The sequence below is a fragment of the Heterocephalus glaber genome, unplaced genomic scaffold (assembly GCF_053883595.1).
Source record: "Heterocephalus glaber isolate CG9 unplaced genomic scaffold, H.glaber_assembly_v1.0 deba00001497, whole genome shotgun sequence".
Taxonomy (NCBI): Eukaryota; Metazoa; Chordata; class Mammalia; order Rodentia; family Bathyergidae; genus Heterocephalus; species Heterocephalus glaber.
In genome coordinates, this window is record NW_028258320.1 from 49,696,760 (window position 1) to 49,818,655 (window position 121,896).

The 121,896-nt window shown below is 38.6% G+C and overlaps 1 protein-coding gene, 1 non-coding gene and 1 pseudogene across 3 annotated transcripts; 1 reads left to right on the forward strand and 2 right to left on the reverse strand.

Moving 5' to 3' along the window:
* Window positions 1-17,504: 17,504 nt before the first annotated feature.
* Window positions 17,505-19,348, reverse strand: LOC101715750 (ER degradation-enhancing alpha-mannosidase-like protein 1 pseudogene; annotated as a pseudogene).
* Window positions 19,349-25,433: 6,085 nt separating this feature from the next.
* Window positions 25,434-112,004, forward strand: Abcc2 (ATP binding cassette subfamily C member 2). 2 transcript variants are annotated; one of them, XM_004838651.4, is made up of 32 exons: window positions 25,434-25,609; window positions 27,355-27,528; window positions 46,065-46,190; window positions 47,804-47,938; window positions 48,252-48,359; window positions 48,995-49,050; window positions 51,440-51,671; window positions 54,445-54,605; window positions 55,356-55,533; window positions 65,138-65,392; window positions 66,405-66,470; window positions 68,888-69,025; window positions 69,579-69,725; window positions 71,214-71,298; window positions 72,204-72,270; window positions 74,142-74,268; window positions 75,988-76,164; window positions 76,960-77,127; window positions 80,108-80,288; window positions 83,783-83,912; window positions 87,641-87,776; window positions 88,420-88,639; window positions 88,790-88,944; window positions 92,316-92,471; window positions 93,854-94,053; window positions 97,363-97,489; window positions 99,089-99,190; window positions 99,588-99,731; window positions 100,671-100,829; window positions 101,777-101,943; window positions 110,509-110,703; window positions 111,373-112,004. In XM_004838651.4, the coding sequence occupies exons 1-32, from the start codon at window positions 25,577-25,579 to the stop codon at window positions 111,500-111,502; spliced, it is 4,635 nt and encodes a 1,544-aa protein (XP_004838708.2). In that variant the 5' UTR covers window positions 25,434-25,576; the 3' UTR covers window positions 111,503-112,004. The 2 variants fall into 2 exon arrangements, with proteins under 2 accessions (XP_004838708.2, XP_087041247.1); XM_087185121.1 differs by lacking the exons at window positions 25,434-25,609; window positions 27,355-27,528 and adding an exon at window positions 31,118-31,254.
* LOC147825686 (U6 spliceosomal RNA) lies at window positions 94,833-94,936 on the reverse strand. The gene has a single exon (XR_015440618.1). It is a non-coding gene; the product is annotated as a U6 spliceosomal RNA (small nuclear RNA).
* Window positions 112,005-121,896: the final 9,892 nt, after the last annotated feature.

The following is a 121,896-nucleotide window of genomic DNA, read 5'->3' on the forward strand; positions in this document are numbered from 1 at the left end:
GGCAACATAGCCACACTTCATCTCAAAAATATAAATATATACATACATGCATACCATACAACATGATTATAATTTCTGATACAGATAATGGTTCACTATATTACTTTCTTTCTTAAATGCTCAGAACACCTTTCATATTCATTGAGTCTGGGATTGAAGCACTGGTACAATTCTAGAAATCTACCTTTGTTTTACAGTCAGGTGAGGTAATTTCCAAACAGCCACACTTTCGATCTTTGGATCCTGATCCTTGCTTTCTGTTTTGAGAGATGTTCATCTCTGCTGTCTGCTGCCTCCATTGGCCATTCCAAGGCTACCTTACTCTCTGTAAAGATAGAAATGTGTTAGAGTTTCTCTCAGCTCTTCTGCTGCTGCCTCATCTTTTGTAGGTGAAAGCATAGAGTGTCTAGAAGTTTCTCTCAGCTCTCCTAACTCCCTCATTCCCTTATGGAAGTACTCTCTTTAGCACTTTGTGAGCACCAGGTAGTGCAATCTGTTTCTGGAGTTCCCCTAGATTCCAATCTGTCATGCCAGCCCCATACATGACTCTAAAGTTTGTTGGAAGCAAGCATCTCTTGAACCCCGTCTATGGTGTATTTCTCCTCCTCCTCCTCCTCCTCCTTTTCCTCCTCCTCCTCCTCTTCCTCCTCCTCCTTTTCTTCCTCCTCCTCCTCCTTTTCCTCCTCCTCCTCCTCTTCCTTTTCCTCCTTTCTCCTCCTCCTCCTCTTTCTGCTCCTCCCTCTGCTTTGGGCAGAGATTAAAGCTAACGTGGCTCACTTGTGTCTCCCTGGAGTTTAGTTCAAAGGTTGGTGAACTTTTTCAAAAAGGGCCGCATAGTAAATATTTTGAGCTTTGAGGGATAAGAGATAAAATTGAGCATCTGTTCTCACTGAATAGTATTTTTTATATTTTGTAAAAATGATTCTTTTTTTTTTTTTTTTTTGGTACTGAGGATTGAACTCAGGACCTTGTGCTTGCGAGGCAGGTGGAAGAACCACTGAGCTAAATCCCCAGCGTGGTAAAAATGATTTTTAGCTTCAGGGCCAAACAGAAATGGGTCAGCTAGATTCACCATCTTCTTCTTTGTTTCATTTAGGTTTTTCTGTCTTCACTGATGAATATTTGAAAATCTATGATTATAGCATCTTTCTAGCTTTTTCTTTTGATATGGTAAGAGCAGCAATGTCTTGTGATTTTTTTTTTATATTCAAGCCAGAGGTTGGAGTTTGAATATGCCAACCTCATTCATCCTTTCTTCCTACTGGTGCTATATTAAACTTCTGTCTATCTAGTGGGATTTTATTAACCCTTTCTCACTATGTTTATTCTTTTCCTGTAAGACTATTTTGTAGGTAATACCAAGGAATTTCTATCATCTTGTGCTCCAGCATTCAAGATTTTGAACGAGAACAACCTTAATTTTCCTTTAGAAAACCTCTAAATCTTTTTAAATTTTTTTTCCCCATTCCTAGCCCTCCCTTCACCCCCTCCACCCTTCCCTATTTACAAAAACTTTATTTCCATTTTTTCTATTTCTCAGCATTTTTCCTTTCCCTTCTTTCCTTTCCCCTACCCTTCCCACTTCCCCTACCCCTTTGGACCTTTTCTTCCTATTTTGCATTATCGATTATTCATTCTAATCATTGGTACATTTTAGGTATACAATATAATGACATTCATCATTGGAAATTTGCACCTTTACATAATCTCTCTTGGTTCTTATTTTTCCCCCTTCCCCTGCCCTCCCTTCAACCCCTCCATCCCTCCCTATTTACAAAGACTTTGTTTCCATTTTTTCATTTTCTCTTATTAATTCCATTCCCTTCTTTCCTTTCCCCTATCCCTCCCACTTCCCCTTACCCTTTGGTCCTTTTCTTCCTGTTTCACCTTATTTATTATACCTTTTAGTCCTTATTTACATTTTCAGTTTCTCACACTAGAGAAACTATTCGATATTTACACATGTGTGTCCTGTTTATTTCACTTAAGAGTATGGCCTCAATGTACATCCATTTAGCTATAAATGTCTCTAATCTCTCATTTTTTATGGCTGAGTAGTACTCCATTTTATTTAAAAATGCTACATTTTGTTTATCCAGTCTCCAGAAAACCTCTAAATCTTATAGAATTTGTCTTCTATTTGAAGCAGAGGAAAAAAAATACTGAACTTCTGGTTTTTCCTTCCCAGCATAACCTCAAGGTCCAGTATAACTAGCCTGTGGATATGTAGGGATATACATTAATAGTAATACTCTAACGTTTGCTGGCTATTGTGCTCATCAATTCATGCAGGACTTCAATCCAACATAAAAGTACCCCTTCAACTCTTTTTCAATTACCCATTATTGCATTTAAAAGCAGCCTAACATACTGGCTTAAAAGAACAATGATTTACTATTTCTCATAATTCTGTGTGTTGTTTGGGTGGCTCTTCAGCTGCTCTTGCCTGGGCTCATCCATGTGCCTGCATTCAGCTGGTGAGTCCGTAGAACGGTAGTGGTGCTGGATAGCCTCCCTTATAATCCGGGGCTTCAGCTGGAACAGTTGGGATGACCTCCCCAGTCTCTCTTCATGTGACCTATTTTCCACATGATATTTCATGTTTCAGTAGTTGGTCAGGTCACCATAGTGGAAGCATTTCAAAAGACTGAAAATAAAAGCTGCAAGAACTCTGAAGCTTTGGGCACCATAACTTGCCTGGCATCACTTTGGCCATATTCTACTGATGGAGCAAATTACAAGGCCAGTCCAGATTCAAAGGGTGGGGTAGTAAGCTGCTCCTCTTGGAAGCAGTCTATATGCCATATTTAGCACAATTTAGCACATTTAAGAACTACCTTAAGTATTTCTTGGATACCTTTGCTTTGTTAACCAACCTTCCAGTAGACCCTAGTACCTTTTGAGGTATAATAGCCATTATTTTATTCTCAATAGAGCCACCATCTGAATACCCAATTGGATCTTCTCATGTAGAATATCACAATGTTTACTGAACTTAGCCGCCTCTATTGGATACCATGGTAATTTCTGGCTACCTACTATGACCAATGTAACAGAACCCTCAATTTAGAAAAACTTTGTGGTAGTCTGTGTCTTTAAGGGAATAAAGATTTTGTTCCCATTTTTCTGTTATATTTTGTCAGAGGAAAACCAAATCATGTGACTTGTGCCAAATACCTTACAAAGTTTTCAAATGCTTTACCCTGGAAATATTTAATATATATATAAAAATAATGAGATGAATTTAATGAACTATTCGTACATCACTCAGCTTCAACAATTATCAACATATGAACAATCTTATTTTGCCACCACTATCACCCTAGACTGTATTATTATGCAATAAATTGAAGATATATTACTATATTTTATCTGTACATATTTCTTTATATCTCTAAAATATAAGTACCCTTTAAGAACATAACTACAATATTGTCATACCTAAGATAGTAATATTATTTCCTTAACATGAAATACCCAGTTATTATTCAGATATATCTGAATATATATGTAAAGATAAATTTGACTGAAAAAGTGTATATACACTTCAGCAGTTTGCCATACCAATAAATGTCTGGAAGCTAATGGCCACCACTTTGAGTACATCTTGTAATTGTAGAGGCCAAAGGTAATATATTAATCTCATGATGTTTCAATAAATTTAGTATTAAAATATTTATACATGTTTTTCTTTCCCTGATGTACACATTTCTGGTTATATATATATATATATATATATATATATATATATATAAATTCTTTGTATTTAAGGTGTACAATGTAATAAGTTGATGTACATACACATTGTGAAATATTTACCACAATCAAGACAGTTAACATGTCCATCATTTCATGTAGTTACCTATAGTGTATTTGGTGTATATTGAGAACACTTAAGATCTATCACCTTAGCAAATTTCCAGTATATTGTACAATATTGTTAGGGCTGGGGATTTAGCTCAGTGGTGACACACCTGCCTCGTAAGCACAAGGTCCTGAGTTCGATCCCCAGTACTGTAAAACAAATTGTTACCTATAGTCACTATGTTATACATTAGATATCTAGAACTACTCATCTTGTGTAACTGAAAGTTTGTACCCCTTGACCAACGTCTTCCTATATCTCCCTCCCCCTAGTTCTTGGTAACCACCATTCTATTTTCTGCTTCTCCGAGTTTGACTAGCTTAGATTCCACATAAACATGAGATCATACAGTATTTATCTTTCTTGTATGACATTTCACTTAGCATAGTATCCATCAGGTCAATTCGTGTTGTCACAAATGGCAGGACTTCCTTCTTTATTAAGGTTAAGCAATATTCTACTATAAGTTACACCGTATTCCCTGTATCCATTTGTCTGCCAGTGGATATGTAGGTTGTTTCTTTTCTTTCTCTTTTTGGGGGAGAGGGAGGTTGAAAGAGGGTCTCAATATATAGCCCAGACTTATAGTGATCCTCCTACCTCAGCCTCTTAAGCGCTGGGATTACAGGCATATGCCGTATGCCTGGCTCGGTTGTCTCTATATCTCTTTGAGATCCTGATTTAATTCCTTTGAATAAATACTCAGATGTGAAATTGCCAGGTCATATGGTAGTTCTGTTTTTAATTTTTTGAGGAACTTCCATACTGTTTTCATAATGACCACACCAATTTACATTCCCAGTGTTCCCTTTTCACTACATCCTTGCCAACACTTTTTATCCATTTGTTTGTTTGTTCTGGTGGTGGGGATTGAACCCAGGCCTCATGCATAGAAAACTTCCACTCTGCCATTGAGGTATACCTTCATCCTTATTTTTTATATTCTTAATAATAATCATCCTAGTAAATATAAGATGATACTTTATTGTGTTTTTTGTATTTTCCTAATGACTTGTCATATTGAACATTTTTTATATACCTGTTGGCCATTTGCATGTCTTCTTTGGAGAACTCTCTTCTAAATCCTTTACATGTTTTAAAATTGTGTTATTTGCACTTTTTTGATGTTGGGCTGCATGTGTTTTTATACATTTTGGATAAAAATATTTCATTTGCTATGTATAGTTCTTTTAAAACATTTTTTAAAAAATTAATTTAAAAAATTTTAGCACACATTTGTAGTGCATTATGATTACATTCATCAAGGGAAGTTGGTATATGTACAAAACACATCTTAATTCTTTTCATGTCCCTTCCCCTTTCTCCTCCTATAGTTGGATTTAAAAATCAGAAAAAAAATCAGTAACAAGGTCATATAGTCCACATTTTTCCTGATATGTCTCTTGGTTCTTTTTTGCTCTGTTCCTACTCATTTTCTTCTTTTAATGTTTTTTATTAGGAAATGGAATCATTTGTACTATAAAATATTCTACAGTCATAATTTTGTTGATTGTTTTCCTATGGCATCATTGAGCATGTTTCTGTATTTTAAAATTGATAGTTAGATCTAAAGTTTGACTAGATTTAGGTCCAATTTTTAAGTAGGATACCTTGGAGGTGGTAATGTGTACTTCCTTTATAATCATATCATGGGGCATATAATGCTTGGTTCCTACAGCAATGTAAGTACTAATATGAAAGATTGGGCTGATGACAGTTTCCAGTGGCTGATAGCACTACTCTGTACTCTCAGTCACCCCTCTCCTCTGCCTCTCATGTTTTATTTTCACATCATATTTACAGTGCATGGAAATGACTTCTCTCCCATTTGGCACTATGTGGATCTTATGACTATATCTTACCCTGGCTCTGCTCTCATCACAAGACCTAAATCATTTTTTTCTTTTTTTCTCTAAATCATTTTAACACTGTACATAGAAAAGTATGAAGGTTGGAAGAGTTATACTTTATTTTAAAACAACATATGTTCATTGAAGCAAACTTAAAATTGGAAATTATAAAATATATCATATCTCATAAGAAAATTACTTCAAATGAAAATAGCTGAATGAATGTCCCAATAAAATATATAGACATTTCCAATTTTAATAATCAACATATACATTGGTATTACAGGCCTTTTTTATCATTTATGAATTTAAGCTAATCAAAAGAGATAACCTTAGACCATACATATATATCACAGAAGTATTGAATTTACAGACATATTCACCCAGCAGGAACACAAAATTAGACTTCCTGTTATATTGGGTTTGGTGTTCTTCTCATCTCGTTATGAGATAAAAACTGAAAATTAGCAAATCTTGCTTCTTTATATAGCCCCTTCCATCCTTCCAATCTAGTTCTGAATATGACTACTGTTTTAGTCATTTTCTCTCATTGCTGGCACAAAATACTATACCTGACACCTGCAATTGAAAGCAGAGGAGGTTTATTTTGGCTCATGTTTTAAAAGTTTCAGTCCTTACATGGTTGTCAGAATAGTGGAAGGGACTGGGTGGAGGAAAGCCGTTCACCTCATAGTGGATAGGAAGCAGACAGAGAAAGGAGGGAGATACACACTTCCACACCAAGTCTCCAGTGACCCAGCTCTTCCAACTAGGCCCCCACCTCCTAACAGGACATGCTGCCCCCACAATTCAATCACGTTCCAAAGCCCCACCTATGAGCATGTGAGGCTCTTGGGGAATATCTAGATATAAACCATAACAATTATCATGCATTTGTTATCTTTTACACAATTGTGGTTTGCTGGGATGGGCCAGATGAAGTGATTATTTTTATTTCCTGGCATTTTCCAAAATTACTCAAGCTTTGTCCTTCTAAATTATCATTAATATTTAGTTACAGTTTCTCTATTTAGACTCTAACTTAGTATTCTCCTAACAGATATTTGTATTAGTAAAAGTTTGCTGTACATCATGAATCCATTCATTGTGGGTAGTTTGTATACTTACATGACACATCTTATTTCTTTTTATTTCCCCTTCTCTTCCAATTCCCTTCATCTCTTAGCCCCCTTCCTATTTGCCAAAGATCTATCTCCCTATTTCTTAATGCCTATCTTTTATTTTGCCTTTTGATTTATTTATACTTTGGGTTTCTCATATAAGGAAACCATATAATTTCTAAACTTTTGTGTCTGATTTATTTCGCTTAACATTATGGTCTCAAGGTGCATCCATTTTCCTGCAAATGACTTGTTTATCCTTTTTATGGCATAGTAGTACTCCATTACGTATAGATACATTTTCTTCATTCATTCATCTGTTGATGGACTGCTTTCAAAATTTAGTTATGAATTGTGCTGCCATAAACATGGGTATGCATATGTCACTATAATATGATGTCTTTAACTCTTTTGGGAAGATACCTAGCTGGGTCAAATGGAATTTCTATTTCTATTTTTTTGAGGAATCTCCATACTGATTTCTATAGTAGCTGTACTAGTTTATATCCCACCAACAATGTAGAAGAGTTCCTTTTTCCCCACAGCCTCACCAGCATTTCTTACTATTTGATTGCTTGATGGTAGTCATTCTTTGTGGAGATGGAATTTCAGTGCTGTTTTAATTTACATTTCTCTAATGACAAGTGATGTTGAACTTTTAAAATATATTTATTGGCCATTTCTACTTCTTCTAAGAATTATCTATTCATTTCAGTTGCCTAATTTTTTATTAGTTCTTTTATTCTAGGGAATCAATTTGTTTTTGATCTTTGTATATTCTAGATATGAATCCTTTGTCTGAGATATAGCTGATAAAGTTTTTTTCCCATTATGTAGATTGTCTCTTCAATCTCAAACAGATATTATTATGTTTAATATTATTAGGAGAGCCAAAGGAGTTAAGCAGTTTCAGGGAGCCACATCGTTGGATGGAGTCACATCTGTGGACAAAGCCGTGTTTGCTCCCAGTCAACTCCATACCCATGGATTTTGTGCCCTGACTGTGGCCACCTGCCAACTCTGAGCCTGCTGCATAGTTTGTTTCCCCTTGGTATGGAGCAGGAGAGGCACTCACCAACTAACTGACCTGATCATGGATGAGGAAAGTGCTTCAGGAATGAAAGTAAACTCCCAACCCTGGTGTGGTGGTCCATGCCTGTAATCCCAGCACTTGGGAGGCTGAGGCAGAAGGATTGCTGCAAGTTCAAGGCCAGCCTGGACTACAATAGTGAATTCAAGGCCAGCTTGAACTACATAGTGAGACCTTGTCTCAAAACAAATGAACAACTAACTAACTAACTAAATAAATAAATACATGAAAGAAAGAAAAGAAAAGAAAAAAAGAAAGTAAGCTCCAGTGGGTTATCAACTTTAGGGAGAAATAATAGACCAGGCTAGCAGTGCTGGCTCCAAGAAAAGCCCATGGCTATTGTAGACTACAATAACAGTGTGGAATCCTACTCCAAAAGTGACTTCACTGAAGGCTACAGTTGGAGAAGAAATCCAATTCCATGCCTGCTATATCAGAGAGGTTTAATCACAAACCATTTTGAGAAAGGGTTAATTGCTTAAAACTGAATGACTGAACAACTACAGGGTTTCCAGTATTACTCTCCCACAGTGACTGGGCAGGAGACAGTACAGAGAGGTTGCAGGCTAGGCAGAGAATCCCCTGAGAAGTTTAAGCTCAGACCAGGAAGGACATGGCGTCCAGCTTTCTGTGGTGAGAAGCCAGGCTGGAAAGTATGGCTTTCAGAGGTGGCTGGATCTGAAAGTGCTGGCATTAAGTCCAGTGATCTGGTGAACGTGTCCTGCTGCCTATGTCCAGCAGAGACCAGTGCTCTGATTGGTTTCCCTGCCTAATATGAGCAAGGACATGTTTTGGCTTTGACAGCTGTCACAGTCTGGGGGATACAGAGAGGCCTCTAGAGTGAGAGTGCAGTAAAGGGCACCTTACTAACCTACAGGCTGTAAAGCTTGGCAGACAAAACCATGACTTTCTGGATTCCAAGATTGCAGCTCCTGGAAATAACATGGAAGAGGATTTTTTTTTTGAGACAGGGTCTCGCTATGTAGTTCAGGCTGGCCTTTAACTCACTATGTAGTCCAGCCTGTTCTCAAACTCATGGTGATTTTTCTGCCTCAGCCTCTTGAATGCTGGGCTTATACAACATATAGTTGGAAATTTGTTTTACTCATTATTTTTCTATTCCTTCATTAGTTCTTTGGGGTTTGGGGTCTTTTCCTTTTTCTTCACATTTTTCTTTTTTCCCTTTATTTTTTTCATTGATTTCTTTTTTTTTATTAAATTCTTTTATTGGTACCTTGTAGGTATACCACACAATTACATTTCTCATTGGGAATTGTACCTTTACATAATGCATCTTGGTTCTTCTTTTTTACCCATTCCTAGCCCTCCCTTCATGCCCTCTACCCTTCCCTATTTACAAACACTTTATTTCCATTTTTTCCATTTCTCATCATGTTTCCTTTCCCTTCTTTCCTTTCCCCTGCCCCTCCCACTACCCCTACCCCTTAGAAACTTTTCTTCCTATTTTACATTATAAAGTATTCATTCTAATCATTGGTACATTTTAGGTATACAGTATAATGACATTCATCATTGGAAATTTGCACCTTTACATAGTCTCTCTTGGTTCTTATTTTTCACCCTTGCCCAGCCCTCCCTTCAACCCCTCCAGTCCTCCCTATTTACAAAGATTTTGTTCCTAGTTTTCCATTTTCTCATATTAATCCCATTCCCTTCTATCTTTTCCCCTAGCCCTCCCACTTCCTTCCCCTTTGCCCCTTTTCTTCCTATTTCACATTACCTATTATACATGTCATCCTTATTTACACTTTCAGTTTCTCACACCAGAGAAACTATCCGGTATTTATACATGTGTGTCCTATGTATTTCACTTAAGAGTATTGCCTCAATGTGCATCCATTTAGCTATAAATGTCTCTAATTTCTCACTTTTTATGGCTGAGTAGTACTCCATTTTATTTTAAAAAACACATTTTCTTTATCCAGTGTCCAGTTGATGGGCATTTGGGCTGTTTCCAAGTTTTAGCTATTACAAACTGTGCTGCTATGAACATGGGTGCACATATATCACCGTGGTATGATTCTTTTAATTCTTTGGGGAAGATCCCCAGCAGGGGCATAGCGGGGTCAAATGGGACTTCCAGTCCTAGTTCTTTGAGGTATCTCCATACTGATTTCCACAGTGGTTGCACCAGTCTACACTCCCACCAGCAGTGGAGCAGGGTTCCTCTTTCCCCACAGCCCCACCAGCATTTGTTACTGGTTGATTTCATGATAGCAGCCATTCTTTCTGGAGTGAAGTGGAATCTCAGCCTTGTTTTCATTTGCATCTCTCGAATGACCAGTGATGTTGAACATTTTTTCATGTATTTATTTGCTATTTCTACTTCTTTGTCTGAGAAATGTCTGTTCATTTCAGATGCCCATTTTTGGACTGGATCTTTAAATTTGGGAGGTCTGATCTTTTTAAGTTCTTTATAGATTCCAGATAGTAGACCTTTGTCTGAGGAAAAGCAGGTGAAGATTTTTTCCCACATTGTGGGTTGTCTCTTCACACTGCTGGTGGTTTCTCTTGCTGTGCAGAAGCCTTTTAATAAGAAGAGATCTCATTTGTTGATTGTTTGTGCTAGTTCACGGGCAACTGAGGTTTTATTCCTAAAATCTTTTCCTACACCGATGTCTTCAAGGGTTCTACCTAACCTCTGTTCCAACTGGTACAGAGTTTCTATTTTAATATTTAGATCTTTAATCCATTTTGATTTTAGTTTAGTGCATGGGGAGAGATATAGGTCTAGTTTTAATCTTTGGCAAGTTGAAGCCCATTTTTTCCAGCACCATTTATTAAAGAGGCTATCTTTCTTCCAGTGAGGGTATTTGGCTCCTTTATCAAAGATGAGATGGCTGAGGGTGTCTGGTGTTGTTTCTGCATCTTCTACTCTGTACCACTGGTCTTCACGTCTGTTTCTTTGCCAGTACCATGCTGTTTTTATCATAGTAGGTTTGTAGTATAGTTGCAGGTTGGGGATTCTGATACTCCCTGCCATGTCTCTGTTACCTAGAACTGCTTTTGCTATTCTGGGTCTCTTCTTGTTCCAAATGAATTTTTGGATTGTTTTCTCAAGGTGCATGAAGTATGCTGCTGGGATCTCAATTGGAATTGCATTCAGTCTATATAGCAGTTTTGGAAGGATGGCCATTTTCACTATATTAATCCTTCCTACCCAGGAGCAGGGGATGCCTGTCCATTTTCTGATATCATCTTCAATCTCTCTTTTCAGAGTGCCATAGTTTTCAGAAAAGAAGTCTTTGATTTCTTTCGTTAGGTTGATTCCTAGGTATTTCAGTTTTTTGGATGCTATTGTGAAAGGAATTATTTGCCCTATTTCTCCCTCAGTGAGTCTGTCATTGGTGTAGAGGAAAGCTATTGATTTTTGTGTGTTGACCTTGTAACCAGCTACTTGACTGAATTTGGTTATTAAGTCTAGAAGACTTTTGGTGGAGTTCTTGGGGTCTTCTATATAGCGTACCATGTCATCTGCAAATAATGACAATTTGACTTCTTCATTACCTATCTTTATTCCTTTTATTTCTTTCTCTTGTCTAATTGCCGTGGCTAATGTTTCCAGAACTGTATTGAACAAGAGTGGTGATAGTGGACATCTTTGTCTTTTTCCTGATTTGAGTGTGAAGGATTTCAGTTTTTGACCATTTAGTATGATATTGGCTGTTGGTTTTTCATAGATGGCTTCTATCAGTTTGAGGTAGAGACCATCTATTCCAATTTTTTGTAGGGTTTTTATCATAAATGCATGTTGGATTTTGTCCAATGCTTTTTCTGCATCTATGGAAATAATCATATGGTTTTTGTCCTTGGCTCTATTGATATAGTGTATGACATTGATTGATTTGCATATATTGAACCATCCCTGCATCCCTGGGATGCATCCCACTTGATCAGGGTGTATGATCTTCTTGATGATCTTCTGCATTCTGTTTGCTATTATCTTATTAAGGATTTTTGCATCTATGTTCATTAGTGAGATTGGCCTATAGTTCTCTTTTTCAGTTGGGTCTTTCTCTGCTTTGGGGATCAAGGTGATGCTTGCTTTCAGGAATGAATTTGGGAGTATTGCTTCCCTTTCAATTTCATTGAAGAGTTTAAACAGTAGTGGCAGCAGTTCCTCTCTAAATGTCTTGTAGAATTCAGCCGTGAAGCCATCAACCCGGGATTTTCTTAGTTGATAAGTTTTTAATTACATTTTCAATTTCATTGGTTGATATTGGGTTGTTCAGAATTTTTAGGTCTTCTTCGTTCAACTTTCGTAATTCATATGTGTCTAGGAATCTGTGCAATTCTTCTGTGTTGTCCATCTTATTGGTGTATAGGTTCTGGAAGTAGGTGTTGATGATCCTCCGAATTTCTGCTGGGTCTGTTGTAATTTCACCCTTTTCATTCCTGACTGCATGGATTGGGGCCTTTTCTTTCCTTTTTCTGACAAGGTTGGCTAAGGGTTTGTCAATTTTGTTGATTCTTTTGAAGAACCAACTCTTGGCTTCATTGATGTTTTGTATCATTCTCTTAGTCTCCATTGCATTGATTTCTCCTCTGATCTTTATAATTTCCTCCCTTGTATGAGCTTTGGGGTTGTCCTGTTCTTCTTTTTCTAGAAGCTTGAGGTTCAGCATCAGGTTGTTTAATTGGGCTCCTTCTGTTTTCCTAATATGTGTATTCACTGCTATGAATTTCCCTCGTAAGACTGCTTTCATTGTGTCCCATAGATTCCAATATGTTGTATTGTCATTGCCATTTAATTGAAGGAACTGTCTGATTTCTTCTTTAATTTCCTCTGTGACCCATTGGTTATTTAGACATGTGTTGTTCAATTTCCACATGTTTATGAAATTTTTTGAGTTTCTTTTGCTATGGATCTCCAATTTCATTGCACTATGGTCTGATAATATACAGGGGATAACTTCAATTCCTTTGCACTTACTTAACTATGTTCTGTGTGTGAGTATGTGGTCTATTTTGGAGAATGACCCATGTGCAGCTGAGAAGAATGTGTATTCTGATTTTGTGGGGTGGAAGACTCTGTAAACATCTGTTAAGTTCATTTGTTCAAGAGTTCAATTGAGTTCTGATATTTCATTGCTTATTTTTAGTATAGTTGATCAATCTATTTGTGATAGTGGGGTGTTGAGGTCCCCCACTACAATTGTATTAGTGCATATATGACTTTTCATGTCCATTAGTATTTTTTTTATATAGTTGGGTGCACTAGTGTTTGGTGCATAGATATTTATGATTGGCATCTTTTCCTCTTGGATTGTTCCCTTTACAAGGATGTAGTGTCCTTCTTCATCTCTCTTAATCAGTGTTGGTTTGAAATCTACTTGATCTGCAAAGAGGATAGCTAGTTCTGCTTTTTTTCGGGTTCCTTTCACATGGAGTATTGTTTTCCACCCTTTAACTTTCAGTCTATGAGTTTCCTTTTGAATTAAGTGCGTTTCTTGTATGCAGCATATTGTTGGATTTTGCTTCTTGACCCATTCTGCCAGTCTATTTCTTTTGATTGGTGAATTGAGACCATTAACATTGATGGTTATAACTGAGATGTACTGACTTGTCATTGCCATGACTTTTTCTTTTTGTTGGGTTCTCCTCCTTTACATTTGATTTCTTGTCATGCCAGATGGGTTCATTCTGCTTTGCTTCCTGGGGTTGTGATCCTCAAAGTCTCTTCCTAGGATATTGTGTAAAATTCTTTGGAGTGCTGGTTTGGTATTCACAAAGTTCCTAAAGTGCTCTTTGTCATGAAAGTATCTTATTTCTCCATCCATTTTGAAAGATAGTTTTGCAGGGTACATGAATCTGGGTTGGAGGCTGTTTTCTTTTAGGGCTTGAAATACGTCACTCCAAGGTCTTCTTGCCTTGAAGATTTGCGTTGAGAAGTCTGCTGTGATTCTGATTCTGATTCTTTGTATGTGATTTGTTTCTTTTCTCTGACTGCTTGGAGAACTTTGTTCTTCTGTTGTGTTTCTAGAATCTTAATAATTATATGCCTATGTGTAGATTTTTTTTGATCAAGGCTATTTGGAGTCCTATATGCCTCACTTATCTGTATGTCAAGCTCTTTTCCCCTGCTTGGGAAGTTTTCTGCCATTATTTCTGTGAAGAGATTTTTTTATGTCATCTGCACTCTCTCCTGTTTCTTCATTGACTCGAATCAGTCTTATGTTATTCTTCTTTGCATCATCTAGCAGGTGCTGGATTGATTTCTCATGTTCCCTTATAATTTTGAAGCAATTTTTCTTTTCCTGGTCAGTAATTGCAATCTTATCTTCTATATCTGAAATTCTGTCCTCACATTGACTCATTCTGCTGTGTAGACTTTCAGTGGAGTTTTTTGTGTCCTGGAAATCTATTTGCATCTGTTTTATGGATTCCATTTGTTTCTTATGTTGGGATTCCATCATGTTCCTGAGCTTCTCTCTAGATTTATTAATCATGTCTTGCACTAGGGGCACAATTTCTCCTTTTATCTGAGAAATTATTTCTGATTTCATTTTTTCCAGATCCCCTTTTGTTGCCAGTTCAGTGGGTCCAGGTGGTTGAGTATCAGAGTGTTCCATCTCATTTCCCTTCGGGGTTGCTGTAGGTGATCTTGAAGTCTGGTTTTGAGACTCATTTATGTGTTTTCTCATTTCGACTGGGGTGGGGGGCTGTTAGTGCCTGCATGGATTACCTCCTCTGAGCTGGGAGAGGTGGGACAGGGGCCAGGAGCAGCAGTAGGGATGGTGACCCAAAAGCCCTTTCCTGTGGGCTGGGAGCAGTGGGAGAGATGGTGGCCGAGAAGCCCCTTCCTCTGGACCAGGAGCAGTGGGATGGTGGCTCAGAAGCCCCTCCCTCTGGGCCAGGAGCAGCAGGACAGAAAGTGGCCCAAAAGCCCTTTCCTCTGGGCTGGGAGCAGTGTGAGGGATGGTGACTGGGAAGCCCCTTCCTCTGCACCAGGAGCAGTGGGACGGCGGCTCAGAAGCCCCTACCTCTGGGCCGGGAGCAGTGGGACTCAGTACCATGATCTGGTGGTCTGGTGTCCTCTACGTCTTTGTAGTGTGGAACCAGGTGGCTGCCTTTCTGCAGTGGGGTGATTCAGCATCTTCCACGGGACTTGGGACCTCGGTAGGGCACGCACAGACCTGCCTGTCTGCAGCGGGCTGATTTGGCATGTTCCCTGCAACTCAGGACCTCGGTAGGGCATGCACAGACTTGCCTGTCTGCAGCGGGGGGATTCGGCGTGTTCTGAGCGACTTGGGACCTTGGTAGGGTGTGGCCAGACCTGGGTCTCTCATTGTTTTCTTTGTATTTTTTCTATTACCTGTATTTAATTCTTTTAATTTTTTCTCTTTAATAGGATCTTTTACCTCATTTTTCTTTTCACCTTCTAATCTTTCATTGATTAATTTTTCAAATTTTACTTCTTTTATTCTCCCATTCCCCACCCCCTGTCTTTACTAGTATAACCATTAAACTTTATTAGTCTTTAAATGATTACCTATATGTCATTGCTGTTGAATACTTAACTAAAATTAAAGGAGGTATAGTTGTTATATTTAATGTATCATTTACTGTATGCCAATATTGGTTTGCCTAACTGTAATTATAGAGCCCTTTTCTAAGGTTAAGAGTGGCACATTATTGATTGTTAGGGTATGTCAACATTCAGTTTGTCTTCAACACTATTACTGTTGCTGACTTTATTGTTAGTTGTTTCTATTAATTGGTTTTCTGTGGATACCAATATCTGGATTTCCTTTTGTCATCAACAGTACTGTGGATCATTCCCAAAGAACTAGGTGCTGGGCCAATTACACTGCAGCCTGTTCTCCCAAATTAACAGAGGTAGTTGGATTTTGGAACAGAGGCAAAGGCCTGTCATTAGTCATGCCCAGAATGCATCACTGAACAGCAGACACTAACTAAAGATGTCTTCATACTAGCAACAAAGTCTTCCCACTATAATCAACCCACAAACCTTAGCACAAACACACTAAAAATCAATAGAATCATGAGAACACAAGGCAACAAAATGCCTCCAAAAAATTCCAACTCCCCATGGAACAGTAAAAGGCAGGAAATCAAAAGTCACACAGCAGGATTATTTGAAGTTATAAAAGAAGAGATAAAAATATCAATAAAGTGCAAAGCAACCTCAAAGATGATACAGAATGACAACAAAATGATCAACAAATTTAGAGAAGACAATAATAAAAATGTAGCTGAGATAAACAAAATGTCACAAAACACAAATGATCAATTTAGCAAAGAATTAGAGTCCATGAAAGGGCACCAGGCAAAAATCCAGCAGATTAAAATTTCTATTCAAAGTATGGACAGCAGAAGTGACCAGTGTAAAGGCAGAATATTAGCACTAGAACATAGGGCCGATGTCAGTGATCAATTATTCAGAGATACCTCAAAAACAAGAGATATCTTAAAAACAAGGGAATATGAAAAGTGGATTCAACAGGTGGTAGATGATACAAAGAAGACTAATCTAAGATTAAATGAAATTAGTGGAAAATCAGACAGTGCAAATGTAACAAAAACTGTTTACATAAATAATAGAAAACTTTCTGAACATGGGGAAAGAATTTAGCATACAGACTGGTGAGGGATGTAGAACTCCAAATAGCCACAATTATAAAATAACCTGTCCACAATAGATCATATTCAAAATCCCAGAGCTTCAACACAAGGACAGAATGTTAAGAGCTGTTAGAAAAAAGGCAACAAATTGCTTATAAAGGCAAATCCATTAGAATTACAGCAGACTTCCCAACACTAATCTTAAAGTCCAGAAGAATTTGGAGTGAAGTGTTTCCTTAAAAGAAAACAATTTGCAACCCAGATGACTATGTCCTACAAAATCATCTATCAAAATTGATGGAAAAATAAGGTCTTTCTATGACAAAGAGCACCTTCAAGAAATTTATGATCACTAAACTAACACTCCAAACAATGCTCAAGGATATGCGAAAGACAATAAAGCTAACAGTACCAAAAGCTCTAATAGAATGAATACATTAGCCAAGATAAACAGTTAACCAAAAGTGGGGGGATGATGAACAGGAACAGGAAAATAATATAATGACAGAAATAAGTCAATAACTTTCAGTAATAACCCTTATTGTGAATTATCTTAATACTCCAATTAAAAGACACAGATCAGCAGACTGAACCAAAAAACAAAATGCAACAGTATGTTGCATAAAAGAAACACATTTAATCAAGAAAGAAATTCATAGACTGAAAACCAAAGGGTGAAAAACAATATTCCATGCAATGAGAAACTGAAAACAAGCAGGAGTAGCTATCTTTTTTTAAAAAAAAAATTTAATTTATTTATATCCTTAAGAAAAATAGAGCATTTTATTGAACAGAAAGGAAACACCGAAGTATGTAAAAATTAACTAGATATGGGTGACGAGCTGGACAGAAATTCCTATGCCATCATGGATGGCCAGACTTCTGCCTCTTCCACTTCAGACTGGATTTTTGTGGTCCGGGTTCAGTTAGTTAGGTCTGGTTTATGATAAGACCAGATAAAGGAGAGCAGATCAAACCAAGCCAACCATCTGGTCAATCTGTCACATGTAGATGCTCTTTAAGGGCAGGGAGTATCTCCTCTTATCAGGAACATTATTGCAATTGGAGCTGGAATTGATGACTTTTAACCCTTGAGATTTTGGCCTGTGCACAAACATTATCTGCTGCTGCTACTTTTCATCTTCAGAGAAGAATTCCTTCCAAAGATTCCCAAAGATGTCTGTCCACAGATAAAATGTGGCCCTCTGTTGTAAACATGTACCTGGTTCCAGATTTGTATACTGGATTCTCCTCATCAAACACCAGATATAAATATTTACAGGTCTCACTGAGAAAGAAGCTCTCCAACTGATCTTCTTTGGACTTGTCTATGACATGATGCCATATGGCATACCCACATTTGACTTTTGAGTACTTCTCCAGACTCTGCAGAATATTCATTCCTATGCAGAGGTGGAAGAGATTCTTGGGTGCCTGGTAGAGGAGATATGTAGATTCTATTAATTTTGGCCTCAGTGGGTAGAAGAGAGCATCAGGGGCCTGTAGCTGCCCTCCATATTGTTTCTATATGGCATAATGAAAGCCATGAAGACAGATAGCATCTTCCACATCTCCTACTAGATCCTGCAGTCCAGGGAAGAATGCCTGCAGAGAGTGGATCCAGGTATTCATGAGGTGCCCACTGAACATATTCACATTGACATAGAATGGGGGGTCTCCTCCTTCATTTCAAGCTTCCCTCCCTCTTCTTAAGTAGTTTTGAATACTCTGATATGCAGCATTACACATTTCTAGGTCTTCTTTTTCTCCAAAGAGCATGTAAGACTTTAAAAGCTATTCATAGAAAGAAATCTAGCCCAGCACCCAAGCCACTCTGCTTTCCAACCCAATGTCCCATCTGGATATTCACGACATTGCCTAATAATCCTGTATCATTGCTCCAAAAGTTCTCGAGGGCTTTTACTCCTTGCCTGGCCACCCATTAAAAGGTGGAATCCCAAATTCCACCAACAGAGAACCAGTTCCTGCCATGCAGGTCTCATTATTGCTGTCAGGAGGAATGCCTGTCTTTAGATTCACCCAAGGATAAGGGATCCCTATCTTGGTGTTCTCAAAAGCAGGGAGAAGCCACACAGCCGGGTCATGAGCATGTGCAACAATTCATTATCATAGTCACCAAAGGCCTGCTTAGAGTCAGTTATTGTTCTGTGGGCAGAAAGAAGGCTTCCCAGAGCCTCAAAGTCCCGAACAGTAGAATCTTTGTCAAGTGAAACTGTGTTGATCATTAACTTGACTGCTTTCTGGAACTCAGATGAATTTCCCATTATTGCAAGTGTATCCAATGCATCAACAAGAGTCAATGAATAGTATGTCATTGATGTTCAAATGTGAAGGGTTCCCCCAGTGCAGCCCCCAGCTGCAGCAGTGGATGGAGTTGAGCTAGTCCTGTGGAAAGACGAGTACCATGTAGTTGTCATAGCCGAAGATGAACATGCCATGCACCAGGTCGCACATCTGGGCCCGCAGTTGCAGCGGGAAGGTGCCACTGTAATGCTTCTCCTACTGGTTTGGACCACTGCCCTGGCTTCCCAGTGCATAGCCCCAGTGCTCTGAGCTGCACACTCCTGGGCTGGGCCACCTCAGAGGCCTGAGCCGGCTGGCCACCACTCGGACCACTCAGGCCCGGAGCAGGCAGATGCAAGGCCATTGGAGGGACCCTCAGGGGTGGACGCCGGAGCTAAGTGGAAAGCACCGGTAAAAGCCCATGTTGGGCCTTAGCCCAAAGACGACCCACAGCACTCCATAGAGGACGCAGGAGGAGCACCAGCCCCAGGCCAAGCAGTCACCATTGCATTGTTGTGCCGAGAGCATCATTTTGAAGCCTGAGGACCTCCCTGGACAAACTGCGAAACCCGTGTCTCAGGAGTAGCTATCTTATTTTCAGATAAGTGGACTTCAAGCCAAAAGTGATCAGAAGAAGTAAAGATGGGCCAGACACGGTGGCACATGCCTGTAATCCCAGCATTGGAGAAGCTGAGGCAGGAGGATTCCCTTGAGTTCGAGGCCAGCCTGGGCTGCATAGTGATTTCAAGGCCACCCTGAACTACGTACTGAGACCCTATCTCAAAAAAAAAAAAAAAAAAAAAAAAAAAAGGCAGTCACTACATATTGGTTAAGAAAGCAATTCAACAGGAAAAAATCTCAATATAAAAACATATATGCACCAAACACTGACATACTCAACTTCATGAAATAAACACTGCTAGACATGCAAAATCAGATAAAAGTCAACACAATTATAGTGGGGAATGTCAATACCCCACTGTTACAAATAGATCAACTAGACAAAAAGTTGATAAAGAAGTATCAGAGTTGAGCCACATTTTGAACAAATGGACTTAATAGATATTGACAGTGTTCAACCCAAAAAAACCAGAATACACACTCTTCTCAACAGCATATGGAACTTTCTCCAAAATAAACCACAAACTGGCTGACAAATCATGTTTAAATAAATGTAAAAGAATCAAAATTATCCCTTGTATATTATCACATTACAGTGCAATGAAACTAAAAATCAATGGCAAAAGAAAACATAGATTATGCAAACACATGGAAATTAAACAATATCCTCTTGAATAATCAATGGGACACAGAAGAAATCAACAAAGAAATTAGACAATTTCTAGAATCCGATGATAATGCCAGTACAACATATGAGAACTTATGGGACACAATGAAAACAATCCTAAGAGGGAAGTTTATAGTTGTGAATGTCCACATCACAAAAACAGAGTCCAAATAAATAGCTTCATGATGCACTTAAACTTCCTAGAAAAATAAAAATAATCCAAGCCCAAAGCTAGAACAAGGAAGGAAATTATGAAGATCAGAGCAGAAATAAATGAAATTGAGACTTAAAAAGCATACAAAAAAACCAATATATTGAGCAGCTGGTTCTTTGAAAGAATAAAGGAAATAGACAAATCCTTAGCCAATCTTACAAAGAAAAGGAAAGAAAACACCCAAATTCACATAATTAAGAATGAAAAAGGTGAAATCACAACAGACACTCCCAAAATCCAGAAGATTATTAGCAACTACTTTGCAAAACCGTTTTCCAGAAAATTGAAGAATTTGGAAGAAATGGATAGATTCCTAGATACGTAAGAATTACCAAAGAGAGAATTACCAAGAAGATAGACACCTGGACTAATCCAATGACAGGCAATGAAATTGAAGCAGTAATAAAAACCTACCAATGGACAAAATCCCAGATCCAGATGGATGCACTGGTTAATTCCACAAGAACTTCAGGGAAGATCTAATGCCAATGCTCCAATCATTTTAATGAAATTGAAAGGGAAGGAGTATTCCCAATGTTATTCCTGGGGGCTACCATTATCCTTTTTCCAAAATCAGACAAAGATTCAACCAAAATAAACAACTATAGCCCTATCTCTCTAATGAACATAGACACAAAAATCCTCAACAAGATACTAGGAAAAAGAACGGAACAAATTATCAAAAAGATGACCAAGTAGGCTTCATTCCAGAGATGCAAGGATGGCTCAACATATGCAAATAAATAAATGTAATGTGTCACATAAACAGAAGCAATAACAAAACCCATATAATCATCTCAGTAGTTCCACAAAATGCCTTTGATCAAATCCAACATTGACAAAAAAAAACCCCAAAGAAAATAGGTGTAGAATGACCTTATCTCAATCTGTTAAATGCCATTTATGGATTCCATTTGTTTCCTTTGTTGGGATTCCATCGTGTTCCTCAGCTCCTCTCTAGATTTATTAAGCATGTCTTGCACTATGAGCACAGTCTCTGCTGTTATGTGAGAAATTATTTCTGATTTCATTTTTTCCAGATCCTCGTTTGTTGCCAGTTCAGGGAGTCCAGGTGGTTATCAGAGTGTTCCATTTCATTTCCCTTTGTGGTTGCTATAGGTGATCTGGAAATCTGGTTTTGAGACTTGTTTACGTGTCTTCTCATTTCAACGGGGGTGGGGGAATGTGCTGTTGGTGCCTGTGTGGCTCACCTCCTCTGTGCTGGGAGAGGTGGTACAGCAGCCCAGAAGCCCCTTCCTCTGTTCTGGGAGTGATGGTACTGTTAAAAGCCATTTATGACAAACCTATTGCCAACATCATTAAATGGAGAAAAGTTGAAAGCTTTCCCTGCTAAAATCAGGAACAAAGCCAAGTGAAGTGGTGCACGCCTATAATCCCAGCACTCAGGAGTCTGAGGTAGAAGTATCTCTACAAGTTTGAGGATAGCCTAGGCTCCACAGTGAGTTCAAAGCCAGCCTAGACTACATAGTGAGACACTGTCTTGAAAAAACAATCAAGAACAAAACAAGGATATCCACTATCACTACTCCTGTTCAATATAGTGCTTGAAACATTAGCCAGAGCCATCAGGCAAGAGAAAGAAATAAAAGGGATATGTATAGGAAAAGAAGAAGTCAAATCATCATTATTTGCAGATGACACGATCCTCTACATTGAACATCCAAAAAATTCCACCAGAATACTCCCAGAGTTAATAACCAAATTCAGCTTTGTAGCAGGATACAAAATCAACATACAAAAACCAGTAGTATTCCTGTGTAATATTGAACTCACTGAAAAAGAAATTAGAAAGACAATATGATTCACAATACCATCAAGAAATATTAAATACTGTGCTAAGGAATTAACCTAACTAAGGAAGTGAAAGAGCTCTACAATGAAAACTATAGTACTCTGAAAAAGGAGATTAAAGAGGACATCAGAAATTGGAAATATGTCCCCTCTTCCTGGATAAGCAAGAATAATATTGTCAAAATGGCCATAGTTCCAGAATATGTGTGTGTGTGTGTGTGTGTGTGTGTGTATTAAACACAATCTCAATCAAAACACTAACAGTTTACAGAAAAAGAGAAAACAATCCTGAAATTCATATGGGACCAGAAGAGACCCAGAATGGCAAAAACAATTCCTAGGTACAAGAGCAAAGCCAGAGGCACCCCAACACTGGACTTTAAGTTATTTTACAAATGTAAGGTGTCCATCAACAGATAAATGGATAAATAAAATGTGGTATTTATACACAAAGGAGAACTATTCTGCCATAAAGAAAATTGAATCATTTGTAGGTGAGAGCCCCCATCCCAAGTCAGACCCTGCCCGAGCAGACCTGCTACCCACATCCACAGGAGCACAGAGATAACAAAAAACCAGCAGCTGCCCTGCTGCTCTCACCACCACCCGGTTTATTGGCCAGCTCCAGGCCCATCACCCATGGGACTCTAAAATTTTCCACCCTCTCAACCAGTGCCCCCTCCCCTACCTAAAATGCCCCATACTACCATGAGCACCCTCCTGTCAGTGCTAGTGGCCTTCTCATCCTTGGCCTATCTGCACCCAGATGGCAATAAACTCATTGCATGTTGCTTAGACTTTGTCTGCCTTGGTGGCTTCAATTGTGCCTCGGTCTGATCTTACAGTAGGAAAACGGATGTACCATGAGACCGTAATATTAAATGAAATAAATCAGGCATACAAGCTTAAATATCACAGTTTTTCTTATTTGAGAAACACAAAATATAAAGAGCAAAATGAAAGATTGGCAATAGGAAACAGAGAGATTGAACTTTTGCAAAAGTGAAGGAGACCAAGAGATGAAGGGAATAGAGAGGTAAATGAGAGGAAAGAGATGGGAAAAAAATGAATTAAGATACATTATGTATATGCACCAACTCCCCATGAAGAATTAATTATTATGTACTGTAAACATGTTCTAATAAAAATAAATACAATTTTAAAAGAGTTGAATCAGGACTAATAGCTGGGATATATAAGGAACTCAAGTTTCTCCCTGAGTTCTCTCACATCCTTGAGTTCTTTACAGGATTTTTTTATGGGGGAGATGTGTCATTTTGATGATAATATTAACAACATTAATAACTTCTTAATCTTTAATAATTTTAAATATGATATTATATGTGAGTTCTGATATATAACTTCAAAACTATTTTTGCATTTGTGTTGATAACTAAAATGCTTCTACATTATTGTGTTTATACTTTATTATGATGTTTGGCATGTCTTGTTATTAATTTAGGATGCCCTATATTAATATAATGTGCTATACTTGAGAGAAGGGAGAATAGGGAGTTTTTGTTTAATGGACATAGAGTTTCAGTTTTATAAGATGTAAAGTTCTGGAGATTAGTTGAACAAAAGTATGAATATATTTAACACTGCTGAATTGTATAGTATGAAATAACTAAGATGATAAATTTTATGTTATGTATTTTTAACCACAATAATTGCTTTAAAATATTATTATACAAATAATATCTGATAATTATAGAAAAATCAGAAAATATAGACAAGCAAAAAGGAAAATAAAAATTACTTACAATCCCATAAGCCATATATATATGCTTTCATACTGACATTTTCAAACAAAGTTTATGCAAGTTTTAATCATGGTTTTAAGTTCTATTTTTTTTTTTTTTTTGATATTTGAGATTGAACTTAGTGTTACTGGCTACTTGGGTTCATATACTTATGTTCACTGATTTGATGCTAACCAAATCAAAGGAGGCCATATATTTGGGGAAAAGATAAAAGGATTTACAGGTATTCAAAGCTAGCCCCTAGGAGGTGGACAAGCCCGTTTGCCTCAAATCACCATCTCACACTGCACAGTTATGTTGGGGTCTTTTATGACCAGGAACAGTCAGGGAGGGAATACAGTGGAACAACAGACATCTTCAGGCTAGTTCTATCCCTTCATGGACCCAGGGAATGAAAAAGGAAAGAAATTTGGCTTGACCACCTGGTACCAGGATCTTTACATTCTTTCCATTCCTCTGGGCAGTATAGAGGTAGGGGAGCTATTTATGCCCTACCTCTGAGGAAGTTTGAAGCCACTTGACTTCAAAGGAAAAAAAATTAACTTTTTAAAGTTCCATTCTGCAGTACTGGTTACTCCAGGACCTTTATATTGACTAATATCACCAGCCCTTTTTATGGTTAATTTGAAACATGGTCTCACTAAGTCACCTAGTTGACAAGGCTGGCCTTGTACTGCCCAGGCAATCCTCCTGGCTCAGCCTCCTGAGTGTTGAAATTATAGGTTTGCACACCACACTTGGCTAGGTTGTATATTAATTAAAAATCCAGATAAGTAGATATTTTCCATTTCTATAAACTCCAAGACCTTTTTAAAAAATGAAACAGTGTGTTTAACAATACATGTCCTTTTATTGTTGCTGCCCGTTATGGCTTGTGTTTAAATGTCCCCCTAAAGCCTCATGCAGTTGAAGGTGGGACTTTTTCAGAGGTGACTGGATCTAAAGTGTGTGACATTGGGATTGATTCATGGTGCAATGCTAGGATCAAGGTCACTAGGATTAAGGGTTTGAGTGCTACCTACCCTAAGTAGCCTGGATAAGATAAAAGGGATATAAAGAGATGTTGTTATCTTTTGCTTGTTTTGGTATCTTCTGCCTGCCATGAACTGCTTCTGGTCTGCAATGCCTGTTTGCCATCTACCCTGCCTTGGAGCCAGCCGATTAGGAACTGAAACCTCTACAAACTGTGAGCTAGATAAACCTTTCCTCCTTTAACTTTGGATGTCAGGTATTTTGTCTCAGCAATGAGAAAAGTAACTAAGACACTGCCCTTTTGTAGTTTGTGTCCCTTAGAAGATAGTAAGCATACTACACTCCTATTGCCAGCCAGCTCTGCCAGTGGCTCCTTTTATATATGGCCATATTATAGAGTCTTTGGGAACTTTGGGAATTTGTGAGTCCAACAGTACCTGGCAATTCTCAGTCACATGCCTATCCACTGGGATGAGGTAACCATGTCTCCAGGCAAGGTTAACTATTAAATTGTTGGGATGAAAGGTCAGGAGACCTGCCTTTAATTGCAACATCAGAACATCAGAGGGGGATATAACACATTGCTACTTGCCATCCACCTTCTCCGAGGAAGAGTGAAGAAAAAACAGCAAGGTCCTAGAGAAGTTCTACATTCCATTCTACATTCATTCCAGAAGTGCTACAGGAGTTATGGTGGACAAGTTCTGCAACTCTACTTTTTGGGTGAGAAATTATATTTATTTTCACTCTCTACTCTTCTTTAACAGAATAAGTGATAGATTAATGAGAGCCACCAACAAGAACTAGAAAGGTTAGAAGTGCAGTTGGTCTAAAGCTCAGGCTTTTTTTGAAAAGACAATTTATGATATCTCCAGAGGATATACTATCTGGGAAAGATTATCTAATTTATTTTTTAACATATGCTTATTGTGTTAGACTCACTTTTCGGACTAGCTAGTTGCAAAATTGCCTTTTCTATAGAGAAATAGAGAAAAAAAATCCAATTTCTTCAGTGTTAAGAACAGGAACTGTTGTTGGATATTTTGTGGCATAGGTGAAAGAGGAGAGGGTCTATGATTGAGTCTTACTGAGATATGTTGATGTTGAAATAATAATATATTTTACAGGAACTTGCAACTAATCATACGGACTAGAAGTTGAGACTAGGGATGCAAATGCAAATCTGGGCATTATTAGCAGTGAGATCATTTTTGAACCATGAGAATTGGGCAATACTGGTTTAGAGAGGGAGAGGAAGAAGTATCACTGAAAGAGAGATCAGGTATTTAAACAAGATTCAGAGAGCCACAGATAGCAGAGAATTTCAAGACAGAGCAATCAACAATACCAATTAGTTCAGTGGAATAGAGAATGAGGAAAGACCTTGGATTTAGTAATTTTTTGAGTGGCCTTCTCCAAACTCCTATAGCATCAACATCAGAATCAGAATCACCTAGGGTGATTAACATAGTTTAAATATTTTAGGTAAGTCTTTTAAAGCCTAAAGTTGCATAACTTTATGTAGAGATGAGAGGAGTTGGAATGAGATAGCAGAACACAGGAATAGCCCTTCATGTTAGGAAGAACCTGGGCCCCAGAGCCCTCAAAATGAGGACACAGATACCACTGGAAGGTGGGGGTTAATAGGCTTCATTACCTTGACAGGCCATCTTTTGAGAATTCTCTCCATAATTATCTGATAAATCATCTTGTCAAGGAACCTCAACATTTTTCAAAGGACTCTCAATAATCAACAAAAAAAATAAAAATACTTATAGGAAGAGAAAAATCTACCCTCACTTGAATCAGAACTAAGACTGGTACTCCCCACTCCACCTCACAAGACATTTCCATTTATTACAGCATCAAAGACTGCTGGGATAACTCTTCTATCCAGTAATGCCCAGCATGCTGTTATTGCTCCTGTGCCCAAAATGATCAGGCCCCCTTGGTTTTGATATAAGCCTTTCAGGCCATAGTAGGTAATAATAGTAAATAGTAGGTAATAGTAGTAAATGTCATAGTATGACTAATCTTTCTGCCTGCCTGGTGCCCACATGTTTGAATATCTGCCAGTGAGTTCAGTTAGTAGTAGAAACTAAACAAGAATAAGATTTTATATCCAAAGAAGTCGTCTCCCCTTTGGATTGAGGAACCATCCTTTTCTTCCTTCAACTTTGCAAATGTCACAGTGAATTTTACTCAGAATAGCTGCTATAGAAGTTCACTTAAAAATCTCAGGAGTATAGGTTTTAGAGGTTATATTGGCCAGAAAAGTCACTAAATGTCATTAAATGGTTAATTTTTTTCAATGAGAATGAACAGGAAGATATGGATAGTTAAAAGACAAAACTGGATATGGATATGGGATTGCATTTAAATTGTTTGAAACAGCTGGAGCGTTTTGGATCATGAGTTTGTTTTTTTAAAAAAAACATATATCCAACAGCTCCTTTTTGTCTCCCCAGAATTTCTCATTGCTGGATAGACCAGATGCAGACCTTACACTTTGTTTTGAGCAAACTGTTCTGGTATGGATTCCTTTGTGCTTCCTTTGGCTCCTGGCCCCTTGGCAGCTGCTCCATGTATATAGATCCAGGACCAAGAAATATTCTATAACTAAGTTTTACCTTGCTAAACAGGTAAGTAATCCTAGTGTTTTCAAACAAATTTCTTGGTGCACAATACAGATATTTTCTTGGTGGTTAGTGTCTTTTTTGTTTTTAACCAGCTTGTGCTGCTGTGTCAGGTAAAGTCATATTCTAATCCTGAACTATGCCTCACTGACCCCTTGCCATATTCCTTGGGTAAAGTAGCTTTGATTTTTTGCATAAGAATGGTGACTCTTGCTTCAATGGATCCCCACGAGGATCAAACCCAGGGCCTTGAGCATGGTGGGCAAGCTCTGTAACACTGAGTGACATCTCCAGCCCCTAATTCCTATGGATATTGGGCTCCCTAAACACAAATGATGGATAATGAATCAGTCAAATTATTATTATCTTTTTGTATTTGAGAAATGAACACCTAAATACTTGTCTTTAAACTGGTCTGATAAATCAAGAGACTAATTCAGGAAGCACCTACCGCAAGGTGAAAATGCATTATATAATGTATCTTTTTGACCATACAAGCAATCCAACCATTATTCATCTCTCAAAACTTGGACCTGAATAGAGTTTACATTTTCTCAGAGTATTCTATGAGTCAGGATGATTATATACAGTGAAGAGATGAAGACCTAGTATGGATAGTATTAAGCCTGAGTAGAGAAATAATGAAAAGGACAGGGGATGTGAAAGAATGCCCAGGAGGAACAAGGGGAGGAGCTCTCAGTCAGCTGCACTAATTAACTCAGGAAAGGAACTTGTATGACTCAAGACGTTTGAAGGTTCTGATTACCTCAAAAAATCCACCGTCTTCTTCTTTCAGGGATTTTTATTCCCTATCTGTCCTAATCTTTAAGCAGGTTTTTAGAAAGGCAAATTAGATTCTCTCATTCTATGAGAATACATGCCTATAAGGTCCAGTAACTGGGGACCAAAGGAGAGGAGAGGCATAACCACAGAAAATGGAATTTGTGTGAATACCCTGAGATAGGGTCTGGTAGTGGGTTTTGCCAGATTCTGGGGAGGAAAAGAACAGTCTCTGAGGTAGAGTCATTGTCTTCCTGATTGGCCTGTGTGCCTAGCATAGGACCCAGCATGTACTGAAACTCATGCTGAATTCAATATTTGTTGACTGTTGGTTGATAGATGAACCCTAGAAGTAGGGGCAGGGTCAAGAATGTGTTAGACTCTAAACATTCTGAACATTGAACAACATGCTTCAGTTGGAAATGAATCAGGGCTTGTGGTTATAGTCAGTCAAGGTAGGCGGTTCTGCCATTTTTTCTGGAGCTTCCAAGAAGAGGCTAGGTAATGAACAAACAAGTATCTCATCCTAATGGAATGTATTAGCTTATTTTAAAAAAACTATTTCATTAAGATATGATTATATACTATGCTCTTCCCCCATTTTAAGTAATTTGGTTTTTATTCACAGATATATACAACCATCATCATGGTCAATTTTAGAACATTTTCAGTACATCAAAAAGAAATTCTTTAGCCCTTAATTCCCTCTCCCTCTTAGCCTTAAGAAACTTTCTGTCCTAGAGATTTCCATTCTAGACATTTCATATGAATGGAATCATGTCCTATATGGTTTTGTATTGTCACATCTGGAGTTAGGGTACATTTTATCTACCCGGGTTCATAAACATTATACCAATAAAGAATTAGAGATATAAGTTTAGAAGGAGAAACAAAATCACTTTATTGGAAAGAGGAGAGAAATGAGGAGATAGACAGCTACCTTGTTGTAGTAAGGTAAGGAGCCCAGAGCTGTTGCTGAATGTCTTTGTTTTTAGCCCCTTTTATTATTTGGCAAGAAGGGACTCTCCTTTGAGAGTTGTAGCTTGATTGGCTGTTTTAGGCTCTGAGACTCCTGCTTTGGCTACTAACACTTTTTATTGCCTACGTGCAAATACTTGGGTAAGCTCCTTCTCTTTTGTCAGGTGATAGCTCTGAAATTTAGGGCAGAGCCTTACAGTCAAGCCTGAGTTAGCAATTAGTAAAGGGGTACATGTACGTTTTAGTGAATTAACATGGTAAGAGAATAATAAAAATATGTATTTTTATGTAGGTGTGTGTGTGTCCAGGTGTGAGTATATATTTTATATACTAAGTGAGTTTTCTATAATATAGCCTCCTCCTCACGTTGTCACCTTTGTACTTAACTGGAGGTGGAGAGGAGCAATTGGGGCCCTGGCTGGGAAGTGAACCAGGCTGCTTATCAGTTCTCCCTGCTTCTCTTAATTGCTCTCTCTAGCAGGGGTTTATCTCTTTATTTGTCAGAAACCTCACTAAGACCTTTCCCTGCCTGTCCCCCAACTTTCCCTACAAAATAATTGACTTCTTAAAGTTAACATCATGATCTCAAGCTTCGTCCTTCTTGTAGTATGTATCACTACTCCATTCTTTTTTTAGGTTTAATTTTTTATTAGGGCATGTTAACTTTATAAAATATTTGGTTTCACTGTGGTATTTTCATACATGCCTACAACATGTTTTCTTCATCTCTATCTCCATCCTTCATGTTTTATGGCTGAACGTTATTCTACTATGTATCACCTACTGTTAATTTTATAAGCACAAATCTCTATAGAGAAAAAGAAAAGCAATACATTAACCTCATTTTTTTCCCTCTGGTTACAACTTCAGGAGACCCATTTATAACTTACAGTTTAATTTTTTTGTTCACCACTCTGAGGGTGATAGGCACAGATTAATTTCTTCTTAAAAATTTCAAAATGATTGGTTTCTCCTCTGAGTAGTAAAGTAAAACTTCACAATCAGAGGAATCTTTAGTTCAGTCCTCAACTTCATTTTATTTCTCAGTTTTCTCTTCTTCTGCCCTTTGGACTTTTCCTTTTTTGACTATCCTGAATTGGTATTGTTATTTGCTCATTAGTGTGGTGTTTATCTCATCTAGAGTTAGTCGACTTGCTTGCCCAACCGCTAAGTGACTGCCCAGGTCTATTTGTTTAAAATTACACCCTTAGTGAAGGACCCAGAACACAGAAGGTAAATGAATAGATTGAATTGAAAAATGAATAATGTTGGTTGTGAAAGTGCTAAGGTCAGAGTGAAATTGCAAGCAGAAATAGACTTGATGTTGAGCCAATGAGACCTTGGAGCCATATTCAAATATTTGCAGAAATACAACATAGAAGATTGTCTGATTTGTTTTGAAAAGTTTCAGGAAGCAAGACAAAGATACATGAGTGGAAGTTGTTCCAAGGAAGTCAATTTTTACTAAATATACAGAAGAATTTTCTAATAAAAAAATCACTATCTGATGTTAGAATGGGCTGCTGGGGGATTTAGTCCCTGAAAACATTAAAGCTGATATTAAATATTTGTCTGCTAGGGAAGTAGTGCAAGTAGATACCCTCTATAATGGGTAGATGATTCAACTTGTCATTCATAAAGCACTGGAAAGGCTGGGGATTTAGCTCAGTGACGCTTCACCTGCCTCGAAAGTACAAGGTCCTGAGTTCAATCCTCAGTACAAAAAAAAAAATCATAAAGCACTGGGAAAAGGGGGACCTTGCAGAGATGAAGGGGTATTAAATATAGCCAAACAATTATCTTTTTTGAAAAAAACCTGATAATTTGTATTTCCTTAGAAAGTTGTGTGTAGGCCGAGCATGGCGGCACATGCCTGTAATCCCAGGATTCAGGAGGCCCGTGGCAGGAGGATCACGATGAGTTCAAGGCCTGCCTGGACTACATAATGAATTCAAGGCCAACCTGACCTACATGGTGAGACCCTGTCACCAAAAAAAAAAAAAAAAAAAAAAAGTTGAGATTAGTAAACTCCTTGTCTGCTTGAAACTTTTTCAATAAGTCAGAGATCAAGGGCAAAGAGAATTAAGGACTTGGTAAATTATTAACCCACCACAGTATTTCCCTGTTCCTAATGGTTAAAAGTGTGCATATGTTTCTGATGATAAATATGGTAGCTTGTGGGGGATTTAGGTCAGTGGTGCCTCTCCTGCCTAGCAAGCACAAGGTCCTAAATTCAATCCCCAGTACCAAAAACAAAACAAAACAAAACAAAACATGGTTGCTGTAGAATGTTTGGAAGTTCCAGGAAAATGGGTAAAAAAATAAATCCATCAATAATTGTATTATTCTGATATAGTTCTATTAACATTTTGGTATGTTTCTTTCCACTCTCTTAAAAAAAAAATCCTAGACAACAGCAAAGTATAAATCAAAAGCAAATGTCTCTTTCTCATCCCACAACTTGCCAGTTCCATTTTCTATAGGCTTCCATCTTAATTGTTTCAATGAGTACCTCCATACTTGCAAATATTGTATTTATACCTATATTTTTCATCTATCAAGTTAAAAAAAAAAGATCTATTTCTGCTCTATAAAAGTCCAGGCAAGGAATTTAGCTCATTGATAAGGAATTCCACTTCCTTTTCCTCTCTTTTTTATAGCCTTTTTAATTTGAATAATTTTTTTCAGTTCCTCTATTTTTTACCTTTATACCTAAAAATACTGTGCCATTTACTTGAAATTCTACATTTTGATGTCCCTTTGGGTAACAAGAAATAATTAGTGTCCTCAAATTTCTTGTATATCTTCTATAGGAGAACATCTTCAAATAAAATCTTCAGAGTTGTAATAAAGTCCCTAACTATGCTTTGTAAAAATGTTCATCTGCATATGGAATGCTAGCTTCAATTTTTTTTTCCTTTTTTTTTTTTTATCTCTGAGGATGTTGCAACTTTGTTCTGCAGCATTCTGTGCTACTAAGTTAGAATTCTCATTCCTGTTATCCTGCTGGACACATGAGTATTTTATTCTTTCTATTTTGAATTTTTCTGAGAATCTATCTTTCATAGTTCTTTTTCTTTTTCTTTCTTTTTTTTTTTTTTTTTGGTACCAGGGATCAAACTCGGGACCTTGCACTTGCGAGGCAGGCAATGGAACCACTGAGATAAATCCCTGGCCCTCATAGTTCTTTTTCTATTCAGTGGGTCACTCAACCTAAAGACTCATGTTTTTCTCTCCTCTGAAAAATTTTCGTGTTACTCCTTTCATTTATTCTCCTCCAACTTTGTGCTATTATCTATTTGTTTCTTTTTTGTAAGTCTTTTTTATCTATGACTTACAGTCTAACATTTTGACCATTCTTTTTAGATAATGGTACACAGTGTATTAACTGATGTTTTTCTTTGAAGTGTGGTTTTTTGGGGTTTTTTTCGGTACCAGGAATTGAACTTAGGACCTTGCACTTGCCAGGCAGGCACGGTGCCATTGAGCTAAATCCTCAGCCCTCCTTCAACTTTGAAATTCTGTCTCTCCAGAACTTCTTTGAGGTTAATGAATCCTCTGAATTAATCATTCTCCTCAATTTCTCTCTTTCCTTTTTTCAATAGTTTTTTTCTTTTCCCCTATGTTCTGCAAGATTTCACCAATGTTTTCTTTCAGTTGTCCTAAGGAACCTTTATTTTCACCATCATGAATATATAAGAATTCTTAATTTCTGAATATAGCTTTTAAAGCACAAAAGCCACCTATTTATGTTTGCAGGGTCTTCCAAATCTCTTTTTGAACATTAATTTTAAAATAATTTAAAATTTTCTTCTGCTCAATAGTTTGTTTCACTCTAGAATCAATTGTTCTGTTTAATTATTTTAGCTGTCTTCTTACTAGTATTGGTTTTTCTTAACTTTGTGACAACTTCTGGTTCTCTTTGTATTTATAAATAAATTAAAAATAAATTAACATAGGTGGCCAGAGAGTAGATCCCTTACTATTAAGTTGGCTTCCCCAATGGGCCTCTCTCTGATTTGATGCCTGACTGTGCTCTCAGTCCTCGATAACTCTTTGTGTGGACTAACCAGCTCACCCCAAGAGTGGACTGGGCCGTACCTCTCTACTGCTCTGTGTGCCAAATGAGGATGAAATTACTCTGGGGCACCAAAACTCACACTATAAGACCAGCCTCTTTCAGGAAAATAATTCATTTTCTTTAGAGAGTATTTCTCTTGCTTTAGTCTGAGCTGGGTTGAAGGTAATAAATATTTCAGTTGTTGGTGGATTTGTGATGACAGGATGGGGATGTGGGAGAGAAGGAAATAACTGGTGTAACCACACAATTCTAATCACAGAACTTCAATTGAGCCTGTGATTTCTGTCCTGTTTCCCATCCTTACTCTCTGCTATAGTTTGGAACTGAATGTCCCCCAAAGGCCCATGTGTTAAAAGCTTGATTGCCAGTAGGTGGTGCTACTGGGAGGTGATGGAAACTTTAAAAGATGGGGTCTAATGTGAGGAAATTAGATAATTGGGGAGTGCCCTTGTAGGAAATACTGGGACCCTGGCCTTTCTTCTTTCTTGTCTCTTTGCTTCCTGACTGCCTTGAAGTGAACAGGGCTCCCCATCCCATGTTCTCTCCATGATGTACTGTGCTGCCACTGGCCCAAAGCAACAGGGCCAACCAATCATGAACTGAAACCATGAGCCAAAATAAACCTTTCTTTCTCAGAAGTAATTTATCTCTGTTGGCTGAAACATTAAGAAGTTTATTATTGTATATAACAAAAAGTCCAAAGGACTTCAGCTTCAGAATTTGTTAGCTCAGCAGCTCAACAAATACATTTTTTTTTTTTGAGACAAGGTCTCACTATGTAGTTCAGGCTGGTCTTGAACTCACAGCAATTCTCCTGCCTCAGGCTCTTGAGTGCTGGGTTTATAGGTGTGCACCACCATACCCAGTTTATTTTCATCTTCTTTCCCCCAATAATCTCAACATACCAAGCCATTTAACAAGCTAGTGCATGATTACAAGATGGCTATAGTAGCTCCAGGCATTACATTCTCAAGTTTAAGTTCAGGGGTAAGGTGGACCTTTTACCACTTTTTAAAAAGAACAACTTCATTGAGATTATAATTTATATACTATAAAACTCACTATAAAGTAACCTAATTCCATGATTTTTAGTATTTTCACAGAATTTCATGACCATCAACACTGCCTAATTCTAGAATATTTTTTTTATTTCAAAAGAAATTTTGTACCCATTAAATGTAATTCTTCATTTCCTCTTCTTTCCATCAACTCCCTCCCCACCACCAGTCTCTGGCAAACACTAATGTACTTTCTGTCTCTATAATTTGCCTATTTAGGACATTTAATATGTGAAGAATTATACAATATGTGGCCTTTAGTATCTGACATTTCATTTAGCATAATGTTTTCATGGTTTATCTATGTTGAAGCATGAGCCAGTACTTCATTCCTTTTTTTAGAAGTTTATTTTTATTATGAATAAAATACACAAATTTTTACATCATCACTACTATCTGGTTCAAGAAATGTTTCACCATCCAAAATAGAAGCCTTGTACCTATTGAGCAGTTACTGCCCATTCCCTCCTACCTTAGCCCCTGTCAGTAACAAGTTTGCTTTCAGTCTCTATATACCTAGTTTTGATATTTCACATATAAATATAATCATGTATTTATTTGGCCTATAATATGTGGTCTTTTGTGTATGGTTTCTTTCACCTAGCAAATGTTTTTTACGGTTTACCCATGGCTTGGCCATTTGCATACCTTGGTTGGAGAAATCTCTATTCAAATCTTTTGCCCATTTAAAAAATTGGGTTGTGTCTTTTTCTCAGTGAGTTGTAAGAGTTCTTTGTATATTCTGGGCCTATGTATAAATTTGATCACTGAGAAAACCTTTCCCAGAAAATACTACAAGCCATCCCCTATATATATATATCGCTAGAATTGTGTCATATGCTCATGGCTAAAGCAGTCACAGGCCAAGGGACCATCATGATCGGTGTTGATTTACCTCATGGAGTTGAAGAGGAGTTCAACTTCCACTCAATCATTTGGCTCAGCTGAATAAAGTAGATATTTTACAAGAGGGGTTCTGTTAAGAAGACAGTGGCATTTGGTAGGCAACTCTACCAGTCAGGGTCCCAACAGGAAAGAAATGGCTGAGGCAAAATCAATTAATTTGAGGAAGTTGCATTTACAAAGGCATCTGGGGGTTAGTAGCCGTAACCTGTCTCTATTCCACGTTTGAAGGAACAGGTTAGAGTGAATCTACTGGGGCAGACAGAGGGAGATATCAGCACTGGGCAGCAACCAGTAATGTCCAGTTCTGATTCCCTTTTATTGCTGCATTTTCCTGTGTGATTTTGGGGCTGTGGATATCTGTGCTGTTTTAATTGTCACTATTGATGAGTTTCTTTTTTGTCTTCTAAAACTGACTTCATCTATTGAGCTCACCCCTTTCCATTTATATATCAGTGATATTATGGATTTATTGCTTAGGTTCTTTTAAACTATCATTTCAGTGGGATGGAGAGATAGGCATACATGAAGGTACCGGCATTTTGAACTGGAAGCATTCATCTTTTTCTTTGCATATTTAAAAAATACAATTGAACTCATTTTATATGCAAGCATATAGTCTACTTTTTTCACTTAAGATGATATGAGAAGCATCCTCAGTGATACTACTATTACTCCAAAGCATAATTTTGATTATTACATAGTAGTTCATCACATGAGTACAACATACTATAATTTATTTTAACAACTCTGTAAAATTAACTCCTTCCAACAAATCTTTCCATCATCATTTTGGGTTATTTCAGGCTTTAGAAGTTCTTCATATTAAAAATGAGATTCTGATTAACATTCTGGTGTATAAACATTTGCCTGTAATTCATATTATCTCCTCAGAATAGATGCTTAGAAGTAAAATTACTACATTAAAGTATATAAGCCATTTAAGGCTTTAGAAATTACTGGAAAATTTTTATAATATAACAAGGTTTTTGCCAACTTAGATTCTCATCAAAATTATGTTAAAGTGGCCACCCAGTACTGTTGCGCAGAGGGCCAGGACTGCCCCCACTGCCCTGGCACATTCTGGTGGGCCCTATCTGGATCCATACTGCAGAGGTGCCTGGGGCCATAAAGGCCATTGTTCTGAGCTCCAAAAGAAAGAGCAGAAGTGAGAAACAGAGAGAGGGGCTCTCTGAGGCTCCTGGATGAAAATTGAAGCCCACTGGGAAAGTGAAGAAAATCTCTACAATAAAGGTGACTGGACCACGATGGTTGCTAAGTTGGTGGGATCAGCACCTCACATAGGAACCTGGACTCCCTTCAGGGGAAGGCCAGCTGGAACCTGCAGTAGAACCATGCAGAGTTCAATCCTGCAGGAGGTCAGGGACCTCAACTAGGGCCTTGCAACCAGAAATCAGCCTAAATCTCAGTGGACTACAATCGGCTTGCTGATACTAATAGACTTAGATCTGCACACTGTTGCCCACACTGTCTACCATGACAGTAGAGACATACCCTGAAGGAGGCCCTTCTTTAAAATTTATATTTTTTTCTTTTTTTCATACTTTTTTTTTCTCCCTCTCCCTTCTTATTCTTCATTTGTCTCATTTTTTTTTCCTGTTCCTGTCCTATTTTGGATTTTTTTCTCTTCTCTCGATTGTCATTATTTTTATAGGAAAGTGAACACAGTTTCTAGCTTCCTTGTTGCTGCTAGTTTGTTCTGTTCTTCTATTTGTTCTTTTGCTCTGTCTTTTCCTCTTGTTTTCAACAGTTTCCCAAAGTTTGCCTGATCTTCCTGTGTCCTCTGGCCTCACTTCTAACCTTTTTCTCTCTTTCTATCTTTCTATCCCTTCCTTGCAACTCCTAAGTCCTCATCCCAAAGGATAGATTTGTGATATTAAAGGGTTTATTTACTACAAACATATTTTGGGCTGGTCTGAAATTTTGATCTAGTTCATGTGCTTAAAGGTGACAGCTTGATAGCTATCAAAAATTGACATTTTGTATGCTGTGTTTCATGCTATTATTGATGCTGATTGTATCACTTGGGCTAAGGTGTCATGATTCAGCTAATCAATTGTCCTTCCTGGTATACTGAAAATGAGATTGCCTAAAAGTCATTTGAGACTCAAAACCTAAAGACCAGCTGTATCTGGAAGACACTTTTGAGAAGCAAAAATTCCATAAGGGTTCCAAATACAAGCAATAAAGATACTCACAATAAGCAATATTGAAGTATCAGCCCAGGAATTACACCCAAAATAGCACCAACAACAAAAATAGAAAGGAGAAGACACCTAAACAAGGCACAAACCCAGACTTCCAGCTCACCACAGGCAAATTCTGGGGGAAACAAGGTGGAAAAAACCTGATAATCAACCACCTGGACACCCTGAACTGACAGCACAGGAAGTAACAAAATACATGAACGAGACTCTAGAAAAATTCAAAACAGTAATAATTTCCCAGATAACTACAGAGATGGTGAGCAGAATGAAAGACATGATTACAGAATCTAGAATAGAAACAGATAAAATAATAGATGAGCCCAGGACCATGATGGAAGCCATAAATGCCCATCATAGGAAAGAAATGGAAACCATGAATGCCCAACATAGGAAAGAAATGGAATCCATGAAACAGATTCAAACAGATATCCAGGAAATTAAAAACTCCATTGAAAGTATTCACAGCAAAATAAGCCAATGTGAAGACAGAATATCAAATATAGAAGACAGGATTGAGGTTAATGACCATGAAAAGAGAGATTTCTTAAAAATAGTAAGGGACCATGAGAAATTGATCCAGCAGCTGGTAGATGATGCAAAGAAGAATAACATAAGACTGATAGGAGTCCATGAAAAAACCGGAGGGCCAGGGATTTAGATCAGTGTTTCTGCCACCTGCCTTGCAAGCCCAACAACCCGAGGTTGATCCCCGGTACCAAAAAAAAAAAAAAAAAAAAAAAAAAAAAAAAAAAAAAAATTGCAGGAGAAAGTACAAATGACATAAAATATTGTTGACAGAAGTAATGGCAGAAAACTTCCCAAGCAGAGGAAAAGAATTTTACATACAGTTAAGTGAGGCATATAGGACTTGAACTAGCCATGATCAAAAAAACTCAACACCTAGACATATAATAGTCAAGATCCCAGAAACCCAACAGAAGAGCAAATACTACAAGCAGTTAGAGAAAAGAAACAAACCACACACAAAAAAGAAAAGAAACAAATCACATACAAAGGAAAGCCCATCAGAATCACAGCAGACTTTTCAACATAAATACTCAAGTCAAGGAGAGCTTGGACTGAAGTATTTCAGGCCCTAAAAGAAAACAACCTCCAACCTAGATTAATGTATCCTGAAAACTATCTTTCAAAGTTGATGGGAAAATATGATATTTCCACAACAAAGAACACCTAAAACTTCATAAATACCAAACCAGCACTCCAAAAAATTCCAAACAATATCATAGAAAGAGATAATGAAGGTCACAATTCCATGAGGCCCAACAGAGCAGTGCCATCAGGCAAGGCAAGAAATTAAAGGGAGGGGGGAATAAAAAATAAAAGAGCCAACAACAGGAAAATAACATGACAAGGATAAGTCAATACATATCAGTTATAAGCATCAATGTTAATGGTCTCAATTCACTAATCAAAAGAAACAGACTGGAAGTATGGAGTAAGAAGCAAAATCCAACAATATGCTATATAAAAGAAACACTTAATTCAAAATGAAATTCATAAACTGAAAGTAAAAGGGTGGAAAACAATTTTCCATGTGACAGGAACCCAGAAAAAAGCAGGGGGAACTATCTTATTTGCAGATAAAGTAGATTAAAAACCCAAAACTAATTAAGAAAGACAAAGAAGGTCACTAACTCCTTGTAAAGGGAACAATCTAAGAGGAAGAGATGACAATCAAATATATATGCACCAAATACTAATGCCCCCAACTATACAAAACAAATATTAATGGCCATGAAAAACCAAATAAGTCCCCAGTGCGCAGGAGCAGATCTGCCCCCAGTGCTGAGGAGAAGTCTTCCAGGCCACTGTAGCACACCCGCAGTGCTGAGGAGCAGAACTCCCCCCAGCACTGCGGAGGAGCCTTCAGGACCACTGTACCACCGCCCACAGTGCTGAGAAACAGAGCTGCCCCCAACGCTGAGGAGGGGGCTTCTGGGCCACCATATAACTGGCCCTCGCACTGAGGAGGTGAGCCATGTGGGTGTCAGCAGCACAAATACCCCCCCTTTGAAATGGAGAGACACATAAACAAGTCTCAAAACCAGACTTCCAGATCACCTAAAGCAACCCCAAAGGGAAACAAGGTCAAACAATCTGACACTCAACCATCTAGACTCCCTGAACAGGCAACAAAAGAGGATCTGGAAAAAGTGAAATCAGAAATAATCTCTCAGATAACAGTAGAGATTGTGCCCATAGTGCAAGACATGATTAATAAATCTAGAGAGGACACACATAAAAAAATAGAGGAGCTGAGGAACATGATGGGATCCCAACATAGGAAACAAATGGAATCCATAAAACAGATGCAAACAGATTTCCAAGAGATTAAAAACTCCATTGAAAGTTTATGCAGCAGAATGAGCCAATGTGAGGACAGAATTTCAGATACAGAAGATAAGATTGCAATTAGTGAACAGGAAAAGAAAAATTGCTTTAAAATAGTAAAGGACCATGAGACATCAATCCAGTAGCTGCTAGATGATGCAAAGAAGAATAACAAGACTGATCAGAGTCAATGAAGAAACAGGAGCGAGAGTGCAGGTGACTTTAAAAAATTGTTCACAGAAGTGATGGCAGAAAACTTCCCAAGGAGGGGAAAAGAACTTGACATACAGATAAGTGAGGCATATAGGACTCCAAATAGGCTTGATCAAAAAAAAAAAATCTACACATAGGCATATAATAGTGAAGATTCCAGAAACCCAACAGAAGAACAAATTTCTACAACCAGTTAGAGAAAAGAAACAAATCACAAACAAAGGAAAGCCTACCAGAATCACAGCAGACTTCTCAATGCAAACCCTCAAGGCAAGAAAAGCTTGGAGTGACATATTCCAAACCCTAAAGGAAAACAGCCTCCAACCCAGATTGATGTACCCTGCAAGACTATCTTTCAAAATTGATGGAGAAACATGATACTTTCATGACAAAGAGCACCTTAGGAACTTCATGAATAACAAACCAGCACTCCAAAAATTTTAGACAATTTTCTAGGAAAAGGCAATCAGGATCATAACCCCAGGAAGCACAGCAGAATGAATCCATTGGAAATGACAAGAAATTAAAGCAAAGGGGGAGAATCCAACAAAAAGAAAAAGTCATGACAATGATAAGTCAATACGTATCAGTTATAACTATCAATGTTAATGGTTTCAATTCACCAGTCAAAAGAAATAGACTGGCAGAATGGGTCAAGAAGCAAGATCCAAAAATATGCTGCATACAAGAAACACTTAATTCAAAAAGAAACTCATAGGGCTGGGGATGTAGCTCAGTGGTTTCGCCACCTGCTGTGCAAGTGCAAAGACCCCAGTTCTATCCCCAGTACCAAAAAGAAAAAAAATTAAGTAAAAAGAAACTCATAGAGTGAAAGTTAAAGGGTGGAATACTCCATGCAACAGGAACCTGAAAAAATCCAGGAGTAGCTATCTTCTTTGCAGATCAAGTGGATTTCAATCCAACATTGATTAACAGAGACAAAGAAGGACATTACATCCTTGTAAAGGGAACAATCCAAGAGGAAGAGACAACAATCATAAATATATGTGGGCCGGGGATTTAGCTCAGTGGTTTCGCCACCTGCTGCGCAAGCGCAAGGACCCGAGTTCGATCCCCGGCACCAAAAAAAAAAAAAAAACAGAACAAAAAATAAATATATATGCACCAAACACTAATGCGGCCAACTGTATAAAACAAATACTAATGGACATGAAAAATAAAATAAGTACTAATACAATAGTAGTGGGGGAACGCAATACCCCACTGTCACAAATAGATAGATCAACTAGACAAAAAATAAGCAGTGAAATACTAGAACTCAAACTCTTGAATAAATGAACTTAACAGATGTTTACAGAGTGTTCCATCAGTCTTGTTATTCTGCTTTGCATCGTCTAGCAGCTGCTGGATTGATTTCTCATGGTCCCTTACAATTGTAAAGGAATTTTTCTTTTCCTGTTCATTAATTGCAATCTTATCTTCTATATCTGAAATTCTGTCCTCACATTGGCTCATTCTGCTGTGTAGACTTTCAATGGAGTTTTTAATCTTCTGGAAATCTGTTTGTATCTGTTTTATGGATTCCATTTGTTTCCTATGTTGGGATCCCATCATGTTCCTTAGCTCCTCTCTAGATTTATTAATCATGTCTTGCACTATGAACACAATCTTTGCTGTTATGTGAGAAATTATTTCTGATTTTATTTTTTCCAGATCTTCTTTTGTTGCCAGTTCAGGTAGTCCAGTGGTTGAGTATCAGGGTGTTCCATCTTGTTTCCCTTTGGGGCTGCTCTAGGTGATCTGGAAGTTTGGTTTTGAGACTTGTTTACTTGTCTTCTCATTTCAATGGGGGTGGGGTGTGGGTTGTGCGTGTGCTGCCAGCGCCCACGTGGTTCACCTCCTCTGTGTGGGGAGCAGTGCTAGGGTTGCCCGGAAGCCTCCTCCTCTACGCTAGGAGTGGTGCTATGGTGGCCTGGAAGCCTCCTCTCCCCTGGGATAGGTGGTACGGTGGCCCAGAAGCCTCCTCTGCACTGGGAGTGGTGGTATGGCAGCCTGGAAGCCTCCTCCTCTGCCAGGCAATCTTGTTTTCAATATACCAGGGAGGACAACTGATTAGATCAATCAGGATACCTTACCCAAGTGATAATAATCAGTAACAACTATAGCATCAAGCACAGCTTAGAAAATGACAATTTGTGGTAGCTATTAATCTATCGCCTTTAACCATGTGAATTAAATAAAAATCGAGGTCCAGCCTAGTGAATAATCTCTTCAATATAGCAACTTTACCTTTTGGGATGAGGACTTAGAAGGAGTTGGGGAGGGAGGGATAGATAGGTAGAAGGATAGGGAAAGGTTGGAAGTGAGGCCAGAGGACACAGGAAGATCAGGTAAACTTTGGGAAACTGTTGAAGACAAAAGGAAAAGACAGAATGAAAGAACAAAGATAAGAACAGAACAGTTTACTCTTTCTTCTTTTTGGTACCGGGGATTGAACTCGTGTCCTTGCACTTGCAGGGCAGGCAGTGGAACCACTGAGCTAAATCCCTAGCCCAAGAACAGAACAAACTAACAGCAATAGGGAAGCTAGAAACTGTATTCACTTTCCTATAAAACTAATGACAATTGAGAGAAGGAAAAAGAGAGAAGGAAAGAAAAAGAAAGAAAAGAGAAATTTGAAGTAGGACAGGAACAGCAACAAAAAGGGAGAGAGATGCAAAACAAGGTTGGAGAGTGAGAGAGTGAGAGAGCAAGAGAGAAAGAAAAGAAAAGAAGAAAAAAAGAAAAAATAAATTTGAAAAAATAAAAAATTAAAATTAAAAATAGAAAAAACTAACTTTGAAAAAAAAATAAAAATAAAAGTCCTCCTTCAGGTATGTCTCTGCTGTCACAATAGATAACGTGGGCAGCAGTGTGCAGATCTAAGTCAATTAGTCTCAGCAAGCCAGCAGCAGTCCACTGAGATTGAGGCTGATTTCTGGCTGCAAGGCCCAAGCTGAGGTCCCTGACCTCCTGCTAGATTGAACTCTGCAAGGTTCTACTGCAAGTTCCAGCTCCCCTTCTCCTGAAGATAGTCCAGATTCCAATGGGAGGTGCTGATCCCTCCAACTTACCAACTGTGGTGGTCTGGTGTGCCTTTATTGCAGAGATTTTCTTCACTTTCCCAGTGGGCTTCAATTTTCATCCAGGAGCCTCAGAGAGGCCCTTTTCCTGTTGTTCACTTTTGCTCTTCTTCTGGAGCTCAGAACAATGGCCTTTATGATCCCCTGCATCAGTGCAGCCCATAGGCTAGAGATGGTGGTGGAGTCCTGGGGCGGTGCTGCTGGCACCCATGTGGCTTGGCTCCTTGGAGGTGGGGTGGTGGGGGTGGTGAGGGTGGTGTGCTGCTGGTGGTCCACGCAGCTCAGCTTCTTGGCGGCTTGGCTCCTCCAAGGCCAGGGGAAGCCCTGCATTGATCCTATTTGTGAAAGTGTATTCATCTCCTCCCTTGTCTGTCTTTCATTATGAAGGGCCCAGTATCTCTGCTTGAACCATTCTGGATGATTGAGATTTATAAGCTGTCTGAAAAAATATGATCAATGTTTAAATTTTTAAAAGTTTGTTAAAATAAAAGACATATTGCCATTAATCTCCCTCAAAATTCTCCCCCTTGCTTTGAACACACATCCCATCATTATTGCCACTTTCTGAAGCAGTTCTGGAAGTCTTCCATAAATGCTTTTAGTTGTGTTGTTTTGGCTGTCTTGGTGTCCTGAATCAATTCAAGACATCTACCTTTCATGATCATTTTGACTTTGGGGAAAAGCCAGACATTCCACAATGCCAAATGCAGTGAAGAAGGCGAATGAGGACACACCATAATGTCTTTATGAGCCTGCCTTTGCTTTGGATGGCACTCAGCAGGCTCAGTCACTGATTTTTTTAAATCACACTTAATAAAGACTCAGGAAAGAGGATTTTCCTTCAGAAAGTGGCAAGAATGATGGGGCTATTTTGAGAGAATTAATGGCAATGTGTCTTTATATTATAATAATTTTTATTTAAATATTCATCATATACATATATATATATATATATATATATTTTTTTTTTTTTGGTACCAGGGATCGAACTTGGGTCCTTGTGCTTGCGCAGCAGCTGGTGAAACCACTGAGCTAAATCCCCAGCCCTCATCATATATATTTTGATTATCCCTTGTATAAGAATAGGTAGAGATAGATGGGTAGAAATAGAAATGTCTGAGGGAAAGGGAGGTGGTAGTAGATATAGAACCCCATTTAGGGGCTAAAATATTTGAGTACCCCCTCAGTGGAAGCAGAAATCTTCCTTCTTGATGAATGGTGTGGGGGTCTTTAGCAAAATGCAGTGTGGATCATGTTTAATGAATTCATAGGACAAATATATTTTTTGGCTTGAGGACATCCTGGGATGAAATAGTCACAATTGTTTGCAATATTACTTTCAAAGGTTATGTGGGGTCAAGACTGGAACCAATAACCAAAGAAAGGGAAGAGTGCCAGCCCAGTTGGAATAGAAGATTCTTCTTTTAAACTTAGGATATTAACTTTCTTTCTTTCTTTTTTATTGTTTTTATGAGACAAGGTCTCACTATGTAGTTCAGGCCGGCCTTGAACTCACTATGTAGCCCAGGCTGGGCTCAAACTTGAGGTGATCTTCCTGCCTCAGCCTCCTGAGTGCTGGGATTACAGGTGTGCACCACCAAGCCTGACTCCTAGTATATTAACTTTTTTGCTGAGTAACGAAACTGTTTGCCGAGTTACCCTAAAATGTAGCAGCTGAAAGAATAAACATTTTAACTGGCTGAGGTGATGCACACCTATAACCCTAGCAGCCTGGGAGGCTGAGGCAGAAGTTTGAGACCAGCCTGGGTAATTTATCAATTTAGCGAAGCCCCACCTCAAAACAAAAAAACAGAAAAAGAGCTGGGGATGTAGCTTAGTGCAAAGGCCTTGAGTTCAATCCCCATTACCACACACACACACACACACACACACTGTCTTATAGTTTGTATGGATCAGGAATTTGGGAACTGTTTACCTGGGTTCTGGTTAAATATTTCTCATGAAGTTTTACTTTGGGAGTATAGCCATCTGAAGGCTTGCCTGAGGCTGGAAGATCTGCTTCTTAGATCACTTCTTCACATGGCTATTGGTAGGAAGCCTCAGTATCTCATTGGCTGTTGGCAGGAGGCCTCACTTCCTTAGCGAGTAGACCTTCCTCTCTGTAGAGTAGTTTGAATGTCCTCATGACAGGGCTAGTTATTTTCCCCAGAGTGATGTTAGAGAGAAAAGGAGAAAGAAGCCATGTTGCTTTTTATGACCTAAGTTTGGATGACACACTGTCATTCCCACAATTTTCTATTCATTAGAATTAAGTTGCCAAGTTCAGCCCATACTCAAAGGGGAACTAAGCTCTATAAGGTAAAGGAAGAAATACAAAAAAATTTTAGACGTGTTTTAAAACCATGACACTCACATTCCTGAAAAGCATTTATCATAGCATACTTTGAACTTTATTCCATTTTTGAACTTTGAACATTAGTCCATATTGTGAACTTTGTTCCATTGAGCTACAGTCATACTTTGGTGCTTGACTGTTGTGAAACTCATCAGATTTGGTACTCTACTCATTTAGACAAGAAAATTTCTTCCTGATACTTGTCATTTGTTTGGTACTCAAAGTATAAACCAGTACTTTTGGTGTTGATCGCCTTGTGACTTGCTACCCTTTCCAGACAAAACAATGTAGTACTTGTCATTTTTGGTGCTCATTGAACCCCCTGGAACGGATTTATGACAAATACCAAGGTACCACTGTATGTGTATCTATTCACTTCAGAAATATTTATTAAGTGCATTATCTGAATTACTATATCCAATTTTTCCAATCCATTACTGAAAACCATTCTGCTCTAAGAGCCTTTTAAAGAATGACATGCTTCTAACAGTACTCTTCTTCCCTTCTTAGGTGCTTGTTGGGTTTCTTCTTATTCTGGCAGCCATAGAGTTGGCCCTTGCACTCGCAGAAGACTCTGGACAAGCCACAATTCCTCCTGTGAAATATACCAATCCAATCCTCTACCTAAGCTCATGGGTAAGGCCCATTGACACTTCTTCCTTTTTTTATCTTCTTTCTGCCCGTAGCTGAAATGTACTCCTGTAGATAAAATTAAGTCCAATTTCATCTATCTTTGTCAAGGACTTACAGTGAAGCAAAACTTAGTTGTAATGGGATGAAACAAATTTTAGCTTTTTACCTTTTTTTGAATACTAATTTGTACAGTCTTCTCTGATTTATTCCCTCATATTTTACCACCTAGGGATCACTGATAGAATCTGAGTTTCTCTGAGTAAAATAATTTTCAGTGCTGTAAGTATTAGGTAACTAGTCAATAAACCAGAGAGTCTAGGGCTTTTGTATAAATTTGTTATCAGAAAATGATGTCTGCTTCAGGCATAGTTTTTTGGGAGGGCTGTACAGTGTTTTAAAAACAATTGAATTAGTTGTTATATTTTATTTTATTTTATTATTTTTGGTATCAGGGATCAATTTTTTTTTTTTTGGTACTCAGGACTTTGCGCTTGTGAGGCAGGCAGTGGCACCACTGAGCTAAATCCCTGGCCCTGTCATTTTAAAATAAGAAAATGACACATTATTGTTTTGATTCACAAACTTTCTTGAAAAAGCAGAATGTCCAACCACCATGGATCTACATTCCCACAGGGCAGTGCCCAGCTGAGACGGAATAGCTGCAGCCCCCTTTAGACCATGTGCTTGGCACAGGTCCCCCCCGCCCCCACTTCTTGCCCTCCCATCATCAGTAATGTGATCTGCTAGGTCTCTCAAAGCATTTTTGTTTGCTGCCACTGTTAAGGAACAAGCAAAGAAGCGTCTAGACAGGGATGTCTTTTAAGCTCACAGAGAGATGATTATGCATATCTCTTTCCAAACTACATTAAGTGATATCATGTTGGAGCTTGAAGTCTACCATAGTAGCAGTATTTGCACCATGAAACTGGCAACTTCTGCAAATCATGGATTTTTCCCCCTAGAGCACTGGCTTAGTAGCACAATGCAGGTCTAGGAAACAAACATATATAAGTGAGACAACTCAAGGTAAGATTTTAGGTTTTTAAATTTTTTAATCCAATATTTGAAAAATCAAGATATAGACAACTTACACCTAATCACTAGAATCTGCCTCCTTTGTTGGGCATGATGGGGAACACCTGTAATCTCAGCACTCAGGAAGCTGTGAGGCAGGAGGATCACCATGAATTTGAGGGCAGCTTGGACTACATAGTGAGTTCAAGGCCAGCCTGAACTACACAGAGAAACTCTGTCTTAAAAACCAAAAACAAAAGTCTGCCTCCTTGACCTGACTAGTGCCTGAGTTGAATTTACTGAGTCTTGAAAAGGTCTTCATAGTGCCCAGAGTAACTCCATTAAAATGCATAGTGACTCTGCTTTCTTGGCTAACTTCCCACCCAAGTGTGATAGAGATGAAGCATTGGAAGAGAGGCTTAGATGGTATCAGTGACAAAATGTAGAATTTGGCATTTATGTGCTCTCTGCTTGGCCAGATTAGCTTCAAAAAAATCTTCTCCTTCAGCTTTCCTTTCTTCCCTATTCTCTGACATCTTTCTCCCCTCCTGTTCTTGGTTAATGATGCTGTTCTTCAGAACTTCATGTGAATTTCTTTCTAGCTCCTGGTTTTGCTGATCCAATACAGCAGGCAATGGTGTAGAAAGAAGAATTCTTGGTTCCTATCCATATTTTGGATTCTCTCAATTTGCTGTAGCACTTTCCAATTTCAGACTCTTATCCGGGCACTCCTACAGGTAAGGAGAAAAGAGTGTGACATGAAGATGGAATGCTGGGAAATTTCTTTTTCTTTTTTTCTGGTGGACAACTTCTAAATCAGAGTAAATGACATCAAGTCATTTGAACTCCAGGACAGAATTATACTGGGGGGATTTGATAATAGGTTTTAATCACATATGTATGTGTGTGTATTCATTTGTATTTATATAAAAATATATTTATTAAATACATATTTATATATAAATGAAATAGCTGACCTGGGCTACAAAATTAAGTTTATATTTAATTTGAAAAAAAGGCTTGTTTTCTCTGGGTCTTTTCTCCCAATAGGACAGCAGTTCCAATCTGGCCTATTCCTGCCTATTCTTCATCTCTTATGGATTCCAGATCCTGATCCTGATCCTTTCATCATTTTCAGAAAAAAGTGACTTATCAAGTGTAAGATTCTAAATATGTCCATTTCATTTATTACTTAGTTGGATGTTATCTTAAAATGAAACTTTGAGATGTCTGGGTCTTATGGAGCGCTCATGAACCCGGAATAAGTTATATGCTGAGACTCTCTAATCTGAATATCTGAAATCTGAACTACTCTGAATCCAAAATTTTCAAAAAGTCTGTGCAGGGGCCAGGGATTTAGCTCAGTGGTTCTGTCACCTGCCTCACAAGTGCAAGGACCTGACTTCAATCCCCGGTACCAAAAAAAAAAAAAAAAAAAGAAGTCTGTGCAATATTGAAAAAATCCAAAACACGTCTAGTCCCAAGCATTTTGAATAAGAGATACTCAACCTGTAATACAGAATATTTATACCTAAGGATACAATAATGAACATATTGAATAACTGTTCATTCACCAATCTTCAGCATGTAGGAAATTAATTCATGCATCTGTGCCAGAAAAATCTCATTCTACCTCTTTTAGTGAGTCTCCAAATAAACATATGTTGACCAACTGACTTTAGCATCATATTTAGTTTCTAACACACCATCATATCTAGAAAAATGTTTCTGATTTTAGAGTCCAATAGAGTTTCTCTTTCTAATTGACTTTTTAATTTTTTTGTATATTTCAGAACCCATCATGCACGGCTTCATTTCTGAGTAGCATTACCTTTAGTTGGTATGACAGGTAGGAAATGCCTTGAGTATAGTTTTCTGTATTTGTGCTCTCTTATTTTCCTGAAAATGAAAGCAATTTTAATTTTTTAAGGGACTCCTCTTTTTTAAAATTAATTTTATTGGTACATTTTAGGTATACAATATAATGACATTCATCATTGGGAATTTGTAGTTTTATATGATGTATCTTGGTTCTTATTTTTTCCCCATTCCCCTGCTCTCATTTCAATCCCTCCAGCCCTGCCTATTTACAAAGACTTTGTTTCCATTTTTTTCCTTTTCTCACATTAATTTCATTCCCTTCTTTCCTTTCCCCTACCCCTCCCACTTCCCCTTCCCCTTTGCCCCTTTTCTTCCTATTTCACATTACCTATTATACCTTTTGATCCTCATTTACACTTTCAGATTCTCATACCAGAGAAACTATTCGGTATTTACACTTGTGTTTCCTATTTATTTGACTTAAGAGTATGGCCTCAATGTGCATACATTTAGCTATAAATATCTCTAATTTCTCATTCTTTATGGCTGAGTAGTACTCCATTTTATTTTTAAAAACTACATTTTATTTATCCAGTCTCAGGTGATGGAATATTAGGCTGTTTCCAAGTTTCAGCTATTATAAACTATGCCGCTATGAACATGGGTGTACATATATCAGAGACAACACACTATGTGGGAAAAAAATTTCACTAGCTCTTCCTCAGACAAAGGTCTACTATCTAGAATATATAAAGAACTTTAAAAAATCAGACCTCCCAAATTTAAAGACCTAATCCAAAAATGGGTATCTGAAATAGATATTTCTCAGACAAAGAAGTAGAAATAGCAAATAAACACATGAAAAAATGTTCAACATCTCTGGTTATTTGAGAGATGCAAATGAAAACAATGCTGAGATTCCACCTCACTCCAGAAAGAATGGCTGCTATCAGGAAATCAACCAATAACAAATGCTGGCCGGGCTTTGGAGAAAAAGGACCCTGTTGGTGGGAGTGAAGACTGATGCAACCACTGTGGAAATCAGTATAGGATTAGAGGTCCTATTTGACCCAGCTATTGCCCTACTGGGTATCTTCCCAAAAGAATTAATGGACTTCTCTTAATAGCCTGGGAGTTCCACAAGAGAAAAGGAAAGAAGCAGCAGGACAGGAAGGAAGACATTTGAGGCAGGCAGTGTGGCACAGGTCTGAAGGGTAAGGGATGCAACAGCTGGCCTGGGCTACCAGAGGGTCTGGTAAAGATATCCTTGGCCTTTGTAGTTCCATGCCCTTTGGGAGACTGGTGAAGCCCATGAATCCCCTCTTAAGTATTGTTTTAAGAGTATAAGATAAAAAACATGGGATTATAAAGGAAATAAAATATACAGACATTCCTCGTTTACCGACCTACCTGCTTAATGGCTGTTCAGACTTATGACTTACAGCCTGTCTTTTATTTGTACAGTTCTGTTTATAGAGCCTCAATATCTTTTTAGGGGGGTACAGTATACCTTTATACAGTACTGTATTTTTTGCTGATTATACTGTACAGTACTGCAGCTTTATGTTTTGTCATACATTACAGTACTGCATATAAGAGTTTTGCAAATTAAAGAGAAGTCATCAAGTTGGAATTTCCTTTGACCATTTCTTCTCAATATTGTAATGTACATACTATATACAATTCTTCACTTAGCAACCAATTCACTGAATGACCTAGTTGTGAGAACTGAACTTGGTCATTAAATGAAGAATGTCTGTGTTGAAATGTAGTTATAAAAATATTTTAAAAGCAAATTTGTGATATAGTAATATATATATTTTCAAATCAAAACATTAAATAATAAGGTCTAGTGGTGGGTCTAAAAATGACCATAATTTTAAAGTAGCGATGGGCATAAGTTAGCTGTGAAAACATCTGTGATTTCTCCTAGTGACAAAGGCACCATATTATACTCATGTTAAGAGGAAAGGTTAGTTTCCAGTTGGAAGCTATTACAAATAAAGATATGTTTTCCATCCATTTTCTCAAACTCCAAGTTAGGGAACCTTGATCTATAGAGATAGTATAAAGGCAGCCATGCAATCTTCTCTATTTCATAAGGACATTATGAAGGCCTCTCAAGGCAGAGAGGCAGCCAGTATTTGAAGAGGAAGGAGCAGGTGTAGGGAGAGGATGTGCTTTTGGTTAATTCGATAGGACATTCCCCTTTTCTTGCTAGCAGTCTTCTAACACATTTTGTTGTTTCCATACACTCCCTTTTCTGTCTCCCCACTCCTCTGTCAAGTTCAAAGAGCCAGAATATGGGGTAATGAAGCAATGGAGAAGTCTCATTTTTGTGGCACATTTTGATAGAGACAGCAAAGATCATCTAATGCAGCCTATAGTGTTTCAGTCTGGGGTCACTCTTGTTTCAGCATTGTTCTGAAAGGTTACAAGCAACCATTGACACTTGAAGATGTCTGGGATATTGACAAAGAGTTTGAAACCAAGGCCCTAGTGAGCAAGTTTGAAGTATTCATGACAAAGGAGCTGCAGAAAGCCAGGAAGGCATTCCAGAGACAGCAGCAGAAGTCCCAGCAGAATTCTGGAGCCATGCCACATGGCTTGAACAAGAACCAAAGCCAAAGCCAAGATTTCCTCGTCCTGGTGAGTCTCCCATAAGTGTCCATTTATTCACTGGGTTTTAGTACAGTGCCTGTGTGCTGTATGTCTCAGGCAAAAAGCAGTGTTATGGTAATTTTGTTCTTACATTTTTATGGTACTTCATGCTTTTCAGTGTATTTTGTGTTATTTATATCATTTACAATACTAGTAATAGCTTAGTGATGGATACATGGAAGGTGTAATATATTATTCTCTCTCCTTTTGGGTATATTTTAAATTTTCCATATTAAAAAAATTTAAAGTAATATTTTAGCATTACTAGGATTTACAGTTTGGTGAGAGTTAGCATTCACAGCTAATTTATTTTTTAATTCACACAAAACTGTTTATTGAGCAGAGTTGTGTGCCTGAGTCTGTTCTGGGCCCTGACTAAAAGGAACAACCCTGACTGAGTGCCCATCTTTAGAGAACTAGAAAGTAAGCAATAAGCCAAAACATAAATGAAGAGTAATAAGTACAATTAAGAAAATAAAACTGTACATGTAGTGGCACATATCAGTAATCCCAGCACTCTGGGAAGGCCATGGCAGGAGGAATGAAAGTTCAAGCCCAATCCAGGCAACAGAGACTTAGCAGGACCATGTACCAAAATAAAAAAAAAATTTTTTTAAATAAAAATGACTAAGGATGTAGCTTAATGTGAAGTCTATAGGTTCACTCCCCAGTATTGCCAAAAGAAGAGGGGAGTGGGAGGAAAGAAAAAAGTGAGGCATGGTGGTATATACCTGTAATTGCAGCTACTTGGGAGACAGGCAGGAGGATTGCTTTAGCCTGTGATTTTGAGACCAGCTTGGGCAACATCACATGACCCCATCTAAAAATAAAGAAAAGAAAAGAAGTGGAAGTAGATTTGAAGTGACATGCTGCTTTGGACAGTTAATATGGAAGACTTCTAAGAAAGGTGACATTTGAACAGAGATCCAAAGGAAAAGGGAACATCTGAGGGACAATCAGAGGGATGTATATTCCAATCAGAGAGAGCAGGAGTGTGAGGCTGAGAGGAGAACATGTCTGGCATGTTCAGAGAATTGAAAGGGAGAGGGAGAGGGAGAGAGAGAGAGAGAGAATTGGAAGGGAGAGAGAGAGAGAAAGAGAGAACGTGCTCAGGGTAGTAGATAGGGACTGAACTGTGTGGACCTTCGTGGGCCATAGTAAGGGGTCTGGATTTTATTTGAAGTCTGATGGAAAGTCAATGGAAGGTTTTGAGCAGAGGAGTAAAGCTGACTTGGGTGCTGTCCGGAGAATGAACTGTCATGGGACAAGAGTGGAAGCTGAGAGAGGGTGCCAGTTGCCCAGACAGACTGATCAGATCAGTGAGAAAAATTATGAGAGGATGTAAGTGGTAGAAAAATCTGGAAACTGAGGCGGAGAAGCTAGAATTTGGGGCATGAGGAGGCCAAAACATAGGAAAAGGAGACTGAGGAATGAGTTGTTACGTCCCATGGGTTAGCTTCCTAGAGCTGCCATAACAAAGTACAGGTGGTGCCTGGGTCCTCATGGTTAACTGGTGCTGGAAGGCATGATGAGTACCAAAACTGACAAGGACCAGACTAACTTTTTTGATTGGAATTGGTAGCAAGTCATGGGGCAGTTAACACCAAGAAGATGTAACTTGCATGTGAAGTACCAAACAATTGAGGAATACTGGGACAAAATATCTGAGCCAAAATGTATCAAGTACCAAATTCAAAGCAGTGGAATACCAAGGTGTGACTGTAACACAAACTAGAGAAGTTAAAACTACAGAGGCTGGGGATGTAGCTCAATGGCAAAGCATCTGCTTAGTATGTTAGAGGGCCTGGCTTTGATCACATGCATTTGTACACACGTATGAACACACACACATACACATACACATGCACACACACATACATACACACACAAACATACAATTTATGGCTCACAGATCAGGAAGCCAAAAGTTTGAAATCAAGCAATCAGCAGGGTCATTTTCCCTTTGAAACATGTAGGGAAAAAACCTTCTCTTACCCACTAGTGTTTGGCAGAAATCCTGGGCATTCCTTGGCTTGTAGATGGATCATTTCAATTTCCATCCCTGGTTTTACATGGCCATCTTCTGTCTATGTCTGTCTCTTCTGTTCTCTTCTTATAAGGACACCAATCATATTATATTATTGCCCACCCTAATGACCTCATTACACCTGCAAACATCCTATTTTCAAATAAGGGCACAACCTACAGTACAAAAGGTTAGGACTTCAAATTTTTTGGAAGGGGAGTACAATTCAACCCAGAACATACTCCAACAATCACAAACAAGAAAAGAACACTCAGAATCTTCTTTTCTTTGTCTCTCTCTTTCTTTCTTCCTTTTTTTTTTTTTCTCAGTACTGCCACATTGAGCTACATTCCTAATCCTTTCTTAATTTTCTGTTTTGGGACAGGGTCTTGCTAAGTTGCTAAGTGGCTTGAGTTGGCCTGAAACTTGCAATCCTCCTATCTCACCCTCCCAGAGTGCTGGGATTATAGGTGGGGGCCATCATGTCTGGCTTGTTCTTTGTTTCTATGTGATATTTTTACCAGTTTGGTTTTCTACTCAAAAATAGATTTCAGTATCAGTTAGAAAGGAGAGAGAGAGTAAATAGCACTGAGGAGGTAAAGAGAAGATTAAAGTCTATACAAAGAAGACAACAAGCCTCACAGACTCTGCTAGAATACTGCAGCTGTTCAGAGCAGGAACAAAGTCTTATACCACACAACTCTGTTAACCCTGTTGTTTTTCTTCTGTGCCCAGGAAGAAACTATAAAGAAAAAGAAGTCTAGGACTACAAAACACTTTCCCAAATCCTGGCTGACCAAGGCCCTCTTCAAAACCTTCTACATGGTGCTTCTGAAATCATTCATAATAAAACTAGTGCATGATATCTCTTTGTTTCTGAATCCTCAGCTGCTGAAGTGAGTACCCAAGGCTTAGGTTGTTTTTTCAGGGCCTACTCTGCCACCTTCCTTTTTGCCCCTTGTATATGCAGGCAAGAGTTTTTATAAATACCCATTTTTAAAAATGCTCATAATTTTCTTCCACTTTACAGCTTTGTGTTCATGAAGAGCACACAGGGCATTTTTCAAAATCTAATCCCTCTTTTTCAGGGTCCCCTCCCTCCACCCCATTTAAGCCACATACTTACATATTGTTAGGCCTTTTACTTGTTAAACTGAGCTGTGTCTGAGGCACATCCAAGCAGTGGGCAGCATACATGGAGAGGGTAACTTCTCTCCAGTCAGAGCCTTCCATAAGAGGTTCAGGCTAATTATAACAAAACTTTGCAATGTACCATGATCTGGAATAAATCACCACCAAAGAAACCCTTTTAACTCTTGTTGGAAACATGTCCTAATTTTCAGGCTTGCATTGCCTAGAAATAATCAACTTGGCCCAAACAACTTCTTTTACCAAGAAGCAAGACATGACAGGTCCAAAGCACCACAGTGCTAGCTACATGCAGCATTTCTTTCATTATCCATTCCAGAAACTATAGATTGTTTGTCTTAAGCCCATGCTGCCTATATCCACATAAAAACAAGAACATTGTCAAGATTATGGAACTTAGATCTTCCAAATGCATTGGACAATTCTGGTCATTTTGGCTATGTATATGGAGCCCTAGAGGCCTAGTTAGCATCACTTACTTGGTTTTACTTTGGCAGATGGTTAATTGCCTTTGCGAGTGACAAAGACGCATATGTGTGGACTGGATATATCTATGTCATCCTCTTATTTGTCGTGAGTCTCATCCAATCTCTCTGCCTTCAGTCTTACTTTCAAATGTGTTTCATCATGGGAATGAGTGTACGGACAACCATCATGGCTTCTGTATATAAGAAGGTAAGCAGAATATTTCAGGTATCACCAACAAAAATCCTTTTAGTAAACATGTGCATTAATTCTAAGAGAAAAAATTATAACTGATCCCAATACTTAATTTTTTTTTTTTTTGTACTGGGAATTGAACTCACAACCTTGTGCTTGTGAGGCAGGTGCAGTGCCACTGAGCTAAATCCCTGGCCCACCAATACTTAATTTTGATTAGCCACACAGACTCCTTTAAATATTTCTTTGGAAATAAAAACATGAAAAGCATGTTCATAGACAGGTCATGTGCATGTGAGGAAGGGAATGACACCTTAGCTGAAAAGCTGCTCAGGGTCTTCCTTTCCACCTTGAAGGCTTAAACACCTGTTCTTCTCTTCCAGTCTCTCTTGACAAGATGAAAATGTGGTGGGAAAGAATATAAAGTCATAAAAGAAGATAGCCAAAGTTCAAATCTTGAAAGCATCAACATTTAATCCAAATATTTCATGAAACTCTTGTTCAGAGATTTTGTGTCTCAATTTCAAATTATGTTTTGCCAGTAAGACTAGAATACTCTCTGGACCACAGCTTCATCTCCCCTGCATAAATTTTGCTTAGCAACTTTTTTTCCCCAAATTTTTAGTAGCTACCAAATCTTCTGCCTCTTTTTTTTCCCTTAAATTCTTTTATTGATACATTTTAGGTATACAATACCTTTACATTTATCATTGGGTGCTTGTACCTGTACATGATGTATCTTGGTTCTTATTTTTTTCCCCATTACCTGTGCGCCCTTTATCCGCTCCACCCTTCCCTATTTACATAGATTTCATTTCCATTTTTTTTCTTTTCTCATAATTTTTCCTTTCCCTTCTTTCCTTTCCCCTTCCCCTCCCACCACCCCTACACCTTTGGACCTTTTCCTATTTCAAATTATCAGTTATTCATTTTAATCATTTTCATCCTTATTTACACTTTCAGTTTCTCACACTAGAGAAACTATTCAGTATTTACACATGTGTATCCTATTTATTTCACTTAAGAGTATGGCCTCAATATGCATCCATTTAGCCATAAATGTCTCTAGTTTCTCATTCTTTATGGCTGAGTAGTACTCCATTTATTAAAAAACCACATCTTTATCCAGTTTCCAGTTGGTGGGCACTTGGGCTCTTTCCAAGCTTTAGCTATTACAAACTGTGCCTCTATAAACATGGGTGCACATATATCACTGTGGTATGATTCTTTGAATTCTTTTGGGAAGATACCCAGCAGGGGACTAGCTGGGTCAAATGGGACCTCTAGCCTGAGTTCTTTGAGGTACCTCCATACTGATTTCCACAGTGGTTGCACCAGCCTGCACTCCCACCAACAATGGAGAAGGGTTCCTTTCTCCCCACACCCCCACCAGCATTTGTTATTGGTTGATTTCTTGATAGCAGCCACTCTTTCTGGGGTGAGGTGGAATCTCAGTGTTAATTTCATCTGCATCTCTCGAATGACCAGTGATGTTGAACATTTTTTCCTATATTTATTTGCTGCTTTTACTTTGACTGAGAAATGTCTGTTCATTTCGGATGCCCATTTTTGAATTAGGTCTTTGAATTTGGGGGGTCTGATTTTTTTCAGTTCTTTATATATTCTAGGTAGTAGTCCTTTGAGGTACAACTGTTAAAAATTTTTTCCCATATTGTAGGTTGTCTCTTAGCTCTGTTGGTCATTTCTCTTGCAGTGCAGAAGCTTTTCAATAAGATGAGATCCCAGTTGTTGATTCTTTGTGCTAGTTCTTGTGCTACTGAGGTTTTGTTCATAAAGTCTTTTCCTATGCCAGTGTCTTCAAGAGTTCTACCTAACTTATCTTCCAGCAAGTTTAGTGTTTCTGTCTTAATATTTAGATCTTTAATCCACTTCAATTTTAGTTTAGTGCATGGTGATAGGTATGGGTCTAGTTTTAATCTTTGGCAGGTTAAAATCCAGTTTTTCCAACACGATTTGTTAAATAGGCTATCTTTCCTCCAAAGAGGGTGGCTGGCTCCTTTGTCAAAGATGAGGCAGCTGCGTATGTCTGAAGTTATTTCTGCATCTTCCAATCTATTCCGCTGATCCTCATGTCTATTTCTTTGCCAGTATCATGCTGTTTTTATTTTATCACAGTAGCTTTGTAGTATAGTTTCAAGTTGGGGATTATGATACCCCCAGCCATGTCTCTGTTGCCTAGAATTTCTTTTGCTATTCTAGGTCTCTTCTGGTTCCAAATGAATTTTTGGATGGTTTTCTCTAGTTCTGTGAAGTATATTGTTGGAATTTCAATCGGCATTGCATTAAATCTATATAGTAGTTTTGGAAGTATGGTCATTTTCACTATATTGGTTCTTCCTACCCAGGAACAAGGGATGTCTTTCCATTTTCTTATATCCTCCTCGATCTCCTTTTTCAGATTGCTGTAGTTTTCAGTGTAGAGGTCTTTTGCTTCCTTTGTTAGATTGATTCCTAGATATTTCATTTTTGGGGATGCTATTATAAAAGGAATTGTTTCCCTAATTTCTCTCTCAGTGAGTCTGCTATTTGTGCATAAGAAGGCTATTGTTTTTTGAGTGTTGACCTTATATCCAGCTACTCTACTGAATCTGACAATTAAGTCTAGAAGTCTTTTGGCCAAGTTTTTTGAGTCTTCTAGGTAAAGTATCATATCGTCAGCAAATAATGACAGTTTAACTTTTTCCTTTCCTATCTTTATTCCTTTGATTCCTTTCTCTTTTCTAATTGCTGTGGCTAATGTTTCCAGAACTATATTGAACAGGAGTGGTGATAGTGGGCATCCTTGTCTTGTTCTTGATTTTAGTGTGAAAGTTTTCAGTTTTTGACCATTTAGTATGATGTCGGCTGTTGGTTTTTCATAGTTAGCGTCAATCAGGTTGAGATAAAGACCTTCTATTCCAATTTTCTGTTGGATTTTTATCATGAATGGGTGTTGGATTTGGTCGAATGCCTTTTCTGCATCTATTGAGATGATCATATAGTTTTTGTCCTTGACTTTGTTAATATAGTATTACATTTATTGATTTATGAATGTTGAACCATCCTTGCATCCCTGTGAAAAATCCAACTTGGTCAGGGTCTATGATCTTCTTGATGACTTTCTGTACTCTGTTTGCCAGTATCTTGTTGAGGATTTTTGCATTGATGTTCATTAGGGAGATTGGCCTGTAGTTCTCTTTTTGGCTTGTGTCTTTCCCTGGTTTTGGAATCAAAGTCACACTTGCTTCCAGGAATGAATTTGGAAGCCTTGCTTCCCTTTCAATTTCCTTGATGAGTTTAAAGAGTAATGGTGATAGTTCTTCTTTAAATGTCTTGTAGAATTCAGCAGTGAAGCCATCAGGACCTGGGCTTTTCTTTGTTAGTAAATTTTTTATTACATTTTCAATTTCACTCATTGTAATTGGGGTTTAGAATTTCTATATCTTCTTCATTTAACTTTGGTAATTCATATGTATCTAGGAATCTGTCCATTTATTCTGTGTTTCCCATTTTATTAGAGTACAGGTTCTCAAAGTAGGTATTGATGATCCTCTGGATTTCTGCTGGGTCTGTTGTGACTTCACCTTTTTCATTCTTAATTGCATGAATTTGAGCCTTTTCTTTCCTTTGTTTTGATAAGTTTGGCTAAAGGTTTATTGATTTTATTTATTCTTTCAAAAAAACCAACTCTTTGATTCATTGATTTTTTTGTATCATTCTCTTAGTCTCCATTGCATTGATTTCTGCTCTGATTTTTATAATTTCCTCTCTTGTATGAGCTTTGGGTTTGTTATGCTCTTCTTTTTCTAGGAGCTTGAGGTTCTGCATTAGGTTATTTATCTCAGTTCTCTCTGTTTTCCTAATATGGGCATTCACTGCTATGAATTTCTCATGTAGAGCTGCTTTCATTGTGTCCCATAGATTCCTGTTTGATGTACTGGCATTATCATTTATTTGTAGAAACTGTCTAATTTGTTCTTTAATTTTCTCTGTGACCTATTGGTTGTTCAGGAGGCTGTTATTCAATTTCCATGTGTTTGTGGGAGTTTTGCTGTTTCTTATGTTATTGATTTCCAATTTTATTGCACTATGGTCTGATAATATACAGGGGGTACCTTCAATTCTTTTACATTTGCTTAGACATGCCCTATGAGCTAGATGTGGTCTATTTTGGAGAATGGCCCATGTGCACCTGAAAAGAATGTGTATTATGATTTTGTGGGTTGGAACACTCTGTAAACATCTATTAAATCCATTTGTTCAAAATAGTTTGGTTCAGTTCTAGAGTTTCATTGTTAATTTTTTGTCAAGATGATCTGTCTATTTGTGATAGTGGGGTATTGAAGTCCCCCACTACAACTGTATTAGTGCTTACTTGGTTTTTCATGTCCATTAATATTTGTTTTATATAGTTGGGGGCATTCATATTTGGTGCCTATATATTTATGATTGTCATCTCTTCCTCTTGGATTGTTCCCTTCACAAGGATGTAGTGGCCATCTTTGTCTCTCTTAATCAGTTTTGGTTTGAAATCTACTTGGTCTGCCAATAAGATTGCTACCCCTGCTTTTTTCTGGGTTCCTGTGGTGTGGAGAACTGTTTTCCATCCTTTTACTTTCAGTCTATGAATTTCTTTTTGAGTTAGGTGTGTTTCTTGTATACAGCATATTGCTGGATTTTGCTTCTTAATCCATTCTGTCAGTCTATTTCTTTTGATTGGTGAATTGAGGCCATTAACATTGATAGTTATAATTGATAGATATTGACTCATCCTTGTCATGATGTTTGCCGTTGTTGGCTCTTTTTTTTCTTATTTTTTCCCCCTTTCCCTTTAGTATCTTACCTTGCCTGGTGGCTTCCCTCTGTTGGGCCTCATGGAGTTGTGACCTTCATTGTCTTTTTCTAGGATATTGCTTAGAATTGTTTGGACTGCTGGTTTGGTGTTCATGAAATTTCTCAGGTGTTCTTTGTCGTGGAAGTATCTAATTTCCCCATCAATTTTGAAAGATAATTTTGCAGGATACAACAGTCTAGGTTGGAAGTTATTTTCTTTTAGGGCTTGAAATACTTCACTCCAGGCTCTCCTTGATTTGAGGGTTTGTGTTGAGAAATCTGCCATGATTCTGACGGGCTTTCCTTTGTAGGTGATTTTTTCTTTTCTCTAACTGCCTGTAGGATTTTGTTCTTCTGTTGGGTTTCTGGGATCTTGACTATTATATGTCTAGATGTAGATTTTTTTGATCATGGCTAGTTGGAGTTCTATATGCCTCACTTATCTGTATGTCCAATTCTCCACCTCTGTCTGGGAAGTTTTCTACTATTACTTCTGTGAACTGCTTTTTAAGTCAATTGTACTTTCTCCTGGTTTTTTCATGGACTCCTGTCAGTCTTATGTTATTCTTCTTTGCATCATCTAGCAGCTGTTGGATTGATTTCTTGTGGTCCCTTTGTATTTTGAAGAGATCTCTGTTTTCATGGTCCTTAACCACAATCCTGTCTTCTATATCTGATATTCTATCTTCAGATTCCCATAATCTGCTCTGCATGCTTTCAATGGAGTTTTTCATCTCCTGGATATCTGTTTGAATCCGTTTCATGGATTCCATTTCTTTCTTATGTTGGGCAGTCATGGTTTCCATTTCTTTCTTATGCTGGGCATTCATGGCTTCCAGCATGTTTCTGAGCTCATCTATTTTTTTTTATCTGTTTCTGTTCTAGAGCCTCTAATCATGTCTTTCACTCTACTCACCATCTCTATAGTTATCTGGGAGATTATTTCTGTTTTGTATTTTTCTAGAGCCTCAATCATCTGTTTTGTTACTTCTTGTGCTATCAGTTCAGGTTGTTCAGGTGGTTGATTATCAGACTTTTCCACCTCGTTTCCTCCAGAATTTGCCTTTTGTTGGGTGGAAGTCTGAGTTTGTGCGTTAACTTAAATGTCTTCTCATTTTTGTTTTTGGTACTGTCCTTGGTTTAATTTCTGGGTTGATATTTTGAAGTTGTTTATTGTAAGTATCTTGTTGATGTCTTTAGAACACTTATGGAATGATTGCTTCTCAGAGGTGTCTTCCAGATATAGCTGGTCTTTAGGTTTTGAGTCTCTAATGTCACTGAGGCTATCTCATCTTCATTACAACAGGAAGGACAACTGATTAGATCAATCACAACACCTTAGCCCAAGTGATACAATCAGCAACACAATAGCATCAAGTACCTCTTAGAAAAGACAATTTGTGGTAGTTATTAATCTATCACCTTTAACTGTGTGAATTAAATCAAAATCAAGGACTAAGCCAACATATGTTTATAGTGAATAAATGCTTCAATATAGTAACTTTACCCTTCAGGATGGGGACTTAGAAGGAGTTGGAGAGGGAGGAATAGGTAAGTAGAAGGATAGAGCAAGGTTAGGAGTGAGGCCAGAGGGCACAGGCAAGAGAAGGAAAGAGAAGCAAAGAAAGATAAAGAAGAAATAAAAATTAGGGGCAGAACAGGAACACAAAGGGAGACGAACAATGTGGGACAGCAAGGGAGCAAGGCAGAGAGAGACAGAGAAAGAAAAGAGAAAAGAAAAAAAAAGAGAAAAATAAAAATTTGTAAAAGAGTAGCAAAGAAGAAAAAAATTCAAAATAGGACCAAAAAAAATAGTGGTAGTTTTGAAAATAACAAATAAAAGATAAAAGTGAAGGGACTCCTTCAGGGTATGTCTCTGCTGTCACAATAGACAACGTGGGCAGCAGTATGCAGTTAAAAGTCAATGAGTCTCAGTAAGCCAGTCACAGACCTGTGAGATTCAGGCAGATTTCTGGCTTCAAGTCCCAAGTTGAGCTCCTTGCCCTCCTGTAGGGTTGAACTCTGCAAGGTTCTATTGCAGGTTCCAGCTACCTTTTCCCTGAAGATAGTCCAGGTTCAAATGGGAGGTGTTGATCCCTCCAACTTACCAAGCACAGTGGTCTGGTGCCTCTATTGCTGAAATTCTCTTCACTTTTCCAGTGGGCTTCAGTTTTCATCAGGGAGCCTGAGAGAGGCCCTCTCTCTGTTGTTCACTTCTGCAGCTCAGGACAATGGCCTTTATGCCCCACTGTCCCTCTGTAGTGCGGATCCAAGTAGCGGCTAGGTCTCCTGGTTGCAAGTGGGCAGAGCGAGCCGGACTGAGCAGGGTGCAGTCAGCCTGCGCCTGCTCTGCCTGCGCTGCGGCTGAGCTGGCAGCTGGTGAGTGTGCTCAGGGGGTCCTCACAGGCTAGGTCTCTGGCTAGGTCGGCTAGGTCTCCTGGTTGCAAGTAGGCGGAGCCTCTTTTTAAAAAAATACATTTTCTGTTCACTGAGTTGTACAGACCTGGGAGGTTTTCCCTCTCCTTAACAAGATTTTGCCTAACTTCCCTCTGATTTCTATTTATTTATTGTGTGTATGTGGTGCTGGGATTGAACCTAGGGTTGCTCTTCCACTGAGTTACATCCCAAGCCTCTTTTATTTTTTATTCAGAGCCAAGATCTCACTAAGTTGCCTCAGTTGCCATAAACTTGTATCCTCCTGAGCTACTCAGCTTCCTGCGTAGCTAGGAATTCTGGCATGTGCCTACTGCCTGGCTAATATATTGTTCCTAAGGTTTAACTTCTTAGGGCAAATGTATTTTTCTTAAGTCCTATATGTCAGGGTGAAATCTAATTTAATCTCTTAATAGGTGAAAATACAGGCGTTATGATCTGTGACTCTAAGCTCAAGGGAGCAAGTCACACATGAGGAGATAGAACTTTTTATGTCAGAACACCAGTTGCCATCTCTGACTCTTTCTTCTCCTAATTAGAAGGTTCCATGATAGTGACTTCTCCTTTATCCAGTTTTCTCCTTTGTTTTCCTCTTTTGAAACACAAGATATCCTTTTCTTCCCCGAGTAGGCGTTGACTCATTGAAAGACGCATGCTGGTAATGCAATGTCTTTAGATCAGAAGTCTAGTCAAGTCCTTTGAACTCTATTACTCTCACATTGAAATTAATTTCTCAGTTTATTCTTTTTAGATATATTAAGTCTCTTCTGGTTTGCAAGTCATACAGTTGATAACCAGACTGTCTCAGTGCTATTAATGTGGACTAATGTGCACTTTAAAAATTGTGATCATTCATTCTCACTATTATGATTCTTGATATATTCTAGATTTTGCAGTTCTTATGATCAATAAAGAGATCTGTAAAATATAGCACATGCCACCCTCATTTAAATAAATATTGCTTCTAAAAGAGTTATAAAAGTTGCTAATTTCATGGTTAACAATGCTTTGCTGTTTATTAAATACTTTTCATATCCATTATCAATTCATAACACTGTGAATTATTTTATTTTATAGAGAAAAATAAGGCTTATATAATTTCAATGCTTTTAATCATATAGCCAAGACTTGCCCCAGGGCAAAGGCTGTTGGCACTAAATCAATGACTTTTCTACATTATTGAGAAAAGAAATGTATAATGATTACCTTGAAGGGTAATTGGATATTGCTTTTATTTTTATTTTGCTTTTCTGTACAAAAGGGGAGACACAGCTTTGGGCTGATACCTTTTGAACCTTGGTGGCTTAATATTTTAAGAACATTTTCTCTTTCACTGTATAATAAAGAATCCTGGTCTGCTCCTAAGACTGTACTGGTGGATAAAGATGACAGTAGAGCTTTTAGGAGGAAAATGGAGGTGGGTATCTATGGCCACTCAGCTCATACACTGTCTTTGTAGAAATTACAAGCAGCCTTCTTATCTACTTTGAAGATGCAGGCCACACCAAATGGTGACTTGGTGAGCATAATGTAAGCTAGTTTCAGTGTTCTGGTGCATTTATTCAAACAGTTGTTACCAGTAACAGATTGATGAGTATTAGCCTTCTGATGTCTAATATGAATGCTGGAAGCCCATAATGCAAGATTCAGGCTTTTAGATATTGCCAGAAATTTTCTGATAATATTTAGATGTTTTATTTCAGATGTAGGAACTCACAGATTTCCTGTTTGTTCTATAATCTCTGTCCTTGGGAATGTTTGCAACCTCAGTATAAGAGTATGCTTGTAAATAGCAGTGCCACATCAAAAAATCTCAAGGCCAGAATCAAGACATGTGATTTCCTCCTTTTCTTCCTCATTTTCTTTCATTCTTCAATTTTTTAATTTCCTGCTTCAACAGGGAAATGGACAGATGTAGCCCTTATCTTCACAGAGTTTATATCTGGTATAGAAAAATGAAATAATTATAGTTTACTGTAATGACAGTAATTTAAAAGGTAAGTACAGAGTGTTATGGGTACACAGGAGAGGTATCTACTGTATCACAAACTTGGGAGTCAGAGTAGTCCTCTCAGAAGCTGCATCTGTGTTGACACCAAGGATTAGTAGGAATTTTCTGAGTAAAGAAGGGTATGGATGGGTGGGGCTAGAGAAAGGTGGAAATAGGAGAAAAGGGTGGTTAAGAAAGAGAGAATACTATTTGTAGGTTTGAAGGCAAGAAATCAGTCTCTTGGAGAAGTTATGTCCATATGGAGTCCATCCTTCCATTGTTTTCCATTTCCTCAGTTTTCCCCTCTACTCACCAGTATATTTGGTCTTGTCCATGGATCCCAATTTCAATCTTTATTTCTAGGCACTGACCCTGTCCAACTTGAGCAGAAAGCAGTACACTATTGGAGAAACAGTGAACCTGATGTCTGTGGATGCCCAGAAGCTCATGGATACATCCAACTTCATTCACTTGCTGTGGTCAACTGTCCTACAGATTGGCTTATCCATCTTCTTCCTGTGGAGAGAGTTGGGACCTTCAGTCTTAGCAGGTGTAGGGGTGATGGTTCTCTTAATTCCAGTTAATGGAATATTGGCCACAAAGAATAGAAATATTCAGGTAAAGAAAACAGTCATCCTGGGGAGGTATGTCTCTATAGTGTCTAAATTCTTTAACACTTACTCTATTCTAATTTTTAGAAGGAGTTTGGACAAGGCAAAGCTAGTGAAGACTTTCCATCATTCCAAAAGGCTTTCTTTGTCTTTCTTTTCATCTTCTGACCACTTTAGGATTTATATAATCTTCTAATTCTCTAATCTTCATTTATGTTAGAGGGAAGAGCCTAACTGGAGAGGAAAGGGCAGCCCTGGAAACCCTGTACATAACTGTTCCACCTTGCTCTGCTGGGGTGCCTTCCCAGTGGTGATTTTTGATTCTTCTTCTCCATCATAGCAGTATAAACCAACTACATAGAGCAGACTGATGAGTGATCCCAATTTTCAGTTTAAATCCCAGCAATCACTTTGCAGTCAACAGGTAGAATGGCTCAATATAGATAGTGCTTAGCTCTGCTAGGTATTACAGGTTAGATGGATTTAATGGTATAATTTTTTCATTCACTTGTTTTGCATCCGTTTAGTTACAAATAACTATTTTGAAAAAATTATTACACATTTGATTTTTTTCTGAGAACATGGCAGTAAATTAGACAAGGCTCTTGCTCTCATGGATCTTATATTTTGCTTAGGCACTAAACAAAGAAAAATACCAGATCATGATTGAAACTATACAGAGAATTAAAAGTGAAATGATAATAAGTGGGTGATATTTTTAATTAGGTCAAGAGATTCCTCTGATAGGAGGGGACATTTTAAGCCAAGCTCTGAATGACAAAGTCTGACTATGAAAAAGTGAGGGACAAAGGAAGAACGCCCTGAGAAGAAAGAACAGTCAGGCAAAGACTGAGGAACAGGAACAGGCTTGAGTGAGAGTTGGAGGGAGATGAATGCCATCACTGGGTACTTCAAATTCTGACTAACTAAGAGCCACAAGTACAAAAGAGGCCTAATGTCTGCACCAAAACTGAACTCTGTCTCATGAAAGTGTTTTTGTTTTGCCTTTTTTCTGACAGTTCAAAAATATGAAGTATAAGGACAAACGTTTAAAGATCATGAATGAGATTCTCAGTGGAATCAAGGTAAGGAAGCCAAGGAGGGGAAGAAGGGTTGAAGGGAGGGGAGAGGAATGAGGAAAAAAGGAGAATCAAGATGTATTATGTATAGGTACAAATTCCCTATGATGAAAATAATCATTGTGTATATCAAAATACCAACAAAATTAATTTTTTTAAAAAAAGAAAAGGAAGCCAACTATAGGCAGATCTCTGGGTGCAGTGACAGAAGCTGTGAATTTCTTGGCCTTAACAAACTCTATTAGAAGTTGTAGATTCCTGCTTCTTGGCCTATTGTGTGTCACCTGAGTCCTGATTCATTTACCTACAAGTCTCTTGTTTTATCTTCTGATGTCTCTCCCAAGCCCTCTTTTGAATATTGATTTCTATTTATTTAACCTAAATGGAGTTATTTGTGTTTTTACATTTTACTGTATAAAAATTTATTACGTACACTAAAGTAGAGAATGATATAATGAACCTGCATGGATTTATTCCCCAGCCCTGGCATTCAACATCCTGACTTAACTAGTTTCATGTATATATCCACTCCCCACTTTACACCTGCTATATTATTTTAAAGGAAATCTCAGATATCTTGTCATTTCATTCATTTAAAAAATTTTTATTTTCAGTACGATTGCAATACATAATGAATTCATTCATCATGGGGAGTTTGTAATGTATATCTTAATTCTTTACATATCCTTCCCCTCCCCTCTCTCCCACTTCCCTCTATCGCTTGGTCCCTTATAATTTACTTTTAGAGTAAAACTCCATGATGTTTTTGAAGTTTATAATAACTGTATGCTTTTCTTGGGGCTAGTGCTTCTGGCCCTATCTATTGTTTCTCCTCGGAAATGCTGACTCTCTCTAGGCTTACCTTGCCTTAATACAACTGTAATACAGTATTGTTATTATGCCTTACCAAAAACTAACCCCATTCTTTGACACCAGTTTCCCTGTTGCTTTACAGTTTGCTTTTGTTTTGGAGACAGGGTCTTGCTATGCAGTTCAGGCTGGCCTTGAGCTCACTATGTAGCCCAGGCTGGCCTTGAACTCACACTGATTCTCCTGCCTCTGCCTCCCAAGTGCTGGGATTACAGATGTGAGCCCCCTTGCCTGGCTCTTGCTTGCTTTTTTACCTATTAGTGAACTTAAATAAATATAGAAGAGTACCTTCATGTGGCATTTAGTTGGTGGTGATTTATTTATGTGTTTGTTTGTTTAGTGATACTGGAGATTGAAGCCAGAGCTTTTACATTAAGCTACATCCTCAGTCCATTTTTTATTTTTTATTTCTTTTTGGTACCAGGGATCGAACTTTGGTCCTTGCGCTTGTGCAACAGGTGGCAAAACCACTGAGCTAAATCCCTGGCCCTTATTTTTTATTTCAAAGCACAGTCTTCTTGCTAAATTGTCCAGACTGGGCTTCAACTCACAATCTTCCTGCCTTAGTGTCCCAGAATGCTGGCATTACAGACATGTACCACCAGGGCCCTTAATCTATAGCACCCCTCCCCAGTCATATTGAAGAACCCAGGTCATTTGTCTTTCTTGTAAACTGGTATAGTTAGATCTATCAATTCATTTAGATCTAGAGGATTGATTAGATTTAGATTAAGATTTTTGGGGGAAGGAAAGAAGTTACTTTCAAGTGGTATGTGGTGCTGTGTACTTCCAAAAAGCAGCAATGATGACTATTTCATTTGCAACAGCAGTTTGTGACCCTGGAAGTACATGAGGATCACCCTGTGAAGTTTGTAAAACCAATTGAGGTTGGAGCACTACAGTACTTCAAATCATTTAAATTGGATTCTCTGGGTTTGAGGGTTAGATGTTTATATTTTTAAAAGGCTTCAGAGTGATTCTTATATGCAACAAAGGTAAAAAATAACCATGGTTGTACAAATTTTATGATCATTGCTTAGGTCTACTTTTTCATTAGAAGTTACAAAATGATGAAACTATTTAAAAGGATGCTATATTAATTTTTAAATTTTAGTTAGTTCCTTGGTATTGACTATCTGGATTTCTATAAATAATTCTCTTTTTTTCTTTTTTCAACAAGTTAGCTCCCTAAAATGAAGTTTGTTCGTGATAACCGGGATAAATGTTTGCTTTTTTTTTTACTGCCTAGCTTTCAAAACAATGCATTTTGTCCTTTAAAGGTGATCAGCAAGTTCTTTTCTTTACAAAATAATAGTGTTTAATTAAAGGATTTAATGTTATCTTAAATTTCTTGAAAATGAAACAGAGGACCCTTGAAACACCCTGATAGTTCTCAGCTCTGATATGTCTTTTTTCTAGGGTGGCAAAATTAAAAGATAGACATGTTTTGAATCTCAGGTCTTGACTTTGGGCAAGTTACTTAGATTTTCTCAGCCTATTTATCACTTAAATGGAGCAATGAATGTGAGTTGTGCTCATTTCTAACCCATTAGATCCTAAAATACTTTGCCTGGGAACCTTCATTCAAAGACAATGTCAACAATCTTCGGAAGAAAGAGCTGAAGAACCTGCTGCTTTTTGGTCAGCTGCAGTCTCTGATAATATTCTTCTTACAATTAGCTCCTATCCTGGTGAGTACCAGAAGAGTCAGTGCACTGGGTAGATTTTGGACCTGAGTCAGCTTCCTGAAGAGAAATGTCTTCTTGACAGATTCCCAGCACCTCTATCCCTGATCCTGAACCCTCTTTCCTCAACCCTTATGCCATCATCCCTATGTTGTGCTCCCAACTCTAAGTTCACTTTTGTGTACTACTGTTTGGTGGTCTAGAAGCCAAGAGCAGTCTTTCTGGATGTTCATCATGGATGTGGTATCCATGAATAATTTGCATAGGAGGGTTTCTTCTTTTTTGGGGGGGGGGTGGTATAAGTGTATTAGTGAAAGGAACATTGATATACGAGCCAGAAAACACACACTCTGGCCCTAGCAATTCCGTTAATTGACTTTGTGACTTTGTGCAAGATATTTCTTCCTCTTACGGGCTCAGTTTTCTCATTAGTAACATGAAGAGGCTGGGATACACCCCTAAATTTCCTTCAGTTTTGGTATACTATGTTCCTGAAACTTAGCACAAGGCTGCTTGGACTCTTTTAGGAATAAACTGCTCTTGACTTTATTCTTTCCAGGTATCTGTGACTACATTTTCTGTTTATGTTCTGGTGGATAGCAACAATGTTTTGGATGCAGAAAAGGCCTTCACCTCCATCACTCTCTTCAATATCCTGCGCTTTCCCCTAGCCATGTTGCCCATGGTGATCTCTTCTACCCTCCAGGTACATAGAAATCCCCCTGATAACTGCTCATCTCTGATTAAAAGCCTTAGAGCCCAGAATGACTGCCCTGTTACATTCCATGTCTGTCTTCTGCTGGTGAACTTTCAACTAGAGAGGTGTTTGGTCTCTATAGACCAATGGTTTGATCTTAATAAAATCACAAGCTCTCTAAGCCTCACTTTATCTGACTCTAAAGTGAGGATAATCATACCAACCTTATGTACCTCACAGTGAGAAAATCTTGTGAAAGCATTTGAAGAGACTATTATGATTATCCCTGGTGTTGAGAATTTTTCTAAGCCCTTTTTCCAGCCTAGTTTCCCCCATATTTTTCTAAGGCTCCTAAGGTATTGATATAGCATTAGGAAAATATGGCACAAAAGGAAAGAAGAGTCTCTCTCTTTGCATGAACCCAGGTGGTGGTAAATTTGGGAGCCTCAATCTGTCAGAAAATGAGTTTAGAGTTTAGGAGGCCTTAGATAGGCCAGGGACAATGTCTTGGTTCTGGAAGCTGAGTCTAGTCACTGAGGAGGCACAAGGCCCAGACCTCAGGAGGATGTTCACAGGAAGATGCAGAGTGATAAGGGGGCCAGAATTTTGAGGCATAGAGGGAGTATTGTGGGGTTTCAGAGGTCTCCCTATCCTGGAAGGTATAAAGAAAGGCTGACCATTTGGCCAGTAAAGAAACAACATGTTCTCTTTAGACAACAGTTCAGTACTTAGTAAAAGCAAGACTGGCAAAGGTATCAGCTTCCTGCATTCCTTGTCCAGCTGTATAACACTGAACCTAAATGAGTCAGATGATTACACAACCCGAATGATGGGGCACTCCATTTCTGAGGAGCTGATCCACACAGCAGCTAAGTAGTTTTATAGCCTGCCATGATAGCCTAAGGAAGGGACAGGCTGAAAGGCTAACACTTTCTCATGACAGCCTCCCTGCAAGATAGAAGACTGGTGAGGAACACCTTTTGAAAGAAGCTCCTTGGAAACCTCCCATGTTCTCATGTTCTGGGGATCCCAGGGTGTTCCACTAACACTTAGGTCAGCTGCAGTTTAAGCACTGGCCAGTTCTTCTATCAAGGGTCCTAGTAGTGGCTCAGTTAGAATACTGGTGGGTCATCAAGGGATAAACTCAATTAATAACAGCAAGACAGAGGCCCAGTTGCCAGAAGTAGGTAGAAGTTACAGTTTTGTCTTAGAAGAAGGTAGAATACAGTTTCCAGAAATAGGGCTAAAGATTGGAAAGAGATAGCAGTAGAGTTGAACTACTTGAATTTTCTGAAGGGCTGAAATAGAATGTCTTAATTTCCTTTTTTCCAGTGGGATGGCTTCCAGGGATGAGGAATGAATGAGTTTGCAGTGGGAGTCAGGAAAGTCCAACTGTGGCAAATGGCAAATCATAGGCTGATGACAAAGTCAAAATCCTTGCCTCTTTGTGTTTGTTGTGACTTTTTAATTCTTCAGATCCTTTGTGTTCTTTTCTAGGCCAGTGTTTCTATAGAACGGCTAGAGAAGTACTTGGGAGGGGTTGACTTGGACACATCTGCCATTCGGCATGTCTGCAATTTTGGTAAACAAATTTGGAAGTTTCTTCTCAAAATTATTCATAGTGCTAGCATTTGAATTTTGATATGCAAGGGCCTAGTGTCAGCAAATTAAAAGGAAAAGGGAGAGATTAGTTTTTGATTTACACTTGTATAATAAGCATACTGTTTAGCTTAAATTGCATTTTCACTTAGAGTAGATTGCTTAGCTACATTGCTAAGCAAAGTTGGGTCAGCTCTTCTAAGAATAAGCAAGGAACCCTACAAATAATCCACAAAGCAGAAGTCAGGATGGAAAGCCAGGTGTGGTGTCACATGCCTGTAATCCCAGCGCTGAGGAGGCTGAGATAGGAGGATTGCTGAGAGTTCCAGGCCAGCCTGAGCTACACAGTGAGACCCTGTCTCAAAAAAAAAAAAAAAGTCAGGATAGAGCCAAGTTATGAAATTGGGAAGATACCCTGTAGTGAAAGCACACACAGGTTCTAAAGTGGAAGTGCCAAGCAGTGGGTCTGGAATCCAGATTGGAGAGGTAGAGAAGTTGTTGGGTGTGTGTGTCAGTGGTTGAACACTTGCCTGGCATGCACTAGGTCCTAGGTTTGATCTCCAGACCTAAAAGAGTAGGGAGGTTTATTTAAGGAAGTAGAACTCACATAAGGGGATTAGGCAACAGAGGGCCTGGAGATAACCCAACATCTGTAGGTCAGGAATCTGGGCTAAAGAATTTAGGACTTCTGAATAGAAAGAACTTCATATGCTGGCCACTTCTAGTCCCATCCTGGGAGCATTCACATGCACCCTGTTAGTGAGGTGCAGCAACTAACAGATGTGATCCTAGGAGCTGATAGTGGAAGCAATGACATATGAGGGCTGTAGAAGAGCAGACGGACATGTGGGGTGTGTTACTAAAGGAGGGAACTTTTTTTTTCAATAGACAAAGCTGTGCAGTTTTCTGAGGCCTCCTTTACCTGGGATGGGGACTTGGAAGCCACAATCCGAGAGTGAGTTGTCCCCCTGCCGTACTGATATTCTTTAGGATTCTCCTTGCTTTCCTGTTCTCAGAAAATTTCATATAATAGACCACATGGGAAAACAAACTATGTGTATATGTTCTATTAGATACTAGTGCCGGCTAAACCCCTAGAGGCATGAGCTGAGAACTAAGGTCCTTAACCTCTTTCCCCATGGTTATATTTTCCACCTTGCTTTACTACTGTGGGACTGTGACTCTCCAGCTGAGAACCTATGAAGACATTTGTTCTCCAGATAATGAATGGAGATAGTGCAGGGTTGGCTGGTAGCCCAGGTAGCCCAGGTCTCTGGATACAGTAGAGGATACACACAGAATATAAACTTAATTTAAATTCATTCATTCATTTAGGAATAGTAATCAGGAGCACTGGAATCCTGCTTTTCTCCCCAGATTGGTCAAAGGGAGCTGTCTGTATAAGATTCAATTTTGGATCTGGAGTCACATCAGAATAACCATTCCTACACCCCACTCTGCAGGTCACTTCTTCTGTCATGCCATAAGCCAATCTACTCTTGCTACATCGCTGCCCATAGTATGCCTGTTAAGCATCATGCGTAACAGCACATCCAATTCTTCCACTGTGTACAAGCAGAGTACTACAGAAGCTCAAGCAGGCCATATCTTTCTTTCTTCATACCTTGCTATCTCCCTTCTCTTGACTTCTCACCCTTCTCTCCTATTCCCACAGTCTCTAACATGGTCTCTGGGGCTGGCCCCAGTATGAGTGAGTGCAGGAGACCCTGCTCTGAACCTGCCCAAAACCCAAGCGTTTCCTTTTGCAGAGAGAAACAGGACACAGCTCCCACTTTACTCCTCTAAGCCTGGAAGAAGTTCAGCTCAATGGGCAGGTTGAGAAAGACTACAACCAAATTTCTAATGTTCCAAATGTCCTAGGGATTCAAATAATAGGACTGACACACAGAACCTTGTGTGTTCCCAAGATTCTAGCCCAATGTGAACTTCTCCTTAGCTAGAGAAGTCAGATTGTCAGTGATCAAGCCAGAGAATCTGCTTCTAGCAAGTATAACTCATTGAATAAATAAATTTGAGAAACATTGACTAAGAAGATAACATTTATTTATCAAGTAACTAGATTTGAACATTGACCCAGAACTAGATTCTAGCCCGGCTCTGTTAGTTTACAAACAAAAGTCCTTAGTCCAGAGCAAGTGACCTTTCAAAGTCATACAACGTAGCAGTGGCCGAGTTAGGACTGCAGTAAGCCAGAACTCTAGGTTCCATGTAGGTTTACTTGTTCAATAATACTCTGTTGGTTGTAGGGGAATTTTTCTATTGGAAACCTGCGTTTGGCACAGACAGTTTATAGATAAATTGGATAAATTAGGGTTCATTCTTTAGCTATTTAAAGCTAAAAAGAAAATCACTAAAGAAGTATTCTGAGGTCTTATGTATCTAAGACAATTTTTCCAATATTAAGGGAAATTTTCCTAAGCTAGACTCCATGGAGAGTCAGAAAAGTGGCATGAACTACTCTTTTAAAATAAATTTTATTATTTCCCCCTCCTCAAGCCCCTCTCCCTCCCTATGTACAAAACTTTGTTTCTATTTTTCCTTGTGTTTTTGCTTTTTTTTTCCTTGTCCCTTCCTTCCCTTCTCCCTCCTTCCTCCCCTTGTTTCCCTTCCCATTTGAATGTTTGCTTCCCATTTACCAATATCTATTATACATTTCAGTCCTAATTTCCATTTTTGGTTTCTCACATCAGGGAAACTATGAAGTATTTAAACATATGTGTCTGGTTTATTTCACTTAAGAGTATAGAACTACTCTTAAATATCCATATCCCCCAAAAAATCTTCAAAAATTTTTATCTCTTTCAGTGTGAACCTAGACATTATGCCAGGCCAACTGGTGGCTGTGGTGGGTAATGTGGGCTCTGGGAAATCCTCCTTGATGTCAGCCATGCTGGGAGAAATGGAAAATGTCCATGGGCACATCACCATCAAGGTAAGAGAGAATGCTAATGACTTCTGACCCTCAAATTTGGGCCACTCATTGTCATTTTCTCTTTGGGGAGAGTGCACTAGTAGGTGAGGCCTTGGTGATACTGGTAGATTTGTAAACTATAGATTCTCTGCACCATCCCAGGGTCTCTGGGGAGAGTCTAAGAATATGCCTTTTTTATGAGCTCTCCAGTTGATTCTCATATGGATATGGATAGCTATTGACTAGAGATATCCTCCTTCAAAGTCTAGGCATTTCTGCTGTTTTTATATGTTTCTGAAAATCTCAAATTCTGCAAAATTGTGCGATAAAAATAACAAAACCTAGAAGGAAAAGAGTTGTTAATAGATGACTGAAAACTGAATGCCAGGCATGCTTACACACACCTATAATCCTAGCACTCTGGGAAGCTGAGGCAGGAGGATCTGAAGTTTGAGCCTAGCCTGGGCAACTTAGTGACTTAGCAAGATCATGTCTCAAAATAAAAAATAAAAAAGGTTAGGGATGTACCTCCATACAAAGGCCCTGGGTTCAATCCTCAGTAAACACATGCACACACACACACACACACACACACACACACACACATTAAATAACCAACAAAAACTGTACCAATAGTAACAATAACCAGAATAGGAAAAAAGTAGCTTTGTAAAATCAACACTGGAATTTGTACCCTATATTACAATTAGTCTGGGCTCCTTTTTTGCAAGCTAGATCTTTAAAGGCATTTGTTTCCAATACAAAAACCTGGCATGGGGTATTGATTTCCTCATCAATCATGATTTTTTAACATAAGGGAAATATTTTCAAGGCACCTTTATGAACACTCTGAACTTCCCCAGAAAGCCAAATTTAGAGGAGATTATAGGTATTTTTGAATTATTAAAACAGCCACTATTTACACAAAAGAAAAACAAGTCTACATTTTCAGCATTTTTTCTTAAGATCTTCATATATTGTTAAAGTTTTTTTTTTAAATATGAGAAAGCTTGCTCCTGATTCTTTATATTGACCTACTTAAAAAAATTATAAAAACATATTTTCTTCCACAATATACTAACATCATTATTTGCCAACTCCTAATGAGTTAATTTGCATTTTTTAAGAAACCATGCACTATATATATATGTGTATATATATATGTGTGTGTGTGTGTGTATATATATATATATAATATATATATATATACACATAGCAGAGAAGACTCTATACATTTGTTTCCTCACTCCTTTTGAGAAGCTTTTTATTGTCAACTCATAACTGAGTTCTTTCTCAAACACAGGCATTTGTCAGTCTCTATGTCACTTTGAAAATAATCTTCTCTGTGTACCCTATTGTGTTCTTTAGTTTTTGTTTCCTAAAATATCATCTATTCCATTTCCTAAAAGTGTTAGCACTGTATTAGTCCTAGGAAACTCATTGGGTCTGACTAAAACCATTATCTAGAAGAAGCATGTGCATTTATCTTCTGATTTTTCAGGATTATGTCAAGAAATTAATAGTCTAATGGGGAGTGTGTTAAATGATGAACAGGATATTGAATCTTTCTCCTTGGTCCATACCATGCAAGCACATTAATAAATATCAAATGTTTAGGCAGCGTGTCGCATAGTTCTTTGAATCTAAGCTCTACTTTTTTTCTTACTCCTGCCACCTCATCCTTCAACCCTGCATTTCTGGCAGTACAGCTTTCATATGGTCTGATCCTTTCTCATTTAGGGTACTACAGCTTATGTCCCTCAGCAGTCCTGGATTCAGAATGGCACCATAAAAGACAACATCCTTTTTGGATCAGAGTTGAATGAAAAGAGGTATCAGCAAATTCTGGAGGCCTGTGCTCTCCTCCCAGACTTGGAAATATTACCTGGAGGAGACCTGGCTGAAATTGGAGAGAAGGTAGGGTCCTTGAAGGGCGAAGAAATATTGATGAAAAAAAGTGAGGACGATGGAAGAAATACACAGGAGTAACATGGTTGACCAATCTTGATAGTCATGTTTGGAACAAACACCAAAAAACATGCATATGCACTAACTGCTCACAATATTTTGTGCAAATAACTCTGAATTTTTAAACTTGATGCCTGGAAACAAAAACAAGAATTATTGATCTAAATCAAACCTAATGAAAAACTATGTCATCTGTTGCATCTATGTTAATAGTGACTGGCCCAAGGTTTATTGTGTTATTAAATGCTTCTTGTAAAAATAGATTTTAATGATATTGTATCCATAGAATGGATATAGCATAATTTACTTCATAGTTAGAATGTTTTCATTTTTCCTTCCCATTAATAAAAACTAATATAATAACCCTTTGAGGGACAGTGATTTTTCAGATGCTAGACTGGTACAGACATAGGTCTGGAATGAGTTTGTCCCTTAATTCAGGATGCATTTATTGAGCATCTGCTAGGATAATATTCATAAACCAAATAGACTCTGACAGCAAGCAACAAAAATATTAAATAAGTAAATCATATGATAGAAAATGCTACCTTGTGCTTGCCTTTGATTACTGGGTTTCAAGTTACTTATTTCAATGAAACTTACTTATTTGTATAAAGAAACTTATAAGGCTTTTAAGCCCTTGATATTCAATTGAGGCAAATTTCTTCCTTTTACTCTTCCTTATTAGATTATGTAAAGTGGATTTAGAGAGTGGTACTTAATAGAAATCATTTTCTTCTTCAGGGTATAAATCTCAGTGGTGGCCAGAAGCAGCGAATCAGCCTGGCTAGAGCTGCCTATCAAGATTTAGACATCTATATTCTAGATGACCCTCTATCAGCCGTGGATGCTCATGTAGGAAAACATATTTTCAATAAGGTCTTGGGTCCCAATGGCCTGTTGAATGGCAAGGTGAGAAGGCATTCAAAGTGATGAAGATATGTGGATGAGGAGATGGAAATCATACTGTTTTGAAGCAAATTTTATTTTCTTGCTCTCTCGGCCTCTGAGGAGATACAGTATCAGACTGATCTCCTTGGAGCCTATCCAATGAAGATTTCCATCATGAAGTTGTGATTTATATTAGAACTGGCTAATTTGAGCATCATTCTGTGGCTTTTATGTTGAACCTCTTAGAATGATTTTGATAAAAATATTTATTGACCTATGGTTACAATAAGAAATATATTTGGTCTTTGTCCGGATTTCCTGGCACAGAGTTCCTAAAACCCATGGAATTTCAGGAGTGATAGGATTATCTTTTGTTATTCATAAGCCCCTCCTATCATGCCTGAGTTTATCCTAATGAAATGGCTTAGGGCAGGACTCCTAGACAGCTTCATTATGGGGCTGATGATCACCAACACGAACAAGTAGTTTAAAGTTTGGAACTTTCAGCCCTCCCACTAACCTCCAGGTAGGAAGTGGTGGTAGGACTGGGTTATAAATACTCTTGAACAGTGAGATTTGGAGAGTTTCAAGGTTGGTGAACATATCAAGGTGCAGGGAGGCTAGTACAAAGTGACAGCATGAAAGCTCTGCACTGCTCCTCCAGAGCTTGCCCTGTGCATTGTTTTCTTTTGGCTGTTCCTGATCTATATCCTTCATCATAAGTTGATTAAATAAGTAATCTATTTTCCTGAGATCCCTGAGGCTTTCTAGAAAATTATGGGACCTGGTGAGAAACTGAAAGTGTAAATAAGGACTAAAAGGTATAATAGATAATGTAAAATAGGAAGAAAAGGGGCAAAGAGGAGGGGGAAGTGGGAGGGGTAGGAGAAAGGAAAGAAGGGAATGGAATTAATATGAGAAAATGGAAAAATGGAAACAAAGTCTTTGAAAATAGGGAAGGATGGAGGGGTTGAAGGGAGGGCAGGGGAAGGGGGAAAATAAGAGAGTATGTAAAGGTGCATATCTCCAATGATGAATGTCATTATATTGTACACCTAAAATGTACCAATAAAAGGATTAAAAAAAAAAAAAGAAAATTATGGGACCTTAAGTGGGAGTCCAGCTCATGGCCAGTTGTGAGAATTACGAGGAGCCTGAGACTATCTACTGGCATCTGAAATGGGGGACAATTTTTTTTTTTTTGGTACCAGGGATTGAACTCAGGCCCTTGCACCTTTGAGGTAGGCAGCAGAACCACTGAGCTAAATCCCGGCCCCTGGGGGACAATTTTGTAGGCCTGTAAACTAGGGGTCTGTGCTAATTTCAGTCAGTTTCAGAACTGAATTGAATTGTTAGACACTGAACTGGTGTCAGAGAACATCCCTTAGGACCCAACAATTCACTTGCTGGTGGGACACAGGTCATCCTTCAGGTATTATTAGGTATTATCCTTATGCTCTAAGAAGGCACTTTCCTGAGAATGTTTGCAGGATGTGAGAACACCGTACCTGAAAAGGATGATTTGACCTGAACACAAAATAATATCTAATAGTTATTTATTAGATACTCACTCATATCCCAGACCTCTACTAAGCATTTTCACTGTTTTCTCATTTGATTCTCACAATACCCTTATCAGACAGAACAGGTAAAGTGGGCAGAGAAAATCACTAGAGCTGGTTGTAGGCAGAGACCATGCTTTTGTGATGGTGGGCAAATTAGCATGATTATTCTGACATAGTGTGCCAAATTTCAAGAGGGGCTGACAGAGCCCCTCTGCTGATAACATAATTTCCCTTGGTACTGGGCAGGGAGATTCTAACAGTATTTTTGGCCTGTTGCCTTCAAGATTCTTGAATGCTGCTAGTTAAGGTTGGTGTGTTCTGGGCTGCTGTTCCACTGAGGCCCTTTGGCTCTCTTTTGAATCAGTGGATCAGCAGGAACTCACTCTCTCTCCTATTTCTGACCCCAAGTTCTGTCCTTAAGACCTTCTTAGTTTCATTCATTTTCTAGCTGAATACTCACCTTGTGCCAGGTTCATTGCATGTATAGATGGAAAGGTCTGGTCTTTGCTCTCATGTAGTCACAATTTAATGGAAAGACATATAGAAAAGCAAACAATAATATTACCATACATGAGTTATTTTCATTGTAGTCTGTATAAACTATAGTGGAAACATTGGAGGAATATCTGAGTCTTGCTAGAAGATTCAGGAAAGCCACCAGAAGAGCTGGCTTTGAACTGAGAATTAAGGGATGAGCACGTCCTGTATATTCTAGATAAGAAGGGTCTAGTCTCTGTTGGGTTGTGAAAAACAGAACAAAGGTAGTGGGTTTAGCTTATCTCTCCAGAAATCCATCACAACTTCACAACTCCTAATTCAGCCTCATTACTTATCTATAAGTGTTTGTCTTTCTGTCTCAAGTAGAGTTCCTATCTCAGTAGTCAGTTGAGGAATACGAAGGATGACCAGACTCTGACACCAACAAGGACATGGATAAATGTTTCTTGTCCACAGTGTCTCTAACATACTGAAATAAAGCTCTTTAGTACAATTATTTAGCTTTGTATGCACCAGTTATAATCATGGGCACTGGTGACTTTCCTAAATTCAATCTTTTGCTATCCCAGGACATGGAGGAGGATGTGTGTAGGATAAAGCTCATTTTCACTACAGGAAAACAACTATGAGTAGATCCATGATGTTCAAAGTCTCATTTCACATAGAATCAGGTTTTAAGATGTGGTTTTGGGAAAGGAGGATGTAAAATAAGCCAAATGATCAAGACTACATTATGAAGTAAAGCCCTAGTATGAATTGGCATGTATGTATTTCCCTTTTAAGAGTAATCCAGGGAAGGGGCCGGGATTTAGCTTAGTAGTACCATGCCTGCCACGTAAGCACAAGGTCCTGAATTTGATCCCTGGTACAAAGAAAAGAGTAATCCAAGGAAGAGGGTCGACACAGGCAGACAGCACAACTTAATGTTATTTTTACAGACTCGACTGTTGGTTACACATAGCATTCACTTTCTTCCCCAAGTGGATGAGATTGTGGTTCTGAAGAATGGCACTGTCATAGAGAAAGGATCCTACAGTGCTCTGCTGGCCAAGAAAGGAGTATTTGCTAAGAATCTGAAGACATTCACGAGACATTCAGGTTCTGAAGGGGAGGCCACAGGTATGTAAAGAGGATTGGAACGAGTATAGAACTCGGGGTCTGGGTGGAAAAAGTAGACCAATATATATCTCCTGTTTAGTATCCAATGAACTAGATTTGAAATTACCCAAAGTTTCAAACTCTACTCTTCTGTGCTCTGGGTAAAGAAACAAATTGAAATTATAAGCCTGGGCCAAACTTGTGGCTCACCCTGCTCATCTGTCTCTGACACTCAATCAAAGAACATCAAGGGTACAACCTAAAGTTTGGGTGAGTAACCCTTGTGGAAAGAACACCAGTGGATGCCAAGCTCCTGTTGATTCAAATCATACATCCCACTCCAACTACTGCAAACTCATTGAAACCAATTTCTGGCTGGTATTGTCACCAGTTTGCTTAGATCCTTGCTTTTAATAATAATGGAAATTAAAACTAAAGTACAATCCGCAAGAAAAAAAAGCTTTAATTGGAAACTTAGAGGGACAATAGGAAGACTCAAGCTTAGGTGGCTGGAGAGGGCACACTCACAGGGGTTCAGACTGGCTAACCACAAAGGTAGGGAGCCAGTTTTAAGGATTAGCTGGTGGGCTGGGATTTGGTTGATTTTCTCAGTTCTGGTGTCATAGTTCTAGAGTTCTTTTGGCTGAGGGGTGGACTCAAATGGGGCTCTGCCTTTCCTGGGATCCAGGTGATCACAGGTTCAGGGAAATGGCTCGAGACATAGTTGAATGTCACTGGAAATCCCCCATCCTGGTGTCCTTAACCTTGAAGAGGGTGAGATCATGTAAATTCAGGGCAATTCAACCTTGTGTTGCCAACTCCTAGACAGATACTCACCAAATGATTAACATATCTATATGAGAAGCTGAGAAGGAATTTGGCCCAAAGTTTTAATGTAGCAAAGGATACAAAATAGTCAAGCTTTGTTCTGCTTTTAGTTATCCATTTGTCTGTAGGCCCAAGTGAAGAGTCATTGTTTAGAGCAAAAATGGTCCCTGACTATCCCCAGAAGAAAACACAAATCATGCTGTTATGGAAATCTCGGAAAGAAATACACAGAGACACAGAATTCAGATAAAATAATAAAATTTCTTCTCACCAGCGGACGGGAACACCAGAAACCAGTCTGGTCAGTATCCGTACCCTCTCTGATCAGCATTTCCCTTTTTATGTCTTTTTTAGCCATTATCTCATCCCTAGTGGTCTTTGATATGTAAAAACAATTCCAGTTCCTATTTGCAAGTCACAGACACAAGATAGGCACATATAGTTGTAAATTCACCCTAGCATGGTAACTTTGTTAGGTTAATGAAGTTACAGGTTAGAGTCAGATAATCCTCACCTTAAACAAGGAGTTACAGGAAAAGCAAATCTTAAAAGAACACATTACTTATTTTGCTTCTACAACTACCTTAATATTCAATCTATTAAGTTATTTAAAACTTTTCCGTATCAATGCTTTCAAAGAGTAGTGGGTAAGGGCCCAGGATTTTATCTGTTCCCCATCCCTACTGTGGTCCCTGACTATGTAATGACTGCATAGTACTAATAGTATACTACTAAATTCTTGATAAGCTTTAATAAAGGAATCATGATTAAAACACCAAAAACTACTGGGTGCATGAACCAGAAAAATCATTACAGCGTCACAATATCCCATAGGAACAGCCCCTAATATTGCCACCTTTGGGTACACTGATTAACTCCATTTAGCAGTGGTGCCATTTGTTGTGACTCTTCCCAGGGACCTGCCAGTAGTAGTCTTGGGCATAGTGCTGGTTATCATCAGCCTCATGTAGTGATCACCAGCATGTGTTGTGCCCAGATTGTGAAGTCCCAGAGACCACCAGGAGGCCGTTTCCGATGTAAGCACACAAGGGTCGTTTATTCAAGCTTAAGCAGGGATTCTCAACTGTCACCGACACAGCGGATCGAGATTGAGAGCCCTGAGTCCCTAACTAGCAGGGTTTTTATTGAGAATACAACAAGCTTTGGTTATTAGTAGCCAGGTGATTGGTTAATACTCAATACATATGAAGTGTAGGGTTTTGGTTGGCTAGGCTTTGGGGGTCGAAGGGGATTATGTATTGGTTTTTGTGAGGGAGAAAAGGGGCAAAGATTAACGGCCGGTTGTTACATACTGATCGTTAGCAGACCCACTAATGGCCGCATCTATCTTGTGTGGACAGTCAGCTCATTAACTGCTTATCCTACAGATAGTGTGCCTGGAACTCTCTCTCCCCGGGTACACAGGTGGTTGGGTAATAAACTCAGGAATTTCAAGTGGTGAATTCCTAGTTTAAGCACAAATTTGAGAGAACAAAGGAGACGGCTCCAAAATGGAGTCATTTTGGTCCCACACATGTCAGGACTGAGAAAGCAAGCTCTGGAGTGGCATTCAGTAATCAATCAAATGAGGGAGCATCTACAGAGCCTGAAATGTAGGTGAATATTTTGACTGTGAGGTTAGAGCCTCAACTATTACCACGTCAGGCAGCCATGATGTTAAAGAGTTGCTGTTAATTGTTTCAGCTTGCTCTGAATAAGATCAAATAAAGAGAATCTTTGTGAGTGGAGGTTTACAGGGAATTTCAGATAAAGAAAACAATGTCAATTGTTCTTGGCTGGAGCTTTTGGAGTTTTGAACTCATTCTGCCCCTTAAGTAGCTGATAGGCTGCTAATTTGCTTGGCTACCATGATTTTATGTTGGTTGATTTCCTAGGGTATCGCTGCTGAAGAGAGGGGGATGGAAATAGGGCAAGTTAAACCACCACAAAGTATACTATTCTTATCAAGATTCAGTCACCTAAAAAAAAAGAATAGGTGAGCCTTTAGATTGTTACAATCCTTTGGTTGATTTCAGAGTTCTAAAGAAATTGATTTTGACTTTTTCCCTTTTTGGGGTCAGTATTTACATTATTTTTTTTGGAGGAGCAGATTTCTGGAGATCCTTATTCTACCATTTCTACTGATTTTTCCACTGTGTTTTACATTTATTTTTTGGGTGGGTTTTTAAGTTCTCTCAATTAATAAAAGTTTGTTAAATTATGTGAATTTCAGGATGAAAATTTTCAGTTTACAATCATTTCTTTAGTCAATTCTTGAAATGGTGACTTCTGTTTATCTACCATAATCTTTAACAGTTCTTAAGGAACTTATAATTCTGGGAATTGTTTTCTCTTTTTTAAATAATTTTTCTCTTCAGGTGGAACATTAAAACATATCTCTTTATCATGGCATTTCTCAGTAAGAATATATACTGAAAGGGCTAGGCATGCTGTTCAGTAGTAGGGTACTTTGCTAGCATACACAAGTCCCTGCATTCAATCTGCAGTACTGCAAATAAATAGAATGGAATAGAATGAGTGCTAATAATTGGTATTTATGGGATAGTGTCTTCTGGTCTACATCTGGAATCCATTACTGAAACCAACCAAATCAGAGAAGGCTTTTTTCTTCTTGTTCATAGGACTATGCTCAGTGCTATTTTCCTAACCTCTGATGTATCCTCTAGTTAATGATGGTGATGAAGAAGAAGAAGAAGATGACTGTGGACTGATACCAAGTATAGAGGAACTCCCTGAAGATGCAATCTCCTTGACCATGAAAAGGGAGAACAGCCTTCATCGAACTATGAGCCGCAGGTGGGCTATTTATTTAGTTGACAGTCTTCCTCCCTTCTACATTTCCACTTGACCATTCTCTTTTCCTCTATGGGTGTTTCCTGAGATGGTGAAGCCTCATGGACATTCCTACTTCTGCCTTTGCTTCCTTGTATAGGCAGGAGGAAGTGTTAGGACTGTGTCAGTTTCGCATGGTCATCTGCTTTGGTATATGCTTTGATGCCAATAGAGTGATTGTGACATCTTCTTGCAAGATAACCCCAGGAGCAGGCTCCTAGGGCAGAGAAGCTGAGCTGGTCCCAGCACCTGGAAGGAAGCTCCCCACCTCCATCCCAGGCTCCTGGGGCAGAGAAGCTCAGCCAGTCCCAGCACCTGGAAGGAAGCTCCTCCGCTGCCATCCCAAGCTCCTAGGGCAGAGAAGGTGAGCTGGTCCCAGTACCTGGAAGGAAGCTCCCCACCTCCATCCCAGGTTCCTAGGGCAGAGAAGGTGAGCTGCATGGGTGCCAGAAGCACTGCCCCCCGTGGAAATGAGAAGACACATAAACAAGCCTCAAAAACAGACTTCCAGATCACCTACAGCAACCCCAAAGGGAAATGAGATGGAGCAATCTGATACTCAACCACCTGGACTCTCTGAACTGGCAACAAAAAAGGATCTGGGAAAAATGAAATCAGAAATAATTACTCAGATAACAGCAAAGATTTTGCTCATGGTTGTAAGACATGATTAATAAATCTAGAGAGGACACAGATAAAAATATAGAGGATCTGAGGAACATGATGGAATCCCAACATAGGAAACAAATGGAATCTATAAAACAGATACAGATTTTCAAGAGATTAAAAACTCCATCGAAAGTCTGCACAGCAGAATGAACCAATGTGAGGATAGAAATTCACATATAGAAGATAAGATTGCAATTAGTGAGGAGGAAAAGAAAAATTGCTTTAAAATTGTAAGGGAACATGAGAAATCAATCCAGCAGCTGCTAGATGATGCAAAGAAGAATAAATAAGACTGATTGGAGTCAATGAAGAAACAGGAGAGAGTGCAGATGACATAAAAAAACTGTTCACAGAAGTGATGGCAGAAAACTTCCCAAGGAGGGGAAAAGAACTTGACATACAGATAAGTGAGGCATATAGGACTCCAGCTAGCCTTAATCAAAAAAAAATCTACACATAGGCATATAATAGTTAGGATTCCAGAAATCCAACAGAAGAACAGAATTCTACAAGCAGTGAGAGAAAAGAAACAAATCACATACAAAGGAAAGCCCATCAGAATCACAGCAGACTTCTCAATGCAAACCCTCAAGGCAAGAAGAGCTTGGACTGATGTATTTCAAGCCCTAAAGGAAAACAGCCTCCAACCCAGATTGATGTACCCTGCAAAACTATCTTTCAAAATTGATGGAGAAATAAGATGCTTTCATGATAAAGAGCACCTCAGGAACTTCATGAATACCAAACCGGCACTCCAAAATATTTTAGACAATACCTTAGGAAAAGACAATGAGGATCACAACCCCAGGAAACCCAGCAGAATGAATCCATTGGGCGTGACAAATTAAACCCAAAGAGGGAGAATCCAACAAAAAGAAAAAGTCATGACAAGGCTTTTAAAACTTTTAACTTCATCTCCGTAATGAGTGTATAATTCAATCTTGTTGTTGTACTGATTAGTATTTTTCTGATTCTAGAGTTGCACACCATTCCTTGTGCTATACTGGCTATTTATCATCTCATGTCTACCTTTTAATTGGGTTGTCTATTAATGAGCTCTAAGAATTCTTTATATATTCTGGTCATAGGTTATATGCATTGTAAATATGGTCTGTTTAAGGACTACTTTTCATTTTAATGATGTCATTTAAAGTCCTAAATTTTGATGGAATCCCGCTTATCATTTTTTTTCTTTTATATATCATGTTTTTTGTATCCTAGGTAGTTCTTGCCTACCCTGAATTCATAAATATTTTCCCTTATAATTTCTTCTTAAAGTTTTACACTTTTAGGCTTTCTTATTTAGGTTCATAGATCCCTTCAAGTTATTTTCATGTATGGAAAAAAAGAGTTGAGGTTAATTTTTTATATACAGATACGAGGTGTTCTAGTGCCGTTTGCTGAAAACACTATCTCCTCCTCGGCTCTTGAATTGAGTTTATATTCTATAAAATGCTAATGTTAAATAATCTTTCAAAACTCAGTGGACCATATATGTGTGGTTCTATTTCTAGATTCTCTGTTTTATTCCAATGATCTATATGTCTTTCCTTACATCAACACTGCCTTGATTACTGTAGCTTTAGAAAAAGTCTTAAAATTAGGTACTAAATGTCTTCCAACACTGCTTTTGTTTTTGTTTTTGGCTTTTCTAGGTCCTTTGTACTCCTACATAACTTTTAAATTTCAATATCCAATTCTTCATTTATAGCAAGTATACACAGACCTGAATTTTTATATATACCTTGTGTTTTCTAATCCTGCTAAACTCAAGTACAAATTCTAGGGGCTCCTAGAGATTTCTTAGTACTTTCTCTGTAGATAATCATTTCATCTACATATAAAGATTTTGCTTCTGCTGTGCCAATCCTATCCTAGTTGTGTCATTTTATTGCCAGACTATTTTGGTGGGGCCTAGGTTTCAAAGTTTAATGGACAGATAAAGAGTAAGCATATCTGCCCTTGTTCCCCACCTTAACGAGAAAGCATTGTATCTTCTCCATTCATATAAGGCATTCTAGCTGGAAGTATGGAGGACATGTCTTTAATCTGTTGAGAAGTTTCTGTTCTACTTCTAGTCTCCTGATAGCTTTTACCATGAACAGCTGTAGAATTTAGTCCAATACTTTTTCTCCAACTAGTGACAGGATCATATGGCTTTTTCCTTTCCTCTGTTAAAATGATGACTTTTGGGGGTAGATCTTCCAATGGTGAACCAACACTGCCATCCCTATAACAAAACCACTTTCTACATCCTGCCAGATCTGACTTCTAAGAGTTTGTTTTGTTAAACAAATTTCTATCTATGTTCAAACATTTTTCTTCTATTATCTTTATCCAGTTTTAGGATTAGCACAATGTTGAGTTCCTAAAATGAGGGGAAAAGTGTACCTTCTTTTTTCTGGTTTAATTATTTGATATAATTTATCAGTTAAAATGTTTATGAGCCTACTGTTGTCATATAGGTAGGTTTTCAAGCTAGGAATATACTTTCTTTAATAGGTACTATTCAAATTTTATATTTCCTCCAGAGTTAGTTTCATTAATTTGTCTTCCAAGGTACTTCTTAGAAGTTGTCAAATTTATTTCAAAAAAGATTTTTGTAATATGCTTTCTATATTCTTTTAAATTCTGTAAAAGCTGTGGTAATGTCTCCTTAATATTGTAATTTAAAAAATGTATAACTGATATTGTGTAACAGGAAGAAAAGGTCTAAAAGACCAGGGGAATTGGGAGGGGTAGGGGAAAGGAAAAAAGGGAAAGGAAAAAATATGAAAAGAGGAAAAAAATGGAAACAAGGTCTTTGCAAATAGGGAAGGATGGAGGGAGTGAAGGGAGGGCAAGGGAAGGAAAAAAGAAATAAGAACCAAGATACTCATGTAATGGTACAAGATCCCAATGATGAATGTAACTGTATTTTATACCTAAAATGTACCAATAAAGTTAATGGAGGGGAAAAAAAAAAAGATAACCCCAGGAAGCATCTAGATTCTTAGGAAAGTTTCTCCCTTTCTACTTCTCAGCTCTAGGTCCACCAGCAGTCATTTGAAGTCCTTGAAAAACTCCTTGAAAACTCGGAATGCGAATGCCCTGAAGGAGGAAGAAGAACTAGCGAAAGGACAAAAACTAATCAAGAAGGAATTCATGGAAAGGGGAAAGGTGAACACCATACAAAAAGTACCATTTGAAATGATATATAGCTTAGAATCTGAAATTAGTTGAATTTAAAATTAGTTGAAACGTGAATATATATCATAGGAGCAACATGTTCTATTTGTTATGAATCTTCAGATTTTTTATTAAAGTTGTAAATGAGGCTTTAGGCTTTCTACCAAATCATACTTCTATGATAAATGATATGTTTCCTGTAAATAACTTGATCCCTTCCTTCATGAGTATTTGATTCCGTTTTAATGTATAGAGAACAACAAAACTGCCTTGAGATGCAATTCTAGGAGCCAAGAAACGCTAATATATCAGACCCAGAGCATATAATTCAAATTAATTCAAACCACAAAGGCCAAGGTCTGCAGTAAAACTCCACATCCTACTCTGTATTGATACCTTCCCATCTTAATTATCTGAAGATTCTTTTAATGATTTGATTGCTATTTACTCTGCATTATGTTTCACCATTGATCTATTAACCTGGCCCAGTTCAGAAATAGTGACCACAGATCACCAGATTTTGCTATTATCTAAATTTCCAGGGGAATCCACACTTCTTTGTGATTGGCTTTCTAGGTAATTCCTCACCAACAGCCATTAAAGTGTTCTACTAATATTGATGGTGTCTTTGCAGGTGAAGCTTTCCATCTACATGAAATACCTAAAAGCAGTGAGATTGTATTCAATAGCCTTCATCGTCTTTTTCTACATGATGAATTCTGTGGCTTTTATTGGATCCAACCTTTGGCTCAGTGCTTGGACCAGGGACTCTAACACCTTCAACAGCACCAACTATCCAGCCTCTCAGAGAGACATGAGAATTGGGGTCTATGGAGCTCTGGGAGTAGCCCAAGGTATTTGTAAAGGCTATAACAACCATCTTTTACAGAATCTCTGGACCTTGTACTTTTCTAGTACTCAGGAAAACATTTGTTATTATATTCCGGGTACAAATTTTCAGGGATTCTTGTGTATGGTGCTGATAAAACTATTTCCATTTCCAGCTATATTTGTGGTTATAGCAAGTATCTGGAGCGTGTATGGCTGCATCTATGCATCAAAAACCTTGCATAGGCAACTGCTAATCAATATCCTTCATGCACCTATGAATTTTTTTGATACAACGCCTACAGGCCGGATTGTGAACAGATTTTCTGGTGTAAGTATCTCAAGGGATATTTGGTGGTGTGTTTATATGGTGACGATCTTTCTTTCTTTCTTTCTTTCTTTCTTTCTTTCTTTCTTTCTTTCTTTCTTTCTTTCCTTCCTTCCTTCCTTCTTTCCTTCCTTTCTTTTTTTTATACAGGGATCAAACTTGGGACCTTGCTCTTGTGAGGCAGGTGGAGGAACCACTGAACTAAATCCCTGAACCTTTCTATTTCTTATAAGGAGGAATTCTCATTTCCTCCCACCAGCAAATTCTGTACAATTTTAGTTTTTTTGTCCATTCAGCATGCACATGTTTTTTAGGTACTTTCTTTTAGGTTCCAAGGATTCTAGGGACGAATAGCTCTGGCCCTTCAGTAGCTACTATCTAGTGAAGGACACAACCAAAGAAATGAAGAATTATGATAGAACATGGTAAAACCAGTTTGTAGAGTGGTGTTCTGGTAGTACAAAGAAATGACAGAGAAAAGAGGTACTGGCTTAACCTGGATGACCGAGGATAGGGAATGTCAGAAAAAGTGAAACAGTTCAATAATAGAAGTAAGGCAGGGAGGTGGTGGGGGTTGTTGAGGGAGGGGGTGGACAGCAGAAGCATGGCGAGCAGGGCTATTCTGTGGAGGGAGAGGGGAGCCTAAGTAAAGTCACTGACATAGACTGTGGCAGTGAATGAAAGGAATATAGGGGAATCCTTTGCTTGATCTCTGCTTTCATTCTTGAAACTTCTCTCTTTTATGCTTTAAAAATTAGTGAATCAGACACAAAAGCTTAAATATTGCATGTTTTCCCGTATATGAGAAACCCAAAATATAAATAAAGAGCACAATAAAAGACAGATAATAGAGAGTAGGAAGATAGATCTTTTTCATATGAGACAGGGATCAAGAAATGGGGGAGGGGGAGAAGAAGGGAACGGAAAGGGGATGATAAAGGAATTGAGATGTGCACGTACCAGTTCTCAAGGAAAATAATCATTGTGTAATACAGACATGTACTAATAAAAAAACAAAAACTGGGAAAAAAGAATGAATGCATTAGATCTGGATGTTGAATGAGAGCTGTATAATTTTGAGGAGATTTTCAAACATTGTTTCTATCTACTTTAAATCTTGGAGCCACTGGCATTCATCTATTCACTCAAAAACATTTTGAGTACATTTTATGAGTCAAATACTATACTAGGCACTGGGACTCTCAATAAATGGTAAGTTCATACATAGATGGCTCTTTTCCATGGGTGAGACCTGATTCATTTATTTATTTTTTTAATGGATCTGAGATGGAAGTTTCAGAAACAGAAGCAGAGACCAGGCAATTCTGAATTATATTCAAGTACCATTAGCACAGTTTGCAGTACTTTGCTTGTGGAGGAGAGTATTGTTTTTAAAAAGTGTCTGAGCAGCGTAGACTCATATATTTGTTCTCACACATAAGCAAACACATAAAGGGTAGCTCATAGCTCACTGCCAGGATGTGGGGACAAAGCAACCACTTAAAAAATGGGCAGGTAACTGGTCCCCATTTGTCATCTTCCTCTGGGGCAGAAACAGAAGGCATATTATCATTGGAGACCACTTAAATTGGCTCTTTGCCTTTTAATAGAGCCTAAAAGAAAAATACAGTTTTGGTTGGAGACATTTCCCACAGGAATTTTACAAAGATTGTGTAGTCTTTCCCATGCCATTTTATTTGATCAATCTTATGAAAAAGAGGACATAGAGCTGGTTAGGCTGCAGTTATACTTTGCTGAGTGCTTTTGCATGAATAAGGAGACTATCATTAATCATATGTACATTTATGTACAAAGGTGAGTTTGATCAAGGGTTTTCTATAATCAGTGGCTGAATCCTTAAGAGGAGAAAGAGCAAAAGAATATTGATGCTCACATGTCACCCCAGCTACTCAGGTGGCTGATCCAGGAGAACCACAAGTTTGAGGTCAGGCTGAGAAACTTTGTGGGACCTTGTTAAAAAGAGTTGGGAATAGTCACATGTGGTGGCACATGCCTATAATCACAGCACTCAGGAGGCTGAGGCAGGAGGAGCACAGTGAGTTTGAGCCCAACCTGACTACATAGTGAGTTCAAGGCCAGCCTGAACTACATAGCGAAACCCTGTCTAAAAAATCTGCCCCCTCCCCAAGAAAAGAGTTGAAGATATAGCTTAGGGCAAGGGACTGAATTCAATCACCAGTACTACAGAAAGAAAGGAAAGGAAAGAAAAGTGAAAAGGAAGTGAAGCAAAGGGAAAGGAAAGGAGAACAAATGGAGGACATAAGGATGAAGAATGTATGCTAGGTAAGGATTAAACATAACTTCATAGAACTAATAGCTGGTGAAGATCTCTTTCCTCTTCTGTCTTTCTTTTCTTTTTCCTTCTTGTTCTTGTTCTTCCTCCTCTTCCTCCTCCACCTCCCCCCCCCCGGTCTCTCTCTCTCTCTCTCTCTCTCTCTCTCTCTCTCTCTCTCTCTCTGTCTCTCTCTCCCCCTACCATGGACACTAGACTCAGGAGTCATTCTCAATTCAGAGCTGTCTTGGAAGATAATTATCCTTGACTCAATTTGGAGATAATTTGGACACACATTAGTACTTACGTATTGCTAATCATAGAATCAATATAATCCTCTAAGAAAGCTAGGATAGGGCAACCCAAGATATAAGCCAGGCTTCCTGGATATGTTCTAAACCATTCATTATTCATTAATTTTTTCATTTGTTAATTTAATCCACATGACAAGAAGACAATGAGGCAGTGAGACCCATCAGTCACATTTGGGTTTCTTAATTAGAACACTGACTAGCCAGGGATCACATTCCTTTGCACTTCCCTTTCCTCTTGAAGTTCTGTGCCTGGCAAAGGAAACAACTTCTCAGTATAAGGTGGTTCTTTGGTCAAGGGTAGGTGACAAAGCCTTGTTGATTGGAGATTCCAAACAAGTGTTTGTTAAATGTTTGTTGTGTTACAGGCTCTATTCTAGGCAGTAAATAGAGTTAGGGCCTATGTAAAGTTACAATAATTGAATTGACTTGGCTATGGGAGAAGGATTTACCAGCATGGCTCTATTAGCTTATAATAATTATGCATGATTTAATAAATTTGGTGAATGAGAATAGTGAAAACCCTTATTAAAACTATTGCAAAATGTGAAGGATGACTGTTATATCTGTTTAGAGGGACTTTGAAAAATGAGGAAATTACAAAAATTAGATTGGTTATTACGGTAAGTAGTACAATCTGTTACAAATTAATATCTTTAAAAGATTAAATTAAATTCATTGGAAATAATCAGATTCCTGGCTGTAACCAGGAAGATGCAAAATGTCTTAGTAATTCATTGGCTCACCATCTCTCGTAATGATATTCCTAGGATATTTCCACTGTGGATGAAACCCTCCCTCAGACCTTGCGCAGCTGGCTGATGTGCTTCCTGGGGATAATTAGCACTCTTGTCATGATCTGCATGGCCACCCCCATATTTGCCATCATTATCATTCCTCTTGGCATTATTTATGTGTCTGTCCAGGTAGGTTTGGAAATGGCTAGATCTTTGTTTCTCTCTTCATAAAAGCCCAGTATTGGTTTCTCCAGTGTCTATCTTTGCCAGTTAGTCACATATTGATTGGCCCAGGAGCCCACTGGCAACTTTCCAAAGTTAAATTGTTAGCATCCATAGGTATATGGTTCACAGCACATCTCACTCTATCTTAGATTTATGTTTGGATTCAAGGCTACTTTGAAATTGGCTCTAAACAAAGTCTTTCAGCTCCATAAGAACCTCCAAACTGGTTAAGTCATTTTAGAAGATGCTTCCTCTTTTAGCTTTGAATAGGTGTATCTGCTTGGAGATGTCTCTCAGCAGGAGCTAGATCTCTTTTCACTTCAGGCAGTTCAAGTTTCATTGGGATACCTGTGGATGGTTTAGGTTCAATTTCAACATATTCATGGAGAAAACTGGTAACTTAGGAGCCACTCTTCAAAGAAAAAGTAGAAAGAGCTTCATTCCCACAATAAAAATTGATAAGGAGAGTGAAGCTTTAAGGAGAACCCTTGTCTTGCCAGTTGCCTTTATGATGAATTGTATGTCTAGGGGACACAATTCTGAGACCTTAAGATGTGGGTATTATGGCCTTGTGGCCTGTGGTAAGATAGCACCCCTTGTATTGTTCCATGGGTACACTGTCATCTCCGTGACAGACTTTTGACTGTTCATAACAAATCAACAAATAAAAGGCAGGATTATTTGAGGAGACTTCCAGATATGACTGTGATTCTCAAATGCCCAATTCTTCCCAGGTTTTAACAAACCCTAACCACATCCAGTAGCATCACTCTCCCACCCATCATACCTTGTCCTTCAGGCCATAGAGAACTGGCTACATTCTATTACATCCAGTTCCTTCTTGTACACTCGACATCCTGCACATTCCCATTGCTATCTTTACCTTCATATACCACCAAGACACAGTTGTAGTTACAATTGACTTGTTCTTCAATTTTTACCCAAACCACAGCATTCCTTTTACTGACCATTTTGTCTCCAGATCCACTTTACTCCCCTGGGTCCGTGAAGACTTTACAAAATCTCTTTGAAGACAGTTTCTCCAACCAGTACAAAAACTATCATTTGGACAACATATGCAGGGGAGAATGTGGACTCAACTGACAAAATTCCTCATGTGGTTTGGAAATTGAAACCTCTATGTCTATGTTCCTTACCAACCCCAATCTTGCCATTCTTCTCCTTAGGCCTCTCTCCTTATTCTTCTAGCCAGTAGTGACACTGCAGGCTTCTGTCCTGTTCAGATCTGGGTTGTGGCCATCAAGTTAGGAATGTTGAGTCATGGCCCTAAAGGAAGAAGTGTATGTGACATGATTGTATGACTGAGCCTTACTTTTTGTATTCAGGTGTTTTATGTGGCTACTTCCCGCCAGCTGAAACGTCTGGACTCTGTCACTAGGTCCCCAATCTACTCTCACTTTAGTGAGACTGTAACAGGTTTGCCTGTTATCCGTGCCTTTGCACACCAGCAGCGATTTCTAATGTGCAATGAGATGTCAATTGATACCAACCAGAAATGTGTCTTTTCCTGGATTACCTCAAACAGGTGAGGCTTCCCCTGGATATTTACCCAAATGTATGCTTGGGGTTCTGCATTCATGGCCAGTATTATAAAACTCACACTTGGGCTGGGGATTTAGCTCAGTGTCACTGCACCTGGCTTGCAAGCCCAGGGTCCTGAGTTCAATCCCCAGTATGGCAAAACAACAACAAAAATCTCACACTGGCCACACACAACTCTCATAGACAGAAGAGAGTCAGAGACTGGTTTCCTATGTCAGCTCTGTCATTTACCAAGCTAGGTGAATTGCCTTGACCTCTCTAAGGAAAATATGAGTTTCTTTGTTTTTTTATAATGAAAAGGACACCACCTATCTCACAGAGTTATGGTGGAAGTCAAATGACATTTGTGTGCATTTGGTAACCCAGGTACCATACAAGTGCCAGGTACACCGAATGTTCTCTGTTTATTACCTGAAGAATGTATGTGAGATTCTCCATAGGGATGATATTCTTTTTAGAGTTGTAGAAAAAGCAGAAATTGGAGAAAGGAGAGTTCAGAATTTTTAGGGGAAAAAAATTTTAAATACAATATATTTAGGAAAACCATTTAATAAACTTTTAGGAATACATTTAGGTATTGCTAAGTCAAATTGAGGCCCCCTCTAAGAGCATAGGAACTCAAACAGATAACTCATATCCTGTGGGATGAATCCCTGACTTAGGTGAGCATCATTAAACTCTGGCAAGCACTGGTATGTCCTTGAAGGAGAAAAGTCTTTTCAGGAAAGGAAAATTCTTGAATAGCTTCCAAAGTATCTTTTTTTAAATATGGAGTGCTTCACGAATTTGCATGTCATCCTTGTACAGGGGCCATGCTAATCTCTGTATCATTTCAATTTTAGTATACGTGCTGCCAAAGCAACCACCTTCCAAAGTATCTTGAGGTGGTAAGGGCAGGCTAATGATGGTCAGTGTTATTTGGAACATTCAGAAGTCAGGAATTTAATTACAAAGATGTTTAATTTCCTAAACTTTATTTTCTTTTGTTTTTTGAGACAAGGTCTCTCTATGTAGCTTAGTCTGTCTTTGAACTATTATGTAGCCCAGGCTGGCCTTGAACTCGTGGGGATCCTTGGCCTCAGCCTCCTGATTGCTGCAATTACAGGTGTGCTCCACCATACCGAGTTTATTTCTTAGAGACTATTGAAAGGAAAAAGGAATATAAGTAAATCCTATTGGACTTATTGTATCATATTTATTTGTACACATATTAGAATCATTAGTGTCACTTAAATATATTTTATTTGGGAAAGTCAGTCTTTTATATAAAACTAACTTTTTACCTCAACTCGAGTTCTCTATAAACCCCCAGTGTATTTCCTTGTGATCAACTCACACTTATCTTCTCTCCACCCCCAGCTTCTTCTCTCCTTTTAAAAACATTGAGATCAGGCAAGTTAATTGAACCTTTCTGTAGTGCTTGCTTTTTAGCCATGCACAAGAACTCACTAGGGCATTGCTTCCTTAGCCTGATCAAAAGAAACCACTTTTAGCATTCACCTAAAATGCAGACCCCTAAACTTATCTTAGGACCCCTAAATCCGAATTTCCTGGAGAAAGTTTCAGGATTTTTTTTACATAAACTTGTAACAGTTGCTCTAGGTGATCCTTATAATTTGGCAACTTTGGAAGACTACGATGTAGGATTCCCTTACTTTAGAAAATTCCTCTAGACCTTTAAAATGCAATTTAGCCAGGCATGATGGCACATGCTTATAATCCAACCACTCAAGAGGCTGAGGCAGGAGAATTGCTGGGAGTTCAAGTTCATGGCTGGTCTGAAATACATGGTGAGACCCTGTCTCAAAAAAAACAAAAGCAAAAACAAAGCAATTTAATTTCTTTAAAAATATTAATGGAGGCCGGGGATTTAGCTCAGTGGTTTCGCCACCTGCTGCACAAGCGCAAGTTCGATCCCTGGTACCCAAAAAAAAAAACAAAAAAAATTAATGGACTTCTGGAATACATTGAGATATTCCTAAGTCAAATTAGGCATCTCTTTAAGAGTGTGGCCCACTCTTGAAGACATAGGTATAGGCAAAGAGTATGAACAAAACCTTGATCACACAGGAAATATTACAAAAATCAACAACTGGATCCCATCATATTAAAAAGCTTTCGCACAACAAAAGAAACCACCAGCAGAGTTCAGAGACAACCCACAGTGTGGGAAAAAAAATTTTGGCAGCTATTCCTCAGACAAAAGACTAATATCTAAAATATATAAATAACTCAAAAAAATCAGAGCCCCCCCCAAATTTAAGATCCAATCCAAAAATGGGCATCTGAAATGAATAGACATTTCTAAGATTAAGTAGAAACAGCAAATAAATATATGGAAAAATGTTCAATACCACTGATGATTTGAGAAATCCAAATAAAACGAGATTCCATCTCACTCCAGAAAGAATGGCTATCATGAATAAATCAACCAGTAACAAATGCTGGCAGGCCTGTGGGGAAAAAAGGAACATTTCTTTCTCCACCATTGGTGGAAGTGTAAATTGGTACAATCAATGTGGAAATCAGTATGGAGATTCCTCAAAAAACTAGAACTAATGGTTCTGTTTGACCCAGCTATTCTTCTTCTTGGTATCTTTCCAAAAGAGTTAAAAGTATACCACAGTGATATATGCACACTCATGTATATAGCAGCACAGTATGTAATAGCCAAATCTGGAAAACAGCCCAGATGCCCATCAACAATGAATGGATAAAGAAAATGTGGTTTTTGTATACAATGGAGTACTACTCTGCCATAAAGAAGGATAAATTTAAAACATTTTTAGCTAAGGATGTACCTTGAGAACATACAGAAGTATAATAAGTGAAATAAATCAGACACACATCTTTAAATATCACATTATTTCTCTTTTGTGAGAAACTGCAAGGGTAAATAAAGAACAAAATGGGTGATAGATATTGGGAAGTAGGAAGAAAATGTTCAAATGGGAAGGGAAACAAGACAGGAGGAAGGGAAGGAAGGAGAAAGAAACTAGAAGGAAAAAATGGAAACAGAGCTTTTGTAAATAAGGAGGGGAAGAAGGGCTGAAGGGAGAGGAAGGGAATGGGGCGGGGAATCAAGACATATTATGCACAGGTACCAATTCCCTATGATGAATGTGATCATTATTACATATATCAGAAGTATACCAATAAAATTAATTTTTAAAAAAGACCATAGCCCTACCAACTCAAACCTTCTGAGAATGTTCTATAAACTCCAAAGTTTCTGTTTAAGGTGAGAAAGTAGAGATCATTAACACCTCTCTCTGGCTCTGTTCCCCTACAGATGGCTCGCAATTCGCCTGGAGTTTGTGGGGAATCTGATTACCTTCTGTTCTTCCTTGCTGCTGGTTATTTATAAAAGCACCTTAACTGGGGACATTGTGGGCTTTGTTCTGTCCAATGCCCTTAATGTGAGTCTAAGATTGGGAGTTTGGCTAAAGTAATGTATCTATTCTTACATTGACCCTAGAGTGCACTATGAAATCCATGCTTTTAATTTCCTTCTAGATAGAGGGACTAGGGGAAACAGGTTCAAACCCTGGCTCTATCTTTTACCCACGGACACACTCCTTACCCTTTCTAAGTAGACACAAGTGTCATTTGAAGAAAAAAAGGAGCATAAGTGGTGTTGCCCTTGGGGCTTAAGAAAGCAATTTCATGAGTTTAACAGTTTAAATTTAACAATTGCCTGCCCTTTGGCTTTTTGGTCAATTCTAGTCAAGAGACCAGAATAAATAAATAGGAAATTTTCTCCAAAATATAGCAGTAATCAGAAAGTCTTTTGGACAAATAATTCCTCCTGAGTTTGTTTTTCTTATCATAGAGCAATTGGAGCCAATTGCAATGGAGAGAGTTAAATAAGCTATTCGGTTGTATCTCACAGCTGTACCCACATGGTGCCTGGGAATAAAGACCAGGCATTACTACTTCTTGTATAACAGTGCAGTAGCTGGCACTATAGTAACTGTCCAATAAACACATGCTTAATAAGTGAGTCATTTGACCATCTTTCATGGTATCTTTGAACTAATGTTTTAAAGGTTTGCATAGCCATTTGTGTGCTTTATATGGTTCTGTCATCAGTAGAAGTTAATGAGGCCCTCTGGGATCACACCAGGATACCCAGAAGGACTGTTATTCACCAGTCACTCGGTTTGTTGTGCCACTGCCCCTTCATCCTCTAGGATAGACAAGGTTGAATCAAGAAACTATCAGATCGAACCAAACAAAAGCACTCAAACATCAGCAATTGCATATGGTTCAACCTCCACAAAATAGTTATTCTTAGTTCCCATGATCCTATCTTCTCTTCTCTTTCTCTAACCACCATTTACCCCACAAAACCTCCAGGCACATGTGTGCAGACTCCTCATTTTTTGCCTGTAAGAAGCTTGCATCTGAGTAATCCTTCACCTCTAGACTGGCCCAGATCATGATAACCCTTTTACTGGCAGTTAGATATATCCTTGTAACAGCAAGGAGGCACGTGGAGTTTATTGGTGTAAAGAAAGGTGAAAGTCCACATGGATGTTGCATGATAATGCTTGGGTTGAGTAAGAACAGAGAGAGATGGCAGCTTTTTGGAAGGCCTTTTCCTGCCCTGGGTTTTTTTTTTTTTTATGCTCTTCCCCATTTGCAAAACACCATCTACAACCCCTTCTATAAAGAGCACTGGGCTTATGGGCAGCAGACCTGAATTCTGGTCCTACTCAAATATCCAGCTTCTCCAACCCCACCTTTATTCCCAAAGCTCATCTTGCCCTTCATGTGAGTACCACACAGTTGAGAACTTAATTGTTCTCCAGCCATTCAGTGGATTGGCCTTATCACCCCTACCCCCAAGAAAACAAGGATTGTCTTTCTTATACTTTATATATTCTTGTAGAGCCCAGCACAGTGCTGAGTACAAAGAAAGCACTGGAATAAACTTATAGTTTGACTATTTGAGTTGGTTTCTGAGCCTCAGATCATTTTTAGTCTTCTGTATTATTATTTTTTTTTTCCTATAGATCACACAAATCCTAAACTGGCTAGTGAGGATGACATCAGAAACAGAGACCAACATTGTGGCTGTTGAGCGAATAGATGAGTACATAAATGTGAAAAATGAGGTAAGGAGGAATTAGAGAAATCCAGGGAGAAGGCCCATGCAACTCCTTTGAGTGTCCATCTTCATCATTTCATAATATCTCATATGAGTTCATAATATTTTTTAAGAATTTACCCTAACTCAAAGAACTTCATTTCTTCAATCTTATGAAATGATTTAGGAGAAGCCATGTCTCAGAATGTACCAAGTTAGATGGTGGCTCCAATCGTGGAGATCCATAGAGCAACCTTATGGGATAGGGTTTCTTTAATTGAATAAGGTAGGAACCTTCTGGAAAAATAAGTCCAGGTCAGTCAGGTAGCTGGAACACTACTATCTTTCTACTGTTTTGTGACATGAGGGCTGTTTGGCTGAGTTGCCACTGTATGTAAAACACTTCTCACCTTGTCCCTTGTTAGGCACCCTGGGTAACTGATAAGAGGCCTCCAGCAGATTGGCCCAGCAAAGGTGAAATCGAGTTTAGCAACTACCAAGTACGGTACCGGCCTGAACTGGATCTAGTACTGAAGGGGATCACTTGTAACATCGGGAGCACTGAGAAGGTAGGTGGATGTAAGGCCTTATGATCAGAGACACAGAATAGGGAACAACTGGACTCTGGGCCTTTATCACTGGGGGTCAGGTCCTCTACCTTGTGTTCAGGGACACAGCACCACCACCAGAGGGCAGAATATCAAGAAAGGGATCCTGCTTCCCTGCCAGCTGACCAGCAGATATGGGAACAGCAGATAGCCAGGAAGTCAGGAAGGAAATGAGAGAGCATTAGGCTGGGGGAAGGAACAGTTGAGAAGATCACTGTGGAGGATTGTCCCTACAGAGAATGGATTACTTCTCCTAATCTGAAAAATCGAGCACCCTCATAGGGTGCTCGAGCCCTCCAAGAATTTGGAGTCTAGGGTAGGATCAGAAACATCGAGGTGACGCCGCCTGCCTCACAAGCACAAGGCCCCAAGTTCGATCCCCGGTACCGAAAAAAAAAAAAAAAAAAAAATCCAGGTGAGGATGCTGAGATCCCAATCAGGGTCTAGCTCTCAGCTGAAGGCAAGCCTAATCCTTCCTTTTTTCATTTCAAAACAAAGATTAAAAATAAGAAAGAGGGCCAGCGATTTAGCTCAGTAGTGCCACACCTGCCTCGCAAGCTCAAGGTCCTGAGTTCAATCCCCTGTACAAAAAAAAAAGAAAAAAAGAAAGAATAATTTCTAATGTTACAATAACACCGGCTGCTGAGAGTGTATATCCATTTCCAACAGTCACCATAGATCTCAGCAAGCAACAAGTAATGAGGTAGGATGGGAGAGCCATCTTTTCCTGACATTTGACACTTTCTTTCTCCTGCAAAAAACCAGAAGCTTTTTGCCATCTTAGAGACAAAGTAGCCAATCACTGCTTCTTACCACCCGTGATTGTGAATGGCCAGGCTAAATAATTTCTTCTTCCAGAACTGTATGTTGAACTAATGTGCAAATGAACTATATTCATAGATTGGTGTAGTGGGCAGAACAGGAGCTGGGAAGTCATCCCTCGCAAACTGCCTCTTCAGAATCTTAGAGTCTGCAGGTGGCCAGATCATCATTGATGGAATAGATATTGCTTCTATCGGGCTCCACGACCTCCGGGGGAAACTGACCATCATCCCCCAGGTAAGCTCTAGAATGCACTTTGACACACACACAGTGGAGCAGCTTATTCTGCAGAAAGTACTGATATCTAGTCAATTAGCAAACACATTTCTGCAGTCCACTCAGGATACCAAAGCTAGTTCCTTAAAGCTACTTAAAAGTTTTTGAATTTTTTTGTAATGTGCAGTTGTGACTTAGCATTTAGCCAGTAGGTGGCAGCAACACAACAAAAATCAAATCGAGTAAATGATTATTCAGCATTTCTATAGCCCGACGTGGTTTGCAAGACCTTTGCAGCTAACATTGCGCGTTTTGCTGCTGAAGCTTGAAGCCATTAAGTTTTATATTCCTATTTGATATGGTTAAAAGATAGAGGAGGAAATTTACTGCAGGTTTTTACCATCAAGTGGAACATTTAGCATATCAGCACTCTCTTTGGTTTGCTTTCTCTACCTTTCCAAATAAGGAGGGCCATGAGGCTTCTGAGACTCTTCATTAGAACCATGTCTCCTCCCTCACTGTAGCCAAGTTTCTCTCGGGGTGGTTTTGGTTTGTCTGATTTTTGCTTAGTTTGATATACTCTTTTCTCTGGACTTTTCAAATATAATAAATTCTCAGTGGTCAGTACTATCCCTTGCTGTACTCTTCCCTGACTCCTCCACCTTTAAACTATGTGTTTTCCTTTGGAAAAGGGATATTCCTCTTGTATTCTAAAGAGAATCTGTGGCAAATTTGGAAATCCATAAGTGTATCTCAGAATGAAATGGAAACAAAACAAACCAAGGGCTCTTCTTAGTCCTGTGCTGGCAGCTGCCCAAGGCCTTCAGAGAACTTGCAGAAGCTTGACATGAACCACCTTTCTGCCTAAGGAGTCTGGCTCAGGTTCCATACTTTCTTTTGGCCACAAAGAACTGCTGGGTCCTTTTCTGATATTAACCCCAATAGCTCCTTCATCTCTTGACTTGCAGGACCCCATCCTGTTCTCTGGAACCCTAAGGATGAATCTTGACCCTTTCAACAACTATTCAGATGAGGAGATATGGAAAGCCCTGGAGTTGGCTCACCTCAAGTCTTTTGTGAGTGGCCTACAACTTGGATTGTCGCATGAAGTGACAGAAGCTGGTGACAACCTAAGGTAATATTTCATACCTACTTTCCTCATAGGTAGTGAGTGTGTGGGGACCATTCCTCATGTTCTTGTTTTAGGTGATGTCTGGTACTGTGGAATTCTTTCTATACAAGTCTAATTTTTAATGTATAAAATAAAACCACTGTGAAGATCATATGATAAAATAGATGTGAAAGTGCTTAGATATTCTTGAAAACATTTGTTATTTAATATGCCCCTCATATGACATTGTATGAGATGGGTTTACAGTTGCCACTATTGTAGAGAATCATAGAAAGCAGATTTTCAACTTAGCTGTGCACAGTAATTAATTGATTAAAACAGACCTGATGCCTGGTACAACCCTAGAGCCTGATTTAATTGACATGAGGTGAAAACAGGACACAGTGAGTCTTGAAGAATCCCAACAGGCTGTGAAGGGTACGCCAGTTGGAAAACTATTGATCCAAAGACATGTGGATGTTGGGGATGTGGAGTCTGCAAAGTCCTTTGGCACTGTTGAACTACTTAAACCAGCACAGAGACTCTCTCAGCTTTCCAAGTTTGTCTTAATACTTTTCAAAGTATTTTTATATAGTGGTAGGTATGAACCACTAGAAGTTGAAACTCGGGAAGGAAGGGAGAGCTCAGTAACTCAAATAACGGACTAGCAGCTCTGAATTCACCTGGGTGCTTGGTATAAATGCAGTATCTCAGGCCCAACCCTATTAATCCAAATCTGCATTTTAGTAAGATTCCCAAGTGGTTTGTGGGCCCCCTGCAGCTCGAGAAGCACCATTTAGAGCACTGGCTCCTCACTGAGATGCTAGAGTCAGCTGTGATACTTATCAAATTCTAGTGGCAGGCAGCACCCCAAACCAACTGAACCCAGGACCCAGGTGATATAACCCAGGGGACACTTGCAAGGCATGGTAGTAAATACCATCAGGTTTTTTTTCCCCTAGCAGCAAATCTAGGAACTAGTAAGACTCAAGTAGGTCTTTATCTGATGTAAAAGATCAAACAGGTAACAAATATGTCCTAGCATCTACTATGTGCCAGACACTGGAGACACAGAGGCGAATGACACTGGCACAACCCCTGACTTCCTAACACACACAACGTAATACAGGAGATAGACCGTGGGAGTAAATGACAGTGCTGTCACTATTGTGAAATGAATGTACCAAACACTATGGCAGGATGTGATAGTGATGCTTCTGGTTTTTAAGAATACAAATCACTAGGCTGGGGATTTAGCTCAGTGGTTCTGGCGCTTGCCTCGAAAGCACAAGTTCCTGAGTTCAATCCCCAGTACCAAAAAAAAAAAAAAAAAGAATCTGTTTTAATCTCGGGGGCCGGGGATTTAGCTCAGTGGTTTTGCCGCCTGCTGAGCAAGCACAAGGACCCGAGTTTGATCCCCGGTACAAAAAAAAAAAAGAATACAAATCACACCATTCTTTTGTCCATACTGAGAGACACATAAATGGTATAAACAGTGCCTTCATTTCAGAATTGAGTTTCAGAACTGCTTTGGGGGATTAAAATTTAAATATCTCTATTGGGTAATAGGAAATCAGCATGGAGAGAGCAGCTGAAAGCCAAAGAGGTACTATCACACAGCCTGTTACTATACAGGCCAACTGACCAGGCAAGAGGAGACTGGTACAAGCTAAGTAAATAGTCTTGCAGTGTCTCTGATCTTACAGTACAGAAAAATACTCAAAGATTATCTTGGGTGACTTCTCATCTCTTGCAGAAATTTTTTTACAGAAAATTATAAAACCTTAGCCAGCCTCTTTTTAATGTGTTCCCTTAATGGCCACAAGAGGAGACAGCAACTGGCAAATTCCCAAATATTTCTTTCACATCATTTCCCAGAGCTTCTTTACATAAGTAAGAGGCCCAGCCTTCATTACAGGATTTTAGCAAATTAAAGCTATTTGCACTTTATAAGCAAATTTGAATTCCACATACATTGTGTCTCACACCAAGAAATCATATTCCTTAGTTTTGTCTCTAATCAAGGCAGAAAGCCTTGAACAAATCATTAACCATGAAACTAGAATTCCACACTAAAATAATGAATGGATTTGCCAAAGCCATAAGAAATGCCACTGGGGCATTCTAGTGCGGTGCCAATGTTGTCAAGTCAAATACTGTTGAAATATTTAGTTTATTCACATTCATGTTGTTTTGGAATTGTTGCTATCACTGTACCCAATGCAAGACATTTTTCGTGGACCAGTGTTTTCAAACGTATTTAAACATGAAAATCACCTAGGTAGATTCCGAATCACCCCGCTGCAGACAGGCAGGTCTGCGCACGCCCTACCGAGGGCCCGAGTCGTGCAGAACACACTGAATCAGCCCGCTGCAGGCAGGCAAGTCTGTGCACGCCCTACCGAGGTCCCGAGTCACATGGAAGACACCGAATCACCCCGCTGCAGACAGGCAGCCACCTGGTTCCACACTACAAAGACGCAGAGGACACCAGACCACCAGACCACGGTACTGAGTCCCACTGCTCCCGGCCCAGAGGTAGGGGCTTCTGAGCCACCGTCCCACTGCTCCTGGTCCAAAGGAAGGGGCTTCCCGGTCACCATCCCTCCTGCTGCTCCCAGCCCAGAGGAAAGGGCTTTTGGGCTACCTTTTGTCCTGCCGCTCCTGGCCCAGAGGAAGGGGCTTCTGAGCCACCATCCCGCTGCTCCTGGTCCAGAAGAAGGGGCTTCCCGGCCACCATCCCTCCCGCTGCTCCCAGCCCACAGGAAAGGGCTTTTGGGGCACCATTCCTACCGCTGCTCCCGGGCCCTGTCCCACCTCACCCAGCTCAGAGGAGGTAATCCGTGCAGGCGCCAACAGCCCCCACCCCAGTTGAAATGAGAAAACATGTAAATAAGATTCAAAACCAGACTTCCAGATCACCTACAGCAACCCCAAAGGGAAATGAGATGGAACACTCTGATACTCAACCACCTGGACCCACTGAACTGGCAACAAAAGGGGATCTGGAAAAAATGAAATCAGAAATAATTTCTCAGATAACAGGAGAAATTATGCCCCTAGTGCAAGACATGATTAATAAATCTAGAGAGGAGCTGAGGAACATGATGGAATCCCAACATAGGAAACAAATGGAATCCATAAAACAGATGCAAATAGATTTCCAGGACGTGAAAAACTCCATTGAAAGTCTACACAGCAGAATGAGCCAATGTGAGGACAGAATTTCACATATAGAAGATAAGATTGCAATTAGTGACCAGGAAAAGAAAAATTGCTTCAAAATTTTAAGGGAACATGAGAAATCAATCCAGCAGCTGCTAGATGATGCAAAGAAGAACATAAGACTGATTGGAGTCAATGAAGAAACAGGAGAGAGTGCAGATGACATAAAAAAATCTCTTCACAGAAATAATGGCAGAAAACTTCCCAAGCAGGGGAAAAGAGCTTGACATACAGATAAGTGAGGCATATAGGACTCCAAATAGCCTTGATCAACAAAAATCTACACATAGGCATATAATTGTTAAGATTCCAGAAACTCAACAGAAGAACTAAGTTCTACAAGCAGTTAGAGAAAAGAAACAAATCACACACAAAGGAAAGCCCATCAGAATCACAGCAGACTTCTCAACACAAACCATCAAGGCAAGAAGAGCTTGGAGTGACATATTCCAAGCCCTAAAAGAAAACAGCCTCCAACCCAGATTGATGTACCCTACAAAACTATCTTTCAAAATGGATGGAGAAATAAGATACTTTCATGACAAAGAGCACTTTAGGAACTTCGTGAATACCAAACCAGCACTCCAAAGAATTTTACACAATATCCTAGGAAGAGACATTGAGGATCACAACCCCAGGAAGCAAAGCAGAATGAACCCATCTGGCATGACAAGAAATTAAATGGAAAGGGGGAGAACCCAACAAAAAGAAAAAGTCATGGCAATGACAAGTCAGTACATCTCAGTTATAACCATCAATGTTAATGGTCTCAATTCACCAATCAAAAGAAATAGACTGGCAGAATGGGTCAAGAAGCAAAATCCAACAATATGCTGCATACAAGAAACACACTTAATTCAAAGGAAACCCATAGACTGAAAGTTAAAGGGTGGAAAACAATACTCCATGGGACAGGAACCCGAAAAAAAGTAGGAGTAGCTATCCTCTTTGCAGATTAAGTAGATCTCAAACCAACACTGATTAAGAGAGATGAAGAAGGACACTACATCCTTGTAAAGGGAACAATCCAAGAGGAAGAGATGCCAATCATAAATATCTATGCACCAAACACTAATGCGCCCAACTATATAAAACAAATACTAACAGACATGAAAAGTCATATATGCACTAATACAATTGTAGTGGGGGACCTCAACACCCCACTGTCACAAATAGATAGATCAACTAGACAAAAAATAAGTAATGAAATACTAGAACTCAATCGAACTCTTGAACAAATGAACTTAACAGATGTTTACAGAGTCTTCCACCCCACAAAATCAGAATACACATTCTTCTCAGCTGCACATGGGTCATTCTCCAAAATAGACCACATACTCACACATAGAACATGGTTAAGTAAGTGCAAAGGAATTGAAGTTATCCCCTGTATATTATCAGACCATAGTGTGATGAAATTGGAGATCCATAGCAAAAGAAACTCAAAAAATTTCATAAACACGTGGAAATTGGACAACACACTTCTGAATAACCAATGGGTCACAGAAGAAATTAAAGAAGAAATCAGACAGTTTCTTCAATTATATGACAATGACAATACAACATATCGGAATCTGTGGGACACAATGAAAGCAGTCTTACGAGGGAAATTCATAGCAGTGAATATGCATATTAGGAAACAGAACGAGCCCAATTAAACAACCTGATGCTGAACCTCAAGCTTCTAGAAAAAGAAGAACAGGACAACCCCAAAGCTCATACAAGGGAGGAGGTTATAACGATCAGAGGAGAAATCAATGCAATGGAGACTAAGAGAACGATACAAAAAATCAATGAAGCCAAGACTTGGTTCTTCGAAAGAATCAACAAAATTGATAAACCTTTAGCCAACCTTGTCAGAAAAAGGAAAGAAAAGGCCCAAATCCATGCAATTAGGAATGAAAAGGGTGAAATTACAGCAGACCCAGCAGAAATTCGGAGGATCATCAATACCTACTTCCAGAACCTAAACGCCAATAAGATGGACAACATGGAAGAAATGGACAGATTCCTAGTTACATATGAATTACCAAAGTTGAACGAAGAAGACCTAAAAATTCTGAACAACCCAATATCAACCAGTGAAATTGAAAATGTAATTAAAAACTTATCAACTAAGAAAATCCCGGGTTGATGGCTTCACTGCTGAATTCTACAAGACATTTAGAGAGGAACTGCTGCCACTACTGTTTAAACTCTTCAATGAAATTGAAAGGGAAGCAATACTCCCAAATTCATTCCTGGAAGCAAGCATCACCTTGATCCCCAAAGCAGAGAAAGACCCAACCGAAAAAGAGAACTATAGGCCAATCTCACTAATGAACATAGATGCAAAAATCCTTAATAAGATAATAGCAAACAGAATGCAGAAGATCATCAAGAAGATCATACACCCTGATCAAGTGGGATTCATCCCAGGGATGCAGGGATGGTTCAATATACGCAAATCAATCAATGTAATACACTATATCAATAGAGCCGAGGACAAAAACCATATGATTATTTCCATAGACACAGAAAAAGCATTTGACAAAATCCAACATGCATTTATGATAAAAACCCTACAAAAAATTGGAATAGATGGTCTCTACCTCAAACTGATAGAAGCCATCTATGAAAACCCAACAGCCAATATCATACTAAATGGTCAAAAACTGAAATCCTTCACACTCAAATCAGGAACAAGACAAGGACTATCACCACTCTTGTTCAATGTAGTTCTGGAAACATTAGCCATGGCAATTAGACAAGAGAAAGAAATAAAAGGAATAAAGATAGGAAATGAAGAAGTCAAATTGTCATTATTTGCAGATGACATGATACTCTATATAGAAGACCCCAAGAACTCCACCAAAAGTCTTCTAGACTTAATAACCAAATTCAGTCAAGTAGCTGGTTACAAGGTCAACACACAAAAATCAATAGCTTTCCTCTACACCAATGACAGACTCACTGAGGGAGAAATAGGGCAAATAATTCCTTTCACAATAGCATCCAAAAAACTGAAATACCTAGGAATCAACCTAACGAAAGAAATCAAAGACCTCTTCTCTGAAAACTATGGCACTCTGAAAAGAGAGATTGAAGATGATATTAGAAAATGGACAGACATCCCCTGCTCCTGGGTAGGAAGGATTAATATAGTGAAAATGGCCATACTTCCAAAACTGCTATATAGACTGAATGCAATTCCAATTGAGATCCCAGCAGCATACTTCATGCACCTTGAGAAAACAATCCAAAAATTCATTTGGAACAAGAAGAGACCCAGAATAGCAAAAGCAATTCTAGGTAACAGAGACATGGCAGGGGGTATCACAATCCCCAACCTGCAACTATACTACAGAGCTACTGTGATAAAAACAGCATGGGACTGGCAAAGAAACAGATCTGAGGACCAGTGGAACAGATTAGAAGATGCAGAAACAACGCCAGACACACTCAGCCATCTCATCTTTGATAAAGGAGCCAAACACCCTCACTGGAGGAAAGATAGCCTCTTTAATAAATGGTGCTGGAAAAATTGGGCTTCAGCTTGCCAAAGATTAAAACTAGACCTGTATCTCTCACCATGCACTAAACTAAAATCAAAATGGATTAAAGATCTAAATATTAAAATAGAAACTCTGAACCAGTTGGAACAGAGGTTAGGTAGAACCCTTGAAGACATCGGTGTAGGAAAAGATTTTATGAACAAAACCTCAGTTGCCCGTGAACTAGCACAAATAATCAGCAAGTGGGATCTCTTCTTATTAAAAGGCTTCTGCACAGCAAGAGAAACCGCCAGCAGTGTGAAGAGACAACCCACAATGTGGGAAAAAATCTTCACCTGCTCTTCCTCAGACAAAGGTCTACTATCTCGAATCTATAAAGAATTTAAAAAGATCAGACCTCCCAAATTTAAAGACCCAATCTGAAAATGGGCATCTGAAATGAACAGACATTTCTCAGACAAAGAAGTAGAAACAGCAAATAAAAACATGAAAAAATGTTCAACATCACTGGTCATTCGAGAGATGCAAATGAAAACAAGGCTGAGATTCCACTTCACTCCAGAAAGAATGGCTGCTATCAAGAAATCCACCAATAACAAATGCTGGTGGGCCTGTGGGGAAAGAGGAACCCTGTTCCACTGCTGGTGGGAGTGTCGACTGGTGCAACCACTGTGGAAATCAGTATGGAGATACCTCAAAGAACTAGGACTGGAAGTCCCATCTGACCCCGCTATTCCACTGCTGGGGATCTTCCCCAAAGAATTAAAAGAATCATACCACAGTGATATATGTGCGCCCATGTTCACAGCGGCACAGTTTGTAATAGCTAAAACTTGGAAACAGCCCAAATGCCCATCAACTGGACACTGGATAAAGAAAATGTGTTTTTTTTATAAAATGGAGTACTTCTCAGCCATAAAAACTGAGAAATTAGAGACATTTATAGCTAAGTGGATGCACATTGAGGCAATACTCTTAAGTGAAATAAATAGGACACACACGTATAAATACCGGATAGTTTCTCTGGTGTGAGAAACTGAAAGTGTATATAAGGACTAAATGTATAATAGGTCATGTGAAATAGGAAGAAAAGGGGCAAAGGGGAAGGAAGTGGGAGGGCTAGGGGAAAGGATAGAAGGGAATGGGATTAATATGAGAAAATGGAAAACTAGGAACAAAATCTTTGTAAATAGGGAGGACTGGAGGGGTTGAAGGGAGGGCTGGGCAAGGGTGAAAAATAAGAACCAAGAGAGACTATGTAAAGGTGCAAATTTCCAATGATGAATGTCATTATACTGTATACCTAAAATGTACCAATGATTAGAATGAATAATCGATAATGCAAAATAGGAAGAAAAGGTCCAAAGGGGTAGGGGTAGTGGGAGGGGCAGGGGAAAGGAAAGAAGGGAAAGGAAAAAATGCTGAGAAATGGAAAAAATGGAAATAAAGTGTTTGTAAATAGGGAAGGGTGGAGGGGTGAAGGGAGGGCTAGGAATGGGGAAAAAATAAGAACCAAGATGCATCATGTAAAGGTACAATTCCCAATGAGAAATGTAATTGTATTGTATACCTACAATGTACCAATAAAAGAATTTAATAAAAAGAAAGAAAAAAAAGAAAATCACCTAGGTGTTTATTGAAAATGTACATCCCTTCCCATGCTAAGTGAGGCCCAGAAATGTAATTTTGTTATTTATACGTGTAGTGACCCTTCTAATTAGGAAAGTTTGAAAAATACTGATTTTTCAGTGATAAATGGAGGATTTTGGAGTGGGAATTGTGAAAGTCTTATCTGGAACTTGAAACTGTCCCTCAGCTCACGTTTTCCCCTATATAGGGGCTAATGTGTGGCTTCTTCTATTGGCTGTAGCATAGGGCAGAAGCAGCTCCTGTGCCTGGGCAGGGCTCTCCTTCGGAAATCCAAGATTCTGGTCCTGGATGAGGCCACTGCTGCTGTGGATCTAGAGACGGATCAACTCATCCAAACAACAATCCGGAATGAATTCTCCCACTGTACTGTTATCACCATTGCCCACAGGATACACACTATCATGGACAGCAACAAGTAAGTGAGGGGCAGAGCCTGATGGACACAGCTTAGCTGTTGGTGACAGTGTCAGCTACAAATATCTTATGGGGTTAACCACCGTTTTACAGATGAAGCTGAGGCCTAGATAGTTCAAGAAAATTGGCCAAAATTATACATCAAGCTAATGAAAACTAACAGGACCCAGGGAACTATATTGAGGGCAAAATAGAAAATTATAATTATTAACTGAGTATAGGGAGGTGGAGGCCTAACCTACAAATAGCAGGTGTTGGCTACAGACCTTCCCTACCATTCTGGGCTCCTGCCCTATAAAATAACTAGAAGCTGTCTGGTCCTACCCTGGCACTTTATACTCAGAAGTTAGTAATATTAGAAAACTTTGGAGAGGCAAGGCTTCCTTTTTTGACTCAAGGGAAACCTTACTTTGAAGCCAATCATCCTTTATGTGTACTTTGAAAAAAGAAACTTATAGAAAGATGCTTATACTATATATATTGTTCTATGACGTGCTTCTTTTGTTCAGTATTACACATGGAGTTCATCCATGTTGATACACATAGCTGCAATTCATTCATTTTTGTGCTTTGTAGCCTTGTATGATTACAACTTAGTCCTGGTTAATTTTATAAATGTCAATATTTGAGATGCTACTTTCTAAGCCTTTTATTTTTTTATTTTTTTCAGGATAATGGTCCTAGATCATGGGAATATTGTAGAGTATGGCAGCCCTGAAGAACTGCTGGAAAAGTCTGGCCCCTTCTATTTTATGACCAAGGAATCTGGCATTGAGAATATGAACAACAAAGTGCTCTAGTAGCAGATCCCATGTGGGAGAAAAGGACTATAAGGCTCACTTCTGTGTGTGTGTGTGCGCGCGCAATATGTCATGTGCAGAGCTGTGTATAAAAAGCACATTTGTTTAGCTAGGTCTCATTATGTTGTTGAGACTGGCATCAAACTCTCAAGCTCCAGTTATCCTCCTGTCTCAGCCTATTGAGTAAAAATGTACATTTTAAAGAATGATGAGTGAATACCCGTGTACCTACTATCCAGATTAAAAAAATGAATATTATCAGGAGCCTTAGAAATCCCTTAGTTGTCCCACCTTGATCATAGCTTCTTGCCACCCATCCCTTCCAGACACACTTACTATCCTGAATTTCATGATAATTTTTCTCTTGCCATTTGTTTTAGTTTTCCCACCTTTGTATGCATCCTTAAATAGTTTTTAAAAATCTTATGTAAATGACTCATACTGCATGTATCTTTTATGATTTTATTTTTTTGTTCAATAATATATTTGAAATTCATCCATATTGATGCAAATAATGAGGTTTATTTATTTTCACTTTATTTTGTAGCATGGCAATATATAAATACACCACAATTTATATATTTTAGTATTGGTGAGCATTAAGGTTATTTACAGTTTTTCTTTCCTGTTATGAACAGTACTATTATGAATATTCTAGTACACATTCTCTGATATACATGTGTAAAGTTCTCTAGAGTATAATTCAGAAATGGAGATTATACACATTTACATGAACAGTCTAGGTAACGTCAAACTTAGAATACCAGTTTGAAACAATTTTGTCAATCTAATGAGTTAGTATCTCATTGAGAGCTTAATTGCATTCTCCTGGATACTACTGAGGTTGAATTTCTTATGCTTCTGGGGCTTTTGAATTTATTTTATTTTATTTTTGTGGTACTGGGAATTATTTAAATTTCTTATATAGTTTTTTAAAATGTTGTGTCTAATAGTTCCAATATCTAGATTCTTTGCCATCTGTTGTTTTTGTTGATTCTAATCCATGGTGTTCTATTTCTTTGAATGTCTTGTAAATTTTTACTGTAAGCTTACATTACCCTTAGAACTTGATCTGATAATGTTTTTAAGGCTTGAGTCAAACCTGAGTTCTTCCTAAAATATTTCTGCCAGCTTCCTGAGGCATCACTCAAAACTAAATTCTCCACTAAGAGGTTTAACACTATGTATTAATGTGGTTCAGACCACAATCCTGCACAAGAGGCAGTTGGTGAGTTACAAATCTCCAAGAAGAGTCCTCCCCTTAACATAGTAACAGTTTAGAGATGTCCATTAATTTTGTTGTTGTTGACTTCTGCATTCTGCATGGTGAGATTTGTTCCTCATTTGCCTGTACATTGCAGGTATAGCCTTTTCAGCATTCAAGTTTATCAGAGAGGACTCTGTTTTTCTCTCCTCCTTGACAGGTTTATCTCTTACCTGAGCATCCTGTGCTAACAACAAAGTGAAAGTTCAAGGTCTCCAAATTTCAGAAACCAGCCTAAGCTTTGCCCCTCCTTACCTTCCAGGGCTTCTTGCGTCATGTTGTTCAGGGTTCATCATAGCCCTTACCTCCATTTCAGTGATGTAATAATAAACATTTTTATTTATCCATCATTTTATTGTTTGCTGAGGTGCTTGGAGCAGGAAACTTCCTAAAGGAAAGATACAGAGGCAGAGTAACCATACATCTTCTTTTCTCTGACAGTTGCAGGTTGAACCTGTTGTCTAGGCATAGGAAAAGCTCTCCCTTTCCCTTTAAAAGTTGTCCAGTTTGGTTGATAAAATTGTATAGTCTTCCTACATGTTGCCCTGTGAATTAGATTTTTGAATCAGTGTAAATGGTGATTAACTAAGCTGTGTAAATATTGAATTGTTGGCTAAGGAGTTTATTCAAGGAGAATTACCTCCCTAATTCTGCAAAATAGGTCTGAGACATTATATATAATTGTCAGTTATTTTTCTTTCTTTCTTTTCTTTTTTTTTTTTTGGTTTTTTGAGACAGAGTCTTGTTATGTAGTTAAGGCTGGCCTTCAAATCACTATGTAGCTCTAACTGTCAAACTGATGACGATCGTCCTGCCCTATCCTCCAAAGAGCTGGGATCTCAGGCAGTCACCACCACACCTGACTCTTCATCTATTTTTCTTTCTTTTTTTGTATTAAATTCTTTTATTGGTACATTGTAGGTATACAACACAATTACATTTCTCATTGGGAATTGTACCTTTACATGATGCATCTTGGTTCTTATTTTTTCCCCATTCCTAGCCCTCCCTTCACCCCTCCACCCTTCCCTATTTACAAACACTTTATTTCCATTTTTTCCATTTCTCAGCATTTTTTCCTTTCCCTTCTTTCCTTTCCCCTGCCCCTCCCACTACCCCTACCCCTTTGGACCTTTTCTTCCTATTTTGCATTATCGATTATTCATTCTAATCATTGGTACATTTTAGGTATACAGTATAATGACATTCATCATTGGAAATTTGCACCTTTACATAGTCTCTCTTGGTTCTTATTTTTCACCCTTGCCCAGCCCTCCCTTCAACCCCTCCAGTCCTCCCTATTTACAAAGATTTTGTTCCTAGTTTTCCATTTTCTCATATTAATCCCATTCCCTTCTATCCTTTCCCCTAGCCCTCCCACTTCCTTCCCCTTTGCCCCTTTTCTTCCTATTTCACATGACCTATTATACATTTAGTCCTTATATACACTTTTAGTTTCTCACACCAGAGAAACTATCCGGTATTTATACGTGTGTGTCCTATTTATTTCACTTAAGAGTATTGCCTCAATGTGCATCCACTTAGCTATAAATGTCTCTAATTTCTCAGTTTTTATGGCTGAGAAGTACTCCATTTTATAAAAAAAACACATTTTCTTTATCCAGTGTCCAGTTGATGGGCATTTGGGCTGTTTCCAAGTTTTAGCTATTACAAACTGTGCCGCTGTGAACATGGGCGCACATATATCACTGTGGTATGATTCTTTTAATTCTTTGGGGAAGATCCCCAGCAGTGGAATAGCGGGGTCAGATGGGACTTCCAGTCCTAGTTCTTTGAGGTATCTCCATACTGATTTCCACAGTGGTTGCACCAGTCGACACTCCCACCAGCAGTGGAACAGGGTTCCTCTTTCCCCACAGGCCCACCAGCATTTGTTATTGGTGGATTTCTTGATAGCAGCCATTCTTTCTGGAGTGAAGTGGAATCTCAGCCTTGTTTTCATTTGCATCTCTCGAATGACCAGTGATGTTGAACATTTTTTCATGTTTTTATTTGCTGTTTCTACTTCTTTGTCTGAGAAATGTCTGTTCATTTCAGATGCCCATTTTCAGATTGGGTCTTTAAATTTGGGAGGTCTGATCTTTTTAAATTCTTTATAGATTCGAGATAGTAGACCTTTGTCTGAGGAAGAGCAGGTGAAGATTTTTTCCCACATTGTGGGTTGTCTCTTCACACTGCTGGCGGTTTCTCTTGCTGTGCAGAAGCCTTTTAATAAGAAGAGATCCCACTTGCTGATTATTTGTGCTAGTTCACGGGCAACTGAGGTTTTGTTCATAAAATCTTTTCCTACACCGATGTCTTCAAGGGTTCTACCTAACCTCTGTTCCAACTGGTTCAGAGTTTCTATTTTAATATTTAGATCTTTAATCCATTTTGATTTTAGTTTAGTGCATGGTGAGAGATACAGGTCTAGTTTTAATCTTTGGCAAGCTGAAGCCCAATTTTTCCAGCACCATTTATTAAAGAGGCTATCTTTCCTCCAGTGAGGGTGTTTGGCTCCTTTATCAAAGATGAGATGGCTGAGTGTGTCTGGCGTTGTTTCTGCATCTTCTAATCTGTTCCACTGGTCCTCAGGTCTGTTTCTTTGCCAGTCCCATGCTGTTTTTATCACAGTAGCTCTGTAGTATAGTTGCAGGTTGGGGATTGTGATACCCCCTGCCATGTCTCTGTTACCTAGAATTGCTTTTGCTATTCTGGGTCTCTTCTTGTTCCAAATGAATTTTTGGATTGTTTTCTCAAGGTGCATGAAGTATGCTGCTGGGATCTCAATTGGAATTGCATTCAGTCTATATAGCAGTTTTGGAAGTATGGCCATTTTCACTATATTAATCCTTCCTACCCAGGAGCAGGGGATGTCTGTCCATTTTCTAATATCATCTTCAATCTCTCTTTTCAGAGTGCCATAGTTTTCAGAGAAGAGGTCTTTGATTTCTTTCGTTAGGTTGATTCCTAGGTATTTCAGTTTTTTGGATGCTATTGTGAAAGGAATTATTTGCCCTATTTCTCCCTCAGTGAGTCTGTCATTGGTGTAGAGGAAAGCTATTGATTTTTGTGTGTTGACCTTGTAACCAGCTACTTGACTGAATTTGGTTATTAAGTCTAGAAGACTTTTGGTGGAGTTCTTGGGGTCTTCTATATAGAGTATCATGTCATCTGCAAATAATGACAATTTGACTTCTTCATTTCCTATCTTTATTCCTTTTATTTCTTTCTCTTGTCTAATTGCCATGGCTAATGTTTCCAGAACTACATTGAACAAGAGTGGTGATAGTCCTTGTCTTGTTCCTGATTTGAGTGTGAAGGATTTCAGTTTTTGACCATTTAGTATGATATTGGCTGTTGGGTTTTCATAGATGGCTTCTATCAGTTTGAGGTAGAGACCATCTATTCCAATTTTTTGTAGGGTTTTTATCATAAATGCATGTTGGATTTTGTCAAATGCTTTTTCTGTGTCTATGGAAATAATCATATGGTTTTTGTCCTCGGCTCTATTGATATAGTGTATTACATTGATTGATTTGCGTATATTGAACCATCCCTGCATCCCTGGGATGAATCCCACTTGATCAGGGTGTATGATCTTCTTGATGATCTTCTGCATTCTGTTTGCTATTATCTTATTAAGGATTTTTGCATCTATGTTCATTAGTGAGATTGGCCTATAGTTCTCTTTTTCGGTTGGGTCTTTCTCTGCTTTGGGGATCAAGGTGATGCTTGCTTCCAGGAATGAATTTGGGAGTATTGCTTCCCTTTCAATTTCATTGAAGAGTTTAAACAGTAGTGGCAGCAGTTCCTCTCTAAATGTCTTGTAGAATTCAGCAGTGAAGCCATCAACCCGGGATTTTCTTAGTTGATAAGTTTTTAATTACATTTTCAATTTCACTGGTTGATATTGGGTTGTTCAGAATTTTTAGGTCTTCTTCGTTCAACTTTGGTAATTCATATGTAACTAGGAATCTGTCCATTTCTTCCATGTTGTCCATCTTATTGGCGTTTAGGTTCTGGAAGTAGGTATTGATGATCCTCCGAATTTCTGCTGGGTCTGCTGTAATTTCACCCTTTTCATTCCTAATTGCATGGATTTGGGCCTTTTCTTTCCTTTTTCTGACAAGGTTGGCTAAAGGTTTATCAATTTTGTTGATTCTTTCGAAGAACCAAGTCTTGGCTTCATTGATTTTTTGTATCGTTCTCTTAGTCTCCATTGCATTGATTTCTCCTCTGATCGTTATAACCTCCTCCCTTGTATGAGCTTTGGGGTTGTCCTGTTCTTCTTTTTCTAGAAGCTTGAGGTTCAGCATCAGGTTGTTTAATTGGGCTCGTTCTGTTTCCTAATATGCATATTCACTGCTATGAATTTCCCTCGTAAGACTGCTTTCATTGTGTCCCACAGATTCCGATATGTTGTATTGTCATTGTCATATAATTGAAGAAACTGTCTGATTTCTTCTTTAATTTCTTCTGTGACCCATTGGTTATTCAGAAGTGTGTTGTCCAATTTCCACGTGTTTATGAAATTTTTTGAGTTTCTTTTGCTATGGATCTCCAATTTCATCACACTATGGTCTGATAATATACAGGGGATAACTTCAATTCCTTTGCACTTACTTAACCATGTTCTATGTGTGAGTATGTGGTCTATTTTGGAGAATGACCCATGTGCAGCTGAGAAGAATGTGTATTCTGATTTTGTGGGGTGGAAGACTCTGTAAACATCTGTTAAGTTCATTTGTTCAAGAGTTCGATTGAGTTCTAGTATTTCATTACTTATTTTTTGTCTAGTTGATCTATCTATTTGTGACAGTGGGGTGTTGAGGTCCCCCACTACAATTGTATTAGTGCATATATGACTTTTCATGTCTGTTAGTATTTGTTTTATATAGTTGGGCGCATTAGTGTTTGGTGCATAGATATTTATGATTGGCATCTCTTCCTCTTGGATTGTTCCCTTTACAAGGATGTAGTGTCCTTCTTCATCTCTCTTAATCAGTGTTGGTTTGAGATCTACTTAATCTGCAAAGAGGATAGCTACTCCTACTTTTTTTCGGGTTCCTGTCCCATGGAGTATTGTTTTCCACCCTTTAACTTTCAGTCTATGGGTTTCCTTTGAATTAAGTGTGTTTCTTGTATGCAGCATATTGTTGGATTTTGCTTCTTGACCCATTCTGCCAGTCTATTTCTTTTGATTGGTGAATTGAGACCATTAACATTGATGGTTATAACTGAGATGTACTGACTTGTCATTGCCATGACTTTTTCTTTTTGTTGGGTTCTCCCCCTTTCCATTTAATTTCTTGTCATGCCAGATGGGTTCATTCTGCTTTGCTTCCTGGGGTTGTGATCCTCAATGTCTCTTCCTAGGATATTGTGTAAAATTCTTTGGAGTGCTGGTTTGGTATTCACGAAGTTCCTAAAGTGCTCTTTGTCATGAAAGTATCTTATTTCTCCATCCATTTTGAAAGATAGTTTTGTAGGGTACATCAATCTGGGTTGGAGGCTGTTTTCTTTTAGGGCTTGGAATATGTCACTCCAAGCTCTTCTTGCCTTGATGGTTTGTGTTGAGAAGTCTGCTGTGATTCTGATGGGCTTTCCTTTGTGTGTGATTTGTTTCTTTTCTCTAACTGCTTGTAGAACTTAGTTCTTCTGTTGAGTTTCTGGAATCTTAACAATTATATGCCTATGTGTAGATTTTTGTTGATCAAGGCTATTTGGAGTCCTATATGCCTCACTTATCTGTATGTCAAGCTCTTTTCCCCTGCTTGGGAAGTTTTCTGCCATTATTTCTGTGAAGAGATTTTTTTATGTCATCTGCACTCTCTCCTGTTTCTTCATTGACTCCAATCAGTCTTATGTTCTTCTTTGCATCATCTAGCAGCTGCTGGATTGATTTCTCATGTTCCCTTAAAATTTTGAAGCAATTTTTCTTTTCCTGGTCACTAATTGCAATCTTATCTTCTATATGTGAAATTCTGTCCTCACATTGGCTCATTCTGCTGTGTAGACTTTCAATGGAGTTTTTCACGTCCTGGAAATCTATTTGCATCTGTTTTATGGATTCCATTTGTTTCCTATGTTGGGATTCCATCATGTTCCTCAGCTCCTCTCTAGATTTATTAATCATGTCTTGCACTAGGGGCATAATTTCTCCTGTTATCTGAGAAATTATTTCTGATTTCATTTTTTCCAGATCCCCTTTTGTTGCCAGTTCAGTGGGTCCAGGTGGTTGAGTATCAGAGTGTTCCATCTCATTTCCCTTTGGGGTTGCTGTAGGTGACCTGGAAGTCTGGTTTTGAATCTTATTTACATGTTTTCTCATTTCAACTGGGGTGGGGGCTGTTGGCGCCTGCACGGATTACCTCCTCTGAGCTGGGTGAGGTGGGACAGGGCCCGGGAGCAGCGGTAGGAATGGTGCCCCAAAAGCCCTTTCCTGTGGGCTGGGAGCAGCGGGAGGGATGGTGGCCGGGAAGCCCCTTCCTCTGGGCCAGGAGCAGCGGGGCAGAAGGTGGCCCAAAAGCCCTATTCTCTGGGCCGGGAGCAGCAGGAGGGATGGTGGCCCAGAAGCCCCTTCCTCTGGATCAGGAACAGTGGGATGGTGGCTCAGAAGCCCCTACCTCTGGGGCAGGAGCAGCAGAACTCAGTACCGTGGTCTGGTGGTCTGGTGTCCTCTGCATCTTTGTAGTGTGGAAACAGCTGGCTGTACAGAGGAGTGGGTGTGGGGGTCCAGTGGATTGTTGCCGGGGTGTGGGCTGATTTCACGTGTTCCGGATGACTCGGGACCTCGGTAGGGCGTGCACAGACCTGCCTGTCTGCAGTGTGCTGATTCGGCTCCGTAGGGCATGCCCTCTTCATGTATTTTTCAAAGATAGCTTTTGAAATATATACCTATGTAGCTCATATAAACTGCAGATTAGTGTATATTCATCTAAGATTCTATCAACTGTAAAATGCTCATTGTTTTATGTACTACTAAGAACACTGCCAATTAAACTCTGGCATAACTTGTTTATAAGATACATTCTATTTGTGGGGGGAAAATGGCATTTTACAATTAATACAGTACTGTACCTCTAGAGCTCTATCAGAGCTAAGTCAAGTCCTTTATCTCTGCTTTGATCTTTGTTCTCTTTCTCCTTTTTTCCCAATCTTTGTTGCTCTTTTAACCTACCATCACCACCACTACTACCACCACCATCGCTATCACCACCATATAATCTCCTTTATCTTTCTTTCTCAATTTTGTTTCTTTTTCACTGCGAGGTAACTAGTCATTGTTTTCATTGTCTATTCTTAATGATTATTAAAATTTCAAATAATCATGCTTCTTTTATTTTTTTTCTTAAGCATATTCCATATACTTAAACTTTCCAATTTGCTTCTTAAAACAAGTTTCTATATATACAGCATTTGGAGAAGCAAGGGCAAATTTGGGAAGCAGAAGAATGGTTTATATCTTTTGAGAGCTAGCTACAAGCATCAAGAAATAATAGCAGAAAGCATGTTTAATCCTAGAAAAGAGATGGTCATTCATGTACAAGAGGCTTCTGTGACCCTAAATAGATGTGACCAGAAAATGTCTTTACTGTGACATATTATAGTTAAACTGTCAACAGTACAAGACAAGGAAAGAATTGTAAAATTTGCAAGTGAAAAACACCAAATCACATTTTAGGGTATACTCATTAGTCTAATAATTTTTCAACAGAAATCTCACAGGCTAGGAGGGAATAAAATAATAACATATTCCAAGTCCCAAAAGAAAATATCTGCCAACCAAGATTGCAATACACAGCAAGACTGTCCTTCATGAATAAAATATAATGATCTTCCAAAAAGAGCAAAAACAAAGAATTTATCACTGCCAGGAATAGCCTTACAAAAATTGCTTAAGGGAGTCCTACCTCCAGAAGAGAAAGAAATATAACTATCACCATGAAGGATGTGAAAGTACAGATCTCATTAGAAAGATAGATACACAAAAGAGAAATAAAAAAGAATTTAACATTACCAATACAATAAACCATAAAAACCACAAAGATGAACAGAGGAAGAAAACAAAAACAAAAACAAAGAACATTCAAAATAACTAGAAGAAAATCAATAGAATGACAGGATTAAGTCCTTAGTAATAACCTTGAATGTAAAAGGGCTAAATTATTCAATTAAAAGATATAGGCTGACTGAATGGATTTAAAACATACAAAAACAAGATCCAAAAGTATGCTGCCTACAAGAGATACACCTCACAAGTAAAGACAGTGTGAAAGTGATGAAAAATTATATTCCAAGCAAATGGAAATCTAAAGCAAGTAGGAGTAGTTATACTTACTTCTGACAAGACAGACTTCAAGCTGGGCATGGTGGAGTACACCGGTAATCCCAGTGTTTAGGAGGTTGAGGCAGGAGGATTGCTGTGAATTTGAGGCCAGACTGTGCTACATAGTAAGTTCAAGGCCAGCTTGAACTATACAGTAAGGCATTATCTCAAAAAAAAAAATAAAAAAGACGTCATGACAAAAACTATAAGATACAAAGAAAATCACTATACAGTGATCACGGGATCAACTCAACATGGAGATATCATGCTTGTAAATCTATATTTACCTAATGTTGTAGCAACCATTTTATAAAACAAATGCTACTAGACCTAAAGGAAGGGATAGACTCCAATACAGTAATAGTGAGATAATTCAACACCTCACTTTCATTAATGGGCAGATTATTCAGACCAAGAAAACAAAAAACAAAGAAACAGAGTTAAAGTATACCACAGTTCACATGGATTTAACACATATTCACAGAACATTTCATCCAACAGCTGCAGTATACACATTCTTTTCATAGGACATAGAACTTTCTCTAGAATGGACTATATATTAAGCCATAAAAATAAGCTTAAATTCAAGAAACTTAAAATCATATCCTGTATCCTTTCTGATCACATGGAATAAAACCAGAATTCAATAGTAAAATAAATTTTAGAAATTATATCAATGCATAGAGACTGAATGACACACTTGAATGAGCAATAAGTTATTAAGGAAGTCAGAAGAGAAATATTAAAACTTGAAACAAATGAAAATGGTAACACAACATATTAAAACCTGTGGGCTGC

Bases quoted from the DNA above. Each gene is read 5' to 3' on its own strand.
- Abcc2 (XM_004838651.4), top strand. From the start codon at position 25,577: ATGGTGGACAAGTTCTGCAACTCTACTTTTTGG. The intron at 71,299-72,203 runs GTAAACAAATTT...TTTTTTCAATAG, and splicing joins TCGGCATGTCTGCAATTTTG to ACAAAGCTGTGCAGTTTTCT. The intron at 76,165-76,959 runs GTAGGGTCCTTG...TTTCTTCTTCAG, and splicing joins TGGCTGAAATTGGAGAGAAG to GGTATAAATCTCAGTGGTGG.